Source organism: Panthera pardus, unplaced genomic scaffold, assembly GCF_024362965.1.
Source record: "Panthera pardus isolate Hobbes unplaced genomic scaffold, ASM2436296v1 HiC_scaffold_345, whole genome shotgun sequence".
Classification (NCBI taxonomy): domain Eukaryota; kingdom Metazoa; phylum Chordata; class Mammalia; order Carnivora; family Felidae; genus Panthera; species Panthera pardus.
In genome coordinates, this window is record NW_026526927.1 from 274,243 (window position 1) to 417,477 (window position 143,235).

Here is a 143,235-nt window from a genome sequence, read left to right on the forward strand (position 1 = left end):
GGGTAACAAGAGATGAAGAAGGGCATTATATAATAATTACAGAGTCTATCCATCAGGAAGAGCTAACAATTGTTAAGTGTCTATGCGCCAAATTTGGGAGCCCCCAAATATATAAAACAATTAATCACAAACATATGCAACCTTATTGATAAGAATGCAGTAATTGCAGGGGACTTTAATACCCCACTTACAACAATGGATAGGTCATCTAGACACAGGATCAATAAAGAAACAAGGGCCCTGAATGATACATTGGATCAGATGGACTTGACAGATATATTTAGAACTCTGCATCCCAAAGCAACAGAATATACTTTCTTCTCAAGTGTACATGGAACATTCTCCAAGATAGATCACATACTGGGTCACCAAACAGACCTTAATAAGTATACAAGAATTGAGATCATACCATGCACACTTTTAGACCACAATGCTATGAAACGTGAAATCAACCACAGGAAAAAGTCTGGAAAACCTCCAAAGGCACGGAGGTTAAAGAACACCCTACTAAAGAATGAATGGATCAACCAGGCAATTAGAGAAGAAATTAAAAAATACATGGAAATAAATGAAAACGAAAATACAGCAATCAAACGCTTTGGGATGCAGCGAAGACAGTCCTGAGAGGAAAATACATGTCAATCCAGGCCTATCTCAAGAAACAAGAAAAATCCCAAATACAAAATCTAACAGCACACCTAAAGGAAATAGAAGCAGAACAGCAAAGACACCCGGAACCCAGCAGAAGAAGAGAAATAATAAAGATCAGAGCAGAAATAAACAACATAGAACCAAAAAAATCCTGTAGAGCAGATCAATGAAACCAAGAGTTGGTTTTTTGAAAAAAACAAACAAGATTGATAAACCTCTAGCCAGGCTTCTCAAAAAGAAAAGGGAGATGACCCAAATAGATAAAATCATGAATGAAAATGGAATGATTACAACCAATCCCTCAGAAGTACAAACAATTAGCAGGGAATGCTATGAAAAACTATATGCCAACAAACTGGACAACCTGGAAGAAATGGACAAATTTCTCAGCACCCACACACATCCAAAACTCAAACAGAAAGAAAAGGAAAACTTGAACAGACCCATAACCAGCGAAGAAATGGAATCAGTTATCAAACATCTCCCAACAACTAAGAGTCCAGGACCAGATGGCTTCCCTGGGGAATTCTACCAGACATTTAAAGCAGAGATAATACCTATCCTTCTCAAGCTGTTCCAAAAAATAGAAAGGGAAGGAAAACTTCCAGACTCATTCTATGAAGCCAGCATTTCTTTGATTCCTAAACCAGACAGACTCCCAGCAAAAACAGACAACTACAGGCCAATATCCCTGATGAATATGGATGCAAAACTTCTCAATAAGATACTAGCAAATCGAATTCAACAGCATATAAAGTGAATTTTCCCCATGATCAAGTGGGATTCATTCCTGGGCTACAGGGCTCGTTCAACATTCGCAAATCAATCAATGTGATACATCACCTTAATAAAAGAAAAGATAAGAACCATATGATCCTGTCAATCCATGCAGAAAAAGCATATGACAAAATTCAGCATGCTTTCATAATAAAAACCCTCAAGACAGTTGGGATAGAAGGAACATAGTTAAACATCCTAAAAGCCATTTATGAAAAGCCCACAGCTAATATCATCCTCAGTGGGGAAAAACTGAGAGCTTTCCCCCTGAGATTAGGAACATGACAGGGATGTCCACTCTGACTGCTGTTGTTTAACACAGTGTTGGAAGTTCTAGTGAAAGGGCGGGACTACACCAGCCGACTCCATCTTGTTCTGTGTCCTTCACCTTGACCACACCACCTCCCCTTGAGCCACCCCCTCCCCCACCTGCCTAACAGAACTCGGACCTCACCAACTGCCCTTAGGGGAGTTGGTGCTCCCCTTGAGCAACCCCCTTCCCCACCTGCCCAACAGAACTCGGACCCTTCCCCAGCCAATCGGCTGAGGCCATAGCTATTACCTCACCAACTGCCCCTAGGCCCCAATAAAACCTTTGGGCTTTGGAAACTCGCTCTCTCTCTCCCCGGTATCTCACCGCTGCGTCGGTGCAGGTAGGGGATTGAGCTTGAGCTAGCTCAAATAAAGGCTCTTTTGCTTTTACATCGGACTCGGCTCCCTGGCGGTATTTGGGGATCACGAATTCTGGGCATAACATTTGGGGGCTCGTCTGGGATCCCCAAGACCCCCGAGGGACCCCCGACCCGGAGAGCCTGACTGGCCACGGTTAGTGTCTGTCTGTTCTGTCTTTTCTGTGTGAGCTCATTTAATTCTGGTAGTGCCCGACGCGGCCTAAGTGGACGCACTGGAGGACCACGGGCTGGGAGTTTTGGAAGACATTCCGATTCTCCCTTCTGGAGGGACGTGGAATCCCCTCATCTGTTTTGGAGGGACGTGGAATCCCCTCATCGGTTTTGGAGGGACGTGGAATCCCCTCAAAGGTCTGAGACGAGGCGGGTCGCTCCCGCTGGTCGGCGTGAGGCCGTCGTCTTTGGAGGGACGTGGAATCCCCTCATTGGTTTTGGAGGGACGTGGAATCCCCTCATCTGTTTTGGAGGGACATGATTTCCCCTCATTGGTTTTGGAGGGACGTGGAATCCCCTCATTGGTTTTGGAGGGACGTGGAATCGCCTCATCTGTTTTGGAGGGACCTGGAATCCCCTCATCGGTTTTGGAGGGACATGGAATCCCCTCATCGGTTTTGGAGGGACGTGGAATCCCCTCAAAGGTCTAAGCTAGCTTTCAGTTTTGCTTCCATGGAGTTGGAAGACTTTCTAGGGGCCCTCTGTTTGTCTGTTTTTGTGTTTCTCTGTTTTGCTCTGTGGACTTACTGGACGGACGTAATGGGACTCAGACTACTCCTCTAAGTATTATGATTGATCACTTTAAGGATGTGAGGGGAAGAGCTAACAACCTCAGTGTGGAAGTCCGAGAGGGTCGGTGGCAGTTTTTTTGTTCTAGCGTGTGGCCAACTTTCAATGTCGGACGGCCACCAGAGGGGACCTTCGACCTCCCTACCATCCACCGAGTCAGGAGTATCATCTCTCAGCCTAAGACGGGCCATCTTGATCAGCTCCCTTACATTATCACTTGGTAGGACCTTGTAGAAGACCCAGCCTCTTGGCTTAAGCCCTTCCTAGCCCCACTCCCTCCAGAGCCAAAACCCATTCTTGCTTTGCAGGGGACAAAGAAGAAGAAAAGTCTTACCCAGCCTTCAGCACCCCTCTACCCTGTCTTACAGGGGGGTACTGAAGAAGAATTAATTTTTCCTTCCCGTATAACCCTTCTAGGATGCCGGAAGAACACCATCCTCCCCCTCCGGGGGAGGCAGACCCTGTTCCGAGAGCGGGAGGCAGAAACGCTCCAGTGGGAAGCCCGCCCTTTACCAGACAAAGGGCTCAGAGGGAGCAATCCGCCTCCGCCGCCGCCGACTCCACTGTTCTGCCCCTGCGAGCCACCGGACCCCCAGACGCAGAGGGGAATCAGCCCCATCACTATTGGCCTTTCGCCACTAGTGACCTCTACAATTGGAAAGCTCAGAATCCTAAGTTTTCCGAGAAACTGGCAGGGCTTATTGATTTATTAGACTCTGTTCTTTTTACCCATCAGCCCACGTGGGACGATTGCCAGAAGCTTTTGCAGGTCCTGTTCACGACTGAAGAAAGAGAAAGAATCCTCAATGGGGCCCGAAAACTAGTTCCGGGCGCAGACGGGAATCCCACCACCAACCAGGCTCAGATAGATGCCTCCTTCCCCTTAACTCGGCCCCAGTGGGATTTCAACACGGCAGAAGGTAAGGAGAGGCTCCGGGTCTACCTCCAGACTCTAATGGGGGGGGTCTCCGAATGGCTGCTAGAAAGCCAACCAATTTGGCCAAAGTAGGAAATGTACAACAGGGAAAAGATGAATCTCCGGCTGCCTTTTTAGAACGGATCATGGAGGCATTCCGTACCTATACCCCCAGGGATCCAGAGGCTCCAGAAAGCAAGGCAGCTGTTATCATGGCCTTTGTAAACCAATCGGCCATAGACATTAGGAGAAAATTACAGAAAATAGGTAGACTAGGAGAAAAAAGTCTGCAGGACTTACCGGTGGTAGCCAAAAAGGTATATAATAACCGGGAGCCTCCTGAGGACAAGCAGGCTCGCGCCATGGCGGCTGCCAGCAGTAAGCAGACTCGAGACCTGGCCAGAATACTACAAGCTACCACTGCTGAGTTCCCCGAGGAACGAGACCACCATCTCCGGCAGCTGGCAGACGACGCAAGAAAAGGTAAAGGAACCACCAAGGGGGGGAAGCAGAGGCTGCAGAAAGATCAGTGTGCATACTGCAAGGAGATAGGGCATTGGGCCCGAGATTGTCCGAAAAGGGCCCGCGGGAAGGGAAGCAAGACTGATGGAATAAAAGTCCTAGAGCTAGATGAACTAAGTGATTAGGGGAGTCGGGGTTCGGACCCTCTCCCCAAACCCAGGGTAACTCTTAAAGTGGAGGGGACCCCTGTTGACTTCCTTGTCGACACCGGAGCACAACATTCGGTCCTCCACACCCCACAAGGAAAACTAGCTAGCAAGAAGTCCTGGGTACAAGGGGCAACTGGTATCAGCCAGTATTCATGGACTACCCGAAGAACAGTAGATTTGGGAACGGGCCGGGTATCCCACTCCTTTATGGTAATACCAGAATGCCCCTACCCGCTGTTAGGACAGGACTTACTGACCAAGATTGGAGCTCAGATAACTTTCAGACAAGGGGGGCCTCAGGTCACCGATGGCAAGGGCCACCCCATCCAGGTCCTGACCATGAAACTGGAGGATGAATACCTCCTCCACCAGGAGGCGCTCCCGAGAGAGGATAATATAGACAGATGGCTACAAGAATTCCCCTCGGTTTGGGCAGAGACAGGGGGGATGGGACTAGCCGCTCACAGGACCCCGGTCCTGGTAGAGGTCAAGCCAGGACAGAGTCCGGTAAGGATCAAATAATACCCCATGTCTCAGGAGGCCCAGAAGGGGATCCAGACACACATCCGGAGACTACGAAGCCTAGGGGTACTAGTTCCTTGCCAGTCTGCCTGGAACACACCCCTACTGCCGGTCAGAAAGCCTCACACAAATGACTACTGACCGGTACAAGATCTCTGGGAAGTAAATAAGAGGGTCGCGGACATACACCCAACTGTTCCCAACCCATATACTCTCTTGAGCTCCTTGGCGCCCTCCAGGGTCTGGTATACTGTACTAGATTTAAAGGATGCCTTCTTCAGTCTGCCGCTGGCACCCCAGAGCCAACCCTTGTTCGCCTTCGAGTGGCATGATCCGGAGGAGGGCTACAGTGGGCAGCTCACCTGGACACGGCTACCTCAGGGATTCAAAAATTCACCCACCATCTTCGACGAGGCACTACACGAGGGCCTGGGTGAGTACAGAAGGGAGCACCCTGGCCTCACCCTTCTACAGTACGTAGATGACATCCTGATTGCTGCCGACACGGCCAAAGACTGCGAGCGAGGGACCCAGGACCTGCTGGCTACTCTGGGGGCCTTAGGGTACCGGGCATCCACGAAGAAGGCTCAGATATGCAGGGAGAGGGTAAGTTACCTGGGATATATCCTGGAGGGTGGACAGCGGCGGTTGTCAGATGCCAGAAAAGAAACTGTCCTAAAGATCCCTACTCCTACCTCCCGAAGAGAAGTGAGGGAATTCCTAGGATCAGCCAGCTACTGCCGCCTCTGGGTTCCAGGTTTTGCTGAGATTGCCAGGCCCCTATATGAAGCTACCAAACAGGGGAAAACATTTAAATGGACTGAAAAAGAAAAAAATGCCTTTAATCAGTTAAAAAAGGCCCTCTTAAGTGCCCCAGCCCTGGGCTTACCAGACATTACGAAACCCTTCCACCTCTTTGTAGACGAACATAAGGGAATAGCAAAAGGGGTTCTAACTCAAGCCTTAGGCCCCTGGAACCGCCCAGTGGCTTACCTGTCTAAGAAACTAGATCCAGTGGCTGCCGGCTGGCCGCCATGCCTAAGAATTATTGCGGCGACAGCACTCCTAGTAAAGGATGCAGACAAGCTGACCCTAGGACAGGAGATCTGGATCACGACCCCACACACCATTGAAGGGGTCCTGAAACAGCCTCCGGATAGATGGATGAGCAATACACATATGACTCATTACCAGAGCCTCCTACTCAACCCTCCACGAGTGCAGTTCCACCCCAGTCCAGCTCTCAATCCTGCAACCCTGCTGCCCGACCCTGACCTAGGTACTCCATTACATGACTGTGTGGGAATTCTGGAACAAGTACATGGATTCCAGACGGACCTGACCGACCGGCCCCTCCCCGATGCTGAGACTACTTGGTTCACTGATGGCAGCAGCTGTGTGCGAGACGGACACAGGTATGCGGGTGCAGCGGTGGTCACCGAAACGGACACCGTATGGGCGGAGGCTCTACCCTCCGGAACGTCAGCCCAGCGAGCAGAGCTCATAGCTCTCCCCAAGGCGCTGATGCTGGGAGCTGGAAAACGGCTTAACATCTACACAGACAGCTGTTATGCGTTTGCCACAGCTCATATTCATGGGGCAATTTATCAGGAGAGGGGGTTACTGACAGCAGAAGGACGGACTATAAAAAATAAGCAGGAGATACTTAACCTGCTTACGGCCTTATGGCCTCCTGCCAAGCTAGCAATTATCCACTGCCAAGGGCACCAAAAAGCTGATAACCCAGTAGCTACAGGTAATCGAAAGGCTGACCAGGCAGCCAAGGCAGTCGCCCTTACTTCAGTCCCCACCATGACCATACAACTACCGGACCCGGGAGACCCAGTTTTACCAGACCAGCCCAAATACTCCCAGGAGGAGTTACAGTGGATCAAGAAACTCCCCATGGCCCAGGAGATAAAGGGATGGTGGTATACACCTAACAAGGAGCTCGTGCTGCCAGACCGGCTCGGAGTCTCAATATTAGAGCACATGCATCGGTCTACTCACATGGGGGCCCGAAAATTAAAAGACTTAATCCGACATGCCGGAATCAAGATTCACCAACAGGACACCAAAATACAGCAAGTTGTATCTGCCTGCAAGACCTGCCAACTCACCAACGCGAGAGCCACATCAAATAAAAAAGGAACCAGGCTCAGAGGCACCAGACCGGGAGCCCAATGGGAAGTCGACTTCACTGAAGTCAAACCAGGAAAGTGTGGTTATAAATATCTTTTAGTATTTTCAGACACCTTCTCTGGCTGGGTGGAGGCATACCCAAGCAAGCATGAAACGGCTCAGACAGTGGCTAAGAAGCTACTAGAAGACATTTTACCCAGGTATGGTTTTCCTGCCATGGTAGGATCAGACAATGGACCAGCTTTTATCTCACAGATAACACAGGCAGTAGCCAAGGCGGTGGGGGCAAACTGGAAATTACATTGTGCTTATAGGCCCCAGAGCTCAGGACAGGTAGAAAGAATGAATAGAACCCTAAAAGAGACCCTTACCAAATTAACCATGGAGACTGGCGGGGACTGGGTGACTCTCCTACCGTACGCCCTTTACCGGGTTAGAAACACTCCTTACACTCTGGGTTTTACTCCCTACGAGATCATGTTTGGCAGGCCACCCCCTGTTATTCCCAGCCTTCGAGCTGAACTTATTGCTGAGTTTAAAGATCAAGAACTTTTTCTTTCCTTGAGAGGGCTCCAGAAGGCGCACAAGGACATTTGGCCGCGCCTCCATCCCATCTACGAGGCTGGCCCGACCCCAACACCTCATCAGTACAGGCCGGGAGACTGGGTCTACATCAAGAGGCACCACCGAGAGACCCTCGAGCCGCGCTGGAAGGGACCCTACATCGTGGTGTTAACCCCCACCGCTCTCAAAGTAGACGGCATTGCGACCTGGGTCCATCACACCCACGTTCGGCCAGCAGACCCCTCCTCGATCCGGAAGGACTTCGTCACGCGATGGGCCATCAGTCGGGACCAACACAACCCGCTCAAGCTCAAGGTACAGCGCATTCAACCCACCTAATATTGATAACTCTGTTAACTCTGCTTGTCATTGCTCATGCTGCCGGGAGTCCCCACGCCCCCCCAAACATCACCTGGCAGATCATAGACACCAGCTTGGGGACAATACTTAATCAGACCTCCCAGAGCCACCCCAGGGACACTTGCTTCCCAGAACTTTGAGTAAACCTCCAACTCTGTTCCCCTTGTCACCATAAATGCAGCCAGTCCCATGATTGGGTCCGTAAGCTACATGACAAGGGGGGAATGAAAGGGCGGGCCTACGCGAGCCGACTCCATCTTGTTCTGTGTCCTTCACCTTGACCACACCTCCTCCCCTTGAGCCACCCCCTCCCCCACCTGCCTAACAGAACTCGGACCTCACCAACTGCCCTTAAGGCACACCTCCTCCCCTTGAGCCACCCCTCCCCCACCTGCCTAACAGAACTTGGACCTCACCAACTGCCCTTAGGGGAGTTGGTGCTCCCCTTGAGCAACCCCCTCCCCCACCTGCCCAACAGAACTCGGACCCTTCCCCCGCCAATCGGCTGAGGCCATAGCTATTACCTCACCAACTGCCCCTAGGCCCCAATAAAACCTTTGGGCTTTGGAAACTCGCTCTCTCTCTCCCCGGTATCTCACCGCTGCGTCAGTGCAGGTAGGGGATTGAGCTCGAGCTAGCTCGAATAAAGGCTCTTTTGCTTTTACATCGGACTCGGCTCCCTGGCGGTATTTGGGGATCACGAATTCTGGGCATAACACTAGCATCAGCAGTCAGACACCAAAAGGAAATCAAAGGCATCAAAATTGGCAAGGATGAAGTCAAGCTTTCCCTTTCTGCAGATGACATGATATTATACGTGGAAAACCCAACAGACTCCACCAAAAGTCTGCTAGAACTGATACATGAATTCAGCAAAGTCGCAGGATACAAAACCAATGTATAAAAATCAATTGCATTCTTATACACTAATAATGAGGCAACAGAAAGACAAATGGAGAAACTGATCCCATTCACAATTGCACCTAGAAGCATAAAATACCTAGGAATAAACCTAACCAAAGATGTAAAAGATCTGTATGCTGAAAAGTATAGAAAGCTTATGAAGGAAATTGAAGAAGATATAAAGAAAAGGAAAAACAATCCGTGCTAATGGATTGGAAGAATAAATATTGTTAAAATTTTTTTAAAGTAAACTCAACACCCGATGTGGGGCTTGAACCCAGGAACCCAAAATCAAGATCGCATGATCTGCTAGATGAGCCAGCCTGGTGCCCCCATGACACTGACTTTGTATTCGGCTATGAATTAGCGATTTCTTGGCAATATGAATTAGTCACCTGTGGGTCTTGAACCTTCAACTCTGTGGCAACAATAGACACACACTGCACGTTTCTGCTCAGAAAAGGATCATCAAACTCGGTCCACATGTAGTCACCAAACAAAATGCTATGTCTGTTGATCAGCTTTCTAACGCTCAGCTTAGTATGTTCTTTTTTGGCAGGGCTGGAAACACAAGACACAGAGGTCAGGATGGTAACAAGTGCCTTCTACAAAGTCAGACCTTTCAGAGCACAGCCGTGGGCTCGCCTGGGGGGTCAGCCCCAAGCCAAGCCCTGCTCCCCATACGCCAAGAGGCCACAGCAACAGCTCCTGCCACCCGCGGCTGCCCCAACGGAAGATCAGCCGGGACACACAGGCCTGGCGCGTGCCGCGAGCTCTCGCTAGTGCTGCTACTGTTAGGAACCAAGGCGCAAAGTTCCCACAGCCGTGGGGTTGCAGCTCGAGTCCGCATTTTAACAAAAGCCCGAGGCCTCTGATTCACGTGGGAAAACTCTGACACTTTCCGACTGGCCTTCAAGGCTTCCAGGACGCTGACCGGTTCTGGACCATACCTGCCTCCGCCCCACCGCCCACACTGCCCCAGCCGGCCTCCCCCTCGGCCTCGCCCTCTGCGTCAGGCAGGCCCGGGAGGGTCCACCGTCCCGGGCGTCTGCCCCACACAAGCCACACCCAGACCCCTCTGAAAACTGCGGACCACGGGGGTTCGCCTGGGGTCCTGAGACGTCAGGTGGTGGGCAGCCAGGGTGGCCGAACAGCCCGACAAACGCCAGCTCTGAGGATAACTGGCACACACGCCCCTTCATCCCAGGGCCGTCAGGCTCCGCTTGGGTGCGGTGCCCAGGCTCACCTGTGCTCCTCTGGTGCACCTCCAAGTGGACATTCGGCGCCTCGGCAACGCAGGGCGGCGCTTGTTTAAGGTCGCCCACGGCCTCATCCATGGCGCCGCCTGGAGCAGTGGGGACCCGGCCGGAGCGTGGCCGCCTCGCCGCCTGGCGCCGCTGCATCACCCCGCGCCTCCGCAGCTGCCTTGCCGCCGCCTCGCGCCAACTTCGCCTCGCGCCGCCGCCTCGCCTCACGTGGTCGCCGCGACAGCTCGTGCCGCTCCCGCCTCGAGCTGCCCTTGCCTCGCGCGCCGCCGCAGACGCCACCGACGCCCGCAGCTCCCTCGCACCGCCCCGCCCTCGCAACTTCCCTGAAGCCTCCGCCGCCGCGGCCAACACCGCCTGGCGCCGCCAACGCCGCCGCCGCCGCCTCACGCCGCCCCCACCTCGAGCAGCCGCTGACGCCGCTGACTCCACAGCCTCGCGCCGCAAGTGAAACAGGATGATGTGATAAGGCTGGAGACGAGGTGCAATTTTGATTTAGATTAGAGCATCAGGGATTACAATGGAATTACATTATCTGAACTGGAACTTAAGTGATGGGATAGTTGCAGATTTGTGAAAAGTCTGGGAGCTAGTGGCGACGGTATTGGTTGATTTTATGTGTTAACTGAGCTATAGAATGCAAACAGCTGGGAAAACATTATATCTGGGTGGTCAGTGAGGGTATTTGTGGAAGAGATTAGCATTTCATTCAGGAGACTGAATAAAGACGTGTGCCCTCACCAATGTGAGTAGACCTCATCCAATCTGTTGAGGGCCTGAATAGAACCAAAAGACAAAGGAAGGGCAAATTCACTCTTTCTCTTGAGCTTGGATATTCATCTTTTCCTGTGTTCAAATATCAGAGCCCCTGGTACAAGGGCCTTTGGACATGGATTGAATTATACCAATTTGTGGAGGGAAGATTATGGGACTTTTAGATCTCTGCAACTGCATGAGTCAATTCCTATAGTAAATCTCCCTCCCTTCCTTATCTTTCTAATCTGTGTGTCTACATCCTGTTAGTTCTCTTTTTCTAGAGAACCCTGGCTAATACAGGGATGATTTCAAGTAGAACAGCCTTACCAATCATTTACTACCTCCGTCTGTGTGTGTGTGTGTGTGTGTGTGTGTGTGTGTGTGTGTCTAAATTCCAATCTCAGAGAAAGCTTGATGCTACGCAAACATGAATAGGGTTCATACCTTAACACTTATTCCCCTTTGCCTTCCTCTACTTCTTTTCAGAAAAAAAAAGACAAAAATCAATAACAACAAAAGGAAAACAACTTCTCTTTTAAGATCCAAGTTAGTTAACTACTTGCCTTTTTCTCACCTTACAAAAAGTCACTTTCCCTTCTGTCTTTTCACATCATATCGTGTTGTTGGTATTTGTGTGTTCTTTTGTTGTTGTTGTTTGATTTTATCACTAAATGGTAATACATTTGTTTTTCTGTTTTTTGGTTTTGTGGGTTTTTGTTTTGTTTTGAGGGGGGGTGCTTGTGCCCACCTCAAGTTTTTGGCACATAATAAACTAAAAACAAACTAACAAAAGTGTTTCTTTAATGTAGTTTTGAATCCAAAACCCATTTTCTTTTAACGTTACGAGATTGCTGTTTGACAGTAAACATTTGACCATATGTTGTTTTTGGGTCTTTATCAGCCCACCAGAGTGACATGATGGGGAAAAAACCCTGATAATTCACCTGGGACAATTTTAGAACTTGAAAGAAAGTTTAATGGATTGACTATATTTTTTAGTCAGTGATGAAAAACAACCCCCGAATGAGAGGATTGATATTTGTTGTAGGAGATTTGCAGCTTTTCTTTTTTTTCAACGTTTTTTTTTTTTTTTTTTTTTTTAATTTATTTTTGGGACAGAGAGAGACAGAGCATGAACGGGGGAGGGGCAGAGAGAGAGGGAGACACAGAATCGGAAACAGGCTCCAGGCTCCGAGCCATCAGCCCAGAGCCTGACGCGGGGCTCGAACTCGCGGACCACGAGATCGTGACCTGGCTGAAGTCGGACGCTCGACCGACTGCGCCACCCAGGCGCCCCGATTTGCAGCTTTTCTAACACATTCTACCAACTAATCCCCTCCTGTTAAGTGGAAATGTGTTTTCAGTGTCCTGTTATCTGAAGAACTACTCCTAGTGATTCTTTGGTAATTATAGGTTAGCTTGTCTATTAAGAACTGTGAACTAAAAATAACAAGTTGTGATAAAGCCTTAAGTGTGCATTCTCATACAAGAAAAAAAAACAGGGGAGGAAACATACTTTCTTCCCTTTGTTTTCATAAAACTCTTGCATCCTAGTTTTTCTCCTGTCTCTCTTCATCTGATTTTTAATTTTTAAAATGTATTTTGTTTAACTGCTTTGGGTTCTCTTCTTATTTAACTATGCTTCTCACCTCAAGTTCAAAGTTTATTTGATTATTTTCTCTCTAAATTATTGCTACTGAATACTGTATTGTTATTTTCGTTTACAAATCAGAGGAGTGATGACAGGAACAACTGAGTTGTTTCTAAAGAAACAGCTCAGAGTTTCTAAAGAAATCCCCATAATTGTCAATTGATAATACTTGTATTTTTGTGAATCTACTGTCTGCACAATAATGTTTTGAAAATATCTGTCTGGATTTTAATTTTTTTTAATGTTTATTTTTTTGAGAGGGAGAGGGACAGAGTGTGAGTGGGGGAGGGGCAGTGAAAGAGGGAGACACAGAATCCAAAGCAGGCTCCAGGCTCTGATCTGTCAGTACAAAGCCTGATGTGGGGTTGAACCCAGGAACCGCGAGATTATGACCTGAGCTGAAGTCAGACACTTAACGGACTGAGCCGCCCAGACATCCCTGGATTTTAATGTTTTATGTCATCCACCTCATTGACAAACTAAGGTTAGTTTCCTGACTGCTCTGTAATGATGTAGTGCTGATACTTCATCCTTGTGATCACTTTTTATTTCCTTTAATTTCACGCTTTTATAAAAGTGCTGTTTATCAATCCTAAAATTTCGAATTCTACTTTTTGAAACATTTTCTCAGCCTTCATCAGTATCTACATTCTTCCCATTGTACCATTAGGGGAGTTGACCACATACAGTTATTATCATATCTCATTGTATGTTGTTAGAGATTTTAAAATATTTGTAAATAATAATGGACATTTCTCAAAAGAAGTAACCATTCTAACTTGAAATTCTTATTACCTAATGCATTGTATATAACAGGTTATACAATAAAGCTTTGTGGCAAATTGATTTTCAGGAGAAAATAGTTTCATGAAATAATGTGGTAGACCAAAATACAAATGGAGAAGATGACTTTTCACATGTTCTGATAAAATATAAATGTTCTCATATTAAACTCCTTTAGTCTTACACTTTGGCATTATAGAGTCCCTGAGTTCCAATAGTCCCACTAAAGCCTGCTTGAAGTAGATAGGTTGTACACAAAGGTAAAGTTTAAATGAATTAATCTTGGATTAAGAATTGTATTCAAAACATGAATTCAGTGCAAACCCCGAAGACTGAAGAGCTACTCTTTGAGAGGTTGTTAATACACAATGAAGATGGTAGCATCATTCTTGTTGAGTTGATGACCTTCTTAATTACGTGTTGACACATGTATTCAACTGAAGTTAATAATTTATTGAATTACTGATCAGCCTAGAAATTCTTATTTCAGCTAACAGACTTATGTCGAATGCCACAATTGAAAAGACTGAGAAGCAAAAATGTATGGTGTCCATTACCTCTGTCAGTCAATGGGTTTTCTTATGACTCAACATAATCATTGAGTGTATCTTGACTGCAAGGCTCTGGTGAACACGTATCATATGGTATTTAAATAACAACAAAATACTTGTGACTTTGAGGTGGAGGAAATGCTTAATGTAGTTCATAGAAAGTAACTCAATATCGAGGGTTTTTGACTCTTAGTTGGATCTGCATTTTCTGGTGAAAAGGTTCTTTCAGTTAAGAGGTGTGACTTAGATAATGTCATAAAACTGAAGCAACTGAAGCAAGAGTTAGAGAACGTGTTGCCATGTAATCAGAGAACTGAGAAGATGGGGGCTTGAAGTGGAGAGATAGTACCTTAGCACATTCACAGCAATCTAATTAAGAAGAAAAACGTCCTAGGTGATGATAACTGAGACAGAAATGTGTTTGAAAGCATTAGAAAAATGTAAAAACCAATACTACTCTCCCTAAAAGTCAATTTTTGACAAATACATGCAAACAGGCATTTATGCAATTAATAATTAAGACCAAATACATAAAAGTGACATCTCAACACACACTGGCCTGAATTATGATTGTAATACCCAGAGCAGTATACCATATAGCATAAAGTAGGTGATATAGAGAGAAAATTTGGCCTGATAGCCTGAAAATAATCGTTAGAAAGACCAGTTTGAAGATTTCCAATGCTTAAGGTACTGAGAAATCATATCAGAAACCCACTTTGGGGCTCCTGGGTGGCTCAGGTGACTGATCGTCAGACTCTTGATTTGGCTCAGTTTATGATCCCAGGTTGGTGGGACTGAGCCCCGCATCAGGCTCCATGATGAATGTGGAGGCTGCCTGAGATTCTTTCTCTCTCCAACTGCCCGTCTCCCCAACTTGTGTTCTGTCTCTCTCAAAGAAAAAAGAAAAAAAAAACAGAAATCTTTTTATCATGACAATAAATATAATTATGCTTTAAGTAAATAACCCCATAAATGAAATAAAATATTATGGAGTTCTGTTATTGCTAAACGATGAGCAATTATCTAATCAATTAGCAGTTCTGATAAAATTCATTCATAAAAAATCCATCTAATAATTGAATAAGAAAGATATTTGTACAGTGTGAACCATCCTTGTCTCTGTTACTATTAAAGCTAAGTTGAAAAGGTCAGGTTAGAATCATCCCTAATGGTATACCAGGGTGGCTCAGTCATTTAAGCATCTAACGCTTGATTTGGGCTCAGGTCATGATCTCGCGGTTCGTGAGATCAAGCCCCAAGTCAGACTCCGTGCTGTTCTCAGCGTGTGCTGCTATCAGCACAGAGCCTGCTTGGGTCTCTCTATTCCCTCTCTCTCTGCCCCTCCCCCACTCAAGCTCTTTGTCTCTCTCTTTCTCTCAATAAATAAATAAACTTAAAAGAAAAGGAAGTATCCCTAACAGCTTTGCTTCAGCAAGGTTTGTTTCTGTCCCTGCTCATTATATTTAAACTTAAACCTGTGGAGAATATATGCTGGTGTGAAAATATTTAAAGCAGGAGGCCACTAGACAGGGGTGGCTCTAATGCTTCATTAAGCAAACCAAACACTAAGCCAGAGTCCGTGCATTTGAATTCAAGAAAATGAACCCTGAGGACAGCCAGTCACAAACAGCCACCTAGGCTTTCCCAAATCAGACAACTGCTTAAGCTATAACCAGTCAAATAATTGCTTTGCTTCTTTTTCTCCTCTATAAAAACCTTGCCCCTAGCTTCTGTGGGTGGAATGCTTCCAACTATTCTTGGTTTGCCTTGCAATTCCATTAGAAATGTGATCAAATAAGCTCTTGAAAAATTTATCTATCTCAGTCTTCCTTTTTTTTTTTTTTTTTTAAGTTTAATTATTTTGGGAGAGCGAGAGAGGGAGAGAGGGAGAGAAGGAGAGCTAATCCTTAGCAGGGCTGCATTGTCAGAGCTGAGCTGATGCAGGACTCAGACCTATGAACCTGCGAGATCATGATCGGAGTCTAAACCAAGGGTCTGACACTTAACCAACTCAGCCACCCAGGTGCTTCTCAGTTTTCCTTTTCATATGGGAGAACATGGCTAATTATAAGATAAAATATTCTTTGTAGAAATTAAATCCTATCAGAGAGATTAAAAACAAGCCTTCCTTAATATATGCTAAGTAATTTAAACCTGTATATTATTACATTGACAGTTTGTACAGTTTTAATTTCTACAGAATATATGAAGTGAGAGTGATCATTGCTGTGTGTCCGTTAAGACTATTTTGGTTGCAAGGTACATAAAATTTAACTCAAATTGCTTTAAACAAAAGTCAGAATCATTATCCCTGGAAACTGAGACTTCCAGCAATATATATAAACTCATTAGCTGCTTAATTCAGAGGATCAAACAATGTCCCTCAATCCATTTGTTCTCTCCAGACCCTGGTTCTCTTTCATATAAGCTCCATTGTCAGGTAGACTTCTTGTGTTTGCAAGTTGGGTACCACTAGGCCAACGACTGCAAAGAAAGCAGATGAATTCTCTGTGGGAAATCTTACTAAAACCTGCTTTAGTTGGTTCTCATGAGGTCAGTGTGTATCCTTGAGCCAATCACTGAGGTAGACAAATGTGAGGCTTTTGTTGGCCAGGTTTGAGTCATATGCCAGGCCTGTACCTATGAATGGAATCAGTTTCATGGGAACCACATGAATTGAGAGTAGGAGATGAATATTTCCCCAAAAGGGAGTCAATAGCCAAAAAACATGTATTAACCACTAAATGATAGATCTAGAATCACCTGGGTACTTTTATACAGGAGCCTCGGATAGTTTTGCCTTTGAGAATGGATGGCCATGACTCTTTAATAAATAAGAGAATGGAGGGACACGTGGATGGCTCAGTTGACTGAACATCCAACTCTTGATACTGGCTCAGGTGATGATCCCAGGGTCGTGGAATGGAACCCCACATCAGGCTCCCTGCTGAGTGTGAAGCCTGCTTAAGATTCTGTCTCTCTCCATCCGCCCCTTCTTTCTGCTTCTGCATGCATTCTTTCCCTCAAATAAGAAAAAAACAATGTGTCTACAAAAAAAAAAAATCAATAAATACGAAAATGGAGACTGAAGAAGCATTCAGAATCTTGAATGTTATGGCCACAAATAGAATTACTGTCAGTGAAGAGAGCACTTTTATTTTTTATTTGTTTTTCAGTTTTTAATTTTTTGTAAATTTAGAAAGAGCATGAGTAGAGGAGAGGGGCAGAGGGAGAGAGAGAGAGAATCCCAAGCAGTCTTCATGCCCAGCCGGGAGTTTGACCCAGACTTGAACCCAAGAGTTTGACATTTAGCCAGCTGAGCTACCATGTGCCCCGAAGATACTGCTTTTAAAAAAGAAAAAGATCATAAATTCAGGCAAACTAATAAAACTTAGTTACTCTTACTAAATCATAATTAATCACACTAAAAAATTTACAAACCTATTTATTCCAGAATCAACTGTTTCTGAACACTGGATTACTAGAGAAATATGGATGATTTTTAATTACATTTTATATGTAGTTTCAGGTGTTGTTTTTTTTTTTTTTTTATTGTTTAGGAAGAGGTAAAACTTCGACACCAGATTATCATTGTACCCTAAAGATCTCTCGTGGATTTTCTTTGGTTTCCTGAACTTCAGATTTACAAAAAATTATCAAAATCCAGGGAACCAAAAGTGAATAGACAGAAAGTTTACCACTTTGAAAGTATAAGCTTTACTGGAGATGTTGTATCCTTCATTTTCTATAGAGCCTATTGTAAATCTTTGGTTGGTGCCTCATCATTTAATCACTTTGATCAGTTTATGTGTATTTGATTAGGTAAAGTTGAAACTATTGCTTGTGGTGTGATTTAGTAAGGAAACATGGTCTGGGGTCAAGGAGGAGAGAACAGGGAAGGGGAGTGAAGGGAGAAGAAGAGAGAGAGGAAGAATTGTCTGGAACATAAAGTGAAATATCCTCATATGCCAGATATGAGAGACTCAAATATCTTTTGATCTGTGGAAAGCGTGAAGTGTATTTCTATTAGAATGGAAATGCCTTGCAGTGTGAGCTTTCTGCATTATAAAGAAGACAATTGGTTTTCTGTTCATGCTCCAGCCTTATCTTTTATCATCAAAGTTGCTGCTATTTTGGTATGAGGTCCTGAATGTGATGACCACATATGACCTTCCCAGATCCTGAGTGGAATCCAGTGGGTGGTTATGTACACTCACACCTGTGTTCTCTCAGACACAATTACTTATACTCAGGATCACTTTACATCAGCTGCGTTAATGACGTTGTATCATTAAGTGATACCATGATCACAGCTTTTGACACTGATTTTCCTAAGTATGGCATCAGTTTTCTTACAAACGTATTACCTTCTTCTTTTCTCCCATTAAGCTCCATTTTATTTTGACTGTGAGGTTAATTTTCATTAAGGCTGAGTGAAATACTGAAGGGAAAATAGAGACTGACAACTTCAACAAGAGAGGGAAAAGAAAAGTGGCAGAAGATTTCACAACAAATGTAAAGGAAGATAAGGCAACGTTGGCTGTGTGGTTAAAATTAAAAGGAAGGGAAATAAATGCTTGGAGACTCAACTGTGAGAAAGTACTGGAGTTTTACTGTTGTTAAAAGGAGGTTGAATGGGCCTCTATTTGCTTTTCCTTGGAGTCTTTTTTTCTTTAGCCTATTAGGCAACTGTGAATATATCATTAGAATTGTCAGTTAATTTTAAAAAATTATTTAACTGTTTGCTGGAAAAGATTGACTTGTAAATAATGAGATGAATGAAACCAAAGATTATGGTATCATATGATCTACTTTAAATTTAGGAATATATTATTTGAACTTTAAGGAAAGTTTAAGTGGGTGATCTCTAGAGAACTGCAGTTGTACATATATGGATATGTGTCTGTAGTGTTTGTGTTTTATTTTTCTTTCTAATTAAAGTAATTTTGTGTTGATGTGATTTAAGATTGGGCTTGCTGAGAGTAGTTACTACCCCATAAGAACTACCTCTTGAAGATCTACTCATTTAGTGGTGAGGACAGGACTTTAAAGCTGAGAAAATTAGAAAATGTCACACACTCTGCACATACTCTCAAGAACTGGTAAGCAAATGAATAGGTCTTTTACCTGGGACCTTAGAAGCTCAAATCAAATTTGCCCAATTTTGGTACATATTGAAAAATATTTTGTATGTTCTGTGCTTCTGGTATTTACATATTAATGTATTTGAAACAAACAAAATTGATATGTTTAAGTGTTTTGAAACAAAAAAGCAGGTTATGCATAGCAGTTTCAGAGAATGTAAGGATCTGCAGTGATGAAACCTTTAATATAATTAGAATTGTCAATTTTTCTTCTTCTCCCTGAAAATAGACTTGATAAAGTTGGGAGAATACTTAAAGTTTACATGTCAGTAGTATCATCAGGATTGTTCAGAGACTTCAGTATATAAACTGTCTCATCATTTGATCTGATTAGATTTGTCCTAATCTGTTTTTTAAAGGGTGATTTTTTTTTGTATTTTTATAATTTAAAAAAAATTGGAAAACTTGAAAATTAAATTGTTAAAATAATATTTAAAGCATCCAGAATCCTGCTATTCAGAGAAAACATTTTGTATATTTTAATTTACTATAGCCTTTCTATAAATATCATTGTTTTTTTAAATTGAGTATATATCAGGGTTTTTGACTTTTATTTTAAAATTTTATTATAGATAATTTCCTATATTAGAATATTCTCAAGATAAGTTTGATGCATACTTGATATTTCAGTCTTTGAATATGCTGTAATTTATTTAAAATTTCCACATAATTCAAGTATGTTGTTCTTTTTTCCATTTTAAGACAAAATTGTAAGTATTTGTATACATTAGTCTTTGCAAATTAGATCATTTATAATATATATACATATATTTAAAAGATGCTACCTGGTAATGACTTTGTAGATACAACACTAAAGACACCATCCATGAAAGAAATAAATGACAAACTGGATAAAAATTGAAATTAAAGCCTTTTGGTCTGTGAAAGATAATGTCAAGAGAATGAGAAGATAAGTAAAACATTGGGAGAAAATAATTAAAAAATACATTCTCATAAACGACTGTTTTCTAAAATATGCAAAGAACACTTAAATCTCAACAATAAGAAAACAAAGAACTTAATTAAAATATGGACCAAAGACCTCAACAGACACTTCACCAAAGAAGATAGAAAGATGGCACATAAGTATCTAAAAGGATGCTTCACGTTATATGTCATCAGGGAATTACAAATGAAAATGTACCACTACACACCTATTAGAATGGCCAAAATCCAAAACACCAAATGCTAGCAAGGATGTTGAACAAGGGGAACTCTGATTTATTGCTAGTAGGAATGTAAAATGATGCAGCCTCTGTGGAACCCAGTTTGGTGTTTTCTTACAAAACTAATCGTAGCGGGGCACCTGGGTGGCTCAATCAGTCAGGTGTCCAACTTCAGCTTAGGTCATGATCTTATAGATCATGGGTTCAAGCCTTAAGTTGGGCTCTGAGCCTGGAGCCTGCTTCAGGTTCTGCTGCCCTTTCCCTGATCACACTCTGTCTCTCTCATAAAATAAATAAACATTTAAAATAATTTAAAAAAAAAAGAATCACAGTTTCCAGCAACATGTTCCTTGGTATTTATCCAAAGGATTTCAAAGTTTATGTTAAAGATTTATGCCCACACAAAAACCTGTACATGGACATTTGTAGCACATTTACTCTAACTCAGCAGAACGTGCAAGCAACCTTATAATATTATTCAGTGCTGCAAAAAACCAAAAAAACAAAAAAAACCTATTATGCCATGAAAAGACATGGAGGAAACATACATGCATATTACTAAGTGGAAGAAGCCAATCTGGGTGTACTGGGTGATTCCAACTATATGACATTGTGGAAAAATCAAAATTATGTAGACAATAAAATGATCTGTGGTTGCCAAGGGTTTTGGGCAGGTAAGGATGAATAGGAAGATCATAGAGGATTTTTAGGGCAATGAAAATACTCTTTATGATACTGTACTGATGGATATATGTCATTATGTATTTGTTGAAACCCACAGAATATATAACTAAGATAAGCCCTGTAGTTTGTATGAATCTAAAACTGCTGTATAAAAATAAAGGTCAAATTTTAAAAAATGCTGACTAGATTGACAAAAATCATGTCATATTTTAATTTGCATTTCACTTCTGGTAAATGAGAAAAGAAGTTTATTTATTTATTTATTTATTTATTTATTTATTTCATTTACTTTTAAAGTTTATTTTTATTTATTTTGAGAAAGAAAGAGCAAGTGGGGGAGGGGCACAGAGAGAGAGAATCCCAAGCAGGCTCCAAGCTGTCAGAGCAGAGGTGGATACAAGGCTTGAACCCATTAACCATGAGATCATGACCTGAACTTGAAGTCGAGTCGGATGCTTAACCTACTGAGCTACCCAGGCACTATGAAAAAAGAACTTTTAAAACAAATGTATTATTCCTTCTGAATTTTGTTTTCTTAATTGCATGTTTACATAATTTGCCGTATTTTTATTGCTTTTTAGTATTTTTTTTCAGTATCCATATTCAATTCTGTGATCTACTAGGACTTTGAGGCTTGATGAAGACTATAAGCATTCTTTAAATAAAAAATGATTAACTAGCATTCATACCCAATTTGTGAGCTAGTAGCCACCTTACTCTTTTTGTTAAAGACAGCATTTATAAAACATGACCTTATCCAAGCTGTATCCCATGATTGTAGTGTTATTGGTAGGGACAAGTCATTATTAGTTATTGAGGAGGTAATGTAAGGTAAGTTTCTGTTTCTATACATTTTCTAGAACTTCAGATTTGATATTATATTTCGATAATGTGTAAGACATTAGTTCAACATGAAATTGAGGTGGCACAAAAAAATTTTGGGGGTGAAAGTAATTTTGACACATCAAAAAAGTTTATGTAATTATATTCATAGGTATGCTCAAAGGTATGGGTTTGTCTAAATGGTCACAGGTCTGTTCCCAAAACAAACAAACCAAAGAAACAAACCAAAGAACTTGAGATCCTCTAAAGATACTATGATGTATGAGTCATCTTGGACTATTATAACAAAATACCATAGACTGACTGGTTTAATCAACCGAAATCCATTGTCTTACGGTTTTGGAGGCTACAAATCCAATATCAAGGTGATGGCAAATTTGGTTTTTTGGCCTGTGACCTCTTCTGACTTTCAGAGGGCCACCTTCTCACTATGTCTTCACATGGCCTCTTCTCTGCTCTTGTTGACAAGGAGAGACAGAGCGTTCTCTTCTTAAAAGGACACTCACTAGACCTATTGGATTAGGGCCCACCCTTACGACTTCAACTAGCCTTAATTATCTCCTTGAAGACCCCAGCTCCAAATACAGTCACATTGGGTGCTAGAGCTTCAACATAGGAACTTGGGGGAGACACAATTCAGTCCGTAACAGATATTTACAGGTTTTGTTAAACTAGTTTATAATATACAAGGGAAAGAGAAGACTCTGAGGTATTGGATTTGTAATAAGTAAACTTCTACAATATCCATGAGGAATTGTTATCAAAAGAAGTGGATTAGTACAATAATCAAACCTGTTTCCCACCATTCACAGTTCATTTCAACAAGTGAGAACTCTATATAACTCCTGGTGACAGTGTTCTATGGCATTTTCTCTTGTTCCTCAAGAAAAATGCAATGCACTGGACAGATTTAGGCAAGAATGTGCACTTTATTTTAAAATTTATAATGTATGTAAGCCTATATCAGGGCTTTTGGAAAGTAACTTAAATCCTTGTGTCAGAGTAAATATAGCAAGTGCCAGTTTCAATTATTTTTTTCTTTCTCATAATTTCTTATGAATCCACAGGTTAGAACAAAGCTACTTAAAATGTAGGCTCCAGGAGCCATCCGCCACTCCCATTGTCAGATTCTGTTGGGTCAGCTCCAAAATTCGGCTGCAAGAGAATGTACCCCTGTAAGAGCATCCTAGCAGATGGTCATTTTGATGGTTTCCCACATTATTCTGTAAAGTGAATGTATTGTGACCATCTGAGAAAGTGCCCACTGAGAAAGTGATTTTTTTCTTTCCTTTTTGTTTTTGAATGTCTATTTACCTGAAACATCTATTCATGAAAATGACTTTATAGGGAAATTGTGACATCCCTTAAGGCAATCCCATCACATTATCTGTAGTGTAGCCACACTACAAGCAGAAGGATATATGTTGCCTAATAGAGTTTCTGATGTAGAGAAGATTGTATTAATATATCTCTATTTTCAGGATAATGTTCTTTCTTTCATTCATGACTATAATATAATGTTAGTTTTGAAAATAGGTATCCCCTTTCTTCATACAGATTATAGTATTTTTTAGGTTAAGTGTGTAGGCTTTCTATGCTGACTGGAGCTAAAGTGGTTTAATGTGTCTGTGTGTTTTTGTGTGTTTGGATGTGTAATTCATCTTTGAATTCTTGTTCTTGTTTGCCTGGATCATGTTAAATATGAATATACACCAGTGGGTACAGTTTAGTTCTAGACATAAACATTTTCTTTAAGTATTCTAAAGGTTCATTTTAATGCACTGTTTTCTTCCTTCTTTCAGAATTAATATGAAATCATAATATTCAATGCCATGAAGTTGAAATACATGCTATGATGAGCAAATTGTAATGAGGGAACAGACAGTGGTCAGCAAGGTTAGGAAAGGCTTTCTTGGGCAAAAGTGTTTTTCCTGCTACCTGAACTAAGAGGAGTAAATAATTAAGCAAGAATATGGTAAGCAGAACCCAGAATTTGTAGCAAATGCTCAGCCACTATTTAGTCTTTGGAGCTTTTTCTGAATAATTGGAAAAGACAACGCGGAAATTTGAGCAGGGAATTACTTCATCTTATTTACATATTTAAGTAAACACTTTGATTGCTCAGAGATGAACAAAGGGTATCAAGAATCGATGCAGGGAGACCATTTAGAAAGCCATTATGTCTATCTGGGTGATAGACGATAGAAATTAATCCAGAGAGGAGAGGTTGAGGGGGAGAAATCATTGGTTTTTAGAAATATTTAGGAGATGAAGTTGATAAGACATGGTGATTGATGGGATAGAGGAAGTGAAGAAGAAGCTGATATTAAGGGTGATTCTATTTTGAGTATAATCTCTCATCAGATTTGGGCATAGAGATCATAGATTTAATTTTCAGTGCATGGGGTTTGAGATACTTGTAAGACAGCTAAGTGTTGGATGTCAAATTAAAGGTTGAATGGAACTAGAGCACAGACAGAAATAGTCCAGACTGTGTAAGTATAATATATAAAGATTTGTGAGTGAGATCTCCTACAAAGATAATATAAACGGCTAAAAAAATGTTATAAAACTAGTTCAGTTTACACAGAAGAGAGATTATACTTGTTTCTCATAGTTCCAGTGTAAATTAGTATCAATAGGTATAAATTGCAGATAAATTAATCTCACATAAACATAAAAAAGATGTTTTAAACCTTCATGGCTCTAGGAGTAAGAAATTGGCTTTGGAGGTGGTAATTCCTCATTGACATCTGTGATAGATCAAAGCCTAGACAACTAGAAAGTTTTAGACATTGAAGAGTCTTTTTTAAACCTGAGTTGTAAAATCAAAAGACCTAAAATATTTCTACTTTATTGTTTGTAACTTGTTACGATGAACATGGGTTCTTTAATTATTTAAAAGAATACTATTGATGATTAAAGAACATGAAAATGAGTGGAAGATATGAGAAATTTTTAAATGATAATATGCCATCCATAGTTACAAAGCTAACATTACCATGCTTTAAAAAATCCCTATTTAAAACAGACATTTGATGTTTCCGTGAATCCTAAGGTTGGTCATCATACTTAGAGAAATGGAGAAATTATTCCATGTTGCACTTAAACTTTATGGAGCATTTTGCAGTATGGTTCACTAGTGTCACATTTTATGTCTATCATAGTAATTGTCCTCCCACAAAGATATGGTTAAAAAAAATAGAGCAATGGGAATAAGTCTGTAGATAAGTTTTAAAAGCCACTGTGGGCATCACTTAACCCAACAAGCTGGGTATTTGGTTCTTCCCCTATGAATTACTCATGACCAGAGGAGTGCTGGATCATTTACTGCATTTCTTGCAAAATGCTGCCTGGGGAATCATTGCACATTTGTGACCAGAGGAGTAAATATGTGAGAGCCTTGGTTTTTTAAATGTTGTCTGCCTATGCATAACTGTTTTATTGTCTAAAGAATGCTAGAGATAGAAAATGCAGAGGTTCTATTCAACTTCATACCTCCTCAGCTATTTTGAATGTTATGACTACAGAATAACACATGACATTGTGAGCAGTAGAAAGACTACAATTATTGGCTTACACTCTACAACACTTTAAAACTTGGTTCTTGTCAATCCATACTTTTAAACAGCTATTTTAAAATCTTGCTAATTGTTGGTATATCTTTAAACAGCTGTTTTAAAATCTTGGTTATTTTGGGGGCACCTGGGTGGCTCAGTAGGTTAAGCATCTAACTCTTGGTTTGGGCTCAGGTCATGATCTCACAGTCGTGAGACTGAGCCCCATGCTATGCTCAGCTCTGACAGCCTGGAGCCTGCTTAGGATTCTCTCTATCCCTCCCTCTTCCCCTCTCTCAAAAGAAATACACATTAAAAAAGAAAAAAAAAATCTTGGTTATTTTCAAAGAGAAAGAATGAGCCCAACTCATGAGAAATGGTGGGGCAGATAGTAGGGTGTCCTGTAACATTTTCCAAATCTGCTTTCTTTTGTAGGATACAACATTTACTGAGAATGCTAATTTCAAACTTTGTGCTAGGGCAGTATTGTCCAATAAAATTGTAATGGGAAACGGAAATGTGAATCTCATATGTAATTTAAAAATTTTTATAGCCAGACTACTATACTATATACACTATAAAATATTTCAATGTTGTATTTTAGCAAATATATAAAACTATTACTATGTCAACATCAAACCATTATAAAAATTAATGAGATATTTTACCTTTTTTTGTACTAGGACCTAAATACCTGCTTTATATTTTAAACTTACAGCACATCTCAGTTCAGAGTAGTGACACATTTCAAGAGCTCAATAACTATACATGACTGGTGGCTGTTAAATGACATGCAGAGAGTTCTAGGTTCTCAAACATGACCTATTCCTAACTTCTGATTATGCCAATAGATATGTGGAAGTTGAGAGACAAGAGTAAGGGATTGGGTTTGAATTCTAAATTCTAACAATATACCAAAATCAAAAGGAGTGGTTGGTTAATAGCTAAGAATGTAAAACCCATCATTGGTTACATATGAAATCAATAAATGATTTTTTTGTGTGTGTGAATAAGACAGAGTGTAATGGTAGATAATAACTGACAAGTTTTTCAGCTTTGCAGGTAAATTCTAAGTTTGAAATAAGAGTTATTCCTATTGATAGTGAAAGAAGCAAGCAGAACTCTTAATCACCCATGGTAGATGTGGGGTCAGAATGGTATGTAGATCTAAGGGAAATTAGTTAGAAGTAAGAAGTCTCAAAAATTAGCCAAAAAATATCCTTAGGAGTTTGGATCGCACCTTCATTTAATTTTCTCCAGTTCCCAGGAGAAACTAGAGACAATTGGTCCACCTTTGAGAGCTTATTAAAAACTAATTCAGATGAGTTAAATGAGTCAGTTATAATATTGCCTGAGGATTCCAGAAGAAAAATAAAATTTAAAAAAATGTTGATTTTCCCTATCTTTTAGTTGTAAACGCCACTCAAAATCACCTAATCTTTGTAAAAGAAAATTCTGCCATTTGTTGATGGCATTTCTTTGTCATCTTATGTTAGTGGTTCTGATTATTGTCTTCATGTCTATGATCAGCAGCAGGAAAAAGTCAAACCTTAAAATAAGGTCTTCCCAAATATAGAGTTAAGATGTTAAGAATTAACACACATGTATTTTCTCAAGGAGATAATCTGGTAACTGCTCTCTTTGGAAATATGATTTAATGTTTCACGATACAGACAGAGAGTACAATCTTATTTGTAGCAAGTAATCTGTGAGTATATTTTATTTTCTGTCCTACTAAATTACCTCTAACAGCCAGACGTTCTGGAAGAACAATTAGGTCTAATGAGTGATTCTTCAAAATTTCACCAAGAGAGAACACTGAATTTCTTTTCAGGGCTAAATAAAGCTTCAGTGTAACCAAGTATTTCCTAGCATCACGAGATTTATGCAGTTACTTTTTAAATTAAGAATCTTATACCTAGAGGGGCACTTGGGTGGCTCAGTTGGTTAAGCATTGGACTTCAGCTCAGGTCATGATCTCGCGGTCCATGAGTTCAAGCCCTGTGTAGGGCTGTGTGCTGACAGCTCAGAGCCTGGAGCCTACTTTGGATTCTGTGTCTCCCTCTCTGTGCACTTCCCCTGTTTGTGTCATGTGTCTCTCTCTGTCAAAAATAAATAAACATCAACAATTTTTTTTAGAAAAGAATCTCATACATAAAGAAGCACAAGAATTATATACCATTCTTTTAACAATGTAGCTTCTTATATCTTTTGAATCTGTTTTAAATTCCATCAGTAGTGACCACCAATTTGTTCAGCTCTTTTAGATACTGTAGTGGATGTGTGAGGCTTTTTCTACATATGTGGCTTCTCTGGTGTAAACAAGTCTATTTGACATCTTCTTCAGAAGGTAATGTCTATCTGTAGCATATGAGCATTCTGTAAAAATAAATCTCACTGCAGTTTAATGAAATTGTTACACAATAATGTAAGTTTTCTGAACTATAATATGAAACATTAAAGGGGTTTTCTTCTTCTTCCTTCTTTTTATAGTATACTAGAAATCTTATTTGGCCTGAGAAAATAGGACAACTAATATTTAGTAATCTTTTTAAAGTTTATCTCCTGTTAACATGTAACACCTTTCCTGGCCACTAGGGTCTTGGAACTCTTCTCTAGTTACTTCCCTCCATAACACTGCCCAACTTCAAGGACAAATTTCTAGATCATTGTCTGCATCTCACTATCTTTTATAATTGTTTGTTTTCCAAATCTTAAAACCCTTTATCTGAAACCATCTATCTTTCCAACCTCAGTGGCACGGCCATTGAGCCTAGCTGCCATCCCCCACCGCACCCCACCCTTACATCTCCACCTGCCTCCTCCATTCCCTACCTCCAGTGACCTAGAAATTGAGCTCCTTTAATGGGTCATTCTGTAGCAGGCTTTGTTTTCCTGTTTATGTGGCCTGGACACAGTCATCGCTCATTTCAAATGTGCTCGCTTAAGACTTTTTATTCTTTTGTTCCTCTTCACCTTTCACCACAGAAAACTTGCCATTGATAACAGGGATTGGTCCAAGAATTTTATGTGTCTCCTTGTCATCTCAGATGCTTAGGACTTCTACAGAAACATGACATAGCTATACTGATCAGGTCCATTAGGGTTATGAGTGTAGAATCTTCTGCCTTAACTGCATTCTCTCTCTCTCTCTTTTTGTTTTGTTTTGTTGTGTTTAGGTTTTTTGTTTGTTTGTTTGTTGGCTTTTTGGGGTTTTTGGTTTTCCCAAGGCATTTCTTTGGGCAGACCTAGGGACAGGGAAGCTCTTTTGATGCTACTTTTTTTCTCTTTCAGGACTTGAAACAAGTGTGAAGAGGCTCTCTGGTGAGATTGTGGAGTTGAAGCAGCATCTGGAGCACTATGACAAGGTCCGGGAGCTGACCCAGATGCTGCGGGAGAGCCACAGGTGCCTGTCCAGGGCAGCGGGGGTGGGCAGGGGGAAGCAGGGCCAGCCCCAGTGACAGCAGGGTACGCAGAGGAGTCGCCTGGTGGCTTTGCAGCATGCAGGCCCTGTGCCACACGCGTCACGCGTCTCCGGTTGACTTACAACTCCCCTGAGCTCCCCTTTCTTCAGGAAAAGCAAGTCCCTTCTTGCTGCTGCATCTGTGAGGGGCAGGTGAGAGCTGCTAAGAGACTCTGGGCTGTCTTGGTCCACCCTGCGTGGTTCCTGTCAGTTCTCCTAGCGCGCGGGGCCTCCCCCTTTACTCCCAGCTGTGTGCTGGGTGGTGAGAAGGGAGCAGGCAGTGTGGGGGCTGTCCAGGTGGAGCCTCAGTTTCTATCCAGAGAATCGTGTGCTGGGAAGCAGGTGCAGGGAGGAGGCATGCCGCCCACTGGGTGGTGTGAGGTGTACTTTGTGGAGGCGCAGAGCATGAGCCCAACTCACTCCTACTCCCCCACTTTGGGCTGAGTCCCACACACCTCCCCCAGGCTCGAGTGCAGCACGGCCCTAGGTGGAGCCAGGCTGTGACGCTGGGGGGTCAGCAGGCCTACCCCAGGCACGAGGTACAGAGGGGAAGGGGCTCCTGGGAGATGAGCTGGAGCATAGATGGAGCAGCGGAAGGGAGCAAAAGGTAGCTGTCATGGGTGTAGGGGGGGGGGATAGGTGAGGCAGGATGGCTCCCAGAACCCGATGGGCCCCCATCTGCAGTACTGTGGGCTCCGTGTGGACTGGGCTGCCGTGCAGTGGGTGGAGGTGGGGGGCAGTGGTGGTCCACACTGACTTCATCCACTCTGGGCCTTAGCCTGGCCGGAGCAGATGGCTGGTGCCTGCACAGGAGGTCTGTCTTCGGGGGCATGCGTCTGTGGGAAGATGGCCCCGCTCCCATCTATCCCTGGTCGCTGCCGACTGGAGGGCGAGGGCACTTCGCAGATGGCCGAGTGGGCAGTACAGGGCCGCTTCTTCCCTGAAGTCCTTCCAAAGGCAACCATGGTCAACACTGTAAAACCAGGACTCTTCAGTTATGCAGTCACTATTGTCAGAATTATTCAGGGAGCCCCTTTACATTGGACCGGGAGATAGAAATATGTCAGTCTTTGGATCTGTTCCAGAATGAGAACATTGTTCTGCTAGCTGGGAAGATGATGATGGTTTTTTCAGAAAACAGGTGTGGCTGGAGTAGCGAGGCACCCCTCCGTCATCCGTTGCCTTCACCCGTCCGTCTGGGTGCTGAGCCTGCACGTGGCCTGGTGGCTGAGGGCTCGGGTCACGCGTAGCCTCACGCCATCTGGAGGCCAGGGGTGGATGGCAGGAGCCGGAGCGGGTGGGAGACGGGAGGGTGTTGGCTGCGGGGACGGTGTGGACGGGGAGGGCCCCGGCCAGGTGAGGGAGGATGCTGCTGGAGAGGAGGCGGCAGGTGGTCCTCAGGAGTCGCTCCCCCGAGCCCTCCTCCAGCTCCCTGGTCAGCACCAAGGAGGAACAACACCTCCTGCAGGAACTGAGCCAGGCACGCGCGCAACACAAGGCCCAGGTGGAGCAGCTGCACTGGAGCTACAAGGAGCTCAAGAAGATGCTGGGCCTGTTTCCGCGCGGTGGCTGCTAGGCCGCGTCTGGGTCGCCTCCACGCACCTAGTAAACCGCGGAAGCTCTTTTCTACCTGGTACGATTGTGGGGCAGAGCTGTGCCTCCCGTTCATAATCAGCTGAAGTTTTGAAACGTGTTCAGGGCCTACAGCTCAGTTTTCTAAAACACCCTGAAAAGATGGGATTGATCTGCCAGTAGGCAAGTCTGCGAACAAGGACATGTAGGGGTAGTATTTGCAGGGAGGTGCTAACCAGGGTGGCTCCCTCTGAATCCACGCTGCTCCTGCTCCTGAGATTGCAAAAAAAAAAAAAAAAAAAAAAAAAAAAAAAAAAAAAAAAGGATTAATCCAAGCCCTTCACATGTTTTGAGACAAGACATATTGATGTTTTTTGAGACCAGCATCATTAATTTTCCATGAAATATCTTGAGATAAAATGCAGTATTTTTCTCCCTAATGTAAGAGCACTGTGTGTGATTAAATAATTTTGTGTGGCAAGATAAACTAACATTCTAAAAAGTGACTTTTTATAAATTGTGACTGAGATCTTCTCACTGAATTCTTTCATGAAGCAAGCTAGGCGCAGGTGGGACAGGTACGTTCCAAGATTCAATAAAAGTAACACATTTTGGGGAAACATTAAAAATACCATTTTGTGACATCACTGCCTCACAGTGGAAGTATTTCCCCAGGCGCTCTCTTGCTTACAATTACAGTGCATTTCTGAAAATTAGAGCGCACACAGACAAAATACTAGATTTTTAGTTTGGAAACTTCTTATCTTATTTAAATACTTGGCTTCTAGGTAAAACAAAGTACTTTTTTAAACCAATGCCTACTTAATTTATGGAGAAGAGCAGGCAGGCCTACAGGTGCCTGTGTGTGTCGTCGGGCTCTGCCACTGGTGTTCGGGGGTCGGGCGTTTCCCTCAGGAACCGGGTGGTCTCCCTGGTTCCCTCCTGTCTGGTCCTGGCTGTGTCCTTTGGCATCAGTTTCTCTGCAACTTAGCAGGAAAACATGTCACAGCAAATATGGTTTTTGTGGGGGAGTGCAATTTCTTTCATCATACCATTTTTTTTTTTTTTTATTTATTGAAAAGATTTTAGCATTCAACCATTTTAGGCTTGTTGGAAATGCTCACCATGCTATTACTTTATGTTCCTCTTGTTTGGGTTTTGTTGAGCTTCTTAGACCTGTGACTTTATAATTTTCATCAAATCTGGGAAAGTTTTGCCACCATTTCTTCAACATGGTTATTCGATCCAGCTTCTGTCCCACCCTCCCTCCCGGACCCCAGTTACACCCAGACCACTTGGTAGCATCCCCACGGGTCCCCAGACTTCGGGTCTTTTTTCCCATCTTTTGTTCTTGCCCTCCGTTGGGTCATTTCTGCTGCCTTGTCACAGGCCTCACCCATTCTGCAGTTGGGCCTGTGTAGACAATGGATTTTTAATTTCAGAAATTACGTATGTTTTTAGTTCTAAAATCCCATTTGGTTCTTTCTTATTAACTTTGTGTCCCATTATGTTCATGTTTCACTTAACTCCTGAACCATGTTCTTAACGCCTTTGCTGCAGGTAATTTCAGATGATTTCTAGAATGGTTACACTGATGCTCCGTTAGAAGTGTATTAGTTTCTGTCGGTCCATGTTTCCAGCACTTACTGTCAAAGTTTTAATGTTTTCATTCTAGAGGGTGTGTGATGCATAGTGTTTCTGTAGATAGACTTTATCAAGTTAAAGAAGCTCCTTGTAGTGTTAATTTGCCAAGACATTTTTTATCGTGAATGGGTGAATTTTATCACTTTTTCTGCAGCCATTGAAGATGACCATGTGGTTTTTCTCCTTTATTCTGTTCATGTGGTTAATTTCGGTAATTTGATAACGTAAAACAACCGAAATTTTCTGGGTTAAGCACAGCCTAGTAATGATGGGTTTTCCTTTGCAAACATACTTTTGGATTTGGTTACTATTTTGTTTAGGATTTTGTATTCTGGGTACCCCACTTAATGTCTGACATTTAATTATTGGAATTCTCTGGGTCTCCATTTCCTCATCTGTAGAAAGGGGTAATAAGTGCCTGCCCCCGCTGTCGTGAAGAGGAAGTGGTAGCTAGAGTCTGGTCCCAGGACCCCGCTGATGCGGCACCACATGGTGTGGTTGTTGGCTGGGACGGCGGCAGGAACCAGTCCTGTCCCCGCGGTGACACCACCTACAGTCCTCTCTTAAGGTGCCGCTATCCTCAGCGTTCGCACCGCCACGCCATGCCCGTGATAGAAGTTCAGCTGTGCACCCTTCTCTGCTTTCTAGGAGAATTCAGGACAGGTTGTAACTCTCTCTTCCCTGCGTGTGTGATGGAACTTGCTGAGGAAGCCAGTCGGGCCTGAAATGCTCTTTGTGGGAGACTTCTAGCCACGGGTTTAGTTCCCTTAGCCCCTTCTCACAGAGCACCGTCCACCCCTCCATTCGCCAGCCCCCCGCAGCGGGTTTGGGGCCATGTGGTTCATTCTGAGTGGGACAGAGAAGAGCTGCCAGGCCACCAGGGTGGCCACCATCCCCTCCGTAGCCTTGCCGGCGGTGCCACTGACCAGCGGGCCTGTTTCTCTCCTGGGGGCAGAGAGCCCTCCTTGACCTCTGCTGGACTCCGTGTGCATAAGAAAGGAATGTCACTGTGTCAGCCACTAGGTTTGGGGGTTTTTCTACTTTGCCAGTAGTTACTCGGCCTAAGCCCTGGGATGGCGCAGGCTGTCCCTTTCTTCCTGAGTTCTCATAAGGGCTGTATCTCAAATTCGCTTGTATTGCTTAATTGTCCAAGTTTTTGGCCTGTCTTTTAATGGCATTTCCATGGCCTCAGCATCTGGAGCTGTGTCCCTAAGGCAGACCTGTCGGGGTGGTGGTTGCTTCAAGCAAGTCCTTGCCATTCGGGGAAGGGAAGGGACGTGGGTGAGCGATGGCCACGGGTTGCTCCCGACCTCAAGCTCCACTTCCGCTTTCAAGCCAAGGACACGTCGGGGCGGCCCTGGCCGGCGACAGAGCAGGCAGAACACCAGGGCCAGCTGCGGGGCTCTGGCGGGGCCGGCGAGGCTTGGTCCGCACCTGCGTCCTCCCCACAGTGCTGGGGCCACCCCGTCTCCCTGGCCGTGGTTCATGCTGGTCCATGGCGCCGCGTTCTCTCTCACTTCCTCTCCTGCACCACAGCTTCTGTTCCTTTCCATCTTTAATGGAAATTACTGATGCATTCGGCTCTAAAACCTTTACTTTATCGCTTTTCTCTCTTTTCTTTTGCCATATCGCCTGACATAATCGATACGCTTTTGTTTCTTCTTGTTTTGTATTCTGTTTCTTCTGTGATTGTCCCCTTCTATACTGTAGCCATTTTCACCTCTGCTGGTTTTGGAAGCTATGCGTTCTTTCTGGCATATTATCACAGCTGGTGTTCATCTAATCAGGGCTTCTGCTCCCCCGGTAGCGTACAGGAGCCATGAGCATGTACCTCCCTGGGCACCCTTCGGCTTCCATGTGATGGTTTTTAAGGGTTTTTTGGTTTTTGGTTTTTGCTTTAGTATTTTTTTGTTTTGTTTTGTTTTGTTTTGTTTTTGAGAGAGAATGACAGAGAGAAAGAGAGAGAGAGAGAGAGAGAGAGAGAGAGAGAGAGAGAATCCCAACCAAGTAGGTTCCACCCCCAGCACAGAGGCTCACTCTGGGCTAGAACTCACAAACTGTGGGATCATGACCTGAGCTGAAATAAAGAGTCGGACACTTAACTGACTGGGCCACCCAGGCGCCCCAGTGTTCGAGTATTTTAGTGAAATATTTTTTTCCCACAGAAATCATTTATTTACAGGGTTTTTGTATGGTTACTTACTGCCCATTTTTTGAGCCACTTCCCTGCAGACATTCTGTCTGTGGTCATGTTCTTGCTGCAATTAGACTTACTTTTAATGTCTGCTGGTGCAGTTTTCCTTGTTGTAGTCTTAGAATGAATGCCTTTATCTTCAGTTTTGAAAACTATTTCACAGAGGATTTCATGTTGGTACTTACTCGAGGACATCATTGCTATGTCTGGGCCCCCACCCGGGGCTGCACCAGGGCAAGATTGGAACGAGCCTGGGACTACGAGGCAGGTGGCCTGGGGTCAGGCCAGGAGTCACCCTGTCTAAATGAGGAAGCAAAAGTTTCCTCCCTGTGGGGAGGTGACGTGAGACCCTGTGAGCTGTGGCTCCCATCCCTCCCACAGCCCCTCCCACAGCCCGTCCATGTTAGATGTTAGTGCCTGTGTGCGACTGCTGGTGTAGGTGGTGCACCTTGAGGACAACAGATCCACATTTCAACACCTTTATTTATCACTTTACCAATTTGACACACAATGTTAACAGCAAACACAGGAGAAGCAGTATGCAGACAGACACGAGCTGCTTCACTACAGGTTTGCAGGTCAGGCCTTGACGGCAGCTCTGACCGGGGACACAGTGCCTCATGCTCTGGGGAGGGAGAGGAGGGCCACCCCGATCCCATACATATCCCTGGTTGAGTGCGGCTTTGAGACGCCAGCAGACGTGCCTTTCTGAGTCAGAACACCCAAGACGTCAACTCTACTCTTCACTATCACACTGATAAAGTGATACACTCAGGACTCCCTAATGGTAACAAAACAGTGTAAAAATATATTGCATATATATATATATATATATATATATATATATATATATATATATATAAATTTATTTCCCTTTCCTGAAAAAAACTTAGTACAAACTAGTAGTATACGATCCCTTTCAAGTTTCTTTTAAGTTGTGCGGGTTTCCTTTCTGTTTGGCTTGGTTTGGGTTTTCAAGAGTCTAGAGGGAGAGAAAAAAACCTCTCGAAGCTCAGGGTGGCCACTGCCCAGCCCACCTGGGGCCATGCACTCCACATGCCCAGGGACAGAGGCCATACCCTGAACCACCAGGTTCCACAGTGTTCAGTAGTCAATCAGTGGAGGGGAGCTGTTCACGGTCAGTGTTTTAAGGATATTCTAGCCTATTGGTAACTTCACAGTACAGCTGAATTTTCAACCTGGCCTGCATGGAACAGGTGACCACAGGGTGTCCCATGTGGCGTGGACTGCAAGACGGGGGAGCCGCCAACTTGTGTATGAAGAGAGCTGGGCTGGGTCCCCAGGGCAGGGCCAGCACATGCTTTTCCCGTAAAGGGCCAGATGGTGAAAATTTTAGGTGTCCCCTCCTACCACCACCAGGCGACATAGCGCAAAACCGGCCATACGTCATGCCCGACTGAGCACACGGGCACAGCTGGGCGCCAAAAAACTATTCACAGAAGCAGTCTGGGGTGGGGGCATGAGCCCGCTGCCGCAGGCCCTGTCCACGAGCAGCCAGAGGGACACCCGTGGCCTGTCCTGAGCGCTGAGCACGGGGACGCAGATGCAGAGCCACACCAACAGGAAGTGGTGCCAGCGAGCCGCCTGCGCGCACTGTTCCCCGGCTTCTCGCATCGGCTGTGATTTTCATCTGCCGCAAACGTAGGACTGGGGACACTAGAGGTGTGAAAATACTCCGGTATAAATATATATCTTCTGCGATAACATCCTAAACTTACATGATTTGAACTTCACTTTGGTAAAGCTGACTGTTACCGCCACCTAGTTGCCTATCCTATCACGTTAAATAAAAATAAATAAGTGTTCTGGTGTGATCAGTGTTAAGCACCCTTCTCCAGTTCTCCTGACACTCGCATGCTGTCAGCCCTGCCCTCCCTGGCAGAACGTGTCCTGTCTCCTCGTGCTGTGCGGTCTCTCGCTCACAGATAGACGCTGGATTTCTGGGTAACCACGGGTAGTAGAAGATAATTGGCATTGCATATAACATGCAGCAAAGACACACACCCTGCCTGTGTGTTCTCAGTGTTCAGACGCCGATGGAGGAGCACGCGTGTGCGTGTGTGTGCGCGCGCGCGCACATGTTCTGTGTGCGGGGGCCACACACATGCGGGGACACGTTTAGCAGATTATTTTAAGCTGATGGAATGGAGAGCACTGAGGACTCGTGATGGAGTCTTTGCCACCTCCCCCTCCTTTTGAGGGAACGTCCAGGCTTTGTCTGGGGACGGGTGCCATCTGAAGAGGCTTTGGGGTTGGGCAGGGGAGGCAGGGGAGACTGTAGCCCCTGTGGGGCCAACCGGACCTCCCTGCTGTGGGACGGGGTGGACCGCCAAGGGGACCCATTCACAAACCCCATGGGAAGGTGCTGTGAGAACAGTCAGGAGCACATTGGGAAACACTGGTCACAAGTGAGCAGCTCAGCTCCACCAGACTGTGGCACTGGTGCCTTCCACTAAGAAGAGGGCTCCTGCTCTGGGGAAGGGCGTGACAGCAGGGGTCCCCGTGGGCAGGCAGATGTGTGGTTTCTCTTGCTTAGACCCCAATCTCCCAGGGTTGTCCTGGGGAGGCTGTTTTGCCTGGAGACCCCGCTCTGGCACAGAAGATGGCCTCCTGGGGGTGAGAGGGGCTGAGAAGGGCCGGTGGAAGGGGGTTGTGCATTCCCGGTACAGGCTGTGGCATGGGGACCCTCGTCCCTCGGCTCACTGGGGCATGCACACTGTGGGGGCCAAGGTCCTGCTGGACTCCAGTGTCCACGCTGTGTCATGGCTGTGACAGGGGGGACCCAGGCGGTAATGGCAGGAGGCGGAGCCCCACCGCCTCAGACGGTGCTCCCCAACATGGTGCCCAAGAGGATCTGGGAGGAGGTCTGGTTTGTGATCTGCTCGTTGTTGAGAAACATTTGTCATGTTCAGAGTCGCCTTCCAACATTTCCCACGTCCTCCCCTTGCCTCCAGATCCTCACCGCAGTCCAGCCAGGGATACTGTGTCCTGCTTGCTTGTCCCTCCTCCAGCACTCAGTCCTTGGTTTCCCCACCTTCCCCCACCATGGGGTGGAGAGGCCTGGCCGGGCAGCTCAGGATCGCCAAGGTAGAAACTAGAGACTGCAGTGAGCACAGGTGACTCAAGGCCTGCAACCATCTCAGATTTTTCCCTGCACTGGGAAGTCTCAGAACCTCGGAAGGAAGCTGCTGGCGAGGCCCCACCGTGGGGGCGAGGGGGAGGACCACATCCCTTCAGAGGGGCCATGCTGGATGGGAGCTCGAGCCCCGAGCCCCACCACACAGACGAGGGACCATCCCTAGCTCTAGCGATGACCAGCATGCCCTTTGGGCACAGGGAGGCGGGTGCGTGTGCCACCCCGATGCTGGTATTTATTTCAACAGCCTGTGCTGTGCGCCAGGGAGTGCCCCCAACCAGCCAGCTGCCACGGACACAGAACAGTGGCCAGGGTGGACGGGCTCCAAGAAGCATTTCCCTGAGGCTCCCATGGGCTTTTCCCAAGACCAGCGCCAGGACCACATGGCCCCTCCAGTCACTTGCCAGGCTTGGTGGCACTTCTGCAAGGGGACATGTCCCCATGAAGCCACTGTGATAAGAGTCCCAATGCTTGGCTCCCCTGTCCAGCCTCATGGAGAAACCAAATGCCAACAAATGCTGCTGGCCTCGGGGCCCTTTGTGGGCCTGCCTCTCTTGTGTGGTTTTCTGCATTTGCAGGGGTTGGGAGAGGTTAGGGAACACTCATGCAGAGACTGAACCACTGAGATCTGTGCCACGTGCCAGTGAACAGGGAGCAGCCACAGGGACCCACAGCCCGAAGGCCCTGAGTGCAGAGTGGGGCCCTGGACAGAAGACACCATCATGCCAGCAAAGCGACTGCATGGGAAGCCTTAGCCAGCAGGGTCTCCTGGCCTAGAGACACAAACGGCAGGAGAGAAAGGGGCAGAAATGGTATTCTGTCTTTGCTGAACCATTCTGGGAACAAATACATTTCCAGTTTATTCTTAGAAAAACACAATAAAGTGAACGGTCTTGTCCTTGGTTTCCATTTTGACAACTTCAGACCGTGTTCCTCTGGTCCACTGAGGAGCCCCTTCCACTGGCTCACCTTCCTCCAGCTCCACAACGTGTGTGCGTGTGTGTGTGTGAGCATGTGTGTGTGTGCAAGCACACACATCACATGTAGGTATGTGTGAGTGTGTGTGCACATGCAAGCACCTGTCCCACCTCCCCACACCTTCATGATGTCCTGTTAGCAGCTCACTTCTGTCTTCTTGGTGCTGCTGGTTAGTGCGTTAGCTTGTGCTGCCCTCAAGGTTCCAGGGAGGGGTTTGCAGGTCAGCAGGGGGCCAGCTTCTGACAGGGTCTGTCCCACTCACCCCTTGTGGCCCACCGGCCCCTTTAAAATGGACTTTTCGCCTGTAAGCCAGGTAGTTAGTGTGGTCTGGTCCCAGGAGACGCTCTGAAAAAGGCCATTTGTTGTCGGCCAGCACTGGACGCGGCAGGTGTGTTAGAAATGGTCAGTGATTTCGGGGCCTCACTTGGGGGTCAGAGAGAAGCACGCCAGGCCGCAAGCAGGGGGAGGCCTGACTGCCACCCCCACGGTCCCCCGGGGCCCCAGCCTTGAGTTCTTCCCCAGGGAGCAAGGGAATGTAATGAAGTGTGAGGTGGCACGGGCCCCAGCGGGAAGGGCTGCTCCTGGGCTGGCTACTTGCCACCCTGTACCTTCTGGTCATAGGTGCCCGCGTGCTTATAGCCCGGTACGTAGCCTGACTCATCCACCAGGTCCACACGGCCCACCTTGCTTTTGCCCTTGCCTGATGGGTCGAAGCGTTCCTTGTGGGAGCCCGTGAACTTGGTCGTGTCCGTGAGCTGGGACACAGTGGGCGACGAGATGGCCTTCTGTAGAGGGAGAGAATGGGGCGCGCCCGTGTGAGCGCAAGGGGCCAAGTGAGCACGTGAGGCTGTCGGCAGCTGGGTCGGCACACCCCCACGGAGTAACACGTCCCCTGTCCCACCCCAGACCCCATGGGCTGCTGCCCTCCAGGGAGTCCCTGCTAGCCATGCTCACCATCACCCCTGAGATGATGGGGGCCTTGCCCTCAATGAGCCTGTGCACCTCACGGACGGCCCCCTCGCTGCTCTTGTCTTTGAATCTCTTCTTGGAGAGCTCTTCAAACGCCTCCTTGAACTGCTCGAACGTGATGGTCCAGCAGGATTTCCCTCTGAGGGAGGAGAGCGCTCAGGGCCCAGGCCAGGGCCACTCCCCTCCATAACTCACAGCCCCACCAAGTAGTGCCCCCAGAACCTGCTGACATCCGGGGACCAGGTGATGTCAGGGGACCCCTTCCCAGGGACCTGGTGGCATCAGGAGACCCCCTGCTCGGGGACCAGGTGACATTGGGGAAACCCTGGCCCTGCCCAGGGACCTGATGACATCGGGAGACTACCTCCCAGGGACCTGGTGACATCGGGGGACCCCTGCCCCTGTCTGGGCACCCAGTGACATCAGGGTAACCCTCCCCCCACCCAGGGACCAGTGACATCAGGGGATCCCTACCCAGGAACCTGGTGGGGGCCCAGTGGCCTTGGGGAACCCCCACCTCTCTCCCACAGCAGAAATCAAGTCTAACGTTAAAATACAGAATATGCCCCTCCCCCGCCCTGGTGTGCACTGTTTTTGCCCAACAGTCGGCCGCCATGGGCAACGGCAGCAAATATAAATTGTCTTGGAAAAAAGCTTAAAGGAACTATATCCTTTATGAACAACTGGACATTAAAACAAAGCTGCTGTCTGGTTCTAAAATGGGGCGTGTGTGGCGTCCACTCAGAGAAGGAGGGAAAAAGTCAGGTCAAGAAGCTCGTCCCATCTGAACCACACAGAGGCCAAGTCCTGCCTGGGGCCACCATGGCCCGATGTCCCTGTCATCATACAGGGACGGGGTCGGGCGGCGGCCTCACCAATACGCCCGGCAAAGTGGTCCCAGGGCCTGTCCCTCCTCCCAGGACCCCCACTGCCCCCACCTGAAAGCCACCTGCCTAAGGGGCACAAGGTGGCTAGGGGCAGATGCAGCCCTATTCACTCCTTGCTGCAGGCCACTCACAAAATTTCAGGAAGATTCTAAACTGTGCACTTTTTATAATTTTTACTAAAAAACCATTTTTACCACTTTGACTGGATCTCTCCTGCTAATCCATGGAGTGAGTTGTCAGGGTTTTAGAACAAGAGGTCCTGTGGGGGCGGCTCCCTGCCACTCAGGGACACCCTGTGGGTGCAGAGGCCTGAGTGGGACGGCCCTGCAGATGTCCACGAGCAGATGGCCCAGAACAGCCACAATAACCACGAAGGCACAGGGACAGACCCACACGAGGGTTTCCACGGAAGAGCAAAGAAAGGCAGCCCAGCAGAGAAAGGGCCGTCTCTAAACAGCTGATGCTGGTACAGCGGGGACCCAGCCCTGCACTGTGCCTCGAAGTGCCTACAGAGACTCACTCAAAATGGGCCATCGTCCTAAGTTCAGCACAAAACCTAGAACTATAAACTTCTGGAAGAATACCTAAGAGAAAAACTTTGTGATCTTGGGTGAAGCAAAGATTTCTTAGAAACAACACCAAAAAAGTCCATAAAAGAGACAAGGAATTGGAATGCACCGAAATTTAAAACACCACGCCCTTGAAAAGATGCTGTTTTGAGGAATACAAAATGAGCCACAGATGGGGAGAAAATACGGGCAAACAGACACCTGAAAGAGAAAGCTTTTCAAACTTAACAACAGGGAGAATCCCGCATAGAAAACAGGGCAAAATACCCGAACCAGACACTGTCCAGGAAGACCCCTGGGTGGCCCGCGCAGAGCACACAAAGCACCACCCCACATGGCGAGTCCTACCAGACTGGACGGCCAGCGTGGCTGAAGCCAGTGAAATGGCCACACCGGGAGGATGTGGTCAGCTGGGCACTCCGACGTGGCGTCCACCGGGGGAGGCAGTTTGGCAGTTACGGCTCTGAGCCCCCAAGTCTGGGCTCGACACAGGACAGACGCACCATAGTCCCACGTAAACCATGTAGTCAGGTGTCCTTCAGCAGTGAACAGATGGACACCACACGCAGGGACTCAGAGGCACTTGACGTGCCCATCGGAAGACACGGGACACAGCCCACAGTCGGGGATCGGGGCTGGGAAGCCTGAGCCCCCACGGGGCCTGCACTCAGAACACAAATGCCCCTTCTGTCCTCGGGTGCTGGTCCCGACCACGACCGCACAGCAGGGGCTGGTGACCTGGTGGGTGCAGGGCTTCCTCAGACCCAGTGGTGGGCAGTGGGCTCTGCCCCCGCAGCAGTTGGCCTCGACCCCCCCACCCAGCCTCTGGGGAAACGTTCCTCGGCAGCAAGGTTCTCACAGCAGCCGCCCCACATGGAGATCCCTGCCCTGCTGCCTGGCCAAGGCCCTGTTTGTTTGTCCTGGGCCGTCAAAGGCACTCCTGTCTCCTATTCACGCCCTGCCCGGGTGGCATGTGGATACCAGGCCTGACGGCCAGCCCCGAGACTGGCCGCCGGAGCACGCAGCCCTCTCTGGGCACCGCGGCACCAGGCGCCACCAGTGGGAGTCACTTGAGCTGGGGGTGGGGGGAAAGGCTGACGGGGGCTCCCATCAGAGGGCCACATTCAGAGCTGGTGGACACGAGCCTAAGGCCGACTCTCCCACTCCACCTGGCTGGGCCAGGTGTCCCCAAGTGTCCCCAGCGTGATTGCCCATCAGGGAGTTCTCCCCAGGGGACCCGGCACCCTGCTGCTGAGAGCAATGCACAGTGAGTTCTAGAATGACAATGCCCGTCTCTTCCCCAGAGACACTGATCACATTACACTGCTCTCTGGACACAGAGTGAGCCTGTTCTCCAGAGTCCACAGAACTGGAGGGTGTCCCCACACTGAAACCCCCTCTCCCAGCTCCAGGCCTGGCTGGCCAGTGCCCTGCCTGCAGGCCCGCCCAGCAGTAATGGGGTCACTGATCACACACAAGGCCCCGTGAGCTGGGGTTTCACTTTGCTTCCCAAGCCTTGTGTCCCCCAGGCCTCCAGACCCAACTCAGGGTGGGCAGGGGGCTAAACCCTGCCAGTGCCAAAGGTCACCTGGGGACACTGGGGCTGGCGGGGGCCCGGGCAGCCCTCCAGAGACAGGCGTATGTCCCTCCAGGGCCAACAGCAGGAAAGCTCCCGGGCTTCAGGCCAAAATGTGCCAGCACCTCCATGATTCAAGACCGATGGCACTCCCAGGGACACCTCTCCAAGAGGTGGCAGGCAGCATGCTGGGTCATCACGGAGAACTTGGCATTCATGTGGGAGGAAGCTACTGGCCCCCCATGCCCCACTCCGCAGCAAAGCCAGGGGCCTGGGTGACCTGTCCAGAGGGCAGCCTGGCTGGCCAGGATGCCCGTGCAGGCAGGAAGTGGGGTGTCAAGGGGCCACTTAAGGCCCTGATGAGGCTCAGTGAGAAGGAGGGGCCTGTGGGGAATTCCTTTGGGCTGGCAGGAGTGGGGGGCTCCTGGGGGAGCTGTCATTGTGGCTGTGATGTAGCGGCGATGCCCTCACATCATGCCTGACCTGGGGCAGTTCCCAGGCCAGACCAGCAGCTCCAACTGCACGCTGTGCCCAAGGAGGACCGCCGGTGGGACGCCTGGGGGGCTCTGTCCATCAAGTGTCTGACTTTAGCTCAGGTCATGGTCTCAACGGTACCCGAAGCCCGGCTTTGGGTCTGTGCTGACAGCTCGGAGCCTGCTACCGACCCTCTGTCCTCTCTCTCTGCCCCTCCCCTGCGTTCGCTTGCTCTTGCCCTCTCTCTTAAAAAAAATAAACAACAGAAAAAGGAGGACCAATTGAAGCCAGACCTTCCTGGCAGACAGTGGCCGCCCTGCTCCTACCCAGGGCTCCCCATTGCTGCTGATCCACCCGCCTATCAGGGCCTGGGCACAGCCATGATGCTGTGGGGCTGTAGGGGCCGCGGGGAGGCCCTGACCTGCCTGAAGGGGCAGCTGTGGCCCCGACTCTTCCCGGCCAAGTAGGAAAAAGCCACCCTGGCGTGCTTGCTTCATGCAGGTGCCTGGGGCTGGGCTTGCCCTGTGAGGGGCAGGGGCGGGGTCCCTGGGGGCTCCAGCCACCACCCCCACCCACAACCTGCACCCCTAATTGCCATCGTGGCTATGGCAGGGGATGGGCTATGAAACAGACCCACTGAGGTCACTGAAACCATTTCTGAGCATTTGGGGAAGGTCACCTTAAAAGGACAAAAGGTGTGCTAAGACCCAGCATCCACATCAACCCAGCAAGGGACCAAGTGTCAGCAACTCCCCAATTCCAGACACACCAGGCTGCCCATCGTGGAGGCCCTACATGGCCTCAGGCCAGGAGAGGGCCCCCACAGAGAAGGCCTCAGCCACATGGCCATCCTGACCCCGCCGCTGACCCCAAATGCCCACGCTCACTTGCCCCCTGCCTGGAGAGTGTGGGCCCTGGGCAGACCCAGCACAGGGGAGCCCCTGTCCCTGGTGTCTCTGGGATGTGTCCGCACGCACGGGGCCCTGCCAACCTCAACCAGACCTCCCGTGGATGCCCCTGCCCCACAATCGTGCTGGACCGGCGGCGGGCAGCATCTGGACTGTGTTCTGTGGAGAAGGCTTAGCTCTGTTATTCCCGCTTCCTGCCTCGGACAAATCCCACCATGTCCGGGCCGTGGCCACGTCCTGGCTGGGGCCACAGGGTGTGTGGCAAGAATGGAACCGGTCAGTGGCCAACAGGTCCCAGGGAGCCCCACCAAGGTGCTTCTTCCTAACCTGAGACCCAGACACCAGCATCATGTTGCAGCAAACATGGCCCCTCACTCTGAACACACAGCAACCCCAAAATAGGCACATGCATGGGCCAGGAGGCCGCCCTCTGCCCCCCTCGGCCGGGCCCTCCACCTGCACCCCACGCGAGCACACAGGCCTAACTGAGGGGACGCTGTTGTCCAGGCTCCCCACATGGGGCTGTCAGGGTGCTATTTGTGCAGGATAGCACACAGAGTCTGGATTAATTAGTATTTCAGACCCACCGAGGTCTGCCCCTCGGGGCGGAGAGGGTGCCAGAAGGCTTTGTCTTGGTAGCAATAGCGTTCAGTCGAGACCCGGTGTGGAGCTGCAAGAAATTTTTTTAAACAACCTCCTTAAGCCTCGACTGCCTAAAGCAAAACTTACAGAAAAGGTGACACAGGACAGACCCCGACAGACCACCGTCAGCTGCCACATGGACATCAGCACACAGAATTCCTGACCAGGAACACTGGAATTCCCTGTTAGTGATGTTCCTGCAACAGAAGCAGGTGTGTCTGTGAGCATGACCAGGTGTGTCTGTGAACAGAGCCAGGTGTGTCTGTGAGCAGGACCAGGTGTCTGTGCGCAGGCTCTGTGGAAGAGCTGCACTTACACTAGAATCGGAGACCAGGGATGGTGTGCAGAGTGGGGTAAGGTGGGGGCCGGCAGGACACATGTGTCTGGGAATCTGGACAGGCCACAGGGAAGCCAGAGCTCACCCAGACCCCCATCCCCCAGTCCTCCACATGCTGCTGGCTTCTGTCATTCTTCCTGGGGGCTGCATGAGCCCCTCCTCTGGCCCCATCTCCCTGGGAACCTCTGGCCTGGAGGTGAGCAGCCTCCCAGAGACCCTCTCTGAGAAATGCCAGCCCCTCCTCCTGCCCACCTGCCCCTGGGCCCCCGCTCTGAGAGGGGGGAGAGCCCACCAGTGTGACCCCAAGTCCCCCAGCACACTTCCCAGGCTCTGTCCTGACTCCTGAAACTCCATGTTGGTGTCCTTGAAGGAGCCAGGTCCTGCCAAGCTGGTACCCAGGTGTCCTGCACTGGCCTCCCCGTGCTGCTGGGGTGCGGTGTGAGTCTAGGCCCCTGAAACAGGGGGAGCCAGTGTCCTCCACGGGGACACCCTGCGGCCACAAACCCAGAAGAGGCAGATATTCTTTGCTAAATAACAGGGCTGGAGTGTCCTGAAGCCTTGGAACCTATAGCGTTCCCTGGAGAATTCCCTATTTGCGTGCAGGGAGAATTCCCTATTTGCGCAGGCCTGTGTGGGGGCTGCTCACCCCGCCAAGCCCCTCGGCTCCCAGAAGTACCCGCCCACGAAAGGCAGGATCTTGTTCTGGGCTCTTGCCTTAACCTCTTCCGCTAAAGGCACAGCGCCAGCCCCTCTGGGTGCAGTGGAGTCTGCACGGGACACACTGTGTTGCAAGTGGGATTGAGAACCAGGCTCTGGGCCCCTGAGGGACACCACAGGCCCTGTAGGGGGATAGGGCTCCTGGGGGCAGGCGCATCAGAGGGAAGCTTCTGGAAGCCACTCTGGCTCTCCCTGAGCCCCTGCTCAGTGTCCCTGCTGTTCACTCCCACCTCTCCCGGATCTTGACACCTGGGCCCAGGCCAGCAAAAGCTCTAGGTGCTGAAGCCCTTGGGATGGTCGCTGGGCCCACCGATGGGACGCCGGGGCCCAGGGTCCAGACCGAGACCTCATTTCTGTGCAAGAACCCTCGGCATGAGGACACCACAGCATGAGGGGCACCACGGCACACCCCCAATCACGAAAGAGGGCCTCAGAACCAAGGAGAGCAGAGTGGCATGGGAGGGTGGCCCCGGGTTACCAGCAGGGACAGAGGAGAAGGGGGTTCAGCCCACCTGAGCCCTCTGGGGCCCCCTGGCTCTGAGATGGCTGCCCAGGCCCACACTAGCCCGTGGCTCACCGTCTGGGCCACAGGTTCTCTAAGACCTGTCCTAAGATGCTCTGCCCACAAGTCCCAGCCATGACACAGAAAACACTGAAGCCCTGAGGGTGCGGGTGCCGCGTTTCCCACACTTTACACTCTGGTCTTGGTGGGCTGAACCGGAGGGAGACTTGAGGCTCCCGGACAGATGTCCCCGGGCAGGTGGTGCCCTACGGGCTGGATGAGGACACAGGTGGAAACTTCTAGCCGCTCAGTCACCCAGCGCCTGGCCCCACAAGTGCACGGCCAGGGGTCTCTGTCAGCGCCTGCAGGCAGCCTGAGGGCAAGTGGAGTGGGCTGAAAGGTGGCCCCGAGAAAGGAACGGCCACATCCTAACCCCCAGAACTGTGAATGTGACCTTGTTTGGAGAAAGGGTCTTTGCAGGTGTCATCAAGCTGAAGGTATCAAGGCGAGGTCTGATTTGCCTGGCGGCCCTGAACCCAATGACAAGTGTGGGGGTGGGGGCGGGTCCTACACAGCCCTGCTACAGGGGCAAGGCAGCCAGGTCCCAGCCTCGGTGGGAGCCAGAGTCACTCCACACCGCAGGCAGACCTGAGGAGCTGCCCATGGATACAAAAACTGTCCTTCACAATCCTAAACAAAACATTAACCAACAGAATCCTGTCATACTAATGCCACCGTCATAAACGCAGGGAGAGCATCTGACAGAAGTCAGCATCTATGCATCATGCGAATTCTTAGTAAATCAAAAAAAGAGGAAACTCCTTAATCTGAGAAAAAGGGCCACTTGAAAAAAACTGAAAAATGCTGCCACACTTGAAATATTGAAAGCGTTTGTTTTTAAGTTGGGCAAGTACTGTATTCCCCATGTCAGTACAGTAAGGCAAGAAAAGGAAATGAAGATATAAAAATTGTTAGGGAAAAAAACTCATCATCTGCAGTTTCTAGGGTTGTGCACACACCAAACCCAAAGGGATCCCAGGACGATTATTAGCATCAATAAGTGAGTCTAGTGGTGTTTCTGGATACGTGGTCAACACACAAAAGGCCATTTCATTTCTGCATAACAGCAAAGATGCACAGTAAAAAGCATTTAGAAATGCAACATTTAAAATATGAAGAAATACAAGTTCCTAGGAACACCGCTCACAGAGGACACACAGTCAACACAGAAAACTCGGCCACTGAAGGAAACGAAAGGCCTAAATGATGACGTTATGAACATGGGTTGGAATCTACATACAGAAAGATGTCAGCTGTCCCTAAATTTAACCAGCCTTAACTTAATCTGGATAAAAACTCCGACAACTTTTGTGTCTAGTATCCAGATGCACTGAGCTGGGAGAAGGGCTGTGAATACACAGTGATTTTAAAAGGACAAGATTTGCTCCACGGGCATGGAGACTCAAGAGAAAGGTCTGGAAGCAAAGACAGCACTAATGGGACAGAATCAACAATGGGAGGGACGCCAGAGCCCAAACACATGTGCACACGTGTGTGACCTGCAGAAAAGGTGGCCCTGCAGAAAAAAGGGAGGAGCATATTTTCAGTAAATGGCAGACGCAGGGGAGACGGGGCATCGACACCACCCTTCAGGCGCTCCGAGGACTGAAGTAGGAAAGGCAAAATCCACACCAAGGTGAGGGCTGAGGGTATCTGACGTCCTGGGGATAGAGAAAGATCCACTGCACAAGCCTCAAAAATCACTGCCCTTAAAGGAAACAATTCTAGGATGGCACCAGGCTGAAATCAAGAACTTCTGTTCATCAAAAAATATCACCGATGGAGAGAAAAGGGAAGCCATGGGGTAGGAGAAGATACAAATATGGGCTTGTCTCCAGAACCCGCAAAGGACCCTACAACTCAATGAGAAAAAGGCAGCAAGTCCAGAGAAGCAGGCAGGGGCCCCTGCCAGGGTGGAAGGCCCAGTGGGGCAGGGCCTGCAGGGTGTCAGGAGAATGGAGCCTCAGACCCCGAGGACGCGGGGGACAACTGACCAAGCAGCAGGAATCAGAACCAGGGCGCAGCGGGCCGCGCGGCCGAGGGGGCCGTCCACCCACAGACATGCGACCTGCTGCCAGGGAAAGGGTGCAGCGAGTCCTGAGGGAGCAGGCCAGGGGCCGTCAAAGGCCGAGGGGCACAGGGCCAGGGGCCCCAGGGGCTGCCACAACTGGTCCTCCGAAGCACCGAGAAGGGGGCCACCCTAGAGCGTCTCCCACCCACCAGCTCCTGCCCCTCAAGCCAGGGGCCCTTCCAGCTGGCCGGACCATGGGACACAGCCAAATGACAAAGAACCAGGCTCCCCTGTTCCCTCAGGGGACAGGCAAACGTTCTGGAGAGACCCCACACAGAGACAGGGGAGCCTCGTGCCAGCCACTCAACCCAGACTCAACTAAGCAGGGCAGCCTCGGGTGGTCCTGTCTGGCCAGCAAACCCCTAGCCGAGGTCAGGGGGTGGGGACCACTGTCCGTGCCAAGCCCTGCTGGGTGGCAGAGTCATGAGCAAAAGCAAATGGGGTCACTGTCTTAAAGCCCTGGTTTGGGGACAGTCTGTCCTACGGTATTAAATGACGGGAGCGGGGTCAAGGGTCAGTGAGTGCACGAAGTGCGTACACCTGGATGGAGAAGGAGGGTGTGGGTGGGCTTTCTACAGACAGCTTGTGACGCAGCGCCGCAGGCACACTCGAGGAGCACCTGACTTAACCTGACTTAACGTCGGTTCTGGGCCCAGACCCACACCTGCACTGCACGCCCCACACCCTGCCCACCTGGCGCCCCCTCCCCCCCCCCCCCCCCCCTGTGCAGGTGAGACAGCGGGGCATGTGGGGACTGCACGAGGTGACCCGGGGGCACCGGCTGCTGGGTATTGTCCCCAGTGCAGTGGGGCTTCCCACCTGGCAGGTGCTCAGCAGACATGCAGTCACACAGGTGTGACAGGGAGAGATCTGGGGAAACGTGGCTCAGGGCCGGAGGTCACACGGAGCCCACGCGGGGGCACTGCACTTATGCCAAGAGAACCAGAGACACAGGCACCCTGGGGACATGCTGGAGACATGCAGGGACACGTGGGGACACACAGGGACATACGCTGGGGACACATGGGTGCGCCCCACCACAGAGGCAGCAGGAGGAGTGGAAAAGGCTCCAGGTGGTTTTAACATCTAGGCTTGAGCAAAGGTAAGAATCCATCATTCCTCACCACAAACCTAATTAAAAACAAGAAAAAGTCGGTGTGAACGTGCTCCTCCCAGGACCGGCTGGCAGGTCCCCCTGCTGAGAGAAGCGAGGGCTGGGGGCGAAGGCTGGGAAGGCAGAAAACTGTCACTGCCTTACACTCTATGCAAGACTTTAGACTCTTCACCAAGAAGGTCCTGTGTTTGAATGCTAAATTACACCTCCCGGCTGACGGCCGTCCTGTGCTATTGCACAGTTCCAGGGAATAAGGAGCTTGGAAGCAGACTGACACCCCACATCAGATGAGAGGTGGGGAGGAGGGAGGAGCAGCCCCCCCCCCCCACAGGCCGCTCCTGGGGCTCACACAGGGCCGCACCCTCACCCGAGGCCCCAGCAGGGCCAACCCCGCACCCCGCACTCTCCGCTGCTGCAAAGGGTCCCCCTGAAGACGCACTGCTGAGGGCAGACACCAGGGCTCTGTCCTCACCCAGAAAGGCTGGAGACCACGTCTGAGCCCCAGGTGCAGGTGCGCTCCATCCCCCCACCCCCTTGAGGTAAGGCTGCTGCTTACACACAGGCAAGTGTCTGCCAGGTCCAGGGTCTGTGGGCTCAGGGGCACACCGCCCCGCCCCCACCGCCCTCCAGCTGGAGCCACGCTGAGCCCAGAGAGGACCTGACACTTCAAGGTGCAGCAGGGCCCTTGCCTTGTGGTCCCAAGATCCCCAGACATGCTCCTCCTGCCTCACCAGCAACATCACCAGCTATAAATAGGCCTGGCTTCCAGGCAGCGCAGCCTCTCCCAGAGGAAGCTTTTCATTCTCAGTCTCTCCTGCCTGGAGCACTCTGCGGCCCTGAGGACCGTCTGGCTGCTAAAAGCCTTCTCTGCATCCTCAAGCAGTGATGAGTGATTTAATTTTCTTTAAATTCTCCTGTGATTTACACATTTTCCACCATGAGTATTTATAACCTTGTATACACTTTTACAACAGTTATTTACTGAGACTTCAAAGGATTCGGGAAGAGGAGCCAAACAGCACCAGGGAGATAAGAATACAGCCAAGAGAACTTCCCATGATCTCCATCACTTCATCCTTCTGTACTCACGGAGAGGGATTTTCTAATGTAGCACTTAAGTTATGGTACCTTTCTGACTCATGGAACCCTCTGGAAATCAGGAAAGCGGCAGACCCTTCCGCCAGGAGAATGCACATACCCTCCTACCGCAGGCAATTTGCAGACAAATTCACCAGCACCCCTCCCCCCAGAACCCTCGAGGAGCCCTGTGATTTGGACCATGTGATGGGAAGAGTGGCTGGTACCAGAGACAGGGTCACAGAATCCAGCTTAATTAAGGCATCAGTCAAGCCGCTGTTTCGCTGCCCCACCCCCATTTCCTGCTTGTTCCAAGCTCTCTCCCCATCACTCCAAGCCTCTGTGGTCCCAGGGCACTCAGGATCCAGATTGGCCTTTACCAATCACCTCCTAGGAGTGCGGGGCTGCCCTGGATTGTGCAGAGCTCCCCCCGCCCCCCCCCTCTCCCCCACCTCCATTGGGTCCTCCCTGAGAGGCTGGCCATGGGGAGTCAGGACAGGCCTGCAGAGTGGGACATGGGAGCTGGGTCCTTTATCCAGCGTCCCCGAGACCCTGCCGAGACCCTGCCGGTATCCAAAAAATGCCAGGTAAATTAACCACTAAATACGCAGATAGATGGCCACACTGTCAGCTTACCCTAAACGGTGTCTCATCTTCAGAGACACCAAACGCCTGTCGAAATAGTCATGAGCAGAGTGGCAGGAATGGATTTTCTCCCCAGCTCATTTCGAGGCTGCATTTGTGTAACTGAAACCGCAGAATAAAGGGGTTTCTCTGGTCCTGCTGCACAGGTGGGGCACTGCTCCCCAGAGGTGTGTGAGCAAACCTACTGGCAGCGGATCTCTTCATCCTGACTGCCAGGTTCTGTGCTCACAGGCGATAAGTGAATGTGTCACCCCCCGTGGAGGCTGCTGGAGTCGCACAGTGAGCGGCAGACACTGTCACCTGGCATGATAATGGTGAAGCAAATATGACCAGAGAGGGGCCTAGGACCCCGAGGGGGCGGCGCGGTCTTTGTCAAGGGACCACGCTCACTCTGAGCTCTCTGCGTGGCCCCGGGTCTCCCGGAATTGGGGCTGCAGGGCACTGGCTTCATCACACACCCTCTAAGTCCTAATTCCCTTCGGTCTTGCCGGCGGCGACCACCTCAGGCCCGGGCGTCCCCGTAGCGGGACGTGGGGAGGCAGCAGCGGCGGCTGCGGCGGCGGGGAAAGGGGCTGCCCGGAGGGGGGGGGGGGGGGGGGCGGGGCGTGGCTTCGTCGCGTGAAGCGCTGCCGCCCAGACAGGCCTCAGCGCCTCATCCGGGGCCCACGCACCAACCACCTGTCCCTTGCGGCGCGGTCGCCCCCGCCCGCGCCCCTCGCGCCCCCGGACCCACGCCCCCGACGCAGCCCCCGGGGGCCTCAGCGCGCAGCACCGACCGCCAGGCAGCCCAGGGCTTGGGATGGGGGCGCAGGGACGCAGGGGGCCGCAGCCAGGAGGGGGCGTGGAGGGCGCAGGTGGCAGGCGGGGCGGGCCCGGGCGGAGTGGGTGGTCCTGCGTCCAGCGCCCGGGACCTAGCTCTGCGGACGCTTACCTCGGAGATGCGGCCACTGCAGCGAGCGCCTCCGCGACTCGGCCGCGGGCGACCGGGTGTTCGGCGAGCTCCCGCACCCCCGCCGCCCCGGGCTCGCCAGCCCTGCACCGCGCGCCCCGATGGCCCGCCACGCACCGCGCGCTCATTGGCCCGCCACGCCCCACGCGCTCATTGTCCCGCCCCCGGCCCGGCCCGCCCCGCACGCTCATTGGCCCGTCCCCGGCCCTGCCACACTCCCGGCCCCTCCTGGCCCGGGGAACGCGCGGGGTGCACGGAGGTATGTGGCAGCGCGGTCTGCCTTACAAGGCCGGCGCGGCGCAGGGGCGTGGGAACCCCGCAAAGGAGGCGAGCCCGGGGCGGTGGGCTAGGGGCGGCCGCACCTGGCCCTCCGGGACCTCGGGAGGCTCGCCCGCATCCCCACGGCAGACAGCACGGGAGCGGACGGGCCTCCGGCGAGGGGCGGGGGGACGGCGGGGCGCTGGCCTCTCCGCGGAGACTCGGGCCAACGAGGTGGCCCAATGTGGAGTGGGGTCGGGGTCGGGGGTGCGGGCTGGGACCTCACGCAGGGGGCGCAGGGAGGGCCGGCGGGGAATGGGCCTCGTCCCGGAGATTGGGAGCAGCCGGAACGTGCAGCCGCGCCTGGGTGCGGTCAGGCCATGCTGGGCCCCGGTGCAGCCAGGGCCGCCCTCCCAGGGACAAGCAGCGGTTGCATTCCCAGCGCAGCCAGGAGACCCTTTTCTTCCTGCGCTCGAGGTGGGCCCGTCCTGCCTACCTGCGCACGCAGATCCGGAAATCTTCCAATGTCTCCTCTTTTCTGGCTGAGGCCTGCTGCCCTTCCCCTCCAGGCTGGCCCCACTTGCTCAGTGCTGGGGCTTGGGGTAAGGGTCTCCCTGTCTGTCCTGCAGGACACCCTCCAGAAGAGAAGGCCGGTCGGGGGGGCGGGGTGTGACCCTTCTTCCAGTTTCATTGCTGTGGCTCCCTTGGACCTCGCCAAGGAACCACTATCCCAGGTTCTGCCCTCCCCTCCTGGCTACAGAACCCCCACCCACATGCCCACCCAGTCTCTGTCCTTGGTCCATCTGGCACCAGACCCCCGCCCCCACCCAGGCTCTGTCCTTAACTCTCCCAGCTGCAGAGACACCCCCCCCCCCACACACACACACATACACCCCCTCTAGACTCTGCCCTGCTCTCAGAGCCCCATGAATCACAAGTGCCAGACTCTGCAGGTGGGATGCAGCTTTGGGGCTCACCTCAGAGATTCCAGCCTGCTCAGAGCCTGCACAGGCAGCTCACGAACCAGAGAGGGGGCTATGGTGCAGGCTCTGCCGCAGACCACTAGGCCACGGTGGGGAGGACGTGCTTTTCCTGACATTTTGGGAGCCAGGGACAGGCAGCCCTAGGGGCTCAGCCCCACCCCAGCCCCACAGAGGTCCTGGGTTCCACATGCCTCCTTTCAACCCTCTAGTTTCTACTTCTGCTACAAACTGGTAGAAGATGGGCGACCGTCTAGAGGTCTGTTCGTTGAGACTCAGGGTTCTGTTTGTTCAGGTCGGAGCTGGACAGCGTCTTCGCTGCATCCCACTCAGGCCTGAGCACTGCTTTCTCCTGGACATCACTACTAATGATGCAAGAGGAAGAAAGAAAAACATTGCACACTATGTTCCCACTGTCGTATCAGCCAAAGGTGACCGTTGAATCCATTTTGCAAGACCTGTTAGAGCTCTGACATAGACACAGGGTAATCTGCCAACGGAGGTGGGCACCAGGTTTCAGGAGCATAAATGTTCAAGGAGCATTTTCCCTGGGAAGGAGAGGCAAGGCCTCGGGAGATGGGGACACCCTCAGGGCCAGATGGGCAGAGTCACAGCCCGCGGAGGTCCTGCCCCCACATTTCAGGCTGGCTGGCGCCCTGCTTCTGGAGGGTGGAGACAGCATCACTGTCAGGGCCAGCTATACATACGGGGCCTGGTCAGAATTCAAACTTGGGGCCCCTTGTGTAAAAGTTAGTAGCACCCCCAAGATGGCAACAACAGTGTATTGAACAGAGCTCAGGGTCCTCCTTGGGGTCCTCAGCACACACAGCCCTGACTGCAGTCCTGCTGCCAGGCAACTCTTGGGACTCAGAGAGGTTGGGTAGTTGACACGAGGACACACAGAGGCATAGGGCAGGGCTGGCGCCCACAGCCCGTGCGTGTGATGCTTACTTCAGAAACTTGCCTTTTCATCTTTATTTTTAAATGCAAATTTATTTAGTTTGAGAGAGAGAGGTGGGAAGGGGCAGAGAGAGAGGGGGGTGGAGACAGAGAATCCCAAGCAGGCCCCGCACCGTCAGCGCAGAGCCCGATACGGGGCTCGATCTCATGAATTGTGACATCATGACCTGAGCCAAAATTAACAGTTGGATGCTCAACTGACTGAGCCACCCAGGGAGCCCAAAACTTGCTTTTTTAGCTTATGAATTTATCCTTGCAATCATAAAACTGGGCCTGGAGTGTGCACCAGAGGAGGCGTGTGAACAAGGTGGCTCTCTGGCTGCCCCTCTGGGAGGACGTGGTCCACCACCAAGTTATCGGGTGATGAAAACAGAAACAATCTGCCACCACTGAGATCCAAGCCCTTCAAGGAGCTGCTCCCACATGTGCATGAAAACCTGTCAGAAGGCAGCCGTGGGACAGAGAGGTGCCACAGCCTCCCAGGAAGCCTCCACATGGTAACAAAATCTGTCCCTTAGTACGGTCCAGATCTGCCCCCAGTTAATCTAAGCCAGAGTTCCTCTGCAGCGTTCCATGCACAGGACCGCGTGCGCACCTCCTGGTTAGCGCAGCCATGCCCTCTGCTCTGACACAGTGCTCCCCTCGAGAGTTCCGGGATTGGGTTCATCCCAGTGCCTCTCCACCTCCTGGGGACACAGCAGCTGAGCCTTTTAAGGTCCGGCAGACTCTGCTTCCATGATTGCATTTTCTGCTTTTGCAGAGGAAAATGGGCCTTTGTGCAGCAGCACGTACCATCTGTCCCATTGTTACAGTTTTTCGCGTCCAGATGAGGCAGAGTGACAGAAGTTAGGTGTGCTCTCTCACATGGAGCAAAGGCAGCAAAGCACAGGACCCCTGAGTGGCAGGGTCCCCAGCAAGTGCCTGGGTAGTAGCCTCCAAGCGCCATGCAGGGTGACAGAACTCAAAGATGGACCCAGAGCCCCGCAGGAGCCCGTGAGAATGCAGCTGGGTCTGGCCAGCGTGTGCAGCAAGTGTGGAGGCCGAGCTCAAGACTCAGCATCCGTGGAGTGCCGACTGAGGCAACAGGGGAAGGAGACAACTTAGTGGGGGACTATTAGCCCCAACCAAGACACAAAGATCAAAGTCTTTAACTGTATCTCGGAAAAAATTTCAAGAATATTCATAAAAATACAGGAATACTCAGCACCCCAAAAGGTGAACATAATGATTCCATGTAGCAGTACCAGGGGTGCAAACCAGCAGGAAAATCAGATCCATGTGACAAGACCAGTCATCTGGGACTGACCCAGGACTGATACGAGGTATTAGCACAGCTAACTGCATTCCACAGGGCCTGAAATTTAAGTTGAGACATGGGAGTCACAGCAGCACCACAGACTGAATTAGTAGGACTGAAAAACTACAGTGTGTGACATGGAAAATACCCTGGACAGGCCAATGGCAGATTAGGCACGGAACAAATGTAGCAACAGAAGCTACCCAAAGTGAAACAGGAAGAAGAGAATTAGAAAACCCGGATCGTCAGTGATCTGTGGGACAGCTTTAGGTAGCCTACTGTGTGCTTAATTGGGGTCCCCCCAAAAGCAGAGAGAATACTTGGGACAAGGGTGCAGAAAAGGTGTTAGAAAAATAATGGCCAAATGTTTCCAAGTTTGAGGTAAACTATAACCCACAGACGCAAGAGGCTGGATGCTCCCCAACCATAAGGACCACAAGGGGAATGCTGCTGGCAGTGAGCAGGAAGGGACAGGAACAGCCGGAAGACCGGCACAGTGTGAAGGGGCAGAGGAACAGAGGGGGCGGCACGCCGAGGGTCCCTGGGTGAAGGGTGCTGAGGTGAGGCAGGGCAGCCCAAGCTCCGTTTCTAGAAAAGGTCCACGAGCCCCGGGAGAACACACACCTCCCAACAAGTGAGCCTGGGGTCCGCAGCCATCCCGTGAATCAGGCTCGTTACTTGTGTCGTCCAAATCTGTGTCTTTACTCTGTGAAAACCTGGTGAGCTGACAGGAAGCACGAGAGGGTCAGGGTGAATGTCACACCTGTTCCCCGTGCCTCCTGTCCATGTTTGCTTCGCGCACTTCTCTCCCTTCTGCCTTCTCCAGTCACAGCACTATGTGTTTGGTGGTAGTAAGCACAGTTCTCTGTCATCTACAAATGTGTTTTTACTTTTTCCTACGTGTAGCACTTCTGGGTATGTGACTTTTCTGTCACGCTTTGTGGAAGTTGTTTCCTCCCTCTGTCCTTACGGCCAGAATGTCTGCTGTCTGTCTGCTCTTCCTCTGTTGGTGGTCTTTCCTCTGGCTGTCCTTAAGGTCAGAGTGTCTCCGGTGCCCCATGCTTCCGTACAGGAGGTCGAGGTGTAGATCTCCTCACCTGTGCAGCTGGCTGGACAAGAAGCCACTGGCACGTGTTTTGTGAGTCCTGGGAGACCCGGCCACTACAGTAAGTCCCTTCTCGTGGGCTTTATGGACGCGTCTGAGGCCCACCTGCCCTCCGCACCTGCCAGCCCTCCCTCCACGTGGCCCTCACGGCTGCATCCACATTCCGACAACTTCTTCAGATTACTTTCCAGTTCAAGAACTCTCTCTTTGGCTATGTTTAATCTGGTGTTTAATTTATCCAAGTTTTAACAAGTATATTTTTTATTTCTAAAAATTCTTTTCGGTCTTTTTACGTACCTTCCTGATCATTTAGAACATCCTCTCCTTGCTTACTTATTGTCATTCTGTTTCACATTAAAATATTTTGGTTTAAAAAAAATTTTTTTAACATTGATTCTTGAGAGACAGAGAGCGTGAGCAGGGGAGGGGCAGAGACAGACACACAGAATCTGAAGCAGACTCCAGGCTCCGAGCTGTCAGCACAGAGCCCGATGTGGGGCTCGAACTCACGAGCCGTGAGATCGTGACCAGAGCCGCAGTCAGTCGCCCAACCGACTGAGCCACCCACGCGCCCCAACGTTAAAATATCTTGTGCATCCTCCTTAATATCCCGTATTTCTAGTCCTTGAGGTTTCTGGGGGTCTGAATTCTCTTTTACTGTTTCTTGGCTCTCTCATGTGTGATGGTTTGTGATCTTTGGTTGTGAGCTTATCTGGACTGATCTCAAGCTCTGAAAATCTAGCTTCTTAACTTGGGCCAGTTTAGCTCAGTTTATTTTTGCCTGAGACTGGATTCATCCCGGATCCTTGCCCCCAGCTCTGTTCCTGGCTTCTGGATCAAGGCCTGGTTTCAAAGGAGCCCCTGGCCCTGGACCACCTACCTATCAGCTCACTTTTGTTCTCCAGTGTTGTGTGGATTTTCTCACTTTGTATGAATCCAGGATGCAATGAAATTACATTTTCATGAGAGCACTAATTATCTTGTGGTGAAAAGTTCACCATAAAGCCAGAAGCCCTGGGGCGCCTAGGGGGTTCAGTGGGTTAAGCGTCTGATTCTTGGTTTGGGCTCAGGTCATGATCTCACTGTTTCTGAGTTCAAGACCCATATCAGGCCCTGTGCTGGTGGCATGGGGCCTGCTTGGGATTCTCTCTCTCTCTCTCTCTCTCTCCTTCTCTCTGCCCCTCCCTTGCTTGCTGTCTTTCTCTCTCTCTCTCTTTCAAAATAAATAAACTTAAAAAAAAAAAAAAGCCAGAATCCCCTCCTCTGTATCACACCCCTCGGCCTCACTCTGGCCAGGACTCAGGTGGCCCCCAGGCTGGGTGGGGGCAGGAGGGGCTTTGAAAAGGCCACTTGAAACCCAAGAATTTAAAGTTTACCAAGACTGATTTCAAGCTTATTGCCAGTGAAATTATTTTTTATTATTTCGTATAACTTTCTAAGAAATTCTGAAGAATTTCCTTAAAGGCTACTTAGGTTCATAACAGTTGTCAACATTCCTAAGTAACACAAGTGAAAACATCACACCAAGTCTGTCCTGAATCTTGGAGCACGATGGGGACGTGTTTGAAAAATTATGAATGGCTTTCAAGTATGGCTTCCAGGTGGAGTGAGGCGCAGGGGTGGTCAAAGTCTTTCCGTTTAGCACAAGTCAGGGTGCGCACAGGCTCCCTTCTTTCCTTGACTCTGGATGCAGGACCCAGCACTCCGCTTGGAAGAAGCCGGGCCACCGGCTGCCACTGGTGCCTGCATAGAGTCGAGGGCTGCACTGCATCATGAACACGGCGGGAGCGCCTGCCGGCCTCAGGCCAGTCAGGCATCATGGGAGTCGGGGTGAGCGCCTGCCCTGGACTCAGGGGCTTCCGTGGCAGGGCGGACACAAGTTGTGCTGACAGAGATATCCAGGTTGACCCTGGTCTCTCCCTGAGCATCGAGCGGGCTCTCTGCTTCCTAGCTGGGTGGCGATGCCCGGCCCCAAGTCTCCTCTTTTATCTGTCCTGGAAGCTGGATGTCCTCTCCATTGCACACCTGGCCATCTGCAGGCTTCCTGGTGGTGATGACAGTGGCAGGCTCCATGCCGTAGACCTGCTGCCTCTCCAAGGGGACATCCATGTGCGGCACATTCTGGCTGCTGGAGGGCAGTGTGTGCGGGAGCCTGAGTTTCTTCAGGGCTGCCTCCCGAGCCCGGATCTCTAAGGCCATTGGTGTGCGGACAGCCCATTTGGCCAGTGTGGGCTCCTTGTCTCCTGCAGAGCAAAAGAAAGTGCCATGAGCACCTGAGGGCGGTGAGCAGAAGGCGCGCCCAGTCCTTGGCCCCGGGTGCAGAACCGGCCCTCTGCAAGGAAGGCCAAGGACAGGTTCCTGGTGCAGTCCGTCCTGACATCTTGCCAGGAGGGCAGCTGCTTCTGCACAGAACATCTGTGTCTGCACACACAGCCCTGCTCAGCGGGTCAGCGGGAACCCTCCTCCACCTATCCCCCATGCTGGGATCCCCGTACTGGGCATCTCCTCAGACCCAGCAGCAATGCTCATGGCTCCTGGTGCAGCGGGCAGGCATTTCCCCACCCACACCCAGGATGACTGGCGGTGCCGACGGCCTTGTCCACCAGTTGTGGGTGCAGCACTGGCCCAGCCCACCAGCCACGTGCACGTCCCAGGCCCACCTGTGCCAGTCCTCAGTGATGTCAGACTCACACCTGCTCATGTGACAGGGACCTCACCCCACCACATGTGGTTTTCAGTCACATTTCCCGGAGGATGGCAGCAGGTACACACTTGTTTGTGGGTCTTCTGGGTTCCCTGTTCCCTGAAGTGCCTAGTCATCATGTGTCTACGTTTTTCCTGCTGGTGTCATAGTACTTTGTGTCCTGGACACCAATTTTTGTCAGCTATGTGTTACAAATATTTTCCCAATTTTTGACAGCCTCCCTTTGTATCTGGGTGTGATCTAATTTCTGTGTATCTTCCTTTAGGGACAGTGCCTTAAAGAAAATCTTGCTTAAGGACCCTCAGTCACCATGAGGACATAAGGACAGTACCAGGAGTGCCCGGGGGGGCTCAGTCTGTGAAGCATCGGACTCTGGGTCTCGGTTCAGGTCAAAATCTCATGGTTTCCTGGGATCGAGCCCCGCATCGGGCTCTGTGCTGACAGTGCTAAGCCTGCTTGGGATTCTCTCTTTCCCTGGCTCTCCACCCCTCCCCTATTCTCCGTCTCTCCCAAAATAAATAAATAAATTAAAAAAAAGAAGATAGTACCAAATATTATCTTCCAGTTTGTATAGTTGTCCCTTCACGCATTATGTCTTTAGTCCACGTGGAATTAATTTGTGTCAACGGTACAAGGTGGGGTCTGGTTTCATTAGTGTTATTCCCACACGGCACCAAATGTTTCCGCGTTTATGAAACAATCTACCCACCCCTGCTCGTCAGTCGCCCCACACCAGAAACAGTGTCCCTGTGCCCACTGACGTGCTCGCGGCCCCTGCAAGCCACCACACCAGGCCCTGTGCTTATTTCTGCACAGACACCACTCTGTCTTTGATTCACAAGCTTCGTGGAAGCAGCCCAGCCAGACATCCTAAATTGCTCCTTTTCTGCTTCTTGGCATTCTTGATCCTTTGCAGTTCCACACACATCTCAGACGCAGGGTTTCGAGCTGGCATCCTGCACTGGCCTCTCTGGGAGGCCTGGCACGCACTCTGTGAACTGTGTCTGTCCGCACTCATCAGGCTCCTTAAAACGTCTCTCTGCAAGTTTTATCATTTTCTCCATGAGTCCGGCATGTCTTTTGTTAGGTCTGTTCCTAGGGACATTGCTTTCTAAAAATGCTACGAAAATGGTCTATTTTTCACTCCCTAACATTCCTTACTTCTGTGTGAAGTGCCTGTTTCACTTTCACCTTAAAACGTGCATCAGCCAGGAGGGCAGCCCTGGGCTGATGGCCCCCTGTACTGCAGGCAGGACTCCACTCTGCTGTAGCTTCCATTACAACGAGTGTAGCTAGTCGATATTCCCTGGAAGGACTCCCCTTTTTTATCGCCAAATATTTAAAAATACGCATTTTATTTGTCTCTGGAGTGTGCCAGCTTGCTCACGACATATCTACAGTCTCATTTGCTGTTCCTGGACTCATTGGACCCGAGTGTGTGCGGGTTTGCAGTGCAGGGCCCTCAGCCCCACTGCCTCGCACAATGCCCCCTGAGCAGCCCTCCTTGCAGGGGAGCCCGCTCACACCACAGACCCAAGCCCCACCTCCGGTCACGCTCTCCGCCTGTCGTCCCTTCTTTGAGTGTCAGGTAACTTCTCCAGTTCCAGCTTCGAGCTCACGAACTCCAACTGTGACCCGTGTGCTACAAAACCCTCAGTCAGCTGCCCCACGTCAGTGGTATTTTCTGCAGCTCTAAGTTTTATTTGGTTTCTCTTCAAATACACGTGCAATTTAAACAAGTTTTCTGTTCTCTTCAGATGTTTTCCCCTTTGCCTGTTGTTTCCCCAAACAACAACCACAGTTACTTTGCATTTGGTCCTTGAGCCCAACTCCCAACATGTGTCTTTTTCGGTGGTGTCCTTGGCCTCCATGAGGGCGTGGCCATGTGGGATGAGAGCGGCTGGTATCTTCCCAGCTCCTGCGAGGGGAGCGCCTCTCGGCACCTGCAAATGGCTGGTCCAGAATCACTTGGTGTTAATCCTCAGCTTGAGGAGTTTGGGGATTTTCTCAGCTCCTTTCGGCTCCAAGGTTCATTCTTGTGTCTTGTGGGAGCGGAGCACGGGGTTCCTCCGGGCTCACCACTACAATGCACGTGTAGCCATTTGAGTCCCGATTTTACAGGATGACTTATCGGCCTTCCATTCTGGCTGCGCCCTGAGCTTGGGCCTGTCTCTCCCTTATGTGAGGCCGTGAGAACCCGGCTCACCAGGGAGGCAGGGACTCTTGGGACATAGGCTGCAGGTGCCCACGGGGCTCTCTGTGGGTTTTTTCTTTGCCTCTGTCCCTGGCTGAGGACCCCTTGTTCTTACCTGTCCACAAGCACCACACCCACATGGACAGCGTGCACATGCATGTGCCTGTGGTGTCAGTCCACTCAGGAGCCAACCTGCCATGTACCCAGACCTGAGGCTCAGGCTCCCTGTCACTTATGCCACTTGCTTGTATTTTATGTTTCTTAAAATCCAGCTTTGGCCCTTTCTGGAATCACGCAGAAATCAAACTCACCCTCTCAGCCTCCACCTCTTTTCTAGAAACAGGAGCCACTGACTCCTGCGGCCACAGGTGTGTTGAAAGGTCAGCCTCCACCTCTTTTCTAGAAACAGGAGCACTGGAGAATTGCACTGTGAGCTCTGAAGTGATGGTGGCAGCAGGAGGCGTCATCGTGGCCAAGGGTAGGTAGTTGTTTAAAAGCTGAGTGGTGAACATTTCCTTAGATGAGGTGGGGCCGTCTCAGAAGGACTCTGGAAGGGTCAGGCGAGTGAACAATGAAATCACCGTGCATTTCGGCAGACAGCGTGCGGGTGGTGGAGTCTGAGCCTCTAACAGAGCACATCAGGCCTTTAGTTCCAGTCACTAGTCAAACTCTCCGTGGCCCTCGCTCTGGTGCCATCATTAGGCTGGCCACCCCTGCACGTCAGGGTCCATGGCTCACATCGGCAGCCACAGCAACGCCATCCAGGGCCAGCTCCTACCTTGCCGGCACTCTGCCAGCGGGGCGTTCAGCCCCACGTCTTGCACCTGCTGCTTTGTGGCACACAGAGCAGGTGGTGGGGCTAGCGTGGGGACGCCAGGCACCATTGGCAGACACTACGTGAGCCCAAGCTTGTCCTCCTTGCCACTGAGACAACAAGCGTCCTAGCCTTTGACTCCCCACCGGTGATTTCTCCCTCTCCTTGTTTTTCTGGAGAAAACATTTTCCTCTTTAGGGAATCAAACTTGGGTGGATGTCAACTCCCACACTGTGTGATGTCTTACCTGAAGCTGGGCCTTTGCCCTCAGCACTGTCTCCTTCCACAGGCAAACTCATTTCCTGTTGGTCCTTTAAGACCTGCAGAGAAATAACAGGAAATACGTGACATGGCATCTCTCGCACTGCCAAAGGGGACAGAATGTAGCAGCAAGAGCACAATTTGGAGATGGAGCCATGACGGGCTCTGGGACACTGGCAGCCATCTCGCCTCTTGAGTTCAGAGCACTCACTTGTATGTGGGGCTGCTGATGAGGCTGCGCTGGGGGGGTGGCTTTTCCCTCTGCATGCGCATCAGGACAGAGACAAGTGGTGCTTTTCCTGATGAGCAGGAGGGTCTCCTGGGGGCCAGCAAAGCCTATTTGGACCATTGGCATGGGGGGAAGACACAACACAGGCCGCCTCATCTTGCTTGGCACCTTCTCTGCACAATCTGCTTGCTGGTGGTGAGTTCTGGCTACCCAGGGGCCCCGAATGTCTTCACACCGTCTCTCGAAAGCAGGAGGTTTCTCCCTTGCCCTGGTGCTACTGGGCCTGCTGACGGTGACTTCAAATCCCCTGCACAGACGACAGGGGAGAGCCTGGCTCTTGCCAAATGGCCGGGGACGGTGCTCCTTCTGACTTACAGGGCTGCGGTGGGACTGGACTGTGCAGCTGTGCACAACTTTCCTTGGAAGGTTCTGCAAGTCCAGTGTCTCTAGGAGATCTCTAAACCCGTACATGCCTTTGTCCTCCTCCCAGAGCCAGCTCTTGAGAATTAGTCAAGATACAAACTGAGGCATGAATGAGGTTAAATAGGAAGGAAATGAAAGGGGAGCCTCATGAACAATGGCTCCCTGAAGAAGAGGAAGCAAACGGGAACAGACTGCAGAAAAGCCAGGCGTGAGGACAATGCTGTTGAGATGGACAGGCCCCCAGGAGACCCAACGCAGAGGCAGTTGTGGGAGCTGAGGTGGGGGCAGGGCTCTGACGGGTAAGAGGTGGGGGCGCCGGCCACAGAGGGCCACAGAGTGGGCAGCAACCTGATAGAGGCAGGACATGTAAGAAAACCCCACAGAAGGAGGTGATGGAGCTTGGAAGCAAAGGTGATCAAGGTATTACTGAAATGATGCCCCAGGGAAGCACACTGTTTGTTTAGAATGAAAACAGAAACACAATGGAGCCGGGCAGTGGAACAGTGGAGGCCTGCCTGCGGGGTAGAGATTTGTGGGGAGGTGGTGACACGTGTTCTCAGAGTGCACATCGGCATCCTTCACCTGAGGACAAAGCCAGGGAACAGGAAGCATGACCAGATGTGACCACTGTGCTAAAGAGAGCCTTTGGGGTCAACTATTCCAGACTCTGAAGCCAGACCAGACATGGTGCACAGCACCAGGGAAGGGATGCTGTCCAACTCTCCCGAGTGAGTGGTGTCAACAAAGCAGCGACAAACCCACCCTTGGTCGTCCTGTGGCTACAGGCCAACAGCCTTCATTCCTGTGCAGGCAGTAGGGACTCTGTACTCCAAAACTTGTCTGTTGTGCCTTTGGTTGGTCTGGTCTGGTCATGTCCCGAGGGGCCGGCACAAGGGCTCGCTTGCCCTGGCCCCCTTGGCAGCAGTAGCTGTCTTTGGGAGCATCTAATGGGACACTTATTCCCCTTATTTGCAGCCAGACATTGAAGGAAAACACTGGCTGACCACAGAGATAATGAGAGAAACTTTGCAACAACAAATACATGTTTTGCAAAAGTAGCTTGGGAGAGTCACAAACTGACAGTTCAACAAGCAAAGATCTACAATCCCAAGCAGTGGGAGAATCTAATGTCCAGACTTAACCACATTATAATACTCAGAATATACAGTTCTCAACAAAAAATTATAAAACATCCAGAGAAACAGGAAAATATGGCGCATTCAAAGGAGAAAAATAATTTGACAGAATTTCCTGGAAGAAGCCCAGACATTTGAATTAGTAGTCACGGACATTAGGTCAGTTATCTTAAATGTGCTCAATGAGCCAAGGTGAAGAATTAAAGGAAGTCATGAAAATACCGAATGAACAAAAAAGAAAATCAATAAAGAGATAGAATTACAAAAAAGAACCAAATTCTGCCACCGAAAAGTGTGAAATTAAAAATTCACTAGAAGAGTTCACAACAGAGCAGGAGAAGAAAGGATCGGTGAGGCTGAAGACAATTGAAATTCTCCAACCTGAGGACCATGGAGAAAAATGGAACAAAGGAAAATGAAGAGCACCTGGTGGACCTGAGGCCCAGAAGGAGAAGAGAGGGGGCAGAGAGAAAAAGTATCTGAAGAAACACAGCCTGCACGCTTTCCAAATCCGATGGAAGATATGGATCTACACATCCAAGAAGCTCAACAAACTCCAAGCAAGATAAACTCAGAAGGGTTCACACCAAGACACAGCATTGCCAGATTCTCAGAACCCAAAGAGAGGAGTCTGAAAGCATTGAGAGAGAAGTGGTTAATCACATACAAGGGGCCTCAGTAAGATCAACAGCTGATTTCTCATCAGAAACCATGGAGTCCAGAGGGCACCTTTCAAGTCCTGGAAGGAAAATCAATCTGCCGACCAAGAATTCTAAATCCAGCAAAACCATATTTTGGGAATAAAGAAGAAATTAAGATGTTCTTAGATAAACAAAAGCTGAGAGAACTCATGAGCAACAGACCTCCCCTACAAGAAATGCTAAAGGGAGATATTTAGGCTAAAACAGAGGCTCTAGACAGTAGATGAAATAAAGTACGCTCAAAAAGATAACCACACAGGTTGAGACATAAGCCAGGATTGTCGTACTTTGGTTTGTAACTCCTCTTCTTCTCTAGGTGACTTAAAAGACCAATTCACAGAATAATTATAAATCTTTCTTAATGGGCACACAATGTGTAAAGATGTAACAATATAAAGGAAGAGGTAGGAAGATGTATAGGATCAGAGTATATATTACCGAAATTAACGTAGTATTATTCAAACTAGACTCTTATAAGTTTAAGGTATTAATTGTAATCCCCAAGGTAACCAGTAAGAAGGTAACTAAAAAGTATAAGCAAAAGGAAAGAAGATGGGAATCACAATGGCACAGTATGCAAATTCAACTAAATACAGAAAGGCAGTAGTGGAGGAAGTATGGAATAAAAAGTATACGAGACATACAAAAAATAAATCAGTGGGGGAAAGAAGGTCCATTTGATGTTTAGCGAAAGCAGCTGGAACAACAGAAACCCACCTGGAACGGATGAAGCTGGATCCCTACCTCACACTAAACACACCAATGATCCACAGAGTGAGGACTCAACTCTCAAAAGCAAATGTTGAAAATTAGTAGTGGAAAGTATAGATGACTGTCTTTTAGAAGATTGGGTTCAAGATTAAACGAGACCAAAAAGCATTATCATAAAATATGCACAAGTGTGAGTGTGACTCTGACTCATCAAATGTTGAGTTCAGCTAAGCATCGAGTCGAGTTGCTGTGACACTCTATCTGTAATTCACCCAACTAATGAGGCGTTTGTATCAAGCATATATAAAGAACACAAATATATCTATAAGAAAAGCAGAAACAGGCCAGGAGGAAAATGGGCCAACGACAAGAGCAAGCACTTCCCACAGAAGGAAATTCACGTGGCTAATGCACATTCAGCACCATCGGTGGTGAGGGGAAGGCTGGGAGGGATCATGAGCCGCCAGCCGCACCACTAGGTGCCCCGGGTGTTGGGGACGACACGGACCCACGGGGCTCTGAATATGCATACGCTTCTGCGGGACTGCAGACCGAGCACCCCTGTAGAAGAGTCTGGCCTTGTAGAAGAGATGGCCTACTGCTCATCACAGAGGCCTGCACGGGGGCACACGTCCTGCTGGCCCACAGCAGAGGGGAGTTACAAGAAGCAGTCGCAGAAGGAAGGCAAATGAGCTCCGCCACCCGGGACAGGGAACCACCGTTTTGACCGAGAGGTGATTCCCCCAAATTCCAAACATCACATACACACTATGTCCTTTCTGTGAAGTAAAGAGTAACCGATGTGTTGTGAGCATCTATTTTTTAGGAATACGTATGATGTGAAACACTGAAGTGAAAGGAAAACATGAGAACAAAGAGCGTGGCCAAGCCACATACACAGAAGCAGACCACATGTGGCTGGGCCACACAGAAGCTGACCACATCAGGACCCTGCCTTTTTCTGGGGGGGTGGGGTGATGCTTCATCTGTTACCAAAAATAAATAAAATACTGAGTAAACTTAGGAAGCAGGTAATGCAGAGATCAGTGATGAGTCTGTGTCCTCAGATGAGGATTATAATTAATGGGCAGCAAGGTCCAAAGCAGGTGTGATGGGGGACGGGGGTTACCATTTACTGAGCACCAGTCCCAGCTGGACACCGGCAGCAGGACTCGGGACCCCACACAGAGTCCATGCATATCTTGCAAGCGTGCAGACCCAGGCACTCCAGGAGGTTAAAGAACTTACTCTGGGCTGTGGAACCAGTCACGCTTGCACACCAGAGTGGACTCCAAGTCCAAGTGTGTCTTATGGCGCCCATTTTTCTCTAATGACTCTGCTAAGAGCTACGGGCCTTGGGGTCACCCGCAGAGGGGTGGGCCTGGTGTGAAGTGGGGCACACAGGGTGTCAGGATTAAACGCGGGTTCCAGAATGAGCAGAGAGGAAGCCCCAGCCCGGGGAACGGCGTGAGTTCAGTGAATGTGCATGGGCGGCTGAGCACCAGGGTCTGAGGGGCCCTCTCAAGTGCAGTCAAGCTCGAAGCCGAGGCTTCCAGCACATTGTCTGGAGCCTCGTGCTGTTACAGAAGCAACTCAGGCCCCACTGGCTGGGTGGCCTCGTGAGCCACTCTGGAAGGGAGCACACAGAAGGATGGACGGTGGGACCCGGGTCCTCCACAGCCCTGCCTCGCTGGGTTCTACACTCACCTGCTGGTGAGGCTGCCACCATACTGTGTCTACCTGTGTCTCCTGCCTGGCCACACAGGCCACCCCACACGCCCTGTCCTGGGGCCATGAGCGTATCATCTGCAGGCTTCCTCACTCAACCCCGTGTGTGGCTCACACGCTCTGTGTTGACCGTCAGTTATACACACCCCTTCTCTATCCCAACATTTATCCTCAACATTTATTATGAAAAACTCCAAACACACAGAAAGTTGAAGGGATTACACAGGACACCCTGAAAACACCCACTGCTGAGAGTCTATCACAGCGGGCGTTCTGCTCTGTGTCACCTACCACGTGGCCATCACCAGCATGTGGCACCAGAGCACACATACGAGGCTTGTTTTAGGGACACCTGTCTGGGGACTCCGCTTCTCACACACACGGGCCCCTGTCAGGAGCGTGATCTGCTCTCGCTTCTCCTCCTACTCCACACACACCGTCGGTGCTCTTTGTGTAGTGGCCCAGGCACCCAGTAAATGCAGAACACCAGTGCGACCAGCATCCAGGTATGGTGCTGAGCCCAGCTTACGAGGGAGCCCCAAGCCCTACATCTGAGCACAGGCTCACCTTCAGTGGCAGGTGGTCCTCTGTGCCGGCGGCCAAGGTGGGGTGTAGGGTGAAGTCACTGGATAGCGACAAGGACACCTTGCTCCCAGGTAGGCTAGGGCAGAGCAGGGAAGGAGGAACACATTACAGAGCAGGCCCTCGCTGGGCGGGCTAGCACGTGGGGACCCTGCAGGCTCCACGGTGTCCGTGGACATCTCCCCGCTGGGGCCCCCTCTTATCTGCAGGCTCGGGAGCAGGCAGCGCCTGGAGGCTGAGTGCCAGAGGGGGTCCCGCGCCATAAACATGCAGAAGGTTCATGCGAGAAGGACACTGCAGGCTTCCACCACCAGCGGAAAATTAAAACAAGCCACCCCGTGGATTTCTGCTGACAGAAATGCCTTTAAAACCAGACAGAAGCAGCTTCACCTGCATGATGGACCCTCCCCCTTATTCATATATTCACTGTTTGGCTGATTTGTACATAACCAGCAGACCATACACCCTAGACAGATAAACAGCCGGAAAGAAGTACTCCCAATAAGTTTGTCTGCCAGCGACCGCCAGGAACACAGGCTGCATTAAGTCCTACAAGGTTTCCCTGTGATCGACGTCCCAGGGAGGCCCTGGGTAGGTGGGCCTCGAGGACTAAGACTCGGGTGAGGCCTCAGGAGCAGGCCACGGAAGGTGTCTAAAGCGCTAGCTGCTCAACTGGGTCCAAACTCTTTGGTTACCAAAGAAACATTTTCTGCAACAATCCCTGCGGGCCAGAGCAGGAGGTGTGTGTGTGTGTGTGTGTGTGTGTGTGTGTGTGTGTGTGGTGGGTGACATTCAAGTAAATAACTTGCCCTTTTTAATTTTACTTCAAATGCATTAAAGGGCACTTGGTACAAAGTTACTGAGGTTGTGAAGTCAGGATACAATATTCAGACACTTACAACTGCGAAATATTCCCCAGAACCATCCTTCCAGGAACAGAGGGAGCCTGTGCTCACCGTGTGCTCAGGGAAATGTAGGGGAGACAGCACAGACCTCGCTGACACGGGTGCTGTGAAGCCTCCTGTTACTCATACTCCAGGAGAAGATGACGTCTTGTCAAGGGGACGGTAGTCACCGTGTTTCGCTACACCTGATTTATTCTCTAAAATGTGTGCTTGAAGCTGGGCCATGATGTGAAAGGGGCTACTCTCTGTCTCTGTGGCACAGGAGGGGCAGAGGCCGTGTGCTCCCCAGGGGCCTGCAAGGTGCAGTCACCCACCTGGCACACGGTGAGCCCTGCCACTGCTGCACACGGTCATGGACCGCGGTGTCCTCTGCAAGCGGCACATGCTCACAGACAGAAAGTAGACGGGCATCGCTTACACCTGTGCACTAGCTCACATGTTACTTGTGAAGAACCTAGAGAGGTCTCATCGCAAGCTCCAGTGAGCGGAGTATGGCGAGCCCTTCGGGGGGCAGTCCGCATCTGTGACGTCAAGGGAAACTGGTTTGTCTTCGATCACGTCATCACAGTACCCCAAGGTTTCCCACAAAAGACTGTGTTCCTCGGGAATCATGGTGAAGGCTTTGAGACACGGGAAGCACCTGCAGGAGGCTCAGAGACTCACCCGAGGGCAGATAAAGTCAGGCTGTTGTCTATTTCCTGTGAGAGAAGAAATGATTGTTCACGACAGGAAACAAGATGGAGTGGTCAATGTCGAGCTTATTGTTAAACAAAACCCACATTCTTTATTACCCGATTTGGAGCAAACATTCTCAGGGTCCCAGGGTCAGGGAAGGGGTCTGTGAGGGAGCGCACTCCACAGCCAGTGCCCACACTGGCCAAGGGGCCCGCTCAGGACCGGTATGTGTCACACACGGCCACCGGCGGGCCCTGACCTCTGTGGCAGGTCTGCATGCGGGCAGCTGCCAAGACTGAGGCGCACAGAAGAGGGGCCGCCTGAGGACTCGGAGGGCTGAGGGGAGACACCCCAGGAGAGTCTGACCTTGACAGCACCTGGGTCTCAGGGCAGTCAATACCTAAGTACGGTATTTTTTTTTTTTTTTAGTTTTTTTATTTTTTTAAAATATACATCCAAATTAGCATATAGTGCAACAATGATTTCAGGAGTAGATTCCTTAGTGCCTCTTACCCATTTAGCCCATCCCCCCTCCCACAACCCCTTCCATAACCCTCTGTTTGTTCTCCATATTTATGAGTCTCTTCTGTTTTGTCCCCCTCCCTGTTTTTATATTATTTTTGCTTCCCTTCCTTTGTGTTCATCTGTTTTGTGTCTTAAAGTCCTCATATGAGTGAAGTCCTATGATTTTTGTCTTTCTCTGACTGACTATTTCACTTAGCATAATACCCTCCAGTTCCATCCACGTAGTTGCAAATGGCAAGATTTCATTCTTTTTGATTGCCAAGTAATACTCCATTGTATATACCACATTTTCTTTATCCATTCATCCATTGATGGACATTTGGGCTCTTTCCATACTTTGGCTATTGTTGATAGTGCTGCTATAAACATTGGGGTGGATGTGTCCCTTTGAAGCAGCACACCTGTATCCCCTGGATAAATACCTAGTAGTGCAATTGCTGGGTCATAGGGTAGTTCTATTTTTAGCTTTTTGAGGAAGCTCCATACTATTTTCCCGAGTGGCTGCACCAGCTTGCATTCCCAGTACGGTGTTATTTTTATTTCACAATGGATATCTGGTTGTTCCAGGACCATTTGTTGAAATTTTCACTTCTCCCCAAAGGATTGCCTTGGCCATAAATGTGAAGGCTTACTTCTAGAATTTTTATTCTATTCCATTGACTACACTAACCTGATTACTATAGCTTTTTAGTAAATTTTGAAGTCAGATTGTATAATTCTTCCAATTTTGTTCTCTTTTCAAAATTGTTCTGGCTACTCCAGGTACTCTGAATTTCCATGTACATTTTATGATCAGCTTGTTGGTTAAAAAACAACAACAACAACAACACACAAAAAAACAGAACCTCCTAGGAATTCAATAGGGATTGTACTATGTCCATAGATCAGTTTTGGGGGAAATGCTATCTTAACAATATTGAGTGTTCATATCCATGAACGTTGTATATCTTTCCATTATTTTAAATGTCTTCAGTTTCTCTCAGCAACGACTTATAACTTTCAATGTATAGACTTTACTACAGTTTTGTTAAATTCATTATTGTTAATGCTATTGTTAATAAAATAACTAATATTATTTTCAGTGGCATTTTTGCCAAATACAGAAATATGATTGGACTTGCTATTTTTTTTAACAATACAAAGTCAAAAGATTTGTTTTTTAACAACTGTTTCCATTCCAGATAATGGCAAATTACATAAAACTTTTCTAGGTCAGCCAAGGCAATGGAGAAATTTTTACTTTGACCACGTGGTGGCAATTTGCTGTGGAGCTAGCTGGAGGCACGCAGAGGTTCCTGACGCCAGGTAGGGACTGTATTTGATTTCAGGTGTGCTCTGGATAACACTGAAGATAAATGTCCCAGAGCTTACTGGAGAGCACTTTACCTGCCTCTTGCAAAGCTATTTCATTACTAGTAGTTTTGTTTTTTGTTTTGTTTGTATTTTAGAATCATGTTGTCTGTGATCAACACAGTTTCACTTTCTATTCTTTATTCCTTTTTCTTGTCTTATTGCACCAGCTGGAACTTCAGTACATCCTTGCCTTGATCCCGGTTTTAAGAGGGATGTACTCAGTCTTTCACCAGGAAGTATGTTAGTTGTATTTAATAGGTGTATTGCATAGGTCAGAATGAAGATCTTTTCATTTCATTCCTAATTTGTTGAGAATATTTTTTTGTCACACGTAAGAGTTTCTTATTGGCAACTCCCTTTCTGAATTGACATCGCCATATTATTGTCATTTATTGTTGGTATTTTGTAGAATGTCAAATAATTTTCACATAGCCATGGTACTTAATCCTGCATGCTGCTAGATTCGGTTTGCTAACACTTAATCAATGGTGTCTGTCTGTGTTTTCTTGAAGGATTTTGCCTCGTGATATTCTTTTGGGATGACATTGTCTGGCTTTGGTATCAGGTTGGAACTGGCCTCACAGAACAGGTCTCCCTTCTTCTATATTCTGAGAGGGTGTGTGTCATTATTTTTTAAAAATTCAGTAGAATTCGACAGTGTTGGTGATTTGTGTAAATTGGCTGGAAAGGTAACTACCTTTCTTAAGTGAGAAATGCATTTTTCAACACTGGAAGATTTAGAATGAATATACAAATGTTTAAAAGCTCCAGACCCCATGCTATTACTACTGTGGCACTAGAAAGCCATATGACCATATCTGGCATATACAGTTTTGAAAACAGAAGAAAATGTATCCTCAGGGGTGTGGGGTGGGGAGGGTTTAAGCCGGTGGGATCCTAAAGCTCCACGCACACCAAGAGGCGAGCCCAGCCATCAAAGTGGGATGATGATCTATCTCAGATAATCCACAGAGGGATTAAACGTGATGATGGATGACAAGTGTCCAGCAGAGTGACAATGAACGGTCACAGCTTCCTTGGATTCCTGAGACAGGATGGGAATAAGGTGGCCCTGAGACTGCTCTACTACACATTCTAGAGGCGAGCTCCAGAGCCACACACCAGAGAGAGGGCTTCCACATGTTCGCCTGGACACACGTTATAACCAGCGGGGGTACATGGCCCTCACGGTCATACATGGTCAACACCCACATGGTCATCACATCTTTGCTTCTTGAGATGTGTCCTTCATGTCACTCAGAAGCTGTGTGGCCACCACCACCCAAGAAGGGATGGCAGGGATGGGGCGCCAATAGATGCTATCACTGCCACAGCCACCACTGTGACCCCTGGAATGGAGCATCAGCCTGGTCTCCATGCATGTAAAGTGTGTACTTGTTGGAAGGCTTGATGGGAGCGAGTGGCGGGGAGGGGTCATGCCATAATTGTGTTGGCTACGGTTTAAGCTGTGACTTGGCCAGTCACACACAGTCCCCACTGAAGACCGGCCTCCAGCATCTCCAACACGGAGCTCTGACTCCAGGCTCTGCAATGAACGCAGTGGACCAGATATGTCCCTCCTCCCCGCTGACCTGGGAGATGAGCAGGGGCACCCTTCTGCCGTGACAGTAAGTGGGTCACTGAGCCCTTCCTGGCCAGAATCCCGCCAGCTTGCTGGAGTGCACACATGTCACCCAAGCACACGTGTGATGCTTCCGTTCCAGTAGCACCCATTTTTCCGTCATGTTTCTCTGCTCACACACATGCCCTGTGTTTTAGATCGTTTGTGCTGCCCGCCTTGTTTCCCTTTATCCCCCTCCCACCACTGTCCTGTTCAAGCAGTGTCCCCGGAGGACACCATAAATGCCTTAAACCAGCCAGACAAGCAGGTCCAAATACTGTCCTGCCCTTGCTCTTGTGGGGAGCTTAGACTCAGCACTGGACCCCACCCGGCCGTGCCTCACTTACCATCACCCACAAGTCCTCCATGAACGTGTTGGTGGAGGAGGGTGGACCTGAGTGCACATCCAGCAGCAGGTGGTTGAACTTCACTCTGTGAGATGGCAGGGGGAAGGGGAGACACTCATCAACAAGGACGGCCACTGCTTCCTGGAGGGGATACTGATGGCTGCCGGAAACCACAGGCCACAGCATCACACAGCCTCCTTACCACCCTTTCCCCTCAGGTCCACTGCATGGTGGGAGACCCCGGGAGGGCAGGGGAGGAGCACCTAAAGGGAGAGCTGCAGGAGCAGCAGGGGGTGTCAGGAAGAAGGGGTGCCCCTGCAGATCAGGAGGGGATTTGGGAAGAGACCCTGGGTTTGGAAGGAAAGAGATGTTCAGGAATTACCAAGAGCAATGGTGGGGATGTAGGTCGTGGGACACTCAGCTAACTGAACTGTGCAAGTGGATTGAACAGTGTCCACCAATGACCTCACATTGCTGTAAGGGGGGTTTTCAGATGCAGCGACTCTAGCAGCTCAAGGTGTCATCACCTGAGACCAGGGTCAGCCCGACGACCGCATCCGTGCAAGAGGACAGGCCCTCAGCCCGACGACCGTGTCCGTGCAAGAGGACAGGCCAGCCCTCGGCCCGACGACCGAGTCTGTGCAAGAAGACAGGCCTTCGGCCCGACTACCACGTCCATACAAGAGGACAGGCCCTTAGCCCAATGACCGCATCCGTGCAAGAAGACAGGCCCTTAGCCCGATGGCCGTGTCCATGCAAGAGGACAGGTCAGCCCTCGGCCCGACCACCATGTCCGTGCAAGAGGACAGGCCCTAGCCCGACGACCGCGTCTGTGCAAGAGGACAGGTAGGCCCTCAGCGGGATGACCACTTCCATGCCAGAAGACAGTCAGGCCCTTGGCCTGACGACCGCATCCGTGCAAGAGGACAGGCAGGCCCTCCTGGTTCGTTAATTTTCAATCATTCTTGCCAGAAAGGGGCAAAATGGGAAAACTGAAGAGACAAAGGGAAAACAGCGTCAGGTTCGAGCCAAGGAGAGAAGCCAAGTGCAGGTCCTATGACTGGGGACATGTCGAGGTGAGTCCGGCTCCAGCCTCCAGAGCAGTGAGACGGTACATTTCTATTTTTTAAGCCACCTGTTTTGTGGTCCTTTGTCAGGGCAGCCCTGGCAGACCGAGACCCTCACCCTAACGTGAGCATATTTCTCATTTCTCCATGTTCTGAGGTGACTTTCCACGCTGGTACAGTTTCAAAGTGGAGACCAAGTGCACGTTTTAAAATGTGTGCTTACCCTGGGTTGTGACCTTCATAATGGGCCACTTTCTGCTTCTGTGACTTTGCAGGGGTGCACTTTGGGTGCGTGTGTGCCTGCAGGGCTGTCCTCTGTGTGACTCCTCGCAGGCTCAGAATGAGCAGGCATGGCTCAGGAGAGACGGGAAACTAGGTATTATCGGAGGTCATAAAAAGGAGGCTGGGACCCGCTCCCCACACGTTCTCCGACTGACACACAGAATAAATGAGCGCTGACGCTGGTGTGCTAGTTCAGATGCAAGTTGTCCACAGGGAGAGAATTACTGCATTTCCCCAAGCACGTGGAGCGCAAAAGGTCCCTGCGTAGCTGTACGTGGTACTGTTACGTTAAACAGAGCTATTTCCTACTGTGTTGTCACATTATTTAAAAATATCCCATCAGAGATGAGTCACTTTCCAAAGCAATTTGACTTAAGATCGCGTAGCCATTTTCATTCAGAGAGAACAAGTCCAACAAGCTTACAACCTACCTGTGTGAGGGTGATTTCAGGTCACCTGTGGCTGCCTGTGGGGGTAAAGGAAAAAGAAGAAGAAATTGTTGGTACTGAGGCTATTCGTAGGAAATCAAGTCCGTCATTAGTTTCAGGTGCGTGTGGCTCAGAGACTTCCCAGGAAGGGGTCTCTGTGTCAGAGGTTAAGAATACATTGAAGATTTTAAGAAACTGTCAAACTACTTTCCACAGTGGTATCACTGTAAACCCCCGACGACTTTGCACACCTAGCTACGGGCCTCCGGTTCCTCTGTGTCTCCCGCTGCTGGTGCCGGTACCCTTTCTCAGGGAGCCGTTCCAACTGTCTTACCGTGGCTTTAGTTGCACTTTCCTAGTGGTGAATGATGTTGAACATCTTGTCAGGTGATTATCTGCCACCCATATATCCTATTTGGTAAAGTTTATTAGAATCTTTTCCCCATTTTAAAAATGGGGCCGTTTTTCCCTATTAAGTGTTGAGAGTTGTTTATTTATTCTGGATTTAAGTACAGGGTTTGCAAATATTTATTCCAACCTGTGACTTACATTTTTATTTTTGCAGTGGTGAATTCTGAACAGGAAATGCTTTCTTTTATAAAAAAGTCAAATTTTCCACTTTCTTCATAGTGGTTTTGGTGCCCATATTAAAGAAAACTTTGTCTACCTCAAGATCACAAAGGTTTTCTTCTGTTTTCTTCCTAAAGTGTTATAGGTTAGCCCCTAAATTCAGAACTGTGGTTGATTTTGAGTTATTTTTGTGTGTATGGTGAGAAGCAGCTATTAAGCTCTTCCCCGCCCTCTTTTTTTACATATGGTCATCCAATTGTTCTGGCACAGCTTATTAAAGATACTCTCATCTCTCCCTGTTTAATTATCCTGGCACCTCTGTTTAACACCCACTGATCAGGTTTTATTTCTGGACTTTCTATTCTGTTCCCTTGACCTGCATGTCTACCCTCACTGGGCACACCACCCTCACGGCTCACACTGTCCTGACTACTGTAGCTTGATAGTTCATTTTTAAGTCAGATTGAGTAAGTCCTCCAATTTGCTGCTTCTTTTTCTAAATTCTTTTGGTCACTCTACGTCCTTTGGATTTCTGTATCTATTTTAGGGTTGGCTTGCTATTTCCTTAAAGAAAAAAGCTTGCTGGAAACTCAATAGGGCTCATGGTAATTATGTAGATCAATTTTGGGGGGAGTTTTCTATCATGACAATATTTTGCGTTCCAGTCCACAAATATTCTAAATCTTTCCGTTTATTTGGATTGTGTTCAGTTTCTCTCATCGATAGTTTGTAGCTTTAAGTATACACATTTGGTGCTTGTTTTATTTTATTTTATTATTTTCAATGCTATTACAGATGGAATGGTTTTCTTAATATCATTTTGAGATTTTTCATTGTTAGTATACAGAAATATAATGGGGGTTATTATATTCATTTTGTATTCTACCACCTTGCTGAGCTATCTTATTATTTCTACTATATTTTTTGCAGATTTGTTAGAAGCATGTTTCCTGCAAATAAAATCAGGTTCATTTTCAAATCTGTATGTCTTTGTATTTCTTGCTGTATTACACTGGCTGGAACTTTAGTAAAATGTCAAACAGAAGTTTGAGGTGGACATTCTTGCCTCAGTCTCAATCTGTGAAGAGCAGACATAAACAGACACACACACACACACACACCCCTTACTCCACGTCTGTGTCCTATAGTTATTCCGTAACACTTTTTTAAGAATGGACAATTTCAAACACCCAGAAAAGTGGAAAGGATTGTACAAGAATGCCCAAACACTCAACTTCTCGGTTCTATCATCATTAAAATTTTGCTGTGAATATTTCTTTTTAACCATGTGACTATCCATCCATCATTTTATTTTCTGGTGCTTTTCAAAGCCAGCAGGACACAGACATCAATACCCTTCGTTAAAGCACACGGATGCCACTTCAGTCTTCGCACACCCAGATTGCATTGCATTTATCTCTTTCTCCCCCCTTACACACACACACACACACACACACACACACACACACACACTATAAGCCCTACAGTTAAGGATATTTTCTGTCAGTTTTTCTTCTCTTCTCCCTCCACCTTTGTTCCCATACGAGTAGCATGCCTGGGTACTGAGTAAATGCTTCAAACCAGTCAAACAAGCAATCCCAAGCGTTTTCTGTCCTCATTCTGGGGGCAGCCTGAGACCTTTCACATGCCCAGCGGCTCTCACCTGCAGCGGGGAGCTCTCCTCACACGTGGTGATGGTGGAACGCAGACCCGGGCACCTCAGCTGCGGCGGGGCCTCCTTGCGCTGCTCTCTACAGGGATGGGGCAAAAGGGAGGACAGACTTCCATGAGCAAAGAAGGGCCTTGCTTTGTGTAGTGAGCTCAGAGAGCACCGCTGACGGCTGCAAAGCTCCATGCACTGGCTGCCATCGTGACATGCTCATCTGCAGAGCCTCAGAGCCAGGAGCTCCTGGGAGGCCGTCCGTGTGCCCTCGGGTTGGCTGCACAACGGAGGACACGGCGCAGGAGCACCATCCATAAAGGTCTATGACTGCTTGCCGGTGGGAGGCCACAGGGGTGCTTCTTCCTGCTGCGGCACCCCCACGCTGGGCCACTGCGTTCTTGAGTCTGTGTGTGCAGCAGGGCTCAGTTACAAATGGACAAAGTGACCTGCCTTGGAGACCATGGCATTGTCACTTTGTGCTCATTCCTTGCAGCAACTGTAGGAAACTGAGGACTGTCCTTGATTACCCAAGTAGGTCCAATGCAATCACACGAATCCTTAAAAACTGAGAAATGAGGAAAAGGAGGAAGTCCGAGAGATCTAAAATATGAAGAGACTAGACCCACCATTACCAACTTAGAGATGGAAGGGCCACATAGCAAGAGTGGGAAAGCAACAGCTGCACTGGCATTCTCTATCTGCCCCGAAGCAGACTCTTCCCCATAACCTCCAGAAGGGAGGGCTGACCTGGTGAGCCGTGACTGTTGCCTTGGGAGGCACCAATCAGGGACCCAGCTGAGCTTGCCAGGCACATGACCCACAAGCGCTTTCAGACGAGTCTTAGTTCAAGCCACTACATTTGTGGGAATTTGCCAGATAGCAATAAAAAATTAATACAAGCCACTTGATGGACATTAGCTGAGCAGAACACCTGTAGAATTAGGCAAGAAGTATCTTCACACGTGTGATCCTACTTTTGCAGCAGATTAATGGTCCAGAGGAAATACTCCCAATAAATTGGTCTGATACCTACTAATAGAGAGAAGCACCCTAGAGAGTGCTACACTAAGTTCTCCCCTAAAATATACCAGTGATTTACATCATGGAACTCCACAGGCACTTACTGAGTGGATTTTTCTTTTGGGGGGATTGACAGAGTGCCATGTGATTTAAAGATACTCTTTGATCTCTTGGAGCTGACATTCTGACAGTGGGCTTTGCCTAACATGTAAGTTACACGTGAGTGTCCAGGTCAAACTAGGGACACTTCTGCAGGAAAGAGAGGCCACTGGGACAGATGGCCCAGCGCATTGAGAGGGCTTGTCTCTCAACACAATCGACCTTTCAATACAAAGGTTAGCAGCTCCCTTTCCAGTTGGAGAAGGGAACACTATAGTGATTGAAAATAAGAAATAACATTCCAGAAATGAGGAATATGGTCCCTCCCAAAGATGAAGTAACTTATATTCATAAAAATTATGTTTCTTTTTCTTTTAACTATGTCCACGATGTATGGAATTTTTTTAAGTGTATTTATTTATTTTGACAGAGAGAGGCCTTGGGGAGAAGGGGCAGAGAGAGAGGCAGAGAGAATCCCAAGCAGGCTCACTGCTGCCAGCACAGAGCCCAACGTGGGGCTCAACCCCACAAACCGTGAGATCATGACCTCAGTAGAAACCAAGTGTCCCATGCTTAACCGCCTGAGCCACCCAGTGGCACCACAATATATGGAATTTTTAAAAGGGGCTCTAAAGAGTTGAACAATGTGATTACAATTTTATAAAAACAAAGCATTGTGAGTATAACTCACAAAATAATACTAAAACGGAACTTGGAAGACAGTCCTCGGAGCACCAGCAGTGACTGCAGTGCGTGGGGCGGCCAGAGACTTGAGGTCCCCAGTTCCTGCGCAGTGTCCACACCGACTGCCCAAAAACGGGGTTAGTCTCAGTTGCTTCTAGAGGCGGCTGGCCCCCAGGCTGGACAGGGCGAGGGGCACGTGCTCAGATTGTACCTAAAGGACCGCAGTGTGGCAATGCTTCAAGTGAAACTCCAAACGACCCGGGTTTTCCCAGAAGCATGGCTACCGGGTGTCTAAGGAAACAAATGCAAAAGGAATGAGCGGATTCTTTGGAGGGATTCCCGATCCTCGGTCGAGAACCAGCACCAGCCCTGTGACCTGCCCAGCTCCACCAGAACATGGGAGTCGCCCCCCACCCGTTTCTGCGAGGGCCGAACTTCCGAGAGCACCACAGAACTGGGGCACTTACGGCCCGCTCCCCCAGGGGAGACCGACTTCTGGGGCAGTTTCAGGGCTTGGAGCTGAGACCATGCGGCTCCGCTCGCTCCCGCCTTTAAGGAATGTTTCCTGTAACTCCACTTGGAACTCTGCCTTTCTCAGAACTGCATGAAAACTATTTTAAAAATTATACGGAAACTAAAAACGTGGAGGAATTGTCAACAACTATGGAAACTAAAGAATGCCAAGGGCGTTCCCCTGCTGGACATTCAGGGTGAGGCACGGCCGGAAGAGGGTCTCCTGGGGGAGCCGGGGGCACCAGGTCCTGGGCAAATCCACCTTAGCCCCTGTCTCTGTGAACACACAAATTCAGGACGGCTTGGAAGTCAAAATGCAAAGCGAATAAAGCTGGTGAAAACACTAGCAAAGAATGTGGGTATTTGTATAACCTTGGAGTAACGAAGACTTTTTAAAGCAAGACTATTGAGAGCATATAGTATTTGTCAGACAGATAAAACAACTCTAGTAAGCTTACACACTTACCTACATGCAGACGGACTCAGGTCATCTGCTTGCTGTGAGCAATAAAAATTCATAACGTGAAAAAGTTGTTGACACTGGGCTTAGTCTTATACACGATTCAAGTCAGTTATTAGTTAATTTTGAGTAATGGTGCCTCAGAGTCCCTGGGTCCTAGGAAAGGATCTCACTGGGGGATAGCACCCCTGTCACATGAAGAATACCTGTGTCTTCACTTCTAATAGTTAAGAAACTGGAAGTGGGATTGCTGACTTCAACGCTGACTATACATTTCACTTTTTAAGAAAACACCAAACTGCTGATCAAAGTGATATAATTTGGTATCTGCACTAGTAACGTAGGAGCCTTTCGATCTACAGCTTCACCAACGCTTTTTATTATTGGTTCTTTTGATTATAGCCATTCTACTGGGTGTGTAATGGTATCTTACTGTGGTTTTGTGTTTTCTTAATGGTAAGTGATGTCGATGTGCTTATCTGCCACCGTGGATCCTCCTTGGTGAACAGTTGGTTCAAATCTTTTGCGCATTTAAAAAGTTAAAACACTGGGTCATTTTTCTTATAATTAAATTTTGAATTCTTTATATATTCTGGGCACAAGTATATGATTTGCAAATATTTCTGCCTTTGGCTTATGTTTTCATTTTCTTAATGGTGCTCGTTTGAAAAGCAAATGTTTTTAATTTTGATGAGAAACAGCTGCATTAATATATGGGCCTAAAAGGAGTCAGCCCTGCTGGCTTGATTCTGTGGACAGTGAACGTACAAATGATATAACACACATGCACACCACACACCAAACACACATGTACTGTGCTGCACACACACACATACACTGCATCACACACACCATGTACACATGCACACATACACATGCACTGCATCACACACATGTACTCGGTCACACACACACACACCGTATCTCACACTAAACACACACACACACACACACAACCACACACACATGCACTGCATCACATACTATGCACACACAACCACACACGTGCATCACATTATACACATCATGCACTCACACGTGCAAACATGCAGTGCATCTCACACCAAACACACGTGCACACACACACTGCATCACACACACCACATACACATACACACATACACCTGCACTGCATCACACAACGTGCACACACACACACACACACACACACACGGAATCAGAGAATTGTGCCAACACAGAAGCAAAGGACTGTGAGAAGTTCCAGCTGCAAGGTGACACTGGGCGCTGCCCCAGGCCTGGATAGCGCAGATGGTGAAGCAGAGGGGCACCCGATACCTGTGGCATGCTTATTTTGAAGGACAGCTCTTTCCTCCCTGCTGGAACTTTTGGAATATTTTGATAGCGGTTCTGTGTCACATACTCATATGTGCTCAACTTCTTGAACACTAGAGAGGAGAAAGGCGGAAACAGGCAGTTACAATTACGCAAGCGGGCAGAGTGGCCCACAGGCCACAACCCGGTCTTCCAGGGCTTCCCCCCCAGGGTGCCGGGAGCTGCCTCCTAACCTGGGGCGCTGGGGGGCTGCTGCATGGCCACCCCGGGGCCCACCTGGCCTGTGGGAGGCAAGCAGTAGCTCGTCACAGCCCCAAGGCTGCTGGTGCCCCGTCCCAGGAACAGCTACCCTGCAGCCTTCCAGGCCCACAAAGCCAGTGTGGACCTGGATGCTGGCTCCGGCACTGTGGCAGAAGCACCCCAGGTCACTGAAAGGACATCTGAGACCCGAGTCTGTCAACAGACAGCACCGTCCACGAAACGGGTTCTGTGCCTGCTTCAGCAGACGCACCAATCCTCCCACTTCTCTCCCTAAAACCAACAAACACGAGGACAGATGGCTTCTAATTATTTCTGGAAAGGGATAAGGGCCACCCACAGAAGCCTAATTGCAGCTGGAAGGGCAGACGGAAGGTGGGCTGCCCCCCACACCCGCATGGAGCCCGTTCCCTTCCCTGGGTGGTTTGTACAAGGGCATCTGTCTGTGTTTGCTTTGGCTTCCTGATGAACTACACCTGGCTCTTACTGGTTCTCCCACCTCCCCCAGAACCTGTGTGAGGGCATAATTTGCATCTGGCCACATGCTCGCGAAAACACTAGTTCTCTGGCAGGGATTGTAGGGATGGCTGCCATCACCATCAGGTGGCAAGTACACACTGTGTGTTCCCCAGAGCTCACACTCGTCCTGAGTTTTGAGTAAACACCTTCATCTGACAGTAACGAGAGGAGATGTGGCTGGGGAGGGAGGCCAGAGTGCGGTGTGCACTGAATGAGTGTCTGCCGTGTCCCCTCCAGCGACACTAGGCATCAACACAGCAGCCCGGGGCCCCTGGTCTTTGGGATGCTCTGTCCCCCGCTTGTGTGGAGGCGGCTTTCCCCACACCCCTGCTGCTGGTACCAGACATCTGTGCATCTTCCTGGGAGGTCTTGCCCTCACCAATGCTGCACTCCACTCGTGCTGCAGTGTCAGGATGTCCTTCCCCCAAACTTCAAAGAGGCATCCAGCTGCCCACAGCTTCTGACAGGCCCCCCAGCAGCCCCTACCCCCCACCTCAGGGTGTTTGTGTCACGCCATCCCTTGGAGAGTGGGTGGCCCCAGCGCCTTGCACAAGAGGTGAGGGGCGTCACTTCCATGACTGGGCTACAAAAGGCCGGCTGCCCCCTCATGCTGGAGTGTCCTGGTGGGAGGAGGCACCAGCCAACAACTCACGGGGAACTGAGGCCAGGAACTGGCCTGCCAACACCCTGGTGTTGAACCTAAACGTGGGTCCCAGTCGGATGAGACCACAGCCCTTCCTCACACCTGGCGGAAGCCTTGTGGCCGAGCAGGGCCAGTGGACCCAGCTAAGCTATGCTGAACCCATGACCCACAGAGACTGCAAGGTGATAACTCTGTTACTTCAAGCAGGGTAAGTTTATTATAACAATAGCTAATATCCCAACTTTTTCTGGAAGTCTGTGCTTTGCTGTCCAAATACCCTGTAAACAGCACCTTGAGCCATAAGCTCCGTGTGCATCTCCCTCCCCTACCCCCACAGTGAGTGTGGCACCACCAGCCTCCCTGTTGCTTGGGTTGGGGCCCTCTGGTCCCTGTGCCTGGATCTCCCATTGGCCATCTGTCCCGTGGACCTGTTCTCCAGTCTCACATCCGTCTGTCCTGAGTGGCCGCAGTGGACTTCTGGACCTGCCCAGCTTGCCACCTGCTGGCTGTACTGTATGCTGCAGCTGGGGCACTGTCCCCAAATTCACCCTTGTCCCCATTGGCCAGTGAGTGGAAGCTTTAGGATAAGGGCCTGGGCTGACCCACCTCTGGCTCCGGGTGCTGATTCCGGCCCTGGCTCTGCTGAGGACACTCCCTGTGCCAGACCCGCTCTGGCAGCCACATAGGGCCCCCGCTGCCACCTTCTCCCTTGCAGAAGCCACAGAGAGAATTCATGCCCTCCCCTGGGCCACTGCGTGGTGGGGCCTGCTGCACGCAGTGCCGCGTGGACTCCAGGAAACGGCCAGTGTCCCTGCAGCAAGCTGGGTCAGCAGATACCCTGTCGCTGGCTCACTATTTTTCATTGTTAGGACTTGGTGCTTCTCTAAATCCCCTGTTCTTTTTTTAATGGTGCCTGTTCCTGCCTCGCATGTTCTGCTCCCTTATCTAACTTACTCCTAGTCCCTCTCGTGTCCTCTGCAGGCCTCAGAGCAGAATGAGCCCTGCTGTCCCTCTAGGGGTGTCTCTTCCTGTCATTTGTCTGATGTGCTCGTTTCTAGCAGGGGCCGGCAGACCTTGTCTTGGGCCATGTGGGAACGCAAGGGACAAAGACTGGAGTGGGGGTCAGGACACATACTTAAGAAGAGGTGGAAGATGAACAGGTATCCAGGCAGCAGGAAGCTGAGGGCAGACAGCAGCAGGACGAACACCCCAATGCCCAGGACCACCAGGGCCTTCGTCTTTACAGGGAAAAAAGGAAGGAACAGCAGCCAAGTGTCCTTGGAGACACCTGCGGAGGCAAGGGAGACATGCATGCATCCGGCACCTGGGGCATGGCCAGCCCCTCCTTGGGAGGTGGGGGAGGGTGAGCAGCCCAAGGAAGCCCCTCCCCCACCCCAGTGTGTGCCCTACCTCACCCAGGTGCCCTTGCAGCCCCCTGACTGAGGTGGGTGTCACAGCCCCACTTTACGGGTCTGGAAGGTGAGGCTGGGAGAGGATAACTAAGGGTCCGGGTTGCAGAGCCTGACCCCCTGCCTGGCTGAACCCCCACCCTGTCCCAAGGGCCATGCCACTGTGCCAGGCCCTCCCCGTTCTCAGTCAGCCGCCCTCACAGGGAACTGCAAGGCAGTAGCCAGCGCCTTGGGACATTTCCAGGACTTGGCCATCTGGGCCCCAAGGGCTGTTGACACTTCCAAACTTCGGTGTGAGGAAAGCACTGAGGAATCTGCAGGCAGGCCCATGGAAATGGAATCCAGCTGAAATGCTCTCATCCCACCACAGAGTCTGGGAGGTACTGATTCCAGTCCTTTACGTGGCATGGAAAGTGGCTGCCAGGCCCGCTGTGTGCCTTGGGGGCTGCAGCGCAGTGTGCATGAGGCTGGATGTACCATGGGGTGGCTGGCCACATGCTTGTCCCCTTAGCCGGTGATGTCTTGATGAATTCCCACCAATGAGACCAAAGTGCCCCAGGGAACTGGCGGGTAAGCAGCCCCATGGAATCTTCTGGAACAGCAAACCCAGGAGATTGCCTCAGTCATCAGGCATTCATGTGCAGCACATCCACGATGGTTCTGGAGCGAGCAAGTTCCCAGAAAGAAGCACCTTCGGAGACCAGGCTGCCCTCTGTTCTGCCAGCGCGTGGCAGCGAGGGCCCAGCCGACGCCCACATTGGAAGGAAGTAAGGACACGTGCTATGGAACTCGGGTGCGCTGAGGCTGCTGCTTACCATGTGTGAGCCGCATTTCAGAGTGTGTTGGGGCAATGAGAGGCCCCGTGGCCGGGAGGACCTTCGCAGGGAATCCCCAGTGCCCACCGGTGACTGTTCTGAGGCGGCAGTCACCGGCCAGCCCCTCTGCTCAGGCCATGTGTGGGGAATGTCAGGAAGGATGGCAGGCGGAGGCCTCCAGCTGGTTGTGTGCAGAGCGCAGGCGGCTCTTCTGCTGAGCAGGGCCGGGTCTCGCTGAGACTCCCACTGTTCCCTTTTACCATGGAAATATCCAGGATGCACTCCAGAGCAGGTGCAGGTCAGATAGCCCATCCCACCAGGGCTCATCCAGCCCAGGTGCACTGAAGGCCTTGGGATGAAGGTGCACAGGGCATGGTGCCCTTCCAGGAAGAGGGCATGGCCGTGACATGCTCTGGAGAGAGGCCTGGACCGGGAAAGGAAGCTTTGCTCTGAACCCTGAGGGCTGAGGTCCCCAAACACTCAGGACAGACACATGAGGTGCTCCGCTTGGGGTTCTCCCTGTGTCAGTGTCCAGGGCTGCTGTGACTGATGGCCATAGACCAGGCAGTTTCAACAGCAGAGATGAAGCCCCGAAGTCAGGGTGTTGCAGGGCCCGTCTCCCTCCGAGGCCATGGGGGAGGATCTGTCCTTGGATCTTCCAGCTTCTGGGGCTCCAGGCACCCCTTGGCTTGTGGCCATGTCCCTCCAGTCTCTTATAAGGATGTTTTCACTGGATCCAGGATCCCACACATTGCCAGGTAACCCATGATCATCTCAGGATCCTTAATCACATCTGGGAGGACCCTCTCTCCAAATAAGGTCACGGTCACAGGCCCGGGGTTGTGCAGTGATGGACAGACCTTTGAGGCACATGTGTTCCCAAGGCCAGGTTCCTGGAGCCGCTCAGCAGACACCTGCAGCCACACACCACCCAGCACCTTCCCCAGGCAGCCCTGCCCTCCCGCCCCACCCTGCTCCCTGCCAAGACCAACTACTGGGTGATGGGCACAGGGCCCCAAACCTGCCTTCTGGTCCCTGGGGGACTGCTGCCCTCCTGCCCGGCCCCACACCTCACCCAGCTAGGGGCGGGCCAGACTGACGTCCCCCAGAAGGAGAGCTTTCCCTGAAAGACAGCTGGAGGGAGAGGCTACCACCACGAGTGACCCGAGAGAAAGCAACGCCAGAGAGGGCCCCCCGCCCCGTACCTTCATAGAGGGGATGAGTGCGCAGCACCTCCGGGTTGACTGAGTACTGGATGAAGATGTACAGCAGGATGCTGATCAGGCAGAGCAGGCTGGCCAAGGCGGAGACCAAAGAGCAAAAGAAGTACCTGCGGGGGGCAGAGCCAGACTCAGGGCTGGGCAAGGTGCCCCTGACCCTGAACCCAAGGCCCAGCCTTCTTCCTGTCTCCTGGCACCCGAGCTCCCCAGGGGATGCCCTGAGGGCACCTCCAGTTTCTGTGCCCCCCTCCCACCCCCACGCGGCAGTGAGAAGGGCCTGGCCTGGCTCCCAGGTGGGTACACGGAGGCTCCAGGCGGGTCGGGCTGCCCGCAGCTTCCTCCACACGCCGCCACTGCTCACCAGGGCTCTGCCGGGTCGGGATCAGGACCACCACCCGTGCCCCCCATGTTGCATGGGATCCTGGGTGCTGTGCTTCATCCAGAAGCATGGAAGCCCAGCAGGTCGGGGAAGCAGGGGTGCTGGGACAGGCGCCTGGCCGGCCAGCGGCCCACAGTGCATCATCTCCACACACCCTCCCGGGGCCTGTGCACACTTCTGTGCACAAGTGACATCTTGTGCTTTGGCATTAGACCAGAATCACTCCTGTCCTCTTGCCTGTGCTCAGGACACAGAGAACAATCTAACCATCAAAAAATTAAATTCTGGTCAGCAATTCTTGGAATAATCTTCTGCTGCAAGGTCTTCCTTTGGGCTTTCTACCGTGGTGATATTTAAGGAAACTGTTTCTTTAGCATTTTCAATCTTCAGCAGTGTCTTTTATCCAGCTGAAATTTATCTGACTCCATTATTCTTTTCCAGAACATCTTGAGGTTTGTTTTTGTTTTTTTAACACATCTTTAGGCAGAGAGCTAAAACGAGAATGTCCTCAAAGGGTCATGTGGATGTGGAGGGCAGCCTGCATTGTGGCCCCTTGTCAAAGGCCCTGGAGGGCACGTGTCCTGTGTGTCCCCGAGGTGCAGGGGGCACAAACCTGGCCCCACACCTGGCTCTGGTTCCCAGGGAACCTGTGGTGTGCGGTGCAGCTGTTCCAGCCGACGGGCCCACCCCGCAGCAGAAGGCCCTCGGCCATCCGGTGCTGCTGGCACCAGGCCAGAGGCGGCCCTCCCGGCAGGGTGAGGGCCAAAGCCTGTCCAACTGCATGTTCGGGGCCAGAAACGTCGCTGTCGTCTCTGACTCCTGCGTCTGTGGTGCCTCAGCGCCCAGTCCGGGCACTTCCCCTGTGAAGGCACGTCCTCTCAGGAGCTTATCACACTTTGCCAACTGTTTTGGCCAACTCGTCTTGTAAATGTAGTCATTTCCTCTTGCTTTCTCTGCCTGACGGTGGAAGGGACAGGAGGGAGTCTGGGACTCCACGTGGACAGGGGTGGCCATGCCCTCACCAAGACCCCCGCGCACATGGTGCCCTCCCTCACTTCTGCACACACTCCTTGCTGCTGCCACTGCCCAGTGGATAGGAGGGCTCCTGGGGCCCAGCCGTCCCCACCAGGAACTTCTGCAGCCTTTTGTGCCCGGAGGCCACTGTCAGGACCTCGGAACTCCACCCTGTGTGCCCTGTGGGGCCCGGTCAGCTTGGTCCTCCTCAGTGGCAGGGCCACACACCCTCGCCCATCCCAGACAGCCGACCAGACCTCAAGGCGACCAGCCTGTGGCACCAAGACCTTAAGAGGAGCATCTGGGGGAGAGAAGAGAGCCCTGCTACCATGAGGAGGCAGCCCCCCCCACCCGACTCCAGCTGGCCTGGGGCTCCTCCTCTGTAGTGGAGAGGGCGAAATTTGTCAAATTCTCATTTGACTTTTCTAATGATGACGGCTTTGCATTTCCTTCTGCTCAAAGCAGCAACGCTTTTGAAGCCTGAACAAGTGGAGCATTTCTTGACTGGGCTGCACGGAGCATGGCCCTCCTGAACCAGGCTGCCCGGAGCACAGACCACGACGCTCCTGGACCGGGCTGCCCGGAGCACAGACCACGACGCTCCTAGACCAGGCTTCCCAGAGCACAGACCACAACCCTCCTGGACCGGGCTGCCCGGAGCATAACCCTCCTGGACCAGGCTGCATGGAGCACAACCCTCCTAAACCAGGCTGCCCGGAGCACAGACCACAACGCTCCTGGACTGGGCTGCACAGAGCACAGACCATGACGCTCCATGACCAGGCTGCACGGAGCACACCTGCTATGAGTGGTGGGTGAGCAGTGGAACCCCTTGCAGCGCCATGAGCCGGCGAAGGCCACTCTGAACTAGCTGGGGGAGCCCCTGCGACTTTCTTGGCCACTCACAGCCTGGGCCCTAGCACATGGGGTCCTGGCAAAGCCCGTGCAGGACTGAACACCTGCTCCCAGTGCAGCCTCGACCCACATCCTCTGTGCTCTGATGGCCTCCCAGGAGAAAGCGCCCGGGTCCAGGCCAGCGAGCAGGTCAAGGACAAGTCAGCTCAGCCTGAGCCCCTCTGGATGGGGCTGGGCCTCCACATTCGGAAGGGGCTCCAGGCCAACACATTTCAGAGCCAGACAAGGAGAACAGAAAGACGTTAAGGACCGCTGTGCTGGGGACAGCACGTGACTCCCCCCACTGCCTGTGGCCCCCACCCTCTTACCCATGAGGCCCCCAGCCTGCAGGACCCCTCTCTCCAGGCCCCCTCACCCCTCCCCCTGACCAATCCCCCTCCCTCCCCCAGTCCTTTCACCTTCTCCTTCCCTAGCACCCCACCCCTCCCCCCTGCCAAGGACCTCCTCTCTCTCCACCGGGACCTCACCCCTCCCCACTTCGAGGTCCCTCCTCCCTTCCCCACCCCCGGCCCCTGCAATGCCCTTTTCCCTCTTCCCTGCTTGGTCTCCCTCTCCCTCCCCCAGGACTCTGCCCCTCCCTCCCGGACCTCCCCCTCCAGCCCCTCACCTGTAATTCCTGCCCCCTACACAGTTGTTAAGCCATTTGCAATGGTGGTCAAAGTCAGAGACACACTTGTTGCAGGCCCCACAGTGTTTAGCCTTCTGGCTCCTAGAAGGAAGAATTCACATGAGCAGCCTGTGCGGGAGGAAGACAGGGTCAGAAAGGAGAGACAGGTGGCAGGGAAGACCAGGCCCCAGGCGGGTTATCTTCCCTCAGCCACGCCTGCCACACTGTGCCACCAGCTCCCATCCTGAGCCACAGGCCTCCCTCCCAGGCTGCCTGCTGAGCCCTCAGGGCTCTGACTAGCCCAGGTGGGGTTCCGGTGGGGGGGCTGGGACTCATCCGAGCCCTTAGATGGGTGAGGGGTCTTGCATGTCTCAGGGCCACTGCTGGTCATTCAAGGAAAGCAGCACCGGTCAGCTGCGTGAAAACAGAAAGGCCGGGGCAGGAGACCTGCCTGTGCACAGCACGGAGAGGGGATGGGTCCACACGGCAGGGGCCGTGCCCTCGGGGCTGCCTGCTCCCACACCCTGGGCACTTACACGACGACCTCACACAGGTGGCAATATTGGTTCTCGATGACACGCGTGTGTTTTGATGGGTCAAAAGTGGGTATGGACTCCAAGTATTTCTTGAGCCGTACGTTGGTTTCAGCAGGATCGATGGAAATTCCAAGCAAGTGGACCACGAAGTGGAAACAGAAAAGCCCACCAGTCACCTGGCCGTGAGTGTGTCAAGGAACATGCAGGCAGGCCTGGTCAACACGGCGAAGGTGCCCGCTCAAACTAGAAGCAGGACCCTGGAGGCACCTGCTTACGGCCTGAGGGTGTGGACCCCGCGCTTCACCAAGGCAGCAAGGGAAGGCCTTCAGGGGCCAGCGGCCACCACGCTGGGTGCCGAAGTCGTGAGGGTTCTTTGGGCAGCAGAGATGCTCAGAGCACGTGCGTCGGGGGAAGAAGACGGTGTATCATCAAAAAATGAAGGAGGGGAGCAGGGAGGGCTCACACGGCCAGTCTGCACGGTCTGTCTGGGTCCCATCTTGTTGTCTCTCCTCGCTCCTAGGCCCCTCAGGCTCTCTGGCACCCACTCCCGCCGTGGCACCCAGGGTAAAACCAGTCCCCGGGCTCCCACCCTCATCTTCCCCTTCGGGACCAACACACTGTCTGTCCCCTTGGAAACCAAACAGAAGAGGTGGAAGCCGCCTCCCTGTCAGCCCTGCCCTGCTTCCCAGGACCAGTGCTGAATGGGAGGGTTCAGGGTTTACAGGTTGGGTTCCCGGGTGTGGTAGGGGGAAATGACCCAGCCTGGGAGGCGAGGCCATGGGTGCACGGGGTTCTGCCGGGATTTGACAGGGGTGGGGGTTCGGAGCAGGGGGTTGGGGCTACTGCTCAGTCCTGTGGGAAGCCCTTTGGGGGGGTCCTCCTCAGACCTGCCAGCAGCCTCTGCTTCCGCCTCTGAACAGCCTGGAGCTGACAGGCGGGGTCCTGCCTCCACAATGCACTAGCCTGAGTGGGAGGCTGCTTCTGGCCCAAATCGCTCATTCCTCCCTCGCCCTCCAGCCTCTAGGCACCACGTGCAGACCCAGGGCTCAGGCTGCCAGATGAAGGCATGGAGGCGATGGGGACCCAGCCCTGCTGGGGGAGGAGGGCAGGAGGAGGGCAGATGAGAATGAGCTGAGGGCCACGAGGATCAGCCCAGGAAGCTGGTGCCCAGGCCAGGGGTGAGTGGAAGGGTGGCTGAGAACCAGCCGGGCCCTGGGGGACCTGCACGGGGGCACGAGACTGACCAGATCCCTCAGTGCCACATAAGGGTTGTGGTGACACCAAGGCCCTTCCTGTGGCCACCGGACCCTGCAGGGCTGGGTAAGGCCTGAGCCTCCCCTGCTCTGCTGTCCCATTCAGGGTATGGGGCCGTGGCCGGGTGGTCAGGGGTCTGGTCAGGCTTTGCCATCACAGCTGGAGACACCAACACAGTGCTGGTATGCCATCTCCCTGCACCTATTCCCTGAAGCCTGAGGCGCTGGCTGGAGGCAAGCACTGTTTGTGTGGTTACTGGGGCAGCGGGAGCAGGTCCTGAGCAGAGGGGTCCGGCCCAGGACAAGAGGTGCAACAGGAAGGCCCCTTCCTCTGTCGCATCAGAAATAGGCAGGCAAAGTATGGGGGAGGGACTGAGGCGTTGGGGCCCTTGGAGACATTGTAGGGGCAGCGTGGTCTACACTATAGCTTCAAACTGGAGGCAGCAAGGCCCCTGACCTGAGCCTGATTTTCCCCACATGTCCCAACCCTGCAGGTGCCGTGGCCAGGCCACTCCCAGGACGTGTTCCCCAGGAACAGAGGGGCAGCCCCCTGCCATGTGGTAGGCAAGCCCTCTTAAGCACGAACACAGGTTCATGACAGGTCACCCGTGGGAGTGACACGGGTGAGCAAAAGGCCACCGCGTTTTGCCTGGCCGTTCACACCATCAGCCACTTGGCTGAGAAGTGTCAGCAGGTGGGCACCACACCAAAGTTCTGCCCCCACATTCAGATGCCCTGGTTATGGGTGTCTCTCAGGTTGCAGATAATAACAAAAGTAAAAGGGACAGGGTAGGAGGTCTCCAGATGCAGAAGGCCAGGCCCTGCCCTCGAGGCCTCATCCCTTAGAGACAATCTGTGTTTGGTAAACACAGCTCCGCCAGCCCAGGACACATGCCCTCCTGACCTTCCTTTCGGGTCCTTCAGGTTCTGCGGCAGGAAGGGGTGAGGCGCCCCCCAGAGCTCCCACCACCCGCCACCAGCCCTGCAGTCACTGAGGCTAACCTAACCAGGGGTTTTGCCTGGCCATGGCGCAGGCCCTGGGACTAAGACGGGTCACATCAGAGGCCAATCCCTCAGCACAGGGACCCTCTGGGCCCTTCACAGGGGCAGGGCGGTGGGGGAAGCTGGCCTCTGAGGTCAGCAGGGAACCAGGGGTCCGCCTCCTCTGCTTTGTCTTCTGGAGGTGCAACCGAGACCTTGCCTTCCCTCCTGGGGCAGCAGCCCCTGCAGCGCCGAATGACGCTGGCGCCCCCCCGGTGGCCAAGCGCTTCGGAGCCTGGGGGAAAGGAAGCCAGCCAGAACCTGAGACTTGGGGCCAGCCAGGGGCTCCTGGGAGAAAGGGTGTGCAAGTGAGCTCAGGGCGCCCTCTGGGCCCAAAAGCAGGTGAGTTCTCAGAGTGCTCCCTGCACAGAGGACATGAGGCAGCTCGAGAAGGCCCCAGAACAGGCTGAGCCACAGCGAAGGGAGAAGGGAGACAACGGATTAGAACCCAGAACGCAAACAAACCCACGGTCAGGGATGGAGGTTAGGATACAGATAGAGGGGAAGCTGGAGGCTGCAAGGAGGCCAGGAACCTCCCCGGAGCTGGCCCCTGCCGACACTGAGGGCTTCTGGTCCCAGAACGAGAGAGGGCTCCCTCTCAGAACTGGGAGATGTTTCGCTGTGGTGTGAGTCCCAGTGAGAGTGCCATTCTGACCAGGAAGTCGTGGGTCGGGCACTGCAGGCCTTTGTGCTGGGACAGAGAGAGGAGACCCCTTGCCACATGCAAAGCGTGAATTGTGACTGGATTCTGGATTTAAAAAACCCGACAAAGCAGGTTTTGGGGACCAGTGGAGAAATCTACAAGGCTGGCCGACTTCTGCCCATCCTCTTGTGTGTGAAAGACACAAGTTACACGGGGTGATGTGGGGCGTGGGATGTTGGCTTTGGAGGCCCCACCTAGCATCGCCAACCCTGGGCCACAGGCCTAGAAGTGGGGCAGCTGCATTCAGACACACAGGACCCACATTCCCGGCTCTGTGCCGCTGGATCAGACACCCTGAGGGCCCCACAGGGGGAGGCCGGCCAGATCAGGGGCTGCGTGGCGCTGGGCAGGGGGCAGCAGGCTTGCACATCAGGCCATGGGGGACGCCCAGGCTCACTGGTGGGGTTGGCCAGCGGTGGCCCCCGGAGCACGGATGCGCTGGCAGAACTGAGGTCCGTCACTCACAGAGTGAGGTGTGAGGAGGGGGCTAGGCTGGCGATGCCCGCCTGGCCAGGGGAGGAGCACTCGGCTGCACCTGCCACGCTCCACCACGGGGCCTGCCCGTCAGCCCCAAGTGCGTCCCTGATGCCTGCCTACCTGGCCTGAAGCCTACTCTGGTGACATGTCTGGAACCTCCTTTCAAGGCCACCACGGGGTTCACAGTCCCCACTGTGTGGCTCCTAGCAGCTGGCAGGTTTTCTCTCTGGCCTCGGCCACTCCAGGCCCGGCCAACACCCTCCACCAGACTCACTTGTTGCAAGAAGGGACACGGTTATAATCGGTGTCTTCCTTGCACCCCTGGCGTGGTTCCCCCACCAGCCAGCCTGACCCACCCCACTGCAGACCTGCAGACAAGTGGGGCCTGCATGGGGCACCCCAGACCCTGAGAACGAACGCCATGTGAATCCCTGGGACTCAGCCTTCAGTTTCTGAGCCAGCCCTGTGACCCCTCTGCGACCCTTTCCTGTCGTCCAGGCTGCCTGCCTCACCCCAAAGACCCTGGACCCCAGGCGTGCTCTCCCTGCACTGACAGCAGGCAAGCAGCAGACACTCCTGTGCTTTTAGCCCCAGCCCCAAGCCAGTGAGCCACACAGAGAACAAACGTAAGATTTCAGGCAGCGTGGCCATGGCAGGTGTCTGGGGTAAAGAGGGGGAGTGGGGTCGCAGAACAGGGTGCGGACCCGTGGGTGACTCAGGTGTGGGGGCTGGTAGGCATGGCAGGGCCCCGAGCCAGATCTGGGGCAGGGCCCGCGGGGAGCCTCCCTGGGACAGCAGGCACTGCTCCCACAGTGAAGGATACACCATACATGATCAAGTTCCAGTTAGGTGGCAGCAAGGGGACGAAGATACAGAAGTTGGTGAAGGCCAAGATGAACAGTATGATCCAGGCCACCACCTGGAAGGTGTGCAGGGGCCACGACCAGCCATTCACTCTGGACCAGTGGCGGGGCGAGGCCGGTTTCCTGCTGGCTTCCCGCAGGGCCCCTCTCTGGCACCAGCTGCACAGATCCATCTGCAAGACAGGTGGAGGGCCACCCCCACCCCCAGGGACACCGAGGAAAAGGTTGCAGGAAAAGCAGACCCTATGACCACGCGACACTTCTGTGTGCTGAAATCCTCAGGAAATCTTCTGCAAGTTTCCCTTGAGGACGATCCTGCTCCAGAACAAAGGCCTGCTGACCAAGGGGCTTCTGGGGTCTCTGGGCACTCTGGGGACACCCAGGTCGAGCTGAGGGGCTGGGAGGGAGCCGTGGCCACTTCTGGCCAGGTGTCAGTCCGTTGGAGAAGGTGAGCCACATCACAGCTGCCCCCGGCAGAGCCGAGGGTCCTGCGGACTTTGCCTCATTAGGGCGGATTTCTGCCACTCTTCTCGGGGTGTGGGGCCAGGCAGGGCTTACCTGATCAGTGAGACCCCTGGGGGACCACAGAGACCATCCCACATGGACGGCGAGGCCAGCCCCCCGGGGGTTGGAGCACAGAAAGGCACCCTGTGTTACAAACGACACAATTCCCGCACGAAAACAACATTTGGATGGAAGTACCGGCCAATGGGAAGGATGCTTCTGAAAACCAAACCCCATAAAACGGGGAGCTGGACTCTAGGGTGTAACCACAGACCTTGGCACAGGGAGGTGAAGCAGGGACGTGGGAGAAATTGGAAGTGCCATGGAGGATGGCAGTGGAGACAGCACTTATCTTGTCGAAGGAACGAGGGGGTGCGGAGAGGACACGAGGGCACAGGGAAGGCACGGGAGGGCGCATGTCAGCCCAGGAGCCCGAGGAAGGCAAGGGTGGGCCACATCCTACGGGGCTTCCCAGGACAGAAATGGTATCACTGACATGTGGAAACACTGAGGTTGCAGCTGGCATTGGATTTGGTAAAACTTGAAACAGAGCGAGTTTTCAAGTTCTGAAAGTACTTTGAACCCGAACAGAGACAGCCAAAGTGTCACAGGAACATGGGACCGAGAGTGCACGTGTGGGGGCACCGCAGTAGCACTCCTCGGAGGCCCCCCGAAAGCTTCCCTGCAGCCAATCTCAAAGTGGCACCAAGAGCAACACTCCACGGAGGGTGAGCGCAGCCTTGGTCCCTGGGGCAGGACCACAGCACCATGAGTGTGAGGTCACAACCACGCACACGGCCCAAGTAGCCGCAGCGGGAGGTGCACACTTACCCAGTCACCAGGAGTGGCTGTGGTGGGCGCCACCAAAGTCGGGCCCCACAGGCTCCATAGTCACGTGGGCTCTGGTGAGCCGGGGGGTCTGGAGAGAACAGCTGCAGGTGGTAGCAGGGGCCTCGCCCCGGGCCCCCTGGTGGGGCAGGTGTTCGGCTCCAACACCCCCTTGGATCTTCTGGTTCGGTTTTTCAGTCTCAGAAGATTCCAGCAGTTCTCACCAGGACAAATACACAGTTACCAACAAACGCACGGGCTCCTGACTCCTGCTGAGACCAGACGGCACAGTTAACGTGGGCTCCGTGTGTGCACAAGACACCCGTGCGGACACGTCCATCCACGTGCTCACGCTCACACACCACACACGGAACACACGTGCACACGCAACACACCTCACATACCACGTACATGACGTACCACACACATACACCATAGAGCGCATATACATGTGGAACACACACCACAGAGACATACACATGCACCACACGTACAGCACACACACAAGACACACACGCAACATAGACACACACCACAAACACACACACACACACAGCATAGGCACGCAAGATTTCTCGACTCATTTCTCGTTCCTCACCTTTCTCGTGCTATTTCCTCGGCCTGGAGCCACGTCGTTCCCCACCCCCTCCGCCGATGGCCATCTCTTGCCTTTGGAGCCTGTGCTGGTGTCACTCCCTAGACGACCTCCTAACCACCCCCCCCACCCCCACCAGATCTGAGCCAGGCCCCCGTCTACTCCTTCCGCAAATGCCAGGACTGTTCCCCTGGATTCAGCCTGCAGGAAAGGAACCTAACGATCTCCCTCTTGGGCAGACTCGGTGGGGCCTGGGTCCCCTCTTAGCCCAAGCTCAGTTCCTGACATTCGTTTTTCGTTACTCCTAAGGGTTTAGTCCAGGTTTTGGTGTGAGATGTGTTGGAGCCGCAATGCTCCCACAAGGCCGTCGTCACCTCCATGTCCCCAACACAAACATGGCCGACTCACAGAAGCTTCGAGCAGAGGCTGCTGCACTGGCCCAGTGTGACTGTGGACGGTGACCCTGCCCCCTGCCAGACAGACACCGTCACACCATGCTCTCTGAACAGGGCGTCCTGGGCGCACCTGCGTGTTTATGATATCATAGCCTGGCAAACGTGACCTTCTGAAACCTGACACAGGTCCTGACAGCCCCTGAATCATTATTTCATTCTGTGTCCTGCTTGGGGATGCGCACAGGTTGTGCTTCTGAGTTCTCTGGTCACAGTAGAAGCAGGAGACACCTACCTCACTGGGAGACAGAACCCGCTCCACTTCCTTCCTGGTTAACAGTCCAGGCAGGACTGAGGATCACAGTCTCACTCGGCCCAGGCCTGAGAAACAACAAAGGCCCAGTTGCCGTGGCAATGATGGAGCCCAAGGCGCCTCATAAAGCCAGGGCCGGCCCCACCCTGGGGCCCCCACAGCCAATGGGGGGCAGGGCGGGTCCAGCTACAGACACCCTGTAGAGAAGGCCCGGGGCCCCCACAGCCAGCTGGGGACACCCTGCAGAGAAGGCCCCCGTGGCCAGGGCAGGGCCAACTTCTGGTCTGGGTCATTCCTACATCCAGCCTGACTACCTGGGCTTCCATGTCCTCAACACGTACCCCCTTTGGCCCAACACACCATGCGGAGCGATCTTCAGGAGCAAAGAGTCCCTGGGGATGATAGGGACGCTGATCCTGGCAGCTTTGTCTGACCACAGGCGGGCGAGAGGAGATGGGGCCCAGGATGAGGGGCCGCAGGGAATGAGGGTGCTGGAGGCCGGTGGCCGGGCGGGGGAGGGGAGAGCGGCTGCCCCTTATGGGCCCTGCACACCAGCACCCGCCTGTGGGCAGTCCCGGGCTGGGGCCCGCACAGCTCTGCGTGCTAACCTCCACCTGGAACCACATCCCAGGGAATCCTGTGCCCAGGCCTGCCAGCCACCACTGTCCACAGCGCTACCCTGGGCCAGGCCAACATGCCACCAGAGACCCAGGGCAGACGACAGGCTGCTTGACCAGGGTCTCAGACCCCCAAGAGCCCAGCCATCGGCACAGCAGAGGCCGCGGATGGTGGGAGATGCCAGTAACTGAACACAGTTCAAGTTCAGGGCAGGGCACCCACCAGAGTGCAGGCCTCCCACAGTGCACTCACTTTTGAGCCGCCACGTCTGACACGGCATGTGAGTGCTGGCTGTGAGGCCACCACTCCCACTGGCAGAGCTCAAGCTGCGGCAAAGTTTAGTCTTTACAGCGCTTGAAAGTGCTTTTCGGTAAATGAAGACGAGCAAGTTCTCGGCCTTCTGCATAGAACGGGCTTCCCCAGATACGCCTGTGTGCAGGCTGCTGGCCCCTCGCTGGGGTTTTTTCTGGGGCCTGTGGCCTCAACCCCTCCACTCGGCAGACCCTGAAAGAGGCACCAGGGAGTGGGGCAGGGGAGGCACTACCCCAGGGGTCCCCCGAGTCTGCAGGTGGTCGGGCCTCCTGGCTGACCTGGAGCCACGGTGACCTCAGCCACTCACACCTATGAGAAATGTGCCTCCAAAAGAGACATCTTCGCTCCATGAGAAAAACTTCAGAAGCTACAACACTAAGAAACAGACTAAAAACCAGAGCCGTAACCCCCGCCCGGGACAACCAGGACTTTTCCCACGCACAACTGCATGCCCTAAAGTTCTAATGGGCCCCACTCTGTGCTGTGGGCCCCACTCTGTGGGCCCCACTCTGCAACCCACTCTTGTCCCCTCTACTGCAGCCCAGTGTCCCCTTCCCTCAACACAGACTCCCCCCTAGTTTTAGGGTGCACAGAGCACTCCACCGAGTGTGATCCTCAACCTGCCTGACAGGAAGGTCATTCACAAGCTCTGTTACGGGCCTGCTGCAATCCCGCTGCGCACACACCTAAGCACCCAACCCCCAAAGGATCAGCACTGGGGCTAGGGGCAGGGATGGCGGAGGAGTGAGGTGGGAGTGCGGGACAGGTAGGCGCTGGCACTCACGTGCATACACACAGGCACCAACACACACACGCCAACACATGTGCTCACACGTGTACGGGCATTGACTCACACACATGCTCACACACGTGCTCACACATGCACTAGCACAATGTGCATGTGCACACCCGTGCACCAGAATAAACATGTGCACACGCGTGCTCACACATATGCTCACATGTCACACGTACTCATGTGCACACAGATGCACATACGAGACTGCACAAGCGTGCAACACTCACACATGTGCACACTCTCCATCTCACTGGTCTTGTTTGGAGTGTGGCTTCCCACAGAAAAGGCAGCAAGTTGGACCCCCATCACCTGGCACTGTCTGCCCAGACAGCCCCTTCCTGGAGAGTCAAAAGCATGGTTGAGGTGCTGTGGTGCTCCCATGCATCCGTGGCTGACACGTGGCCACTGTGGCTCTGAGGGACACTCCCCCTCTCAGGCCACCTGCCCCCAGTTATTCTGACCACCAAGAGCACCTGTGGGTTCTGACCTGGATCCTGCCAGCTTCCTGGGGCAGCAAGCCCAGGGAGGCGCCCCAAGCCCCAGGTCCCCCCTTCACGGCTGTGTGTGACACACCCAGGAAGGAGCAGCCTGACCGTGGGGTCTGTCCTCCTGGGGACTTGCTCCTTTGCTGGCACCTGCCACGGCTTCCTGACGCCTCAGCTATGCAATGTTTTGCTCCCCTTCTCCTGAGGTTCCCAAGGCGCCCTACCAGTGCAGCAGGCAGTGGTAGCAGGGCTGGCCCACCCCGTGGCACTTGTGGGCCGGGGGACGTCGTGCTGTCCACTGCCTCCGTCACACATACCCCCTTCCCCCAGGATTCACTCTGCCCTGTGAGGTGACAGAAGCACCAATCTTGTTTTGTTTTAATATTTTGAAGTTTATTTATTTTGAGAGAGAAAGAAGTGTGCGCACGTGCGTACAAGTAGGGGAGGAGCAGAGGGGGAAAGAGAGACTCCCAAGCAGGCTCCGCACTGTCAGCACAGAGCTCGACATGGGGCTTGAACCCACGAACTGGGAGATCATGACCAGAGCCAAGATCAAGAGTGGGACGCTTAGACGACAGAGCCGCCCAGGTGCCCTTCCAATTCTGTTTTCAAAAAGGAAGCCACCTGGAAGTTGTGCAGGGTGGGTAAGAGAGACACACTGCGGGCGGAGAACGGGGCCAGACACAGAGTAAACGCGAGAGGGTGAGCAGCCGGAACGGACGCTGCTGACCTCCTGTGACAAAGGTTCTTGCTGAAAAGTCACTTGGAAGTGGATACTTACAGGGGCGCCTGGGGGGCTCAGGGTGGTTGAGCGTCCGACTGCGGCTCAGGTCATGATCCCACAGTTTGTAAGTTCCAGCCCCATGTCGGGCTCTTAGCTGGCAGCTCGGAGCCTGGAGCTGCTTCCGTTTCTGTGTCTCCCTCTCTCTCGGCCCCTCCCTCTCTTGTGTTCTCTCTCAAATATAAACGTTGAAGAAAATTAAAAAAAACAAACAAAGAAGTGGACACCTATGGGGCTGCAAACAATTACATGCAATCGCTCTGTATTTTATTGAGATCTCTACATTTTGCAAATGTAAACAAGCATCCAGTAAACACAACCAGATTAAAAAAGTCTATGGACACAGCACATCACTGTCGTCAGGGGGCAGTGTCAGCTTCCAGCAGAAGGCAGGCCTCGCCCAGCACAGAGCCTATCCCAGGCCAGGAGGGTGCAGCCCCACCATGACCTGCTTCGGAAATGTGGGGACTGCGGGGAGGGCGGGCAGGGCAAACAGCACACAGGACCCTCAACGTGGGCATCTCTTGCCTCCCAGGGGGTGCTCGGGAAGGAAGCTGGGGCAGGATGGTATGTCCCGGCCAGCCACAGAGAGGAGCTTTACAGATCCCTCAAAGCTCAAGAGACAAAGTACAACGGCTCAACCCCACCCGGTCACACACCTGTATGTGTGCTGTCCACTGTCCAGGATTCACGGGGCTACCCACAGAAACACGGGATCCGCGTGTGGCTGACATGATGCCAGAGACACCTCCCCACCTCCCCGGGGCTGCTTCCCGCACGCCAGAGGGGACAAAACGAAAGTCTCTGTCTCACGACAAAAACTCTGTACACACAAATAAAAAAATAAAAAACTAACGGAAGTCTATCTATAAGGCTAGCTCTTTGCAGAGGCTGCAGGTTCTGGAAACTGAAGAAATTCGTATGGGTCGTGGGTCACCTCTGGCTGCTCCCCGATGCTGAGGCCAGAAGGACTTCCTGCAATTGTGGGAAAGACAGGTGTTCACACAGTGGATCCACACACACGTCGCGGTTCACACCGGGCCGAAAACGTGTCCTAGTGATGGCGGTTAGTGAAACCACAACTCAGCCATAGAGCCCGCTTGTTACTCAGCCAAACCTCCACCATGGACGAGCACCCCCGAGCCCACAACGTCAAGACGTATTTCGCGAGCCCGACCTTCTATCTGGGAACTACAACAGCAGCATGGGGAAGTAAGGGAGTAAATTCAAGGAGCCAGGAAGCGTTTGGTTCCCTTCCTGGTGGGACTGAAATCCCTGTGGGGCCCACACACCTGCCCGCTCTGTCTCAGTAAACACAGAAGGCCCCAGGCCACCTGCTCTCCCCTCAGGGCCCCGGAGGATCGACACACTCGTTGACACTCTGTGTTAGGACTAAAAACGGGAATGGCAGAAAGAAACAAACGTTCCCCGAGTTGAACTCAGTGTCTGAGGCTCGTTCTGCCCCTTCCAAGGTCCCTGGGGTGTAGCCAGCTGGGGCTCCTCATGACGCAGGGCCGGCCATGTCTCACGGCCACTCCCCACGATTCCTAACCCCAAGTGACTTCCACTCACACGCTTCAGCCCCGTGCAGCTGCCCGACTGGAGGGCGGTCTCAGCGCCCCAGGGGCAGGGGCACCCTGCAGAGGGAGCAGCCCACAAAGTCCCGGGGCCACCTTACCCAGGTGGTGCTGGTCCCTATTGGAGGGGGAGGTGTTGGACAGGGAGCTGAGGTTGGAGGACAGCTAGAAGGCCCCGCGCTCTGCCTGTGCCTCGTGTAGGTCCTGCAGAGGCGTACAGAGACACAAGCAACCAGGAGAGGAGGGAGGCTGCAGAGCAGATGACTGGCAGGCCTGACGTCCATCCGCCGGTGGGCAACATCCCCACTACGGGGCGAGCCTGCCTGCAGCGACCCCGTAACACACGCCACTTCTGGGAGGGTCCTGCTCGCGAGGCACCCCAGAGATGGAGCTGGTGACAGGACCCAAAGAGAGCCTGCGGGACACGAGCTCTGCCCAGACACCCCTGACGCTACCTTGCCCCCTGTGAGAGCCGGCTGATCCTGTCCCGAGCCTCGTCAGCTGCGTGCTCCACCAAGGCCAGCACGTGCTCCTCTGCCGTGCTGTCAGTCAGGCTGCAGGCATTTCCTTCCGGCTCAAACGTGCAGCTGCGAGGCAAGAACACCACACACGTCACCGGGGCATGTGCTGCTCCCACCTCACCACGGTCAGTCCCTACCACTCCCCAAGGTCACCATGGGCTGGGAGCAGGGGCACGAAGTACTCCTTGGCCCTGTCCTCATGGCTGTAACTGCAGCAATACGCGAGGCCTCCACGAACAGCAAGGGAGACCCGAACGGCCGCTGGAGGTGTCTCGTGTCTCAGCTGCACACCTGAGTCGATCTAAGAGCAACCTGACGGCAACCTCACTACTCACAATGTCATTCGAGGCACCGTTGGCAAAAGAGGCAAAGCTCCATGGAGCGTGGAGACACCAGAAACAAGGGTGAGCAGGGAGCACAGGTCATGAGGCAAAAGGGGCGTCCCGAGGCTTCGGCAGGTGGCCTCAGACCCCACAAGAGAAGAGCTTTATTTGAACAGCCAAGGGTCGCTGGGTGCAGCACCCAAGGGATGTGGTCTCTCCTGTGGAAGGTTCCAGAAGCATATGGACAGATTCCATCCAAGGAGCTGTGGGAGCAAATTCTGCCTGCAGATCCCAAGCCTGCAAGAAGCCCCCCCACCCCCGCCCCGGCCCAGGGTGGATGGCTGCAGGAATTGGGGGGTCGGGTATGATGAGAATGAAGCCCCCCCCCAAAGCGTGTCACTTGCCTAACACAGTCCAGCTATGTCCCCCGCTCAGGGACAGCCAAGCCAGGCCACCAACAAGTGTCCTGCATAGGAGGGAACTTCTTCAGAGTGAAGGGCCAACAATCACTGCAACACACATATGGGAACAGCAGTGTCACACCTGGAACAGAGCCTGCGTATGGCTGGCAGGGGCGGTCCAGCCCTTGTGCCCCTAGGTCCGTTAGCGTGACAAGGCCCGGCTGGTCCAGGTTGCCGGCCAGCTGCCTGGAAACACCTGAGACCAGAGCTCACACGCAGCCTCTGGGGACCAGGCTCCTTCCAGCAGGTGGGGGGGGGGGGGTCCACAAGCTACTCCACAGACACGGGCGCCAGCACAGGCTCACCCTCACTCACATTCCTGAGGTGCATTTCCCGATACCTGATAACTTCTCTACTTCCTTTTGGATTTCTTGGCAGTTTCAACTTGTACAGGTGCCGCTTCAGGAACGAGCTCCTCAAAAGCTGTGTCTTCGTTGCCCAGAAGATCTGCCGGCTGAGAAAAATCCATGTCCTGCATAAACGACATGCTGTGCTTCAGAGCTAACAGCCGCTCCTAGAATCAAAAAGGACAGAGCAGCAGGCCTTTACCTCTGCCTCGCAGCCAAGGCGCCATGGCGATGGGTTGGATGTGGACAGCCGCAGCCTCGCCTGGCCTAACAGCGGGCTCCCATGGCACTACCGAGGCAGGTGTAGGTGGGAGTCAGCACCACAGGCGCGGCCGACTGGCTGGGAGCACTCGGGGCTGGCAGAGGGGGACGGGCCAGAGGGCACAGTGGCCCTCACCTCACCTACAGGCCGATCAGGTACAAGGCACTGGTCCTAGATGCGTGACACATGCAACCTGGCTCACGGGACAGATCTGGGAAGCCACTCTGGATGGCCAAGACGTCCTGTCCGGACTCAGTGAGGCAGCCACGTAAAACAAATCACAGGCTGGCTGCAATCCATCAGACACCCACACTTAGATCAACAGATCCAGCACTTTCCATCAACCCTAAAGGAGACGTTCCAGCTGGCACAGGAGCAAAGAGAGAGAGAGAGAGAGCTTACCTGGAGGGGAGGGTGGCCTGGGATGTGTACCCTAGAGCAGAAGCTCCGCGCCACTGCCAGTGATGGACTGGTGGAAGCATGTCAGTCAGTGGGGGTGGGGCTCTGTGTAGGCATCGAGACAGAGGGGAACTCACGTCTCTGTGGCTCCCTGCTGCCACGGGTTTCTTACTTTGCTCATCTTAAAGCCTGCGTGAAGGATCTTCTTGGTCTACTTGTAGTACACGGTGTCTGGTCTGTTGTAGGTCATCGCGTTATCACACATCAGTTTGAAATCAGCCTGAAAGGGAAAAAAATAGAATCTGTCGAATTTGAACCACTAAGATGCCAGCGAAAACCGGATTCCTGTCAAGAGGCTAAAACTGAGTGGCAAGCAACTAAACCAGGCTCTTCAGCTTCACAAATGGTTTTTAACGACTCTTTGAGGAAAGTTTCAGACCTTACAGTGAGAAGCCTGCCAAACCTGGAGCTTCCTCTTGAGCACGACACATGCTTGCTTTCTGTTTCTGTTGTTTTATTCTGAGAAAGAGAATGTGTGTGTGAGCAGGGGAGAGACAGAATCCCAAGCAGGCTCCACGCTGTCATCACAGAGCCTGACGTGGGGCCTGAACTCTCGAACCATGAGATCATGACCTAAGCCGAAACCAAGAATTAGACGCTTAACCGACGGAGCCTCCCAGCTGCCCCAACAGGTGCGCGTTCTAAGAACACCGCAGCTCCCTCTCTCCATCTCCAACTCCCCCGCTTTGGGAGAAATCAGGTGTAAATAGGAACAAGAAGTGACAGCCAGGCCCTTTTAAGTAAAAGCTGAGGGATGAGCAGAGACCTGAGCACGTTCACGTCCTCTCTCTGGGATTTTGCCACAGAATTCAAAACTTGGTCTCTCGGCGATTACTCTAAAAGCATCAGCAAAAAGGCTTTCCGTAAGATAGGAAAATCTTGCTGAACAGCTTACATTAAAAGCAAGCTATTGGACATTTCCATATATCATCACCCCAACCAAATTACAGACAGCACACACCTGTCACAGGTGCGCTGGCCATGAGGACGCATAAGGACAGCTGAAGCCAGCCAGACCCTGACTGAACCCCAGCACTGGCCCCACGGCCAAGGTCCCCAGGGCTGGGCCTGTGGCCAAGTCCCCACCCTCTGCAGGCCTTGATGTAGCAGTCTTGAGGACAAGGCAGAGGGGGGACACTGCTCACATCCAGGACTGTCACTGGGCAGCAGAGCAAACCAGCGCCCGACAAGGAAGGTGGAGGACTGAGGGCCGCCCGCCCCAATACCCTTTCATGTGGCACAGCCTCTGAGGCTCAGCAAACACGCTCAGTCATGTCACCAGAAAATGACAGTGATAGAGCTAAGCCTTCCAAATTGAATAGAAACTAAGAAAGAAACCCGATGCCTTTTCCTAAATGACATCATTACCAAAGTGTCAAGCACTCATCTTGATCCGCCCCTGGTTTCAAAGCCAACAAACAATTCCTACCTCGCAGTTGTACCAAGAAACAGAGTTCAGAACTACACGCTAGAGAGTCATAGCGGCGGTGGTGGTGAGGTGGCATTGGCGGCGTGAGTAATTTATTAGGAATATTATTATTAAGTGTTAGCATATAAATTTTATTATAATAAAACATATTAAAATAAAGATATTTCTGTAAAGAAAGAAACACCAAATAAGCTTCTTATGGAAAAATCACATAACATTAAGTAGGTAGTTTACAGCCATCTGATATGAATCCTGGGATATTCTCATTTCATACAAACAGAAGTTTTTAATTGTATGCAGAATATATGCACTAAGACCATTTTGTTAAGTATTTTCACTGAATACTCTACATAAGTTACAACTACATATCCCCTTAATTATAACAGGAAAAAAAATTTACTTACAATAACTTTACGGTAAACATTGAATATAATATTAAGTATAAATATAATGCATAAATATACGTTTTATTTCATAAAAGCTGAAAATGAAAGTGAGGGATTCATGTCTGTTATATTCCTCAGTTTTCCCAATTTACAAATGCTTAAACAATCCTATCATACTGAGGATGATACTGAGGATCCACTAGATCAAATATTGATTCCCATTATAAACAGAAATCATTTCAAAATACAATTACGATCACAAAATGAAAATTTTAGAACTTTATCCTACATAGATTTCTCTAAAGAATGGTTGGATTGACATCAGCTTCATTAGAAGACAACTTATGTTTAAAGCCATCATATCTTTCTATACTATTCTTCTTTTGCATCCTTAATTACTTGTATGATATATTCCTTTTGCTACATAACTAGCCGTCCCAAAGGACTTATTCTAATGGTACTCACCTGCATCCTTGAACATATATACCATCTTACGCTGACTGTAAATAGCCAAACCACCTACTTTGTCAGTTCAGAGACAACAAATCAATGCATGATAAATAACACCATTCCACTTTGGACTAAAAAACAGGAGGTTAAAGTGTTTCCCGTTATTGCTACCAAGAAAAAAAGAAAACTTTCTGCCTTTGAAAATAGGCGTTGACTTCTCTTGACAGAATGTAAGTTTATCTATAGAAAAGATCCACGAATTCTTAACACATTTTTTTCATAATAATATAGTCTGTCCTTTAAAAAATAAATGTAAGAAAAAACTGTATATATTCTCTATAACAAGTAGGTAAACCATTTCACATACCAACAAAGAGTTATGTAGTGTATATTTCTATATGCTACTGTATAGATATAGGTATATTCCTATATTGAGGTTCTTATAAGGCAGACAGATACACATATGAATACATATATCACAAGGTATTGTGCATTTACAATAGTATAGGAACAAACATAAAAAAATAGCCATTAATTATGGTATGTCCCCATGGTGGTAGTAGATGGTGGGCAAGAGTGCTGAGAAAAAAGTATAAATGAAGAGAAAAAAGTTATGGATGAAATGGCATTTAAACTTGGTCTTGATAAGTGAGTAGAATCACAGTAGAAAGATGGATTATAAAAGCAGTCCATGCGGACTAAATATTATGGGTAAGTTCTGAGTATTCTCATGTATATAATTTAATTAGAGACCAGAAATTGAAGCACATAAAACTGTCAGGATAGGTACTCAAATATGGGTCTAGCTATAGACAACCGAGTGCCAGAATAAAGCGTTCACAATTGATTTGGTAACTAAGAGAGAGAAATTGAAGGATTCTGAGGAGAAAACCTGACTTGCAAGAGAAGATGGGAAGTCTACTGGAATTTGTAGGAATGATGTTGAAAAACAATTTTGACAGTGTAGGTAAGAAAATGTAACCTTGAACTGAGGGAACTAGTTATAAAAGACACCCGATAGCTATCAGTATAACTCTAGTACTTTTCTATAGCAAATTTCCCCAGAAACGGATTAAAACACCAACATGCTAAGGAAAATCATATGTTGTAGGGAAGGCCAGCAAAAGAAACTATGTGCATATGTATGTATAATTTTTTGTTTTGGATGCTACTTTTTTTAACAGTATGGTAATTAATAACTTCTGTGCACCATAAAAAGATAAGAAGACAAAAGTAGTCTGGGCTTAACTTACAAATCAACAGACATGCAAAAAATCATCAAGGACATCTGTGTGTTATACCTCCCTCAGTAGTATGTCAAAAAGACAACCTACTCTCTCAAGAATGATGCCTGCAAAAAGCAGAGAGGAAAAAGTTCTCCTCAAGAACGCTTTTTGTTTTTCCTACAGCAACATTAATTACACTGTCGGCTAGAGCTGAAAGAATGAGATAAGCAGAAGCAATCTGATTCTCATCTTGTTTAAACTTGTCAGTTCTAAAATGAAGTCAAGAATTAGGGAAAATGGAGAAGGTCTCCTTCCTCATTTAAAGATAAATGGGAAGTCCAACTCCTGAATTTTTTTAAAAGGAGGGTTACTCTCTAGAAGACAGTTGTCTCTTTGAAAGTATTTCTAATTCAGCTTCTCACATGACAGCCTCCCAGAATCTGAGAGTGATATGTTTCATCAGGAGACACTCCCATCTTCAGTGCAGCTCTGGATCACCTGTTCTGCCTTTGACCCTCTGCTAAAAGAAAATGGATCTCTACAGGGCTTAGAAGCTGCCAAGACTTAACAAATTTTTCAGCTGAACTTTTGCTTCAACTCAGTGTTCTTACTTCCTAGTTCTGCTGTTTCATGTGGCATGCTAGGCAACCCTAAAGAGAAGCTACTTTCAATAAGCACTTATTTGTTAGAATTCTGACTCCTAATATGATCCTGGAGATTAGATACATGTTCCTCCAGAGAAGAGAAAGAAGGAGAGGGAAAACTGAGGAAAGAACAAAAATAGATGAAGTATGAATACGTAGATCACCTAGTGAAGGGAGGGTTAGAGAGTATGACACAGAGATGTGAAACAAAGCGTCTGAGGGGATGCGATGCCTGGGATTTGTCCCAAGTATCAAAACACTATGAATGTACCATATATTGAAGGGAATTTCAATACAGATCTTATCCAGTCAACATTTTTTTTTTCCCTTCTGAGTTGTGAATCCCCTTCCTCTTCTAGTTGTGTATCTCTAAATTTTTCCTCAAATAAAGCCTTTTATTTTTTCAAGTGTTAAACGAGTGGAATGAAAAGAAAGAGACCATTTTATTTCTCATTTCTTGGACACATTTTTTTTATCCCTTAGAAAGTAAATACATTCAAATAATTACTTATTAAAATTATCTGGGACAATGCTTTAAAAAGCCCAATGCATGAATGGTTTTATTGTTGAGATTAATATATTTCACCAAATTCTACCCACTATTACATATCCAGACTGCTCTGATTGTTCACATGAGTTTTTTAATGAGATATATTTTTAAAGTGTATTCTTTGAAGAATTTTTTTTTTTTAAATAGAAGCTTAGGCACATGAGTGAGGTCTGACTTTATGGGGGAAAAAAATATCACTTGAATCAAGACATGAGGTCTAGTCTATGCACCGATGCAGTGCCTACAATTCTGATGTGACATTCCAATGAAATCCTGAAAGTTAATACTTCCTAAATTCAGGTTTAGGGTACATGGGCTGGGAGAAAACAACTTCTCCATTATCTTCTTCACAATCTGAATCTTAAAGGTCACTTAATGATGGCAAATTGATGGGAGAAAAACTAAAAGCAACAAAACCAAAACCAACAAATAAGTTTTATTGTCAATTGAAAAAATAAATAACCAGCGCTGACAAGTAACAAAGAATCCTGATTTTAAAAAAGAAAGTGCATTTGCCATTTTTTTCTAATCTCTTTAAAGGTTTTCAATAGTTCTAAATTAAATCCCTTTCACCCTTATCTCTTTTTCCATCAGAAAATCCGAAGAGTATTTGGATTCAGACATCCACTGCACCAAAGATCTTTCATTACACAGCACAAACAAGCAATTTATTGAACAAGAACCCAATTACTTAACCTAGCTTCAGGTTTCATTCTATCTACCCTGCCGCATCTACCTTGACAGAAGCCTACTCATCTCTTCTGATGGACGTTGCTACATATCAGTTCTGATACAGAGAGATGATTCCTAACCTTCTTGTAGAGAACCATTGATTAAAGAAGCTCAGATGCCCATCTCAGCTTCCTTGGACCCAGGAATAACAATGGGAAAGAGTGCAGACAGATATGGACCCTTTCTTCCTCTGTATAAGGAACCAGCATTCAAAGAGTTGAAAAAAAGGAGTATCTGCTCAGAGAAAATGACTAACATTTACCAAAGTCCTGTACTGGCAGTGTCTGAGGTTCTCTCCAGTGTGTTTCTGTTCTTTACATTACTATCATGCTCCCCCCATTTTGCTAGTAGAAAAGAAAATAAATTCCGTAAAGTTCTTGTACCTTTATTGCTGCCATTCTTGTTTTCAAACTTATTGATAAACGATGTTAATGACTTGACTTTTACATCACAAATTCTCAACAGTAAATGCACATTAGAAGAACCTAGGAACCTACAGCCTGAGTCCCATCCCTACAGATTTTGATTTAATTCATCAGGACTGGAACCTGCGCATTGTTATTGTTTTTAAATTTCTCCAGATGATTATAATTTACAGCTAATGTTGAGAAGCATTATTTGATGTGAATAGCAACCAAAATTTTGTTATTATATTAGAATTATGAACAGCTGTTAGGAACCATTTTAGTTTAGCTTCATTTCCAAAGCAGTAATATTTTAAAGAAAAGCCTCTGGGGGCACCTGGGTGGCCCATTGGTTGAGCATCCGAATTCCGTTCAAGTCCTGTCCTCCTGGTTCATGAATTTGAGCCCCAGGTTAGGCTCTTTGTTGAGAGCTCGGAACCTAGAGTCTGCTTCATATTCTGTGTGTGTCTCTCTCTCTGCCCCTCCCCTGCTGACACTCTGTCAATCTCTCTCTCTCAAAAATAAATAAACATTAAACAATTTTTTTTTTTTAAATTTTTTTTTTCAACATTTTTTATTTATTTTTGGGACAGAAAGAGACAGAGCATGAACGGGGGAGGGGCAGAGAGAGAGGGAGACACAGACTCGGAAACAGGCTCCAGGCTCCGAGCCATCAGCCCAGAGCCCGACGCGGGGCTCGAACTCACGGACCGCGAGATCGTGACCTGGCTGAAGTCGGACGCTTAACCGACTGCGCCACCCAGGCACCCCAAACATTAAACAATTTTAAAAAAGGAAAGCCTCTAAAAGTTTAACTCATGAAGACATCGTTACCTCACAGGAAAGTCTATTTCTTTGGTTTCCTTTTTAACATTAAATCTTTAGAGAAAGTTCCCGATATATTTCAAAGTATCCATGTACACGACTGCTCATGACAACACTGTTTTTCTTAATAAGTTCAATAATACCGACAATAAAGAAGTGGAGTTACACACACAAACACAGAGAAAGAGAAAGAGAGGGAGGAGAGAGAAGGAGAAAGGAAGACACCAACTAACTCACATAAATGGGAATAGGGAGAATGCCTTCAGTGTAAAATACTTTACGGATGTACTTATAGGCATATATGTACATGCATAATACCTTTTTGAAGAACACTGTAAAGGGTGGTTTCTAGAAATATAAGGTTAGGCTTTTATTTCTAGTATATACCTTTTTAATTCTTTCTATATTCTAATCATTTGTATGAACTGGTTTCATATATTTCAACTAGGAGAGACTATTTGGATAATGGGATAACAAATCATTTGTTTCTTTTTTAGAAGTTTTCAGTATTCTCCCAATACTGATGTGCAATTAGCTACCCACACTCTTCCTTGTGCTACCGTTTGGAGGTGATGAAGTTACCAGTCTTCTACATGATGGCCCATTAGCTATTTTAAAGAAAACGACAATGTTTTCCTTTGGTGGAAACTCATTTCAGATTTTCTTCATATTCTTTTGAAGACTGTACAGTGTGTTTAGTATTAATGTGCTGGTATTAAAGGATATGAAAATAATTTCACTAATTTGTGCCATGAAGAAGCTTACATTCGATCAAGGAGATAAAAATAAAAACATAAATAAAAAATAAAAAGTAGTAATTTCATTGCAAGTTCATTTGTAAACAGAGGAAACAAATGCCCACAGGGGAGTCTATTCTCTCAAGATGGTGAGCAACCAATACAGGGAGTGTAAAATTGGCAAATGGGCATGGAACGTGTTTCTCAAAATTTACTTTTCAAGTTAACAGAATTTTGATGTGTTATTTTAGTTCAATTTTACAACAGTATCAGATATTATTATTCCCAACTTATAACTTCATAAGTAGCAGCTCACGATATAATGGCTTTAAGGTCTTTTCTTCTCTGACCATGTTCTGATTCATCAATGTTGCTCTACAATAGCCAAGAATTAAATATACTTTCTAAATATGGTCTGATCAGTGCACAGGCAAGTGACACTACTGAGTCCACTGATTTTAGCACTAATATCTCTGATAATTTGTTCCAGAGTGAAGAGAGTGGAAGGAAAAATAGAGTTGATAGAAGCAGTTGGGTATATGGAGAAAGAAACAGCAAAGCCTGCCTGGAAGACTCAATGATGGCTTCAGAGAGCAGGCAGTGTTGGCTTGAACTGAGATTTGAAAAGCAAGTATTGAAAAGAAAAGTATTCCGGGGATAAATAGTGGGGTCTTCATTCCAAGCACAGGGAGTAATACAACCAGAATACTACCTGTTTAGACACTATGGATGCTTTCCACATTGTGTACAGTCACAAGAACAGGAACAAAGGGGCAAATGGGAGTGAGGTTTGAAAGGGAGATAGAGGACTGACCATTATTATCTTGGGAATTTGGATATGATTGTATAGGCAATTAATATAACAACATAATAACTCATTTTATGTCCTGGAGAAAGACCTGTGTATTTTCCAGACATTAAAAAGGAATGAAAACATGTATAATAGAGATGCGCTCAGCTAAAACAAAACGTCACCTAAATATCAGTAGTTTTTAAGTTGAAATGACAATTTCATACTTTTGTAATTTTACTCCCCATCAGGAACACAGTTACACACTTTTGTGAGAAACAATGGTCTTTTTCATTAAGCTATGCATGATATAGAAGAGTCAACAGGTGCCTAACATGACTGCTTGTGGTTAGGATCACTTTCAAATTTATTTTGGCATAGTATTTCCATCAGAAAATTCTAAGTCAATAATTTTTCAAAAAATTTGTACTTCTATTACAGGCCATTTATTGCAGGCTGTTTACTATGATTTTTTGCTTACAATTTCTTGCCAAATGAAAAGCCCTAACTTAGCTTCTCCCGAACAATTTCAAGCTTTAGCTTCTATAGTACAGCTGTCTACTGCATATCCTAAAATTGGTATCCCTACTGGGAACAACAGGAGACCATGGTGAGGAAAGAAAACACACAGCAATATGTATGAAAAGAGGTTTTTTTGTCTCTTGGTTTTAATGTTCTTTAAGATAGCATGCTGGTTTCCTCTGATGCAAGAAGATTCCTCAAAAGACACTAAATTTAGAGCCTTTAAACAATATTCTGCTCTGTGAAATTCTTATCAAACATTCATTGTTGAGATTTTTAAAATATGGGTTAATAAGTAGTTTCAGACAATAGCAGAACAAAACTACTTATTTTATATTTGGAATATAAGACGAAATTGTATTTGTGTGATACAATGTTAGGGACTATATTGGTTATTTTTACTTGATAGAAGTATGATTTATAGTGTCTTTATGTAGATTGTGATTGTTTCATGTTTTATTGTCAAATTTCCTTGGCTAATAAAGCCACAGATAATGAAGCTGGCACAAGAGATCATTGTCTAGAGTTTTCAAGGTCAATATGTCAATTAAGATCCATGAGCTACTCATTAGGACCGGAAAAAAATGAACATGCTGAGCAAGAGGAGATTACAAGTCTGGGATATCAAACATCTGTATTGACTTATGACAGCGTCAAGTTCTCCCTTTTGTGAAGTGATTTAGAGGGGCAAATTACTTTTTCACTAATTTGACAAAGATGACGCTTTTTAAAGCTTCCTAATATAGGTTCAAAGATGCTTCATCACATACATCCATAAACCATGATACATATATTGCATCAAATTCTCCAAGTACATATTGTCCATTTCATCTAGCAGAAGCATTAATTTGTTTCCTTCATTCATTTGACAAAGACTTATAATTTCCTGAGTATGTACTGTGAATAAAGTTCTGGGTTAGCCAGAGGAGAGGGGGATAAATGAGGTAACCACGATTTCTGTCTCAAATACCCTACAGAGATAGATACTAAGCAATTAAATACATGATCAGTTAATTATAGCTGGTATAAGTGTCACAAAGGGAAAGTGCATGATGTGAGAACATACAATTATTATCATATAGGACCTTCAATGAGAGAATCATGTGGTATGAACATATCCACAAACATAGATATTAATTTACTAACTAAATATAATTGAATATGTATTTATTGAGAACCCACTATATTCCATTCATTCTGTGGGGGTTAAGGATGTAAGAAAATCATACAATGTAATTGGGGAAACAGACATAGGTACAGAAAAATGCTAAAAGCTACAGAAGCACAGATAAAAGGTGGTCCCTGAGATTTAAAAAAGAAGAAGAAAAACACTTGAAAGAGAGAACTGGTTCATTCATTTAATAAAATATTTATTAAACATTTATCATTTTTCCAACTTGGTGCTTGGTGTTAGGGACTTATGTCAATAAAATATAACCCCTGTCTGTAAATGACTCACTTTCTACAGCAGTGGTCGAAACCAGGATGGTTTTCTCCTCAGGGGACATATGACAAAGTCTGGAGACATTTTTTTTTTTTTTTTTGTCATAACTGGGGAGGGGGCACTACTGTCATCTAGTGGATAGAGACCAGAGATACTGTGAAACAGCCTACAATACAAAGAACAACACCCCCAGTGATGAATAATTATATATCCCCAAATGTCAATAGTACCAAGGTTGATAAACCCTTGAGAGCCACAGAGAAATAAGTAACCAATTACAATGCAGTATTATTAGTGATGAAATTGGGCTGTGTTTTAAAAGACTAAGGAAAGTAAAGGAATAAATGTGATGCATTAAGGAGAGTAGGCAAGGAAAATCATTTAACATAGTACACTATTATTGCAAATTTTGGTGAGATTCTGGAAATGCCTGTCAAAATGAAGATAGCAAGGTTAATATAGAATGGATGTGAGAGGGTTTTTGAGAGGTAAAACAAACGTTAATTTATGAAGCAATTATATGATGAAAGTTTGTGAGGTTGAAACAGATGGAAGAAGCAGATGGAAGAGTCAATGCTTTCCTTACAATTTGTTTTGTTTGGGTGGTAGGTTAGATGGTGTTAACATTAATATATATCAGGACAAAGGTGAAAGACAGTTTTGAAAGATATTAATAATGATAATAAAAATAATACTTACATGTTACATGTCAAAGAGTATGTTAGTCACAGCAAACTATTAAATGTGTCATAACCCTTGTTAGGGAGGTAGAGCTATTTAAAGTAAGTAGTTATCTCTAATTTTTAAGAAAGGGCAAGAGAGATTAAATACATCACTCAAGGTCCCATTGCTTATTTGTGGCAACATCCAAACTCCAATTGATATTTACCTTCTGAAGCCAGTGTTGTCAACCTCTATGCTCTACTGGATAAGGAAAGAGAGACTGTAGACCATCTAGGTGGAGTTTTCACAGTTTGGATTTAGATTGCTTGGGTTCTCCAAAAAGTGAAACCTGGCATAAAAGTTTATATACTGCCAGTTTCTTAGGGAATACAATTCCAGGGAAGCAGAAGTGAGGAGAAATTTGAGTGAGACATAGATATACGGAGAGCAAACATTCAATTTTAAGTCAAGCACACTTGATGGTTTGATTGCTGGAATGTCTTCTAAGAGACCATCCTAACTGTTGCATTTCAGGATCGCCCATGGATAAGACAAAAGGGAGAATATTCACCACCTCTCAACAACATTAGTTAAAAATTTGCTCTAAAAACTTTTAACTCTTCTGCCTTTCCTACATTGCTCATCTAGAGATACCAAGTGGGTGTCAGTGGCAACAGAGATGTCTTGAGGCAGAGGCAAGAAAGATTCAGCATGAATGGAAGATAAAACACGATGAGTTGTGCCAGTGAGAATCAATCACAAGGAAAGCTAATGCAAAATAAGAGGCCAAGCCCTGAAACAAATACAACTGGGAAGCTATGCAATGGTGTGTACGAAATAGCTGACCTATCTGCTCTAAATATTACCAGCTTTGTTGCACTCAAGTTATTTCCCCTTCTGGGGTCTTAATTTTCTCATCTTCAAAACGGAGAAAATCATGGTACCTATCCAGTAGTATTGAGAGGACTGGAGGATTTAATATATATTAATAATTTAAAACAGAATGAACATAAACACCAAATGCATTTATCATTTATTATTGACATCACCATCATCGTTGTTGAGAAGGAGAATATCAGCCCCTTAATAGCCACAAATGGGCTGAGTCTAACAGCAAGGCCTGGGTGTTGTTAGAGCTGGCCTGGCACCCACAGTTAAGGGTATAATGTCCTCTTGTTGAATATAAGTTATCTCGGACAAAACACGAAGATCCAACAATGTCACTTTGTGACCATGATGAAGTGAGACAAAAAAACAAAAACTTAATTGATCAAATAGAGAGTACAATAGTCAATACTCCAAAGAGTATTTGAGAAAAATGGATAAAATAGAAGACAGATTACACTGGGCAAATTGATGAGCAGCAGATGGGGAAATCAATCATTTTTAAAGTATGAATGTGAATAAGACAGAGATGGGAATTTAACTTGAGGAAAATGTAGGGTTGCAGGAGAAATTACGTATGACAGGGAGAAGTAAACAGTTAGTTTGCTTTAAGAAAGGCTCTGTGGGAAAGAAGTGTTTGCAGATCCAAGAAAGAGAGGGGAAATCTGATGAAGTAAGTTCTTAAAGTACATAGAAAGGAGAGATAGCAAGAAAATCGTTGGAAAACTAACCCTAAGAAGGAAAAGGTATTTCATTCTCTGAAATTGGAGGAGAAAGTGAGATAAATCCTAGTATCACTGAATATGAAGAATCTGTGATAGAGGGTAAAGAGGGGCAGCAAAGAAATTTCATGACTGTTGACTTGTTTTCTCACTGAGGAAATAATCCAAGACATCTGTTGAAGTTAAAGGATAGTAGCTTGGTAACACTGGGGCAGCCACAACAAAAAAGGGACCTGGAGCCAACAGGAAAGAAAAAGGTATCAGACATTAATAAGTATGCAGCCAACACTTCCTTTTGTGGGCTACAGTAAGAGTGGAAAGTGCGCCCCAAAGGCCTCAGGCACACTGGGAGAGTACAAGGTGATAGAGCACTGCCTGCCTACCCCAAATGCCATACTCTGCTCCTCTATCACGTGCACATCTTTGTACATAATCATGCTGTCAACAAGTCCCACTTCTGGTACTTTGTGTCTCAGCTGAAGAAGATGAATATATCTTCAAGGGAAATTGTCTACTATGGACAGGTGTTTCAGAAATACCCCATGTGGGTCAAGAACTTTGGCACCTGTCTGTGCCATGACCCCCCAGTGGCACTCACAATATGTACCAAGAGTACTGGACCTGACCACTGCAGGTGCTGTTACCCAGTGCTACTGAGACATGGACACCTGGTATTGCACCTGGGCCCTCTCGATCCAGATTATAAAGGTGGAGGAGACTGCAGCCAGCAAGTGCCTACCAGCAGCCAACCAACTCCATGACTCTATGATCAAGTTCCCACTGACCCACCGGGTCTTGCATGGCCAATAGAAGCCATGTTTTACCATGAAGAGGCCCAAAATCTTCTTTTAGATACAGAGCTTCCCTGTCCCTAGGTCTGCCCAAAGAAATGCCTTGGGAAAACCAAAAACCCAAAAAGCCAAACAAACAAACAAACAAACAAACAAAAAAACCTAAACAAAACAAAACAGAGAGAGAGAGAGAGAGAGAGAGAGAGAGAGAGAATGCAGTTAAGGCAGAAGATTCTACACTCATAACCCTAAAGGATCTGATCAGTATAGCTATGTCATGTTTCTGTAGAAGTCCTAAGCATCTGAGATGACAAGGAGACACATAAAATTCTTGGACCAATCCCTGTTATCAATGGCAAGTTTTCTGTAGTGAAAGGTGAAGAGGAACAAACGAATAAAAAGTCTTAAGCGAGCACAATTGAAATGAGCGATGACTGTGTCCAGGCCACATAAACAGGAAAACAAAGCCTGCTACAGAATGACCCATTAAAGGAGCTCAATTTCTAGGTCACTGGAGATAGGGAATGGAGAAGACAGGTGGAGATGTAAGGGTGGGGTGGGGTGGGGGATGGCAGCTACGCTCAGTAGCAGTGCCACTGAAGGAATTTGAAGGTTGGAAAGGTAGAGGGTTTCAGATAAAGAGTTTTAAGATTTTGGAAACCAAACAATTATAAAAGATAGTGAGATGCAGACAATGATCTAGAAATTTGTCCTTGAAGTTGGGCAGTGTTATGGAGGGAAGTAACTAGAGAAGAGTCCGAGACCCTAGTGGCCAGGAAAGGTGTTACATGTTAACAGGAGATTAACTTTAAAAAGATTACTAAATATTAGTTATCCTATTTTCTCAGGCCAAATAAGATTTCTAGTACACTATAAAAAGAAGAAGAAAAAGAAAACCCCTTTAATGTTTCATATTATAGTTCAGAAAACTTACATTATTGTATAACAATTTCATTAAACTGCAGTGAGATTTATTTTTACAGAATGCTCATATGCTGCAGATAGACATTACCTTCTGAAGAAGATGTCACATAGACTTGTTTATGCCCAGAGAAGCCACGTATGTAGAAAAAGCCTCACACATCTACTACAGTTTCTGGAAAAGAGTTGAACAATTAGTGGTTACTATGATGGAATTTAAAACAGATTCAAAAGATATAAGAAGCTACATTGTCAAAGGAATGGTATATAATTCTTGTGCTTCTTTACGTATGAGATCTTTTCTAAAAATTTTTTTGATGTTTAGTTATTTTTGAGAGAGAGAGAGAGAGAGAGAGAGCGCAAACAGGGGGAGACACAGAATCCAAAGTAGGCCCCGAGCTCTGAGCTGTCAGCACACAGCCCTACACGGGGTTTGAACTCATTGACCGTGAGATCATGACCTGAGCTGAAGTCCAATGCTTAACCAACTGAGCCACCCAGGTGCCCCTCTAGGTATAAGATTCTTAATTTAAAAAGTAACTGCATAAATCCCGTGATGCTAGGAAATACTTGGTTACACTGAAGCTTTATTTAGCCCTGAAAAGAAATTCAGTGTTCTCTCTTGGTAAAATTTTGAAGAATCACTCATTAGATCTAATTGTTCTTCTTCCAGAACGTCTGGCTGTTAGAGGTAATTTAGTAGGACACTAAATAAAATATACTCACAGATTACTTGGTACAAATAAGATTGTACTCTCTGTCTATATCGTGAAACATTAAATCATATTTCCAAAGAGAGAAGTTACCTGATTATCTCCTTGAGAAGATACATGTGTGTTAATTCTTGACATCTTAACTCTACATTTGGGAAGACCTTATTTTAAGGTTTGACTTTTTCCTGCTGTTGATCATAGACCTGAGGACAATAATCAGAACCACTAACATAAGATGACAAAGAAATGCCATAAAAAATACTTACATAAGATATACCAGGAAAACAAACAAACAAACAAACAAACAAACAAACAAACAAAATACTTGTTTTTTTTCTGGGCAGTCTTATTGTGATATGTAGAATTTTTACAAAGATTAGGTGATTTTGAGTGGCGTTTACAACTAAAAGATAGGAAAAATCAACATTTTTTTAAATTTTATTTTTCTTCTGGAATCCTCAGGCAATATTATAACTGACTCATTTAACTCATCTGAATTAGTTTTTAATAAGCTCTCAAAGGTGGACCAATCGTCTCTAGTTTCTCCTGGGAACTGGAGAAAATTAAATGAAGGTGCGATCCAAACTCCTAAGGATATTTTTTGGCTAATTTTTGAGACTTCTTACTTCTAACTAATTTCCCTTAGATCTACATACCATTCTGACCCCACATCTACCATGGGTGATTAAGAGTTCTGCTTGCTTCTTTCACTATCAATAGGAATAACTCTTATTTCAAACTTAGAATTTACCTGCAAAGCTGAAAAACTTGTCAGTTATTATCTACCATTACACTCTGTCTTATTCACACACAAAAAAATCATTTATTGATTTCATATGTAACCAATGATGGGTTTTACATTCTTAGCTATTAACCAACTACTCCTTTTGATTTTGGTATATTGTTAGAATTTAGAATTCAAACCCAATCCCTTACTCTTGTCTCTCAACTTCCACATATCTATTGGCATAATCAGAAGTTAGGAATAGGTCATGTTTGAGAACCTAGAACTCTCTGCATGTCATTTAACAGCCACCAGTCACCAGTCATGTATAGTTATTGGGCCCTTGAAATGTGTCACTACTCTGAACTGAGATGTGCTGTAAGTTTAAAATATAAAGCAGGTATTTAGGTCCTAGTACAAAAATAGGTAAAAACCTCATTAATTTTTATAATGGTTTGATGTTGACACAGTAATAGTTTTGTATATTTGCTAAAATACAACATTGAAATATTTTATAGTGTATATAGTATAGTAGTCTGGCTATAAAAAATTTTAAATTACATATGAGATTCACATTTCCGTTTCCCATTACAATTTTATTGGACAATACTGCCCTAGCACAAAGTTTGAAATTAGCATTCTCAGTAAATGTTGTATCCTACAAAAGAAAGCAGATTTGGAAAATGTTACAGGACACCCTACTATCTGCCCCGCCATTTCTCATGAGTTGGGCTCATTCTTTCTCTTTGAAAATAACCAAGATTTTTTTTTTCTTTTTTAATGTGTATTTCTTTTGAGAGAGGGGAAGAGGGAGGGATAGAGAGAATCCTAAGCAGGCTCCAGGCTGTCAGAGCTGAGCACAGCATGGGGCTCAGTAGCACAACTGTGAGATCATGACATGAGCCCAAATCAAGAGTTAGATGCTTAACCTACTGAGCCACCCAGGTGGCCCCAAAATAACCAAGATTTTCAAACAGCTGTTTAAAGGTATACCAACAAATAGCAAGATTTTAAAACAGCTGTTTAAAAGTATGGATTGACAAGAACCAAGTTTTAAAGTGTTGTAGAGTGTAAGCCAATAATTGTAGTCTTTCTACTGCTCACAATGTCATGTGTTATTCTGTAGTCATAACATTCAAAATAGCTGAGGAGGTATGAAGTTGAATAGAACCTCTGCATCTTCTATCTCTAGCATTCTTTAGACAGTAAAACAGCTATGCATAGGCAGACAACATTTAAAAAACCAAGGCTCTCACATATTTACTCCTCTGGTCACAAATGTGCAATCATTCCCCAGGCAGTACTGTCCACATGTATAGAAACAGAAGCTTACCTTACATTACCTCCTCAATAACTAATAATGACTTGTCCCTACCAATAACACTACAACCATGGGATACAGCTTGGACAGGGTCATGTTTTATAAATGCTGTCTTTAAGAAAAAGAGTAAAGTGGCTACTAGCTCACAAATTGGGTATGAATGCCAGTTAATCATTTTTTATTTAAAGAATGCTTATAGTCTTCATCAAGCCTCAAAGTCCTAGTAGATCACAGAATTGAATATGGATACTGAAAAAAAAATACTAAAAAGCAATAAAAAATAAGGCAAATTATATAAATATGCAATTAAGAAACAAAATTCAGAAGGAATAATGCATTTGTTTTAAAAGTTCTTTTTTCATGGTGCCTGGGTAGCTCAGTCGGTTAAGCATCTGACTCTTGACTTCAAGCTCAGGTCATGTTCTCATGGTTAATGGGTTCAAGCCCCGTATCCACCTCTGCTCTGACAGCTTGGAGCCTGCTTGGGATTCTCTCTCTCTGTGCCCCTCCCCCACTTGCTCTTTCTTTCTCAAAATAAATAAAAATAAACCTTAAAAAATAAATAAAATAAATAAATAAATAAATAAATAAAGTTCTTTCCTCATTTACTAGAAATGAAATGCAAATTAAAATATGACATGATTTTTGTCAATCTAGTCAGCATTTTTTAAAATTTGACCTTTATTTTTATACAGCAGTTTTAGATTCATACAAACTACAGGGCTTATCTTAGTTACATATTGTATGGGTCTGAACAAATATATAATGACATATATCCATCAGTACAGTATCATAAAGAGTATTTTCATTGCCCTAAAAATCCTCTATGATCTTCCTATTCATCCTTCCCTGCCCAGAACCCTTGGCAACCACAGATCATTTTATTGTCTACATAATTTTGATTTTTCCACAATGTCATAGAGTTGGAATCACCCGGTACATAGCCTTTTCAGATTGGCCTCTTCCACTTAGTAATATGCATGTATGTTTCCTCCATGTCTGTTCATGGCATGATAGGTTTTTGTTTTTGTTTTTGTTTTTTCAGCGCTGGATAATATTATAAGGTGGCTTGCACGTTTTGCTGAATTAGAGTAAATGTGCTACAAACATCCAAGTACAGGTTTTTGTGTGGGTGTAAATCTTTAACATAAACATTGAACTCCTTTGGATAAATACCAAGTAGCATATTGCTGGAGACTGTGATTCTTTTTTTTAATTATTTTAAATGTTTATTATTTTATGAGAGAGACAGAGTGTGATCAGGGAAAGGGCAGCAGAACCTGAAGCAGGCTCCAGGCTCTGAGGTGTCAGCACAGAGCCCAACTTAAGGCTTGAACCCATGATCTATAAGATTATGACCTAAGATGAACTCGGATACCTAACTGATTGAGCCACCCAGGTGCCCCACTACGATTAGTTTTGTAAGAAAACACCAAACTGGGTTCCACAGTGGCTGCATCATTTTACATTCTTACTAGCAATAAATCAAGAGTTCCCATTGTTCCACATCCTTGCTAGCATTTGGTGTTTTGGATTTTGGCCATTCTAATAGGTGTGTAGTGGAACATTGTTTTCATTTGTAATTCCCTGATGACATATAATGTGAAGCATCCATTTGGATACTTACTTGCCATCTTTCTATCTTCTTTGGTGAAGTGTCTCTTCAGGTCTTTGGTCCATATTTTAATTAAGTTTTTTGTTTTCTTATTGTTGAGATTTAAGTGTTCTTTGCATATTTTAGAAAACAGTCGTTTATGAGAATGTATTTTTTTTTCAACGTTTTTTTTTTTTTTTATTATTTATTTTTGGGACAGAGAGAGACAGAGCATGAACGGGGGAGGGGCAGAGAGAGAGGGAGACACAGAATCGGAAACAGGCTCCAGGCTCCGAGCCATCAGCCCAGAGGCTGACGCGGGGCTCGAACTCACGGACCGCGAGATCGTGACCTGGCTGAAGTCGGACGCTTAACCGACTGCGCCACCCAGGCGCCCCATGAGAATGTATTTTTAATTATCTTCTCCCAATGTTTTACTTATCTTCCCATTCTCTTGACATTATCTTTCACAGACCAAAAGGCTTTAATTTCAATTTTTATCCAGTTTGTCATTTATTTCTTTCATGGATGGTGTCTTTAGTGTTGTATCTACAAAGTCATTACCAGGTAGCATCTTTTAAATATGTGTACATATACCTAGGAATAAATCTAACCAAAGATGTAAAAGATCTGTATGCTGAAAACTATAGAAAGCTTATGAAGGTAATTGAAGAAGATATAAAGAAATGGAAAGACATTCCCTGCTCATGGATTGGAAGAATAAATATTGTCAAAATGTCAATACTACCCAAAGCTATCTACACATTCAATGCAATCCCAATCAAAATTGCACCAGCGTTCTTCTCGAAGCTAGAACAAGCAATTCTAAAATTCATATGGAACCACAAAAGGCCCCGAATAGCCAAAGTAATTTTGAAGAAGAAGACCAAAGCAGGAGGCATCACAATCCCAGACTTTAGCCTCTACTACAAAGCTGTCATCATCAAGACAGCATGGTATTGGCACAAAAACAGACACATAGACCAATGGAATAGAATAGAAACCCCAGAACTAGACCCACAAACGTATGGCCAACTCATCTTGGACAAAGCAGGAAAGAACATCCAACGGAAAAAAGACAGTCTCTTTAACAAATGGTGCTGGGAGAACTGGACAGCAACATGCAGAAGGTTGAAACTAGACCACTTTCTCACACCATTCACAAAAATAAACTCAAAATGGATAAAGGACCTGAATGTGACACAGGAAACCATCAAAACCCTAGAGGAGAAAGCAGGAAAAGACCTCTCTGACCTCAGCCGTAGCAATCTCTTACTCGACACATCCCCAAAGGCAAGGGAATTAAAAGCAAAAGTGAATTACTGGGACCTTATGAAGATAAAAAGCTTCTGCACAGCAAAGGAAACAACCAACAAAACTAAAAGGCAACCAACGGAATGGGAAAAGATATTTGCAAATGACATATCGGACAAAGGGCTAGTATCCAAAATCTATAAAGAGCTCACCAAACTCCACACCCGAAAAACAAATAACCCAGTGAAGAAATGGGCAGAAAACATGAATAGACACTTGTCTAAAGAAGACATCCGGATGGCCAACAGGCACATGAAAAGATGTTCAACGTCGCTCCTTATCAGGGAAATACAAATCAAAACCACACTCAGATATCACCTCACGCCAGTCAGAGTGGCCAAAATGAACAAATCAGGAGACTATAGATGCTGGAGAGGATGTGGAGAGACGGGAACCCTCTTGCACTGTTGGTGGGAATGCAACCTGGTGCAGCCGCTCTGGAAAGCAGTGTGGAGGTTCCTCCAAAAATTAAAAATAGACCTACCCTATGACCCAGCAATAGCACTGCTAGGAATTGACCCAAGAGATACAGGAGTACTGATGCATAGGGGCACTTGTACCCCAATGTTTATAGCAGCACTCTCAACAATAGCCAAATTATGGAAAGAGCCTAAACGTCCATCAACTGATGAATGGATAAAGAAATTGTGGTTTATATACACAATGGAGTACTACGTGGCAATGAGAAAGAACGAAATATGGCCTTTTGTAGCAACGTGGATGGAACTGGAGAGTGTGATGCTAAGTGAAATAAGCCGTACAGAGAAAGACAGATACCATATGGTTTCACTCTTATGTGGATCCTGAGAAACTTAACAGAAACCCATGGGGGAGGGGAAGGAAAAAAAAAAAAAGAGGTTAGAGTGGGAGAGAGCCAAAGCATAAGAGACTCTTAAAAACTGAGAACAAACTGAGGGTTGATGGGGGGTGGGAGGGAGGGGAGGGTGGGTGATGGGTATTGAGGAGGGCACCTTTTGGGATGAGCACTGGGTGTTGTATGGAAACCAATTTGACAATAAATTTCATATATTGAAAAAAAAATAAATATATGTATATATATTATAAATGATCTAATTTGCGAAGACTAATGTATACAGATACTTACAATTTTGTCTTAAAATGGAAAAAAGAACAACATACTTGAATTATGTGGAAATTTTAAATAAATTACAGCATATTCAAAGACTGAAATATCAAGTATGCATCAAACTTATCTTGAGAGTATTCTAATATAGGAAATTATCTATAATAAAATTTTAAAATAAAAGTCAAAAACCCTGATATACTCAATTAAAAACAATGATATTTATAGAAAGGCTAGAGTAAATTAAAATATACAAAATGTTTTCTCTGAATAGCAGGATTATGGATGCTTTAAATATTATTTTAACCATTTAATTTTCAAGTTTTCCAATTTTTTTAAATTATAAAAATACAAAAAAAAAATCACCCTTTAAAAAACAGATTAGGACAAATCTAATCAGATCAAATGATGAGACAGTTTATATACTGAAATCTCTGAACAATGCTGATGATATGACTGACATGTAAACTTTAAGTATTCTCCCAATTTTATCAAGTCTATTTTCAGGGAGAAGAAGGAAAATTGACAATTCTAATTATATTAAAGGTTTCATCACTGTAGATCCTTACATTCTCTGAAACTTCTATGCCTAGCGCACTTTTTTGTTTCAAAATACTTAAACATATAAGTTTTGTTTGTTTCAAATACATTAATATATAAATACCAGAAGCACAGAACATACAAAATATTTTTCAATATGCACCAAAATTGGGCAAATTTGATTTGAGCTTCTAAGGTCCCAGGTAAAAGACCTATTCATTTGCTCACCAGTTCTTTTTTTTTTTTTTAACCTATTTATTTATTTAAATATAATTTGTCAAACTGGCTTCCATAAAACATCCAGTGTTCACCCCAACACGTGCCCTCCTCATTGCCCATCACTCACTTTCCCCTCCCTGCCCCCCACCCATTTGCTTGTTCTCTGTATTTAAGAGTCTCCTATGGTTTGCCTCCCTCCCTCTCTGTAACTTTTTTTTTCCCCTTCCCCTCCCCCATGGTCTTCTGTTAAGTTTCTCAGGATCCACATACGAGTGAAAACATATGCTATCTGTCCTTCTTTGTCTGACTTATTCCATTTAACATAATACCCTCCAGTTCCATCCACATTGCTGCAAATGGCCAGATTTCATTCTTTGTCGTTGCCAAGTACTATTCCGTTGTAAACATAAACCACATCTCCTTTATCCATTCATCAGTTGATGGACATTTGGGCTCTCCCCATAACTTGGCCTTTGTTTGAAAGTGCTGCTATAAACATTGGGGTACAAGTGCCCCTATGCATCAGCACTCCTGTATCCATTGGGTAAATTCCTAACAGTGCTATTGCTGGGTCATAGGGTAGTTCTATTTTTAATTTTTTGAGGAACTTCCATACTGTTTTCCAGAGCAGCTGCACCACTTTGCATTCCCACCAACAGTGCAAGAGGGTTCCCGTTTCTCCACATCCTCTCCAGCATCTATAGTCTCCTGATTTGTTCATTTTAGCCACTCTAACTGGCATGAGGTGGTATCTGAGTGTGGTTTTTATTTGTATTTCCCTGATGAAGAGCGACATTGAGCATCTTTTCATGTGTCTGTTGGCTGTCTGGATGTCTTTGGAAAAGTGTCTATTCGTGTCTTCTGCCCATTTCTTCACTGGATTATTTGTTTAAAAAAAACATGTATTTATTTTGAGAGAGTGTGTGAGTGGGGGAGGAGGGAGACAGAGAATTCTAAGCAGCCTCCATGCTGTCATCACAGAGCCCAACCTGGACTTGATCTCAACGACTCTGAAATCATGACCTAAGCCAAAACCAAGAATCAGACACTAACCGACTGAGCCACCCAGGTGCCCCTGACATGGTAATTCTTGAATATGTTGCTTCATGTAGAAATCTGCTTTCCTGTCCTAAATGTTCTGGATATTTTCTTCTTACACTATATGTGGATATTGTCATAATACAAGTAATGTCATCCTGATGGATCTAGGGTATACCCAGTTTTTCCCATTAGTACGGTGATATAAAAGCTTTTGAAAGGGCATGCAGGTTTTTTACTTAAATAAGTCAAGGTAATTAAGGTAGATAAGATATAAAAAGTACTTTTATGTATAAAATAAGATGGCTTTAGGAAATGGTGGCATCCTAGAATTCTAATTTATGGTAACAGTGTTTGTCCCATGCTCCCAGTTGATGTCTGTTTTATAGGAAATCAATTTTATGGGCTCTGTTTAAACACAATGCAGAAGTAGAGAGAAAAATTGTAATTCAAATGTCTGGCTGGCTCCACTCATGATGCCATGTCCCTGAGTGTGACACTGCCGATGTGAATGTCCTGTGCCCACTGTCCTTCTCAGAGCACATCTTGAGCCCATGGATAGGAGCTGTGCTTTTTTTTTTTTTTCAATATATGAAATTTATTGTCAGATTGGTTTCCATACAACACCCAGTGCTCATCCCAAAAGGTGCCCTCCTCAATACCCATCACCCACCCTCCCCTCCCTCCCACCCCCCATCAACCCTCAGTTTGTTCTCAGTTTTTAAGAGTCTCTTATGCTTTGGCTCTCTCCCACTCTAACCTCTTTTTTTTTTTTTCCTTCCCCTCCCCCATGGGTTTCTGTTAAGTTTCTCAGGATCCACATAAGAGTGAAACCATATGGTATCTGTCTTTCTCTGTACGGCTTATTTCACTTAGCATCACACTCTCCAGTTCCATCCACGTTGCTACAAAGGGCCATATTTCGTTCTTTCTCATTGCCACGTAGTACTCCATTGTGTATATAAACCACAATTTCTTTATCCATTCATCAGTTGATGGACGTTTAGGCTCTTTCCATAATTTGGCTATTGTTGAGAGTGCTGCTATAAACATTGGGGTACAAGTGCCCCTATGCATCAGTACTCCTGTATCTCTTGGGTCAATTCCTAGCAGTGCTATTGCTGGGTCATAGGGTAGGTCTATTTTTAATTTTTGGAGGAACCTCCACACTGCTTTCCAGAGCGGCTGCACCAGGTTGCATTCCCACCAACAGTGCAAGAGGGTTCCCGTCTCTCCACATCCTCTCCAGCATCTATAGTCTCCTGATTTGTTCATTTTGGCCACTCTGACTGGCGTGAGGTGATATCTGAGTGTGGTTTTGATTTGTATTTCCCTGATAAGGAGCGACGTTGAACATCTTTTCATGTGCCTGTTGGCCATCCGGATGTCTTCTTTAGACAAGTGTCTATTCATGTTTTCTGCCCATTTCTTCACTGGGTTATTTGTTTTTCGGGTGTGGAGTTTGGTGAGCTCTTTATAGATTTTGGATACTAGCCCTTTGTCCGATATGTCATTTGCAAATATCTTTTCCCATTCCGTTGGTTGCCTTTTAGTTTTGTTGGTTGTTTCCTTTGCTGTGCAGAAGCTTTTTATCTTCATAAGGTCCCAGTAATTCACTTTTGCTTTTAATTCCCTTGCCTTTGGGGATGTGTCGAGTAAGAGATTGCTACGGCTGAGGTCAGAGAGGTCTTTTCCTGCTTTCTCCTCTAGGGTTTTGATGGTTTCCTGTGTCACATTCAGGTCCTTTATCCATTTTGAGTTTATTTTTGTGAATGGTGTGAGAAAGTGGTCTAGTTTCAACCTTCTGCATGTTGCTGTCCAGTTCTCCCAGCACCATTTGTTAAAGAGACTGTCTTTTTTCCGTTGGATGTTCTTTCCTGCTTTGTCCAAGATGAGTTGGCCATACGTTTGTGGGTCTAGTTCTGGGGTTTCTATTCTATTCCATTGGTCTATGTGTCTGTTTTTGTGCCAATACCATGCTGTCTTGATGATGACAGCTTTGTAGTAGAGGCTAAAGTCTGGGATTGTGATGCCTCCTGCTTTGGTCTTCTTCTTCAAAATTACTTTGGCTATTCGGGGCCTTTTGTGGTTCCATATGAATTTTAGAATTGCTTGTTCTAGCTTCGAGAAGAACGCTGGTGCAATTTTGATTGGGATTGCATTGAATGTGTAGATAGCTTTGGGTAGTATTGACATTTTGACAATATTTATTCTTCCAATCCATGAGCAGGGAATGTCTTTCCATTTCTTTATATCTTCTTCAATTACCTTCATAAGCTTTCTATAGTTTTCAGCATACAGATCTTTTACATCTTTGGTTAGATTTATTCCTAGGTATATGTACACATATTTAAAAGATGCTACCTGGTAATGACTTTGTAGATACAACACTAAAGACACCATCCATGAAAGAAATAAATGACAAACTGGATAAAAATTGAAATTAAAGCCTTTTGGTCTGTGAAAGATAATGTCAAGAGAATGGGAAGATAAGTAAAACATTGGGAGAAGATAATTAAAAATACATTCTCATGGGGCGCCTGGGTGGCGCAGTCGGTTAAGCGTCCGACTTCAGCCAGGTCACGATCTCGCGGTCCGTGAGTTCGAGCCCCGCGTCAGCCTCTGGGCTGATGGCTCGGAGCCTGGAGCCTGTTTCCGATTCTGTGTCTCCCTCTCTCTCTGCCCCTCCCCCGTTCATGCTCTGTCTCTCTCTGTCCCAAAAATAAATAATAAAAAAAAAAAAAAACGTTGAAAAAAAAATACATTCTCATAAACGACTGTTTTCTAAAATATGCAAAGAACACTTAAATCTCAACAATAAGAAAACAAAAAACTTAATTAAAATATGGACCAAAGACCTGAAGAGACACTTCACCAAAGAAGATAGAAAGATGGCAAGTAAGTATCCAAATGGATGCTTCACATTATATGTCATCAGGGAATTACAAATGAAAACAATGTTCCACTACACACCTATTAGAATGGCCAAAATCCAAAACACCAAATGCTAGCAAGGATGTGGAACAATGGGAACTCTTGATTTATTGCTAGTAAGAATGTAAAATGATGCAGCCACTGTGGAACCCAGTTTGGTGTTTTCTTACAAAACTAATCGTAGTGGGGCACCTGGGTGGCTCAATCAGTTAGGTATCCGAGTTCATCTTAGGTCATAATCTTATAGATCATGGGTTCAAGCCTTAAGTTGGGCTCTGTGCTGACACCTCAGAGCCTGGAGCCTGCTTCAGGTTCTGCTGCCCTTTCCCTGATCACACTCTGTCTCTCTCATAAAATAATAAACATTTAAAATAATTAAAAAAAAGAATCACAGTCTCCAGCAATATGCTACTTGGTATTTATCCAAAGGAGTTCAATGTTTATGTTAAAGATTTACACCCACACAAAAACCTGTACTTGGATGTTTGTAGCACATTTACTCTAATTCAGCAAAACGTGCAAGCCACCTTATAATATTATCCAGCGCTGAAAAAACAAAAACAAAAACAAAAACCTATCATGCCATGAACAGACATGGAGGAAACATACATGCATATTACTAAGTGGAAGAGGCCAATCTGAAAAGGCTATGTACCGGGTGATTCCAACTCTATGACATTGTGGAAAAATCAAAATTATGTAGACAATAAAATGATCTGTGGTTGCCAAGGGTTCTGGGCAGGGAAGGATGAATAGGAAGATCATAGAGGATTTTTAGGGCAATGAAAATACTCTTTATGATACTGTACTGATGGATATATGTCATTATATATTTGTTCAGACCCATACAATATGTAACTAAGATAAGCCCTGTAGTTTGTATGAATCTAAAACTGCTGTATAAAAATAAAGGTCAAATTTTAAAAAATGCTGACTAGATTGACAAAAATCATGTCATATTTTAATTTGCATTTCATTTCTAGTAAATGAGGAAAGAACTTTATTTATTTATTTATTTATTTATTTTATTTATTTTTTAAGGTTTATTTTTATTTATTTTGAGAAAGAAAGAGCAAGTGGGGGAGGGGCACAGAGAGAGAGAATCCCAAGCAGGCTCCAAGCTGTCAGAGCAGAGGTGGATACGGGGCTTGAACCCATTAACCATGAGAACATGACCTGAGCTTGAAGTCAAGAGTCAGATGCTTAACCGACTGAGCTACCCAGGCACCATGAAAAAAGAACTTTTAAAACAAATGCATTATTCCTTCTGAATTTTGTTTCTTAATTGCATATTTATATAATTTGCCTTATTTTTTATTGCTTTTTAGTATTTTTTTTTCAGTATCCATATTCAATTCTGTGATCTACTAGGACTTTGAGGCTTGATGAAGACTATAAGCATTCTTTAAATAAAAAATGATTAACTGGCATTCATACCCAATTTGTGAGCTAGTAGCCACTTTACTCTTTTTCTTAAAGACAGCATTTATAAAACATGACCCTGTCCAAGCTGTATCCCATGGTTGTAGTGTTATTGGTAGGGACAAGTCATTATTAGTTATTGAGGAGGTAATGTAAGGTAAGCTTCTGTTTCTATACATGTGGACAGTACTGCCTGGGGAATGATTGCACATTTGTGACCAGAGGAGTAAATATGTGAGAGCCTTGGTTTTTTAAATGTTGTCTGCCTATGCATAGCTGTTTTACTGTCTAAAGAATGCTAGAGATAGAAGATGCAGAGGTTCTATTCAACTTCATACCTCCTCAGCTATTTTGAATGTTATGACTACAGAATAACACATGACATTGTGAGCAGTAGAAAGACTACAATTATTGGCTTACACTCTACAACACTTTAAAACTTGGTTCTTGTCAATCCATACTTTTAAACAGCTGTTTTAAAATCTTGCTATTTGTTGGTATACCTTTAAACAGCTGTTTGAAAATCTTGGTTATTTTGGGGCCACCTGGGTGGCTCAGTAGGTTAAGCATCTAACTCTTGATTTGGGCTCATGTCATGATCTCACAGTTGTGCTACTGAGCCCCATGCTGTGCTCAGCTCTGACAGCCTGGAGCCTGCTTAGGATTCTCTCTATCCCTCCCTCTTCCCCTCTCTCAAAAGAAATACACATTAAAAAAGAAAAAAAAAATCTTGGTTATTTTCAAAGAGAAAGAATGAGCCCAACTCATGAGAAATGGCGGGGCAGATAGTAGGGTGTCCTGTAACATTTTCCAAATCTGCTTTCTTTTGTAGGATACAACATTTACTGAGAATGCTAATTTCAAACTTTGTGCTAGGGCAGTATTGTCCAATAAAATTGTAATGGGAAACGGAAATGTGAATCTCATATGTAATTTAAAATTTTTTATAGCCAGACTACTATACTATATACACTATAAAATATTTCAATGTTGTATTTTAGCAAATATACAAAACTATTACTGTGTCAACATCAAACCATTATAAAAATTAATGAGGTTTTTACCTATTTTTGTACTAGGACCTAAATACCTGCTTTATATTTTAAACTTACAGCACATCTCAGTTCAGAGTAGTGACACATTTCAAGGGCCCAATAACTATACATGACTGGTGACTGGTGGCTGTTAAATGACATGCAGAGAGTTCTAGGTTCTCAAACATGACCTATTCCTAACTTCTGATTATGCCAATAGATATGTGGAAGTTGAGAGACAAGAGTAAGGGATTGGGTTTGAATTCTAAATTCTAACAATATACCAAAATCAAAAGGAGTAGTTGGTTAATAGCTAAGAATGTAAAACCCATCATTGGTTACATATGAAATCAATAAATGATTTTTTTGTGTGTGAATAAGACAGAGTGTAATGGTAGATAATAACTGACAAGTTTTTCAGCTTTGCAGGTAAATTCTAAGTTTGAAATAAGAGTTATTCCTATTGATAGTGAAAGAAGCAAGCAGAACTCTTAATCACCCATGGTAGATGTGGGGTCAGAATGGTATGTAGATCTAAGGGAAATTAGTTAGAAGTAAGAAGTCTCAAAAATTAGCCAAAAAATATCCTTAGGAGTTTGGATCGCACCTTCATTTAATTTTCTCCAGTTCCCAGGAGAAACTAGAGACGATTGGTCCACCTTTGAGAGCTTATTAAAAACTAATTCAGATGAGTTAAATGAGTCAGTTATAATATTGCCTGAGGATTCCAGAAGAAAAATAAAATTTAAAAAAATGTTGATTTTTCCTATCTTTTAGTTGTAAACGCCACTCAAAATCACCTAATCTTTGTAAAAATTCTACATATCACAATAAGACTGCCCAGAAAAAAAACAAGTATTTTGTTTGTTTGTTTGTTTGTTTGTTTGTTTGTTTGTTTTCCTGGTATATCTTATGTAAGTATTTTTTATGGCATTTCTTTGTCATCTTATGTTAGTGGTTCTGATTATTGTCCTCAGGTCTATGATCAACAGCAGGAAAAAGTCAAACCTTAAAATAAGGTCTTCCCAAATGTAGAGTTAAGATGTCAAGAATTAACACACATGTATCTTCTCAAGGAGATAATCAGGTAACTTCTCTCTTTGGAAATATGATTTAATGTTTCACGATATAGACAGAGAGTACAATCTTATTTGTACCAAGTAATCTGTGAGTATATTTTATTTAGTGTCCTACTAAATTACCTCTAACAGCCAGACGTTCTGGAAGAAGAACAATTAGATCTAATGAGTGATTCTTCAAAATTTTACCAAGAGAGAACACTGAATTTCTTTTCAGGGCTAAATAAAGCTTCAGTGTAACCAAGTATTTCCTAGCATCACGGGATTTATGCAGTTACTTTTTAAATTAAGAATCTTATACCTAGAGGGGCACCTGGGTGGCTCAGTTGGTTAAGCATTGGACTTCAGCTCAGGTCATGATCTCACGGTCAATGAGTTCAAACCCCGTGTAGGGCTGTGTGCTGACAGCTCAGAGCTCGGGGCCTACTTTGGATTCTGTGTCTCCCCCTGTTTGCGCTCTCTCTCTCTCTCTCTCTCTCTCAAAAATAACTAAACATCAAAAAAATTTTTAGAAAAGATCTCATACGTAAAGAAGCACAAGAATTATATACCATTCCTTTGACAATGTAGCTTCTTATATCTTTTGAATCTGTTTTAAATTCCATCATAGTAACCACTAATTGTTCAACTCTTTTCCAGAAACTGTAGTAGATGTGTGAGGCTTTTTCTACATACGTGGCTTCTCTGGGCATAAACAAGTCTATGTGACATCTTCTTCAGAAGGTAATGTCTATCTGCAGCATATGAGCATTCTGTAAAAATAAATCTCACTGCAGTTTAATGAAATTGTTATACAATAATGTAAGTTTTCTGAACTATAATATGAAACATTAAAGGGGTTTTCTTTTTCTTCTTCTTTTTATAGTGTACTAGAAATCTTATTTGGCCTGAGAAAATAGGATAACTAATATTTAGTAATCTTTTTAAAGTTAATCTCCTGTTAACATGTAACACCTTTCCTGGCCACTAGGGTCTCGGACTCTTCTCTAGTTACTTCCCTCCATAACACTGCCCAACTTCAAGGACAAATTTCTAGATCATTGTCTGCATCTCACTATCTTTTATAATTGTTTGGTTTCCAAAATCTTAAAACTCTTTATCTGAAACCCTCTACCTTTCCAACCTTCAAATTCCTTCAGTGGCACTGCTACTGAGCGTAGCTGCCATCCCCCACCCCACCCCACCCTTACATCTCCACCTGTCTTCTCCATTCCCTATCTCCAGTGACCTAGAAATTGAGCTCCTTTAATGGGTCATTCTGTAGCAGGCTTTGTTTTCCTGTTTATGTGGCCTGGACACAGTCATCGCTCATTTCAATTGTGCTCGCTTAAGACTTTTTATTCGTTTGTTCCTCTTCACCTTTCACTACAGAAAACTTGCCATTGATAACAGGGATTGGTCCAAGAATTTTATGTGTCTCCTTGTCATCTCAGATGCTTAGGACTTCTACAGAAACATGACATAGCTATACTGATCAGATCCTTTAGGGTTATGAGTGTAGAATCTTCTGCCTTAACTGCATTCTCTCTCTCTCTCTCTCTCTCTCTCTCTCTCTCTGTTTTGTTTTGTTTAGGTTTTTTTGTTTGTTTGTTTGTTTGTTTGTTTGGCTTTTTGGGTTTTTGGTTTTCCCAAGGCATTTCTTTGGGCAGACCTAGGGACAGGGAAGCTCTGTATCTAAAAGAAGATTTTGGGCCTCTTCATGGTAAAACATGGCTTCTATTGGCCATGCAAGACCCGGTGGGTCAGTGGGAACTTGATCATAGAGTCATGGAGTTGGTTGGCTGCTGGTAGGCACTTGCTGGCTGCAGTCTCCTCCACCTTTATAATCTGGATCGAGAGGGCCCAGGTGCAATACCAGGTGTCCATGTCTCAGTAGCACTGGGTAACAGCACCTGCAGTGGTCAGGTCCAGTACTCTTGGTACATATTGTGAGTGCCACTGGGGGGTCATGGCACAGACAGGTGCCAAAGTTCTTGACCCACATGGGGTATTTCTGAAACACCTGTCCATAGTAGACAATTTCCCTTGAAGATATATTCATCTTCTTCAGCTGAGACACAAAGTACCAGAAGTGGGACTTGTTGACAGCATGATTATGTACAAAGATGTGCACGTGATAGAGGAGCAGAGTATGGCATTTGGGGTAGGCAGGCAGTGCTCTATCACCTTGTACTCTCCCAGTGTGCCTGAGGCCTTTGGGGCGCACTTTCCACTCTTACTGTAGCCCACAAAAGGAAGTGTTGGCTGCATACTTATTAATGTCTGATACCTTTTTCTTTCCTGTTGGCTCCAGGTCCCTTTTTTGTTGTGGCTGCCCCAGTGTTACCAAGCTACTATCCTTTAACTTCAACAGATGTCTTGGATTATTTCCTCAGTGAGAAAACAAGTCAACAGTCATGAAATTTCTTTGCTGCCCCTCTTTACCCTCTATCACAGATTCTTCATATTCAGTGATACTAGGATTTATCTCACTTTCTCCTCCAATTTCAGAGAATGAAATACCTTTTCCTTCTTAGGGTTAGTTTTCCAACGATTTTCTTGCTATCTCTCCTTTCTATGTACTTTAAGAACTTACTTCATCAGATTTCCCCTCTCTTTCTTGGATCTGCAAACACTTCTTTCCCACAGAGCCTTTCTTAAAGCAAACTAACTGTTTACTTCTCCCTGTCATACGTAATTTCTCCTGCAACCCTACATTTTCCTCAAGTTAAATTCCCATCTCTGTCTTATTCACATTCATACTTTAAAAATGATTGATTTCCCCATCTGCTGCTCATCAATTTGCCCAGTGTAATCTGTCTTCTATTTTATCCATTTTTCTCAAATACTCTTTGGAGTATTGACTATTGTACTCTCTATTTGATCAATTAAGTTTTTGTTTTTTTGTCTCACTTCATCATGGTCACAAAGTGACATTGTTGGATCTTCGTGTTTTGTCCGAGATAACTTATATTCAACAAGAGGACATTATACCCTTAACTGTGGGTGCCAGGCCAGCTCTAACAACACCCAGGCCTTGCTGTTAGACTCAGCCCATTTGTGGCTATTAAGGGGCTGATATTCTCCTTCTCAACAACGATGATGGTGATGTCAATAATAAATGATAAATGCATTTGGTGTTTATGTTCATTCTGTTTTAAATTATTAATATATATTAAATCCTCCAGTCCTCTCAATACTACTGGATAGGTACCATGATTTTCTCCGTTTTGAAGATGAGAAAATTAAGACCCCAGAAGGGGAAATAACTTGAGTGCAACAAAGCTGGTAATATTTAGAGCAGATAGGTCAGCTATTTCGTACACACCATTGCATAGCTTCCCAGTTGTATTTGTTTCAGGGCTTGGCCTCTTATTTTGCATTAGCTTTCCTTGTGATTGATTCTCACTGGCACAACTCATCGTGTTTTATCTTCCATTCATGCTGAATCTTTCTTGCCTCTGCCTCAAGACATCTCTGTTGCCACTGACACCCACTTGGTATCTCTAGATGAGCAATGTAGGAAAGGCAGAAGAGTTAAAAGTTTTTAGAGCAAATTTTTAACTAATGTTGTTGAGAGGTGGTGAATATTCTCCCTTTTGTCTTATCCATGGGCGATCCTGAAATGCAACAGTTAGGATGGTCTCTTAGAAGACATTCCAGCAATCAAACCATCAAGTGTGCTTGACTTAAAATTGAATGTTTGCTCTCCGTATATCTATGTCTCACTCAAATTTCTCCTCACTTCTGCTTCCCTGGAATTGTATTCCCTAAGAAACTGGCAGTATATAAACTTTTATGCCAGGTTTCACTTTTTGGAGAACCCAAGCAATCTAAATCCAAACTGTGAAAACTCCACCTAGATGGTCTACAGTCTCTCTTTCCTTATCCAGTAGAGCATAGAGGTTGACAACACTGGCTTCAGAAGGTAAATATCAATTGGAGTTTGGATGTTGCCACAAATAAGCAATGGGACCTTGAGTGATGTATTTAATCTCTCTTGCCCTTTCTTAAAAATTAGAGATAACTACTTACTTTAAATAGCTCTACCTCCCTAACAAGGGTTATGACACATTTAATAGTTTGCTGTGACTAACATACTCTTTGACATGTAACATGTAAGTATTATTTTTATTATCATTATTAATATCTTTCAAAACTGTCTTTCACCTTTGTCCTGATATATATTAATGTTAACACCATCTAACCTACCACCCAAACAAAACAAATTGTAAGGAAAGCATTGACTCTTCCATCTGCTTCTTCCATCTGTTTCAACCTCACAAACTTTCATCATATAATTGCTTCATAAATTAACGTTTGTTTTACCTCTCAAAAACCCTCTCACATCCATTCTATATTAACCTTGCTATCTTCATTTTGACAGGCATTTCCAGAATCTCACCAAAATTTGCAATAATAGTGTACTATGTTAAATGATTTTCCTTGCCTACTCTCCTTAATGCATCACATTTATTCCTTTACTTTCCTTAGTCTTTTAAAACACAGCCCAATTTCATCACTAATAATACTGCATTGTAATTGGTTACTTATTTCTCTGTGGCTCTCAAGGGTTTATCAACCTTGGTACTATTGACATTTGGGGATATATAATTATTCATCACTGGGGGTGTTGTTCTTTGTATTGTAGGCTGTTTCACAGTATCTCTGGTCTCTATCCACTAGATGACAGTAGTGCCCCCTCCCCAGTTATGACAAAAAAAAAAAAAAAAATGTCTCCAGACTTTGTCATATGTCCCCTGAGGAGAAAACCATCCTGGTTTCGACCACTGCTGTAGAAAGTGAGTCATTTACAGACAGGGGTTATATTTTATTGACATAAGTCCCTAACACCAAGCACCAAGTTGGAAAAATGATAAATGTTTAATAAATATTTTATTAAATGAATGAACCAGTTCTCTCTTTCAAGTGTTTTTCTTCTTCTTTTTTAAATCTCAGGGACCACCTTTTATCTGTGCTTCTGTAGCTTTTAGCATTTTTCTGTACCTATGTCTGTTTCCCCAATTACATTGTATGATTTTCTTACATCCTTAACCCCCACAGAATGAATGGAATATAGTGGGTTCTCAATAAATACATATTCAATTATATTTAGTTAGTAAATTAATATCTATGTTTGTGGATATGTTCATACCACATGATTCTCTCATTGAAGGTCCTATATGATAATAATTGTATGTTCTCACATCATGCACTTTCCCTTTGTGACACTTATACCAGCTATAATTAACTGATCATGTATTTAATTGCTTAGTATCTATCTCTGTAGGGTATTTGAGACAGAAATCGTGGTTACCTCATTTATCCCCCTCTCCTCTGGCTAACCCAGAACTTTATTCACAGTACATACTCAGGAAATTATAAGTCTTTGTCAAATGAATGAAGGAAACAAATTAATGCTTCTGCTAGATGAAATGGACAATATGTACTTGGAGAATTTGATGCAATATATGTATCATGGTTTATGGATGTATGTGATGAAGCATCTTTGAACCTATATTAGGAAGCTTTAAAAAGCGTCATCTTTGTCAAATTAGTGAAAAAGTAATTTGCCCCTCTAAATCACTTCACAAAAGGGAGAACTTGACGCTGTCATAAGTCAATACAGATGTTTGATATCCCAGACTTGTAATCTCCTCTTGCTCAGCATGTTCATTTTTTTCCGGTCCTAATGAGTAGCTCATGGATCTTAATTGACATATTGACCTTGAAAACTCTAGACAATGATCTCTTGTGCCAGCTTCATTATCTGTGGCTTTATTAGCCAAGGAAATTTGACAATAAAACATGAAACAATCACAATCTACATAAAGACACTATAAATCATACTTCTATCAAGTAAAAATAACCAATATAGTCCCTAACATTGTATCACACAAATACAATTTCGTCTTATATTCCAAATATAAAATAAGTAGTTTTGTTCTGCTATTGTCTGAAACTACTTATTAACCCATATTTTAAAAATCTCAACAATGAATGTTTGATAAGAATTTCACAGAGCAGAATATTGTTTAAAGGCTCTAAATTTAGTGTCTTTTGAGGAATCTTCTTGCATCAGAGGAAACCAGCATGCTATCTTAAAGAACATTAAAACCAAGAGACAAAAAAACCTCTTTTCATACATATTGCTGTGTGTTTTCTTTCCTCACCATGGTCTCCTGTTGTTCCCAGTAGGGATACCAATTTTAGGATATGCAGTAGACAGCTGTACTATAGAAGCTAAAGCTTGAAATTGTTCGGGAGAAGCTAAGTTAGGGCTTTTCATTTGGCAAGAAATTGTAAGCAAAAAATCATAGTAAACAGCCTGCAATAAATGGCCTGTAATAGAAGTACAAATTTTTTGAAAAATTATTGACTTAGAATTTTCTGATGGAAATACTATGCCAAAATAAATTTGAAAGTGATCCTAACCACAAGCAGTCATGTTAGGCACCTGTTGACTCTTCTATATCATGCATAGCTTAATGAAAAAGACCATTGTTTCTCACAAAAGTGTGTAACTGTGTTCCTGATGGGGAGTAAAATTACAAAAGTATGAAATTGTCATTTCAACTTAAAAACTACTGATATTTAGGTGACGTTTTGTTTTAGCTGAGCGCATCTCTATTATACATGTTTTCATTCCTTTTTAATGTCTGGAAAATACACAGGTCTTTCTCCAGGACATAAAATGAGTTATTATGTTGTTATATTAATTGCCTATACAATCATATCCAAATTCCCAAGATAATAATGGTCAGTCCTCTATCTCCCTTTCAAACCTCACTCCCATTTGCCCCTTTGTTCCTGTTCTTGTGACTGTACACAATGTGGAAAGCATCCATAGTGTCTAAACAGGTAGTATTCTGGTTGTATTACTCCCTGTGCTTGGAATGAAGACCCCACTATTTATCCCCGGAATACTTTTCTTTTCAATACTTGCTTTTCAAATCTCAGTTCAAGCCAACACTGCCTGCTCTCTGAAGCCATCATTGAGTCTTCCAGGCAGGCTTTGCTGTTTCTTTCTCCATATACCCAACTGCTTCTATCAACTCTATTTTTCCTTCCACTCTCTTCACTCTGGAACAAATTATCAGAGATATTAGTGCTAAAATCAGTGGACTCAGTAGTGTCACTTGCCTGTGCACTGATCAGACCATATTTAGAAAGTATATTTAATTCTTGGCTATTGTAGAGCAACATTGATGAATCAGAACATGGTCAGAGAAGAAAAGACCTTAAAGCCATTATATCGTGAGCTGCTACTTATGAAGTTATAAGTTGGGAATAATAATATCTGATACTGTTGTAAAATTGAACTAAAATAACACATCAAAATTCTGTTAACTTGAAAAGTAAATTTTGAGAAACACGTTCCATGCCCATTTGCCAATTTTACACTCCCTGTATTGGTTGCTCACCATCTTGAGAGAATAGACTCCCCTGTGGGCATTTGTTTCCTCTGTTTACAAATGAACTTGCAATGAAATTACTACTTTTTATTTTTTATTTATGTTTTTATTTTTATCTCCTTGATCGAATGTAAGCTTCTTCATGGCACAAATTAGTGAAATTATTTTCATATCCTTTAATACCAGCACATTAATACTAAACACACTGTACAGTCTTCAAAAGAATATGAAGAAAATCTGAAATGAGTTTCCACCAAAGGAAAACATTGTCGTTTTCTTTAAAATAGCTAATGGGCCATCATGTAGAAGACTGGTAACTTCATCACCTCCAAACGGTAGCACAAGGAAGAGTGTGGGTAGCTAATTGCACATCAGTATTGGGAGAATACTGAAAACTTCTAAAAAAGAAACAAATGATTTGTTATCCCATTATCCAAATAGTCTCTCCTAGTTGAAATATATGAAACCAGTTCATACAAATGATTAGAATATAGAAAGAATTAAAAAGGTATATACTAGAAATAAAAGCCTAACCTTATATTTCTAGAAACCACCCTTTACAGTGTTCTTCAAAAAGGTATTATGCATGTACATATATGCCTATAAGTACATCCGTAAAGTATTTTACACTGAAGGCATTCTCCCTATTCCCATTTATGTGAGTTAGTTGGTGTCTTCCTTTCTCCTTCTCTCTCCTCCCTCTCTTTCTCTTTCTCTGTGTTTGTGTGTGTAACTCCACTTCTTTATTGTCGGTATTATTGAACTTATTAAGAAAAACAGTGTTGTCATGAGCAGTCGTGTACATGGATACTTTGAAATATATCGGGAACTTTCTCTAAAGATTTAATGTTAAAAAGGAAACCAAAGAAATAGACTTTCCTGTGAGGTAACGATGTCTTCATGAGTTAAACTTTTAGAGGCTTTCCTTTTTTAAAATTGTTTAATGTTTGGGGTGCCTGGGTGGCGCAGTCGGTTAAGCGTCCGACTTCAGCCAGGTCACGATCTCGCGGTCCGTGAGTTCGAGCCCCGCGTCGGGCTCTGGGCTGATGGCTCGGAGCCTGGAGCCTGTTTCCGAGTCTGTGTCTCCCTCTCTCTCTGCCCCTCCCCCGTTCATGCTCTGTCTCTTTCTGTCCCAAAAATAAATAAAAAATGTTGAAAAAAAAAATTTAAAAAAAAAAAATTGTTTAATGTTTATTTATTTTTGAGAGAGAGAGATTGACAGAGTGTCAGCAGGGGAGGGGCAGAGAGAGAGACACACACAGAATATGAAGCAGACTCTAGGTTCCGAGCTCTCAACAAAGAGCCTAACCTGGGGCTCAAATTCATGAACCAGGAGGACAGGACTTGAACGGAATTCGGATGCTCAACCAATGGGCCACCCAGGTGCCCCCAGAGGCTTTTCTTTAAAATATTACTGCTTTGGAAATGAAGCTAAACTAAAATGGTTCCTAACAGCTGTTCATAATTCTAATATAATAACAAAATTTTGGTTGCTATTCACATCAAATAATGCTTCTCAACATTAGCTGTAAATTATAATCATCTGGAGAAATTTAAAAACAATAACAATGCGCAGGTTCCAGTCCTGATGAATTAAATCAAAATCTGTAGGGATGGGACTCAGGCTGTAGGTTCCTAGGTTCTTCTAATGTGCATTTACTGTTGAGAATTTGTGATGTAAAAGTCAAGTCATTAACATCGTTTATCAATAAGTTTGAAAACAAGAATGGCAGCAATAAAGGTACAAGAACTTTACGGAATTTATTTTCTTTTCTACTAGCAAAATGGGGGGAGCATGATAGTAATGTAAAGAACAGAAACACACTGGAGAGAACCTCAGACACTGCCAGTACAGGACTTTGGTAAATGTTAGTCATTTTCTCTGAGCAGATACTCCTTTTTTTCAACTCTTTGAATGCTGGTTCCTTATACAGAGGAAGAAAGGGTCCATATCTGTCTGCACTCTTTCCCATTGTTATTCCTGGGTCCAAGGAAGCTGAGATGGGCATCTGAGCTTCTTTAATCAATGGTTCTCTACAAGAAGGTTAGGAATCATCTCTCTGTATCAGAACTGATATGTAGCAACGTCCATCAGAAGAGATGAGTAGGCTTCTGTCAAGGTAGATGCGGCAGGGTAGATAGAATGAAACCTGAAGCTAGGTTAAGTAATTGGGTTCTTGTTCAATAAATTGCTTGTTTGTGCTGTGTAATGAAAGATCTTTGGTGCAGTGGATGTCTGAATCCAAATACTCTTCGGATTTTCTGATGGAAAAAGAGATAAGGGTGAAAGGGATTTAATTTAGAACTATTGAAAACCTTTAAAGAGATTAGAAAAAAATGGCAAATGCACTTTCTTTTTTAAAATCAGGATTCTTTGTTACTTGTCAGCGCTGGTTATTTATTTTTTCAATTGACAATAAAACTTATTTGTTGGTTTTGGTTTTGTTGCTTTTAGTTTTTCTCCCATCAATTTGCCATCATTAAGTGACCTTTAAGATTCAGATTGTGAAGAAGATAATGGAGAAGTTGTTTTCTCCCAGCCCATGTACCCTAAACCTGAATTTAGGAAGTATTAACTTTCAGGATTTCATTGGAATGTCACATCAGAATTGTAGGCACTGCATCGGTGCATAGACTAGACCTCATGTCTTGATTCAAGTGATATTTTTTTCCCCCATAAAGTCAGACCTCACTCATGTGCCTAAGCTTCTATTTAAAAAAAAAAAATTCTTCAAAGAATACACTTTAAAAATATATCTCATTAAAAAACTCATGTGAACAATCAGAGCAGTCTGGATATGTAATAGTGGGTAGAATTTGGTGAAATATATTAATCTCAACAATAAAACCATTCATGCATTGGGCTTTTTAAAGCATTGTCCCAGATAATTTTAATAAGTAATTATTTGAATGTATTTACTTTCTAAGGGATAAAAAAAATGTGTCCAAGAAATGAGAAATAAAATGGTCTCTTTCTTTTCATTCCACTCGTTTAACACTTGAA

At 47.4% G+C, this 143,235-nt stretch overlaps 4 protein-coding genes, 1 long non-coding RNA gene and 2 pseudogenes across 5 annotated transcripts; 2 read left to right on the forward strand and 5 right to left on the reverse strand.

Moving 5' to 3' along the window:
- Window positions 1-5,015: 5,015 nt before the first annotated feature.
- Window positions 5,016-8,406, forward strand: LOC128774615 (uncharacterized). The gene is made up of 3 exons (XM_053893679.1): window positions 5,016-5,067; window positions 5,161-5,615; window positions 7,068-8,406. The coding sequence occupies exons 1-3, from the start codon at window positions 5,016-5,018 to the stop codon at window positions 8,052-8,054; spliced, it is 1,494 nt and encodes a 497-aa protein (XP_053749654.1). The 3' UTR covers window positions 8,055-8,406.
- A 29,839-nt stretch (window positions 8,407-38,245) lies between these two features.
- On the reverse strand, window positions 38,246-52,077 carry LOC128774616 (tubulin polymerization-promoting protein-like). The gene is made up of 3 exons (XM_053893680.1): window positions 51,869-52,077; window positions 39,344-39,497; window positions 38,246-39,174 (listed from the first exon to the last, which is right to left on the reverse strand). The coding sequence occupies exons 1-3, from the start codon at window positions 52,075-52,077 to the stop codon at window positions 38,980-38,982; spliced, it is 558 nt and encodes a 185-aa protein (XP_053749655.1). The 3' UTR covers window positions 38,246-38,979.
- Window positions 52,078-57,784: 5,707 nt separating this feature from the next.
- On the reverse strand, window positions 57,785-79,657 carry LOC128774625 (uncharacterized). Its single transcript, XM_053893686.1, has 7 exons — window positions 77,406-79,657; window positions 75,176-75,210; window positions 73,396-73,480; window positions 69,538-69,572; window positions 67,955-68,048; window positions 62,446-62,518; window positions 57,785-58,729 (listed from the first exon to the last, which is right to left on the reverse strand). The coding sequence occupies exons 1-7, from the start codon at window positions 77,595-77,597 to the stop codon at window positions 58,434-58,436; spliced, it is 810 nt and encodes a 269-aa protein (XP_053749661.1). The 5' UTR covers window positions 77,598-79,657; the 3' UTR covers window positions 57,785-58,433.
- A 221-nt stretch (window positions 79,658-79,878) lies between these two features.
- On the reverse strand, window positions 79,879-94,738 carry LOC128774617 (palmitoyltransferase ZDHHC11-like). Its single transcript, XM_053893681.1, has 7 exons — window positions 94,087-94,738; window positions 89,790-89,965; window positions 89,254-89,355; window positions 86,324-86,448; window positions 84,030-84,182; window positions 81,349-81,587; window positions 79,879-79,944 (listed from the first exon to the last, which is right to left on the reverse strand). The coding sequence occupies exons 1-7, from the start codon at window positions 94,297-94,299 to the stop codon at window positions 79,879-79,881; spliced, it is 1,074 nt and encodes a 357-aa protein (XP_053749656.1). The 5' UTR covers window positions 94,300-94,738.
- A 5,257-nt stretch (window positions 94,739-99,995) lies between these two features.
- LOC128774629 (uncharacterized) lies at window positions 99,996-102,449 on the reverse strand. The gene is made up of 2 exons (XR_008419066.1): window positions 101,783-102,449; window positions 99,996-100,725 (listed from the first exon to the last, which is right to left on the reverse strand). It is a non-coding gene; the product is annotated as an uncharacterized LOC128774629 (long non-coding RNA).
- Window positions 102,450-116,385: 13,936 nt separating this feature from the next.
- On the forward strand, window positions 116,386-116,961 carry LOC128774618 (60S ribosomal protein L18a-like; annotated as a pseudogene).
- A 17,550-nt stretch (window positions 116,962-134,511) lies between these two features.
- On the reverse strand, window positions 134,512-135,087 carry LOC128774619 (60S ribosomal protein L18a-like; annotated as a pseudogene).
- Window positions 135,088-143,235: the final 8,148 nt, after the last annotated feature.

Bases quoted from the DNA above. Each gene is read 5' to 3' on its own strand.
- LOC128774616 (XM_053893680.1), bottom strand. From the start codon at position 52,077: ATGAGCGTGCGGGGCGGGCCGGGCCGGGGGCGGGACAATGAGCGCGTG. The intron at 39,498-51,868 runs GTAAGCGTCCGC...CTCCTCCCTCAG, and splicing joins GCAGTGGCCGCATCTCCGAG to AGGGAAATCCTGCTGGACCA. The intron at 39,175-39,343 runs GTGAGCATGGCT...CTCCCTCTACAG, and splicing joins CCATCATCTCAGGGGTGATG to AAGGCCATCTCGTCGCCCAC.
- LOC128774615 (XM_053893679.1), top strand. From the start codon at position 5,016: ATGTCTCAGGAGGCCCAGAAGGGGATCCAGACACACATCCGGAGACTA. The intron at 5,068-5,160 runs GCCTAGGGGTAC...GACCGGTACAAG, and splicing joins ACACATCCGGAGACTACGAA to ATCTCTGGGAAGTAAATAAG. The intron at 5,616-7,067 runs GTAAGTTACCTG...GCCGGAATCAAG, and splicing joins CTCAGATATGCAGGGAGAGG to ATTCACCAACAGGACACCAA.
- LOC128774617 (XM_053893681.1), bottom strand. From the start codon at position 94,299: ATGGATCTGTGCAGCTGGTGCCAGAGAGGGGCCCTGCGGGAAGCCAGC. The intron at 89,356-89,789 runs GTAAGTGCCCAG...TCTTCCTTCTAG, and splicing joins CACCTGTGTGAGGTCGTCGT to GAGCCAGAAGGCTAAACACT. The intron at 86,449-89,253 runs GTGAGGGGCTGG...TGCCCCCCGCAG, and splicing joins GTAGGGGGCAGGAATTACAG to GTACTTCTTTTGCTCTTTGG.
- LOC128774625 (XM_053893686.1), bottom strand. From the start codon at position 77,597: ATGGAGCTTTGCAGCCGTCAGCGGTGCTCTCTGAGCTCACTACACAAA. The intron at 75,211-77,405 runs GTGAGAGCCGCT...TTACCCCCACAG, and splicing joins AGGAGAGCTCCCCGCTGCAG to GCAGCCACAGGTGACCTGAA. The intron at 58,730-62,445 runs GTAAGACATCAC...TTTGCTCTGCAG, and splicing joins GGGCAAAGGCCCAGCTTCAG to GAGACAAGGAGCCCACACTG.